Raw genomic sequence first — 134,457 nt, 5'->3', positions numbered from 1 at the left:
AATGTGCACAAGAGTATTATGATATTCAGAGAAAAAAGAGAGATTATATAAATATTTTCAAACATGCCTGAATTAAGCCCACTGTAGGCAGTTAGCAAAAAAGATAATGAGGCAATATCTCATTTACTTCACACACTGGCCTTGCTTCTTTTATTGAAACCATGATTTCTTACAGTGTGACAATTTCCCGATAGACAGGAGGTTTTATATATACAAACATTTAGAAAACACTCAGATTTGCAGTTTCACTAGCTTTAATCAGATCCATTTTGTGGAGCACCTTTATATGAAAACTATGCATTTTTAAATAAATTCCTACAGGACTGGACTGGTGTCCTGGGTTCAGGAGTAGCAGTCATTTTTCTCCTCCTTGGTAGCTGGTGCAGTGCAGTGTTTCGACTTTCAGCCTGGAAACAGAGCTGATAACAATGATGTTTTGGTTTGGCCAAGGACTTTGTGAGCCTCATGCTCTGCCAGGGAGGAGGGGAGGCCAGGAGGAAGCAGAGACAGGACACCTGACCCAAACTGACCAAAGAGGTATTCCATACCACAGCACGTCATGCCCAGGAGGTAACTGGGAGTTAGCCGGAAGGGCTGGGACTGCAGGGCTGGAGGAGGCATCGGTCAGAGCTTGGTCGGGCTGGGGGGGCGAGTGATCGGTCAGCTGGTGGTGAGGTGTTGTATTCTCTTCCCTTGTTATTTCCTTTATCATTGTTATTATTGGTGGTAGCAGTAGTGATCTGTGTTATACCTTAGTTACTAAACTGTTCTTATCTCAACCAGTGGGAGTTGAATTCTTTTCGAGGGGGAGGGCAAGAAGAGAGGGGGGAAGTGAGTGAGGAGCTCTGTCTGGTTTTAAACCACGACAACTGGTAAGCAGTAGCTGTACGCGGATTTTAGTAAAGTAATTATTTTTCAGTCATTATTTTCATAATAGAATTTTACTATTTTCAAAAAATTATGTATAAGCGGATACTACTCTCCTGCCATTAAAAATTTGAAAAATGCCTGTAATGCTAATCTAATTAGAAGAAGAAGGTCTGATTCAGTTAAGTGTTAATAAAATCTGTGGAAAAATATAAACAGATTAGAAATTACTATATGTGAGAATCCTAATTTTACCTTCTAGTAGTAAAATTGAAATATCTGCATCTAATGTAGTAATTATTTTTAATACAAGTAATGTGTACTTTTCTTCCAGTAAAATCTGTACTATAAGAATTAAAACATTTTCACCTCTATTGCTGTTACTTTAAAGCAATACCTTATATTTTTCAACAAATACACTGCAAATAAGTGTATAAGTAAGTATATAAACAACATTGATAAAAATAGATGGAGCTGAATAAAAACACTGGTTCATGTAGCTCTGGTGTTCATGACTACTACTTTTATGAGACATAGAAATATTTTTTACCTATAAAGAAAAGTTTTAAACAAAAATTCAACCCAAAGCTTTATTAAAACTTTAAATCCAATGTGTTTGGTTATTATTCATTGTTGGAACAAAAAGAAACAATAGTAAAAACTTCCACTTGCTATGCCCATTCCAGCAGACAATTTACGAACCAAACTAATAACTACTTTGCAAGCAATAAATTTTGAACTTACATAATAATAGCTGTTTTGGCACTGGTAGGACTACAGTTGCTTCCGATCTCAGAATTTCTGGACGGAGCAGAATACTTCTACACTTTGTGGCTCCGTTCCATCTAAAGGCAGCTAACTCTAAATAAACTATCCAAATTAGCAGAGTTAATACAATTGTATTATGGAGATATCCAGCCAGACTGACTTATCTTTCACAGAAATCAGTCCCAGTATTTCTATAGCCCAGTTTACTGCACTTTGTAGACAAAACCAAGAGTGAGGTCCAAGTGCGACGCAAGCATCTAAAGCAAAATATAGGCCAAAGCCAAGGCAAAGGAATTGGTGCAAAACAGCAATTTCATATTGAGCTGCCACCTAACTCAAGATAGCTAAACTTATCTGTGCAAGAAAGAGCATTCTCAAGCCCTTCAGACTATTTTGCAGCAAAAATCCTGAATTTCAGAGTATCAGAAATAAAACCAAGAAGGATGGATCTGTGACCTGGAAGTGAAAGCAGGTGGGCAGGACAAGGCATTTCTGCTGCTCAGCCACTGCTGCAGGGAATCTTCAAAGAATCCTATAGTACCAGCTACAGTATAAAAAGTCATTAGAAACCTACAAACTTAAGAAAATATGGTGCAAACTCTTTTCTGCTACTTCCAGTACTCATACATGGACAACATCTCTTAGCTTTGGCTTCTGAACTCTGGATCGCAGGTTAATAAAGGGGCCTATCTACAGCCCAGAACCAGGCAGTAGAGGAGAAAGGTTTTTTAAATATACCACTGTACTGTTTTCTAAATAGTAGCTCTGTAAGCCCTTTGCAAAGCCATTGCAGGTGCAAACAACTGACCTGAGAAGAACTCCAAACTCCAAAGTCCACTTACATTCTCCAAGGTGATCTTTTATGTAGATGATGATTCTTCCTCTTCCTTCCTGCTCCCACTTCCTAGTTGCCAGAGATGGAAACATTACTCCATAAGCACAGTTATCGCCCTAAGGCACTTGGATCTCCCTGCACATTGTATAAGAATACGAGGTGTTCAATTCTGGCCCACCACATACCTGGCCACCCAAAATGGAAGAGTTTCAGTGCCTAATTTGTATGTGCCTCCATACTGAACCTAGACCTGCCAGTAGCTGTATTGCATACATGGTTATATGTAGTTGCAGCCAACTTCACAATCTTGCTGCATCTAAAAGAAACACTATAAATGTGCCACACACTGTGAAAATCAACCCGAATGCCAATCTCAATCTGGTCATGTAAGCAAAGATTAGAGTGCCTATTTCCGAGCCAGTTTAAATCAAGCAAAAAGGTGCTCCATAGTTACAGAATAAGATAAGACCGGTCCTGCAAATACAGTTCAGGAGTTTAAACACACATTGTTCTAAGTTCCAAAACCTGTTATTATCAAGTCTAAAAAATTAAAAAATAAGTATTTCAAACTGTTACTCAGATCAAGAATGCTCAAGTAAGTATACCTCAATGAAAGTGCCACTGTGAAACTTTTTGTTGGCATAGCATTTCATAAAACCTATCTCAAAGTACATAAAGCAAAGAAATTCCAAATTAGAAATGATGCATTGCTTCCCTGCCCCCCCCCTTCAAGTAATCCTTTCAAAACTTAGAAAATGAAAACATACCTTATTGCAATAGCTGCTCATAATTACTTGTATTTGCTGTTGCTAAAAATACCCAGGTTTGACAGAAGAACTTGGACAGAATCTCAGATGCTGCTGTATTTTGATCGAATCTTAAGGAAAATAAAGATATTTCATCCCAAAATATTCAAGCAATTTACTAATATGAGGTATAAGTGATTAATTATGGCCCTGATATCACTGGCTACACCAGTAAAAATGGCAATTCAAGAAATCAAACCCTTGTGAGACTAGTCCAAAAACCCTTATAAATTTTTTTTTGAGAGATGTTCAAAACCCAAAGTTTTAATCTACAACAGTAGATTTTATAATTTGATACAAAATCCATACGTGTACACAAATACAGGTTGACGCTTAGCAAAATCACTTTTTCAACAGTAAATATCTGTAACAGATGCAAAATACCTGGCTATTTTTTACAGCACTCGTGTAAAATTATTAACTCTTTTTTTTGGCTTGGCAATTGCTATTATTTTGTGAGAATTAAGAAAATGTCTCTCTTCAATACAATTTAATATTTTGCCATCAGTTTTAAATGGCAGTGTTCCCCTTTTGCAGAAGATTTTAGGTAAGGTTCTAGAAAAATATATTTAATTTTACAACGAACTGAAAAGTTTCAGCTTCTTGGAGACTGTTCATGTATAGATTATATGTAAAAATAACATAACCCATCCAGATTTCAAAACAAAACAAAGCCAGTCAACTTCTGTGAACCAGGCTAATGACATAGGTCTGGGATTTTTTTGTCCCTGTTTCTAGGCACTGCATGTTGCCAGTGAGAATCAGTTTATGCCAATCTTAATCTGGCCATGGGAAAGAAACAGCCAAAGATATATAGCCAGAACTGTTTACAAGATAAACAAAAAGTTTACTGCTTCCCACATACTAGGGAAACAGTTGGATTACACATCAGCATCTGGTTGCTCCAGACAATACTACCAGGAAGTTAATGAAATTGGAACAAGGAAATTACTATGACTCGGCACTCCATAAAAAAAGTGTAATTTATCATCAGTAAAAAAACAATGGGAGCTTTGCTGATAAATTAACAAAAGAAAATATAAAGGCTGTACTGCTGTAAAACAAGCAATCTTTTTTTTTTTTTTTTTCCTGGATAAATTAGTTCTGTTCCAAAAGCTGACGTCACCTAAAATTAGAAAAATGGCAACCCTGCTAATGGTGAGAAATGATGATCTTTTTGGATTACAAGTAAGATGTAAGGCAAGATGTTTATCTCCAGTTTTAAGGTACTCATGACATCATCTTCAAATGAAAACTCAATTTTTCTAAACCCCTTTATTCTAAAGGGGTTTTATTCCACTAATACTAGGAAACCAGAATACTACTTGTGGCATTTAGGAGTCTCTTCCTCTCACAAAAGTCAAAGTAAGTGCTTCTGTTTAAAGACTTCCCAGGAAACAAACTTGGCCTGTTAATTTGGTGACCAGTCAGGTGGAATATTCTGAAACTCTCAAATCTGGCTGCCTGAAATGTCTCCACTGGGCAGCCTCCACTCAGTCCACATAGTCTGTGGAGTGCTACAAGATGTCTCGTATGACAGTTTCTAAGAAACTCTTTTCTTCAAAGCCAAAATAATTCTGTTTCAGGAATGTAGTTTTTGTTCTTTTTGGTCATTTCCATGGTAGATTTATTCATGAAAAAGGTCTCAGTTATGGCACTAAAATGGAGTAAACTATTTCCACTTCAGGCTCTTGGAGTATCTTGTGACCACCATGGTCAGTACACCCTGAGGGTCAGTACTTACCCACTAGTCCTCACGCAGCAACGTTTTCCTAGGCTGGTCTCATCCCCATGCCACCATCCATGTGCCAGCAACCCAGCATACCCATGACCTACACAAAATTTCCTGTTCGATTCATAACAGTAACTGCCAGCACTTCTCAACAAAAGGAGGAAACTTCAGCCATGGTCTCTGCTCCTTATTCATAAAGCACATTTGTTCATGTACCAACACAGAAGAGCAAGCAGGCAGCAAGAAACCAACCTATAGGCTCAGCCTTCTCTCACTTGCAAATTCAGCTTGCCTAAAAACCACCTCAAGAGGATTGTTGTACGCAGTGTGCTTTCTCTATTTCTTATGAACCTAAGGACACAGATGCCCCATACCTAGCAGGACCCTCCACTGGATCAGTATAAACAGATTACAGATGCATGCAGAAACATAGCTTTTTACTCTGGAGGGAATAAGGGAGCAAAAAATCCTACTATGTTTGGTTTTCTTCCTGGAGCAAATACATTGCTATCTTTATTCTTCTCACTGCTGAAGAGCAGGCATTCATTACCAGCCCCCTATCTATGACCTGCAATGTCCTTAGTCATCTTGAAATCATTCAGCAGCAGTAGACAGTCTCTTCCTCCAAGCAACCTCTACTCTAAATCTAGGCCCACCTGAAGTCAGGCCTAAGTTGCTTTACACCAGATTCCAGGAAAGACAAGCAACACTGCCTTCTGTAGAGAACCTCCAAAGATATTTCCTAAATTAACGGTGTTGTAGCACCTACAGTCCCTGGCTCTAAACAGCACAGAATTGCGCTTAAGAAAGACACAAAAGGTGTTTCTCAGGGCTGACCTTCAAATCAAGATGAATGAGACTTCTTTTCCTGATTATCCAGCTATCTAAAGTAAGCAATTTCATGCCACAGGGGAAATTCCAGGGGGAAAATAGCACTCTCAAATCAAAGATCTTGCATACCAGTGTTTGACCTCTACTTACATCCAGCATGGGAAGAAGTTGGGCTGTGGAGAAGATAGCCACAGAGACAGCGTATGGTTTGTCAGAGCTCTTTTCTCAGACAGTTGACAGTATGGAAAGTAAGCTGTTATCAGATCCTTTGGCAAGCCAATGCATTTTACTAATCTGGCAGCAAAATACAGCAGAAGAAAACCTGACTAGCTTCCTGCCAGACTAGTGAAATGAATTGTGTTACTGCAAAAGCTGACACAAGGGAACGGGTGGAACCATATGGCTAGAAACTGGAACAGGGCTACAAAAGAGTAAGGAAAAAGGATTGGGACTTCCAGTTTTCTTGGCAACAATTATATTTGCCACTTACCCACATCCTGGGTAAGTGGCCAGCTCATAGCACAAGGCGGTAAGTACTTTGGAGAATGCGCAGCTGACAGATGGAAAAGAGCAGGGGTATGCAGCAGCATTTCACTGAGCCACTAAAGTTCAGGGGCTAAGCGCTGGACCTCTTGAAGTCAGTGGCACAACTACAACCTTCTCCATCTAGTTAGGCTTATTACCTGCTTATCTTCTCAGAAACCCATTGCAGTTCTTCAAAAACAACAGCAACTCAGAGGAATACTCATATATTGGTTTAAAAATATATAACTGCAGATAAAGGAAAAAAAAACACCAAAACACAGTAGGATAGAGTGCCTCTAGTATTTGAAAGTACAGCTCTCCAGAAATATAGTTTCATTATCAAAAATGTTGTTTATTGGTAAACTTTTACCAACATTTTGTCACTCTATAAAATTAGCACCCTGTGACTGTTCCCACTGAAACTGCAAGGATTTCCACTGTATAAAAGGCATGTATAAGTCATTACATTATTTAAGCCACAGATACAAAACTCTCCAGCCTGGAAAATGCAAACAGTAGCATTGTAACAGCCCAGGAACTGTACTAAAAGTTATACAATGCCTTTGAACATTAAAGATAAGGCACAGAATAGGCTAACAAATTACACAGCTGATGAAAACAGTAGTGAATTGAAGACTTGAACAAAAAGCATAAAAAGGAAGAACATCTGCAATACTGAACTGCTGGAGGAAACAGAGGACAAATATCCCTGTTTCTCTAGCTGCAGTCCATACCCCCACAATACTTAAAACTGAATGCATCTAGAAGGTAGTACAGCCCAGCAGGAAAGTGTACAGGAACCAAGGATAATCATATATGCAATTTTACAACCCCATAAACAAAACATGAATGCTACAGCTATACGGAAGAGAGCAGAACAGTTGGGGTTCTTTTATTCCAAGTAGTCAAAAATACCTGTGAAATATAGGAATCATAATCTTTCAGAGAGAAATATAAAGTATCTTTATTATTGAGAATGCTTTGCTGACAACTCAGCCATTACACATACACTTAACACACTAAAGCTAGGAAGGACAAGAGCATTTATTTAGACTGATTTCATGCATAGATTATTATAAAGCTTTTAAACAGCAACCTTTTCAGCAAATTCATAACTTCAACTGTAAGACATATTCTAAAAAGACATCCATCATACTGCAAACTCTTCAAGGGATGGAGGTATAGTGCTAAATAAAGGAAAGCTAGAGAGGGAGCCCCAGCATCAGACCTCATCATCTATGCTACTTTTATTTCAGTCCCTGGCTCTGTTTTTGGCTGCCCCAATTAATTACCTCCAGTACCATACGCCAAAACCATATGTAGTACTACTCAGAGAATAGTTTGCTCCAGTAACCACTCACAAAAGCAAAATAGAGGTGAAAAAGATGAGAAAAGTATGTCAGAAGTAAATTCTTTTTGCCATCAAAAAGAAAGAAAAATTAATACAGCAAACTATTTCAAAATGGCAATTTTAATACAGTAGTTTTTTGTCTTAGCTGAATTTGGAGAACTGATTCAAAATTACATGAGCAGGAAAAACTTGTGATTTGAAGGCAATTTGCCAATGGGCAATTACGTGCTGAAGATAGGTAGGAAGTTAGTAAGTACTGAAGAGTCACAAAAGAAAGTGCTGCCAAATGTTCTGTACTACATAAAGCCATCTTAAATCCTGATTAAAGCCAAAAGGATATGTTCTCCTTATTAAAGGAAAAGAAAATAGACTAAAATGAAAGGAACAAGGAAGCCTCATAATGATACTATTAAGATCTATTTGTGAGACAGTTAAAAAGGACATGATAAAAAGAAATGTCATGTTGTAACTAAAATGTTAATGGATGGGTAGAGCCCAAAACACAAGAGTGAAACAAATGTTAGGCCAATTAAAATAAAGAAGACCTTCTCCTGTACTGCTAGATAAGGAAGTCCCCAGTTTATATTTATTCAGATGATGTTAAAGTAAAATGAAATCCAGTGAAGGATGCTGCAAGCCCTACATCTCAACCTTGCATACTGTACACTCTGAAGCCTAAAACACTGATTGGAAAGTCTCTGACTTCCAAGTTAGTTCATTTGGCTAATGCAGGATTTGTTCATTGTAGGAGAGGATCAGGTGTGAGATCATCTTAGGAACCTGAATGCATACAAGTCCATGGGACCTGATTAAATCCTTCCATGGTTCCTGAAGGAGCTGGCGGATGAAGTTGCTAAGCCACTGTCCATGATATTTGAAAAATCATGCAGTCAGGTGAAGCTCCCAATGACTGGAAAAAGGAATATATTACCCCCATTTTCAAGAAGGGGAAAATGGATGACTCAGGGAACTACAGACCAGTCAGTCTCACCTCTGCGCCTGGCAAAATCTTGGAGCAGATTCTCCTGGAAGGCATGCTAAGGCACATGAAAATCAACAAGGTGCTTGGTGAAAGCCAGCATGGCTTCACTGAGGGGAAATCCTGCCTGACCAATTTGGTGGCCTTCTATGTTTGGGTTACGGAACTGATGGACAAGGGTAGAGAAGCTGACGTCATCTACCAGGACTTGTGCAAGGCTTTTGACGCTGTTCCATACGATACCCATGTCTCTAAACTGGAGACATAAATTTGATGGATGGACCACTCACTGGACAAAGAATTAGCTGGATGTCACATGTACAGAGTTGCAGTCAGCAGCTCAAGGTCCAGCTGGAGACCAGTAATGACTGGTGTCCCTCAGGGGTCAGTGCTGGGACCAATCCTGTTCAACATCTTTGCCAGCAACAGTGACAGTGGGATTGAGTGCACCCTCACAAGTTTGCCGATGACACCAAGCTGTGTGGTTCGGTTGATACGCTGGAGGGAAGGAATGCCATCCAGAGGGACCTTGACACACTTGTGAGGTGGGCTGATGCCAACCTCATGAGGTTTAACCATAATAAGTGCAAGGCCCTATACCTGGGTCGGAGCAATCCCCGGCACAGCTACAGGTTGGGCAGAGAAGAGATTCAGAGCAGCCCTGCAGAGAACAACCTGGGGGCGTTGGTTGATGAGAAAATGAATGTGAGTGTGTGCTTGCAGCCCAGAAAGCCAACCGTATCCTGGGCTGCATCAAAAGGAACTTGACCAGCAGGACAAAGGAGCTGATCATGCCCCTCTACTCTGCTCTTGTGACAACTCACTTGGAGAATTGTGTGCAGTTCTGGTGTCCTCAACATATAAACTGTTGGAACAAGTCCAGAGGAGGCCCATGAGGATGATCAGGGGACTTGAGCACCTCCTGTATGAAGATAGGCTGAGAAAGTTGGGGCTGTTCAGCCTGGAGAAGAGAAGGCTGCATGGAGACCTCAAGGCAGCCTTCCAGTATCTGCAGGAGACTTATAAGGATGCTGGGGAGGGACTGTTCATTAGGGACTGTAGTGACAGGACAAAGGGTAATAGGTTCAAACTTAAATGGGGGAAGTTTAGATTGGATATAAGGAAGAAATTCTTTACTGTTTGGGTGGTGAGGCACTGGAATGGGTTGCCCAGGGAGGTTGTGAATGCTCCATCCCTGGCAGTGTTCAAGACCAGGTTGGACAGAGCCTTGGGTGACATGATCTAGTGCAAGACATCCCTGCTCATGGCAGAGGGGTTAGAACTAAATGATCTTAAGGCACTGGGATGGGCTGCCCAGGGAGGTTGTGAATGCTCCATCCCTGGCAGAGTTCGACGCCAGGTTGGAAGAAGCCTTGGGTGGCATGGTTTAGTGTGAGGTGTCCCTGCCCATGGCAGGGGGGTTGGAACTAGATGATCTTAAGGTCCTTTCCAACCCTAACTGTTCTATGACCTTAAGGTCCTTTCCAGACCAAACCATTCTATGAGGCCATGTTTAATACAGGGCACATGGTTAATGCTGATTACCATAATGAAATTACTCCATGCAGGATGCTCACATAGATTACTTCAGCAACTCTAGAACATGAATGCCAGTGAGACATTTGACTCATGAGCTTTTTTTTATTTTTTTTTTTCTTGCAAAGGTTTTAGAGGAATGCAGATTTAAATGAACCTACATACAGTCTAGAAGAAAAGTGCATCAATGTGGATAATTAATCTGTAATTAGATCAATAAGGTAAACAGATGGATAAACCAGGAACGCTGTTATGTGTCCTGTATTACCCGACCAAGCTATTGCTCTTTTATCCTTATTAAGAGATTAGTGCTGTAGAAGGCATATAGATACCACAACAGGAAAAAAAGATCACTTTCCCTGATGATGATGGTGTGAGACTCTCTGTTATGGATTTATAAAATGTCTGGCTATGCTTATGAAAGTTTAAGGAACAGTTTGGGATTGTGGTAGGACAATGTGAAGTCTGCCAAATATGAAGTAACAGAAAAGGGGCTCAAGCAGCAGTCTAATTTGCCCAGAGCCATTTGGAGGGGAATTAAATAAAGCAGGGTTGGGGTAGGGGAGGGATCAAACAAAAACACTATTTAGGGATTTGTCATTATCATTCTATCACTCTATTAATGCTAAACCTCTCACCAACAAAATATACTGTGATCTGAGAGACACTCAGCCTCATAATAATTCAATCTGGTTTAGGTGAACACGTGTATGGGAGAGTGAAAAAAATCTTTGAACATGTATTTACCAAATTCTATTCAGACTCTTAAGAGAGCATATACGTACATGCATAAGCTTTACAAGTGTTTCAAAGATACATAGCTATAAAATATGTTAGGAAGAGGAAAAGGGTGCAAAAAATTGCAGCATCACCTCATTTAATCCAAATGGAGAAAAAAACCCAAACCAGAATGGCTTTGGAGTCCTCATCAGTATGTTACAGCTGACTAACTCTCCCATTCTGTGTACAGCATGCAGAAGTTCCTGTGAAACCTCTGGTAACGTTCTCATGTATCTATCCTGGAGACTAAATCTCTTCCACAATCAACTACCATTGCCTAAACTCTTCAATTAACTGGGAAGCATTTTCCCTTAACAGGAAAAGGCAATAAATTGAGAAGAATTTTCCCTCCAAATTTAGGATCTCAGAGGCACAGTAGTTTCCACTATTTACTTGTAAAGAATGGAAAATGGCCTGGCAACACTACTCCCTGAGAAAACAAGACTAACTGAATTCTGCAAGAACAAAATGTCTCAACCATATAATTCTTCTGTGTTGTCACTGCACTAAAAGATTTTATTCCTAATGCTGCCTACAAGAACAGTGTGAAGAGTGGTATCTCTGAATTCCAGCATATAATCCACTGATGAAAACTGCATCTCCTGGGTGTATGTAACAACCACCTGCTTTTGTATAAAAGGCACAGAAGACTGTAAGGACTCACAAATTATATGTGATTGCATATCTAAATGTAAATGAATTACATAATTACTTTTATGTCTTTAGGAAGACAGATTTCATCTTCAGAACTTAATGTGTTTCTTAATGTAACAAACCTCAAAGTCCTCTGCAATAAATGGTTTTATGTACAGCAAGAAAGAACTATGAGATACTTCAAATGACAGCCTGAACGCTGCTTTAATACCACAGATAATTTAGTGGTTTCTCTCAGCTTCAGTTATTATTAAGGTCAGCTAAACTTGTGAATCCTTAAAAAGAGACCTATGATCAAATGAAATACAATTCTCTAATAAAACATAAGTTATTGCAAAGCTATATTTTATACAGTAATTCAGCCCAGCAGTTAAAACTCAACTCCCTGAACAATAAAAACAGTTCTGCTGAGCACAGTCCTTCCAGCTTCTAAGCTGATCCTTCCCCCACTGTCTCCTATGTAACTAGGCTAATACAAAAGAGACCAATCAAACAAGATTTTTGTTTACCTTTCACTGAGAAACAGAAAGTGGTGAGCCTGCATATGCTCCTTTGTCCACAGAGAACATACACTAGATTTTGTTTGATACACATTTTGAAAGTTCCTTTTAAGTTTTCACTTCTTAGAGAATGGTTGTGTTGCTAAAGCTTTTGGCCCCTTGCTAACAGCAGCTTTTTCCTCCTCACCAGAATATGAAGCTTTTGATCTCTTTTATCTTCTGCTTGCTCACAGGCTAAGAACTGCATCTGTGGCAAAGCTTGTCCTCTTAAGAGTCCATTGACTTATTGCTAGAAAACAAGGAAATAGCTTTCTTTTCAATCCAAGTCCCTGTTGAGATAATACAGTCTGAAGGGACACAGCCTGCATGGAGTAATCAGAGCTATTGTTCATCACTGTTTGAAATGCACAGTGAAAATATACCATTGGGGGGAAAAGGAAAATCAAAGAGAGCTTCTACCTAAGAGAAATATACAGACAGCAAACCAAAGTAGGCTTTTCTTAAATATCATCCATCAGGTACCACCAGGCTATGCTACAACTTGGACAACAGCACTTATTGAACATAAGCAAACAGAGCATAAAAGCAAATAAATGCATTTAATTTCTGTGCTGCGGGAAAGGCAAGGCATCAGTAGCACTCATCTTTCCGATTTAGAATCACACAGCACAGCCCATCAGACTGTCCTACAGGAAGAGATTAAACCATGTTTTCAGACTAATTTCCTGAGCACTGTTGACTCTCTCATAGCATCCTTACAAGCATACTAAGTCCTGAATTTCATGTTCCAAACATAGTGCCATAAGGGAATAAAGATTTAAAGGTTAGCACAGCAAGAAAGACAACCATAGCAGTATTAAAGAAATGAGCAATCTTGCCTCCATCTCCAGAAATAAATGAAAATCAGTGCAACACAACCACTACCAAATGATTCCTTCACACCTTCCATGAAGAACTGTAAAAAAGGATAACAAAAGACTCTTCTGGTCTTTTATTCCAATTACTAAATATTTCTTGGCAAAAAACCACTTTTCTTTCTGCGTAAGGACAGAATCATGACACTGGTTGACTTCATTTTGCTTGCCCAATCTCTTTTCACAGTTCAAGTTAATTAATCAATCACATGGGTATTTGTGATGGGAAAAATAAAAAATTACACAGATATTCCATATTTGAACTCGGATTGCCCTTTCACCTCATAAAATTTACAGGGCAATATTTATTATATGTCCTGTGTGAAAATTTTCTTACACAGCCTTGCCTCTAGAGATATGTAATTTTGAGCAAAATCCCTCAGAGCAGTCCCACATTCAGTTTAACTTTGGTGGCTTCCCCCAGGTACAACTCAAGTGAAATTGTGCATCATGCCATTCCTGCTTTGGACAGTTGTGGATCCATTCACCATGGCAAGAAAACAATAACAAATTCAATTATCACCTGAAGTTTCAAAGATACAGAACAAGGACACTAGACGTTTCCTCTACCAGTTCTGATCATAAATCAGAGTCAAAACTGATCTAGCCAGGTAGCTAGCGTCACAGATTTCTGCAAGAATATAAGAAACAGTAAAAACCTGTATTGGTAAGAACATTGAAATAAAGCTCTATTCCCTGCAGACTGTTTCCCATGAATAGAATTTAACCCATACTACACCTTCTGCTCTGGTAACAACACTGGATGTGAACTTTTATGGCATTTCTTTGGTTTTGTTAGCTTTTCCAAGATGTGCACTTAAAAATTTGTCAAAAAGTATAAATTAATTGTGTAATGTATAGTTCCGCAAAAGCAAGATCATTTCTTAGCAGTAGTACTGAATACCTCCTTACAATACTTTTGAAGTAAAAAAATACCTTCAGAGTTCAATAATCTTTTCAGCCAGGCTTTCAAGATGTGTATCATTTGGTTTAACAGTTTTGCAGAGTATACTGCAAATGTCTTTAATGTACTTATTTATTGCCTAATTCCCTTCAGATTCTGTTATGTAATGGACAAAAGGCAACATTTTCTATACAGCAAGCCTTACAAAATAACTTAAATACACTTAACTTGTAACATTACAACTCAGAACTTAAATGTTGCAAACCACATACTGCCTGGGCTTGACACAAGGTTTAACCAAGAAAAAAAATTCCCCAATCAAGTAAGAAACAAACAAAAACTTTATCACATAAAGGTTGGGTGGGCTTTTTTCCAAAAGATTTTTTTTTTTTTCTTGCAGAATCAGTCACAAAAGAGAGACTGCCCTTGAACTTAGTAAGGTCTGCAGTGATGCGTTACTACTAGCAAGGAGAACACCACTAATACCAGTGAGAACGACAGCAATGAGAACAAAATTAATGTCACAGTTATATGGTCAATCAAAGAGATGTCCCTGCTTACCAGTTCAGTCTTCACAATTTCATCATGATTCAAAGGACATTTAATATGCTTCTCTTAGAATCTTAGCCCTCCATGTTTGTGAAACTTTTGAAAAGTTTCCGTCTCATGAAACTTCTAAGAAACGTTTGAAAAATAAACTCTAATGTGCTCAGGAAAAAAAAACAAAACCAACCAACCAAATTTTATATCTGCACTTTTTAAAGTGTTCCCATGATTTCTGTACATTTGAAGAGGGACAGATGTTGTTCAAGGCAGCCGTGTGGACACCAAGTCCCCCTTCTCCTTCCCAGGCAAAAGAGAGCTGCCGGGGATAACGGTTCTCACTTACACTGTCATACATTTCCTAGGATAGGACCTGGTGAGGTCTCCATGTCTTCTCATCAGCTATTTGGGGGACTTAGCTGACCACTAAAGTTAGATGAAAATTCCTCCACCTAAATTCTAAATTAAAGTCACAGTTAAATCTCCTAAGCTACGCATCAATTATTTAATATTAAAACCAAAAACAAAATGCTCAGAAATATTTGAATTTTAAGAGACATTTTTAGTTGCATTGTAATGCATTACTCATATAGGATATATGCACTAGGATATATCCCAATTAAAAAAATAATAATAAAAAAAAAGATCTTTGATTCTGAAGCAGGGCTATGAAGTCACTATAATTTTATATTATTACAAAACCAAATTTATTTCAGGAAAAATGCTTCATCATCTTTTTTTGTAACTAGCAGTACAATAGTAGTTACAACATCCAAGACACAGAAGGACTGCCAAGAACCAAGTTCTATGTCTTGAGCTTGCCTAATCTGCAATGTTTTATACGCTCCTATTCTTATACAACTTCATAAGAAATCTGTCTGACTCTAATACAGTTTTTTTTTTTAAGTTACATGCTTTACAATTGTTATTAAAGGAAATAATTACACAAAATATCAAGTCTCTCCAGTCACGCTGTATTAACATTGTTTTTGCGGGGGCAGAAAGGAGGAGAAGGTGGGGGGGGAGGACAATGGGACAGGGGTTGAGGAGAGAGGTTTACAAATGAGGGAATTGTCGCACTGGAATAATTCCACCAGGGTTTGCCGGTTTAGAGATATTACTGTAAGTTACCCAAGAAAATCTGAACCTCCATGTGGCTTGACGCAAGCAACACACTGCCAGAGCCTCTCCTTCACAGAGCTCTCAGACATATTTGCAGTTCAGCAGGGAAAGATAACAGTGACTCACCCACAGTCACTGCCCCAGGGAGATGATCCCTTCTTGATGTCAATCCAGTGAAGATTCTCTTAGTCTTTCACTTGCAGTAAAGCTACAATAGCCAAGGGAGGGTTCAGGAATGCTGTTATCACAGAGCCGGAAGAGGTCCTGCTTAAATGATGCTAAATTAGGGCTTAACAGTGATGCTATGAGACGACTGTACTACAAACCCCAAGATTTTACTTAAAGGAAAACTTCATTAAACTTCATAAAAAATTAAGGAGAAAATTCTAGGATTCTAGGATGAGTGGTGTACCCCTCTGCTACTATGAAAAACATATTTTCTGTGTCTGAGTTAGCGAAAACAGCCTCTGTCTTTCCTAAACCCAAGATAGTTGGCTTCATTTTCTACTATGGAAGCCTAATCTAATATACAAGGAAATAACCTAATATACAAGGAAAAAGAAGGCAGCTGGAGGACCAGAAGAGGAAACATGGATGCCCACTGCCACAAAATGGTAAGACAGAAATTCACCTGCAACATCCTACCTGGAGCCGTGCAGGATTACTTGGTCTGGGGGCTGCTTTTGAACTCTCTGTAACAGTGATGAGGATAATAGCAGTAATGCATTTGAAATAGTCAAACCCAGCATCTTAAGTAGTAACACTGGAGCCACCATTAAACTTACAAGTGACTCCCTGATACTAGATCAGAGCAGAACCACTCTGGATTAATGGTAAACTTCGGTCTCTGCAAGAATCTGCTCAGCACGGGCATTCAAAATGCTGTTCTCATAGGCCTTAGTACCGACTGAGCCTATTAACATCAGCTATAAAGAGAGGCACCCAATCAGTCGTGATACCTGCCTTTCTGAGAAAAAGCCTATGGTGAAGTTCCCCAGATTCACAAGGATTCAGGTGGATTTAAAATCCATGTACTCTAAAACAGAGTATCAGACTGCATTTGTTCACTAAATACATGTGCTTTCAAGCATTTTTGTGAAGTGAGATGCTGTATTTCCAAGAACCATTATTATTTCCATTGTAATTTCTGCTACTATTATCACTCATTATTAAAATCCAGCACAGAAATTAGATGGTCAAAGCTCAGGAAAAAGTCTACAGACTTTAAATATGTCATTACAAATACACTTTGTTCCTATAAATAATAATTACTTTAACCCAATGATGAACTTACTTCTTCATCAATAAAGTTAACATGCTTTTCAGAGAATCATGGATTCAAACATAGGGACAATAAAGGGAAAAGTGCTCATTTCTGTGAATTGTTAACTTCCTGGCAGTTCTGCTCCAACATTAATGCTGCAGGTGTTGCTTAAGAGCGATTTCATCATACAAAGAACTGTGGCAAGTAAGTGGGATACTCCATATTGCCTGTCAAATTTCTTAGGTTTTATATGGAATACAAGTTTTTATATGTTCTACCTTGATATAATGTCTTAAAATAATTTTTATCCCATTACCAGTAAGTATAAAGCTGTCATATTCAAATACACAGAATTATGGTAATTTTTATTTATGAGGATCTAATCTTGCACCAGTGTTCAGTGACAGAAATCATCCTTTAAAAATACTCCATTTCTCTTGAAATAGAATTTTAAAGAAATTTAGAGAATTAAATCAATTTCTATTACTCTCTTTATAGATCACTGACAGGAGAGTCCCAGGTAGTCCATAACAAGCTTATCTGTTCCTGTGAAATAATATTATGGGCTAAGTAAAACAAGGTGCACAGTAGCTACTTTCAAATGTCAAAAATAAAAAAAAAACAAATAAAAACAAATAAAAACCACAGGTTAACAGTATGTACTGAAAACATTCTTTTTAATGAACAACTTTTCAATGAAAAAGTCTTTCTAATGAATTCCGGCACTGTTACATGAATGTAATAAAGCATTTGAAGCCATATAAAAATTCATTCTCTCACATGAAACTTGAAAAAAAAAAAAACCCTGACTTGTATCAAAATCTGTAAATCAAATAAAAAATAACTGGACTGAGAATTTACATGCTAAGGTTCCACCTGGAAGGAATTTTTAGGGACCATTACTTTACAAAATACTGAAAATGACAGTTTATAATCAAAATGCTGACTCTGTACTTCACCAGTTCTAGCTAGACACATTAATACTCACACTGTGCAAGAATCTGAGGCTTTCTTTGATAAACTTCGCTTCTGTAACAAAAAATGAATGACCACCTTTCCCAGCTTTTTCAGCTCTGTATAGATATCAGCACAAAAATCCATCTTGCAAGTTTCCCAAGTTCTCAGAATAGCTTTGAAGCAGGAATTGTAAGTCATAAGTAAAGATGTAGTATAAGAAGTGCTAATGAGGCATGAATTACACTTTTTACCTTTTTTTTTTTTTTTTTGAGACCTTTGAAGAGGTCACCATGGCCAAAATATCATGGTAAAGCTAAGTTTCTCTTTTCAGGGCAAATTGAAAGCATTTGTTTCAGATTATCTATCTGACACAAGATGGAGAAATAGCAATCTAATCAAATCACCCATGGTTGTCATTACAGTTTAGCAAAAAGTATTATCTGACACTCCCAGAAATGAATCAGATTATTTGGGTAATTTCTGTACAGCAGTAGGCCAAGGCCAAATAAGAAATAAAACTTGTGGTTAACATAAAGTACCTTTACCCTATGCTATTCTTCAGACTTTTTCACTAGGTCCTTTCCACAGGGAATCAAATAACTTATTTGCGATTCATGTATTTCCCTTTTCTGGGAGTGATTCCCAGTATAATAATCTTTGCCAATAGGACCAAATTGTGGTCTTTTTAGAAGTACATTCCAGATTTAGTCCCACGATTCAAGCCACCATCTGGTTTTAAAGGAAAACCCTTCTCTGCGGAAATAGTAACCTGACATGTCTCCAGTCTAGACTAATAATTATGTTAAGGACAGAGTCCATTATCCACATGGAATAGGTGAAGGCTTTGATAAACCAGTAATAACCAATGTGAAACTAGTCACAAAGGATTGTTCTTACTTACTTGCTTTCTTATAAAAGGGAACTTTAGGCTCACTCAAGAATTCTGCTTCCACTGGGACTGACAAGCAGTGCACTTATTTCCATCAAAGGCAAGGGACTGCATTTAGTGTAATGGCCATAAAACAGGAAATGGAATGTTGTTCAACAAAGGTTGACCTGCTCCTGTAGATTTTTGTCGATGCTGCTTTTGTTCAGAATGGGAAGCAGGGTTCCTCTAATTGTACCATTCCAATTCTTCTCATTGCAGCCTTTTATATATTCAAATGGAGGTATTTATTTAAAATCATTTATGCTTAAAAAAAAATTGCACAAGCAAAACAAGTGTTGAGAACTGGTGACCTCCAGTAAAAAAAGTGAAATATACAGTCTGCATTCACAGGATAGCAGTTTTCAAATGCAAGTTCCATAGGCCCCGTTTTAGCAGTGGGCTTAAAATAGGCTTTCATTAAGAACATCATGTAAAGAAGTTCAGACAGAAAGCAGTCACAGCAACCACACGCCGGACCTGTAGAACTGGGGGATGTGCTCTCCAATGCCATCTACTGGCACCTAAACCTTCAAACGACTTCAAGCATCTTGCATACGAAGTACCCCCTGCAGAGCTTTGAGCACAAATGCAAATACAGACTTATTTAGGCTATTCCTATTTTAGTCGTACTTGCTTATGAATATTGGAGTAGGGCAATCCAAGGGTTTCTTGCAGACTGCTTTAAGAAGGACATGCTAATGTAATATTTATACAATCATGTTAGCATTCATCTTCAATGTACACAGTTAAACCACCATCCAATCCAACATCCACAAGCATGAGTGCAAATCCTTTTACCAACCTCTGTGAGACTACCTGGAGCTCTTAAAATGGTATTTTCAATTCAAAAGTGTTGATCAAAGTAGCCAGTTAAAGGGAAAACTTTTTATCCCATCTTGAAGCAGGCAAGAAGAAAACAGATTTTCAAGCATACTTTATGGACAAATGAAAATAAACTGCATATAGCACCATTATAAAATATTTGAATTATTTCCTTGCATTTTTCCTTCCACATATCTCAAAGAATCTTAAAGAGACTGAGAAGCCATTTTCCACAAAAAGAAACCAAAAAGAGGAAATTAAAATGTGGTTGGTTTGTTTGGTTTTTTTTTTTTTTCCTCCTTACAAGCAAGGCAGTCACTGAAAAGCAAAAGAAAATATTTCAGGAACTCTCACTTCTACATGCTGTTTTTCAGATCACTTTAAAACAGCATATTTGAACTGATTGCTTTCATACTAATTTAGGAGGTTAACATTTTTAAACGGCTACATGCAAACATCTAAAGAAACATAAATTTACAAAATACTGACGATACCGAACTTTGCAGAGCTGTCAGAAATAAGAACAGTTACTTTCATTTGTAGTATAAATTTCTATCATAAATTAACATTACAAAATGAAGCACAGTTAGTTTTACACACAGTCATACGAAACAGTCCCTGTACAATGACCACTATCAGTCTTCAGCTGTCAACTTTGTTTCAGGTTTGGCTTTCTTACAGTAAAAAAAAACTTTAATATTAAAATACCTAAAAAGCTACACGAATAATAAAAAGTAGTATTATTAGAAAAACCAATTTGCATGGTCTGTATTTTTCACTCCTATGCTGCAACTAAGTTCTAATAGATGATTCTGCTTGTAAGCACCATTCAGTCTTATAATGTTTTTGTAACAAAAAAAAAAATAAAATCAAGAATTCAAATTGACATTTTTCATCTCTTCTGTTCTCCAAGGTAACTTACTTTAACAGGAAATAAGAATCCTAAAAGACTGATCTCATTTACAGGGCAGCAATGCCTAATGTAGATGCAAAGGAGATAGAATAAAAATTCAAAGATGCAGTAAGAAAGGCAAAGATGATACCAATGCTCTTGAAGATCTGTCCTAATGTTAATAGCTAACATAAGAAACAGACATTGCTTTAACAAAGAAAATAATAATCAGTAAAGATCTAGCTAAACAGCTTTGACTTCCTGCAGACAAAAAGAAGTGTGCTACAGCCCTTATAAAAGGGCAGTAATTGGTGTACTGGGAACATCCAACATCCACCCATTCTCTAGCCAAAACGGACTGAGCTTATGTTACACAACCTAACCCTTACCAACAGCATTAGACTGGACTCTTAGTGGAGTACTGCCTCTCAATCACATTCAGCATGCACTCAGGCTTGAGAAAGTGATATCTGTGATAGCACAGTGTTTCCTATATGACCCCCAGTGAACTGGGAACAAACCATCCCACAACTCAGATATACACTGCTAGCAAAGATAAGATCACTGGGAATTCAGAACAACTGTTTGCACTGTGACAAAGCTAAAGTAAATGGTGCCATTCAGTGAGGTTTACCTCTGAGGAAGTGCAGGTAGGGCTGCAACTGCATCATCAGGCATGGTAACCGACCAGGGCATAGCTTCCTTCTCCCTAACCCTCTCCATTAAGAAACAGTAATGCCTGTTACAACTCGGCCTCAACTGCCTTTGCTAATTTGAACTTAAAACTGCACTGGTTTTTAATAGAGTTTTGCTGCTGCACAAACAATGTTTCATTATTCATGTTTTTTTCATAACTATATGGATCACTTGTTGAAATTGCTGAAGTCATGATCTGGAATATCCTTTTTGCAATAGCAAGTTTTGCTCATTTATTTTCTTATATAGTAGGTAAACTTCAAGAAAAAAAACTATTATACATGCCCTTGCACTACTAATAGTCCATTACTCTTTCCACCATCACAGAAAGACAGCAAAGAAATTTACTGTCCTGTGATTTGCAAACTCCCTTACTTACCATAAGCTCTGTGGCTGTAAGCACAGCTCTCCTGCAGACACTGCTCCTCATTTCTAAAGCAGAGAGATAATAGCAACTCCTTGCTTGCTTCACATTAGTTTTGTGAAGTAACACACGATAAACCCTCAGGAACACTGTGGTCATATGAAGAGTAAAGCAGCAAAGGCGAAAACTCAGGGCATATTTATTTTGCTGGCAAAGCACTGCTCTCAGGGCACTAAGGCAAACATATCCTTGGTGTAATGACAGGTAGGGGTGCAACTGAGATGCATCTGGCCTGCTGTTTTTAACTGGTATTGTTTCTGTTGCTAGCTTTTCAGGACACTGCAATCAAATAATTATTGTTTCCTTGGTTGCCAACTATTTTTCTTTTATTAGTAATACCAACCTTTGTTTATTCTTCTTCCTCCCATGGGAAGTTTCAACACCCCTCCAGAAGGGATGTTGTATGACTCACTTATAATGGGATCACTCCCTTTCTTCCCATGGGAGGCCTTGCTCTTTCCATTTTTATTCCTCCCCTCTGTATTTGTAGACTGGGACACCAAATCAAATCTCTGCTGTGTTCACATTCATGTGATCTGAACAAGATGAACAGATCAGCAGTTCTCACACATTTTCCTAGGAGACGTACAGCTGAAGAGAATTCATCTCAGACACCATTCCATTTAAAGTGTTTTAACATTCATTCTGGCAACATTAGCAACAGACCATATAGAAAAGTAATATTGAAAACGGTTTGTGGTTTTTTTTTTCTTTCCTCAGTGCAGTGAGTGTTTTCTGGGGTTTTGCATCCTTCACTTCCTTGTTTTGCTCTTCAGTTCCTACTTGTTTTCTCGCCATGCTCATTTCGTTCTCACCAATGCATGCATTTTACTACCTGTCTCCAGTCTTATTCACAGCTTACTTCTTGGTGTGGTTTTGTCCTCTTTAGTTCCCCTTCACATCCCCCACACTTGATCACCCTCTTTCAGGTACATAGTTTATTTTGCCTTCTTGTCACAACCCTTTGTCCTAGAAAATCCTTTTCTTTCACTAGGTCATCATGTACTTCTGTCACTCTCATTTGTAGCCCCCAGCTCTACCACTGGCAGCTCCTGCTGATGACAGATGTCTCACAATGAGCTGCAAGTCTGCACTTGGCTCCAAGCCTGCATTGCAAAACTCCGAGACTTTTTCTGCATTTACTCTTTACAGCAGCACTTTTATACAGATGCAGCAAAATCACTTATTCCTGAAGCACAGCTTCTTAGACAATTCCAGGTCCCTCTGCATTACCAAGACCAGATACCTGTGGAAACAGCTTGAGGAAAACTGCAGACAATGCTATCCAGCAGGGTGAGTAAGCATGGATGGCATTTTGCCCTGGGAGACCTGCTTTGAACAGTCACAGCATGTCAGTGCACTATTTCATTGCCTAATATACACAGCAGGAGCTCTGGATTTGAGCGTGCAGACAAACTTTCATCATACCAACCCTAAGCTACATATATCCTCTCTCACCACATACTGCAATACTTTCATCTCTTCCCATGCCTCCTGTGCCACTCAACCTCAGTATTACGTTCCCCTACTCATTTCTTCTACTTACCTTTGGCAAGCCAGAAAGAATATATAATTGACCAATGAGGAGCTAAATGGAAAGAGTCTAGGGTGTGCTAACTCATCAACCAGCTAGCAGGAAAGTCTATAAATTTAGATTGGCTAGATATTCCAATGCTATATACATTCAGATTGGCCTGGTGCCTATCTTTCAGATGCTGATAACCAAATTCCACAGTCTTCCAGCCTGCAAAAAAATGGCTTAAAGGCCTATGTCTATATAGATCCAATATACAAAGTAATTGTGTCAACTTTTGGCTTGTGCTTTCTGCAACACCTATCTGCTCCTGAGCAAAGAAGCCAACACCAAATGACTTGCTAACTCAGCTCCATGTGATGTTAGTAGCTATGTCTGCATTAGCAAGTAGCAATTTGCAACAGAAAGTACGTGAACTAAGACAATGGCTACTGAGAACTGGATGCCCATGCTACATGCTTTGGGAAGTGTTTTACTTCCCACTAGCTCTAGACCAGTCTTGCAGACTGAAACTCCAATAGCAGATGGAGTCTCAAAATACACCATCTGATTTCACAGGAGCGCAGAATAGTTCAGGCTAGAAGAGACCTCTGGAAGTCATCTCGTCCAACTGTCCTGCTCAAGTAGGGCCACCCAGGGCCATGTCCAGAATAACTCCAAGGACAGAGAATCCACAGCCTCTCCAGACAACCTGTACCAGTGCTTGTTCACCCTCACAGTAAATAAAGTGTTTCAAACAGAACCTACCGTATTTCATTTTTGATTTTAGACTTAGTCTTATACAAAAAGAATACAGTTTACCCAGTCTGAGACTATTCCAATGCAATCAAATTAATGTTCAAGAGATTCACTTCAAGACCACCACACTTACTCCTAGACAAAATGCTACCATAGATTCATTCATTGGTTCTTCTACTACAACTATGTTCTGCCACCTGTATTCATAATCAGCAGTGCCTGACTTTAAAAAGTGGTGTTTTATATTGTATTCGTTTAAATGTTTTAACGTGGTACAGACAGTTTTTTTCTTCTTCCCTAACTGCTTCCCTGTCTCCAAACACAAGACAAAACACAAATATACCACCATAGTATGTGTTACAAAATGTTTAAACCATACAAGGGTACACTTCATGCATTCAAAACTTGATAATAATGCAAATAAGAGATAAGGGAGAAGGACCAGGTGCATTCCCTTCTACACGTACTTAGTTTCCCACATTATTAAGATTGTAACCCTAAGAATTCATAAAGCTGCAATTAGCATCTGTGATAGAAACCTGAAACAACTTCATCAAACTTGTATGGCAATACACAAGACTATCAATGACCAGCAACCACATACACATTGATGTCAGCTGCATCTCTAGAGAAGTACACACAGGCACTAGATATTCCATGCATTTAGAAGCCTATCCTGCTCTAATTATCATCTTAGACATGGACCCAAATGAACTAGGCCCCAACCCCATTCTGAATACCAAGCTTGGCAGGGCTGATGGCAGATTAAATACACTGTGCACAGATTCTACAGAGTGTACAGCTGTGGGCATCATGACACTACACTATGTAAACAGCAAGTTAGATGGTCTGCATTCCCAGGGTGCCCAGTGTTCAGAGCTTTGCAACTGATAAGACAGCCCTATTCTAGTACTGTTGAAGTCACAGTTACAGTGATAGTTTCATGGCATATCATCAGCTGCATCAACAAAATCAGCCAAGTCACTCATGAAGATACAACTGAGTTTGACCTGCACAACTGCTATCATTGCAGTTCAAAAAATATCAATCTGCAGACAAATACTACTGATCTGATTCAGGAACAAAAGACATGAGGAACAATAACAGAGGCAAACAACACATGCCACAACATTTCTGATGTCTTCTAAAAAGAAGAAAGAGATAATAAAAACTCTCAGAAGGACAAGCTTCTCTGTATTTTGTTTCTGTTCAGATTATTAGGAAAGACCTCTACAAGTATAGTCTCTCAGTTATCATTTTAATGGGATTTTCACAAAAACTTAAAAAAAAAAGTTTAAAAGCTTCTGTTAAACTGTGTAATAAAACTGCATCATGACCAAATGCTTTATTCCTCCAACCTTTAACCTAGCTAGTCGGCGAAATGAATTAATGAATCAACTTTCAAAATGAAGCACTACTTTTGTGAATGCAGAAGGCAGAAATCTGGCACTCGGGAGACTTCCTGCTAAACTGGCTTGCTCATATAGACAACATATTTGTCTTCTACTTTTTAACAAAAAAAAAATTTAGGAAAGTAGTAACTTTTTTCTGCTATTAATACGTGCAAATTTTAAAGCTCATCAATTTGCACAGTTGTAAAAAAAAAAGAACAAGTTTTCATGCAACTTTTTTTGATAAATTTTAACAGAACAACTATTAACATTCAAAAACGCTTCAGGGTCAATTCCCATTAACTGTGGTAGCACTGATTTAACTTTTAAGTGTAGATAGAATGCTTTTCCCATACCTGCAACCCTGTTTTTACCACACACAAGTCGCTTCTTGACTACTTAAAAAAATTAAAAAGTAATCACTCCCAGTCATTTTCATATTCATACAGAAAAAGTGGTACTGCTAGACATATTAGTGTGTTTAAATAAGAAAAGAAAAAAACAACCCAGGAAGATCTCTGGTTACAAATAAAATATGTAAAATATTTAGGATATAAAATTTCCACAGACAGTACTTCATCCAAATAGTTTTTCAAAATTAAGCAAGAATTGGGAACTCTTAAAATACACATGCTAACTAGGAGTCACCAAGCCAAGCAGAAATGCTGTACGGGGAGGCATGGCTGTCGCCCCGTTAAAGGCAAAGGTGTCTGAGTCAGCACCGCAAGGGTGGCATCTTCACCTGTTTAGAAGCCATAAACTGGAGTCTTCTCCCAAGGGCAGTGCCTGCAGTAGTCTTTGAAGAACTGAGCATGGCTCACCCCTTTTGAAACACAGCTGCTGTGGGACGGGGCATGTTGTGCAACACCTGGGCAGTTACAGCACCTGCCAGATTTTGTGCTCTAGCTCTCAAGATTAGCCCTGTTTCTTTTCTCATGATTATTTAACAAAATTCAAAAAACAGTCTTTTGAACTGACTTAAATCCAAGACAACTGGCTCCCCCCTTTCAGGGTATCACAGTCATTAAATTACAAGCATGTTGTGCCCTGCATCTGAACACATCTATTTTGCATTTTGTTAAATCCAATTGGTTTCAACCGAGGAAGCATAAGGGGACCTTGCCCTTACCTCCCTTCTCACTTTCCTCCAGCCTTGACACTGGCCTGGTGATTAGCATACTGTCATGGGAAGGAAGAGACATTGATATGAATGAGGACACACCTGAATCCAATTTCCTTGCTTGTCCAACTGGTCTAACAACTACACTAACATGAGCAACCTGGTTTTGAATAACAGTGTCTGCTGCTACTCTGGCTTGTTTTGTTGGTTTTTTTAAAAGGAATTATTCAAGCTTTCACATTGGCTCAGTCCCTCATGAGTCTTAGCTGACACCTCAACTCATTTCTGACTGGCATAAATCCCCAGTTACACATACCAAACACTACAAATGCTATGAAGTCTTTCAGATAAATCAGAATATGCCTATAGAGTCCAAGCACCTCCATGACTGTGCTGCTGCTGAAGAAGGTTGGTTGGATTTTTATTAGACAGTCTCCAATGAACCAAATCTTAGGACCATTTAAATACTTACATGTGATACTAAATCTGTATACTCCATATAGTATCAATTATTTTAACAAACATTCACTATGAATAGGCATATCACTATGGATACACAGCTTGCAGATCAGTGTCTCAAGTTCTGATAAAAACTTACATTCACCACTTCTAATAATATTCAAGAGCTTTCGTTTAGGACCTGCATGGACTGAGCAAACTGAACAAAGGAAGTGAATGAATGTTCATTTTACTTTCTTCCTTAGAAAAAGTAGAATGTAGTAAGTAGTCTAAGCATTAAAAAAGTGGTAAGTAGATTTACACAAAATAAAAATTGTAAAATGTCCTCTGACATTGATAACTAACGTAATTTTAAGATTTCCACACTGATCGTGATTCAGCAATTTTACTTTCTAAAACTAAATCTACATGGGAATGAAAATAGTTTTAAATTAACTTGATTATCACACACTAGTCCCTATTACTCAAGCTGTGCCTTTTTTTCATATCCAAATTACAAAACACTTTCAATAGCATTCTGTATAGTATTGTTCATTTTCCAAGGACATGATTATCTGAACATGTGGAAAAGAGAAGCATTTTAGCTAATAACTATACTTATGTGTACAATCTATCCAGCCTTTCTGTAAAGGTACAATGTGAAAACCCTTTCCATTTATTTCTTATTGTACAGGGTTTCCTCTCCATTCTCTCAATTAAACTTTTTTTTTTTTTCAATTGAACCCTTTACAGCAGCAGTTTTAATGACTTATTCTCTGAAGTTCTAGAAAAGCTACTTCCCTTTCTGAGGACCATTCCATGCTCATCATGCGTTCCTCACAGCTGTTCTGCCAGTCTCCCAGACATTTCACCTCCCTACCTCTGCAGCTCAGCAGCCCAGATCTCCCTAGCAATGCTAAAAGAGAAACAAAGTAGCTGGCAGAAAATGAGTAAGCAAAACAAGCAGCTTTGCCATCAGGTGTAAAAAAAGTGATTAACTAATCCAACTTCTACACCTGCACAGCTTCTGAGATTTATGTTACATGAATCCCAGCACTGACTCATAATTTCAGGGGAAAAAAACCACCAACCAACAAACCCTGCATACATAGTTTCTGACCTTGTAATAAACTCAGGCTGAAATGTCTACTTTGAAAGAACCAACACACATTTTTAACCACATTGGTTTTGGTTGTTTTTTTTTGTTTTTTTTTTCATTCCAAGAACTTGGCTCTTTTGTGCTACTCATGCCCCTCCTATTGTGAGACAGACTACACCAGATGACAGTAAATTATATACTGAACACCTTACCTTGTTATGCTCTTGCCTGCTTTCTCTGCTTACCTTCCAGAGTTCATTTTAGACCTATCACAAAGATCTCACATCCAGCTGTGCCACACTAACACAATCACCTTTAATCTCCCAAGATTCCTCTTGACCCAGCTAATGATAAAAGCTATGGTGTAAGTAAGAGCAGGTATGACCTGGAGATTATCAGAACACAGTATCATCACAGGGCTACCCCTAGCTGCCTGTGGGTTGAGAGATTTCATGTGATGATAGTAGTCAAGGTAAAGAAGGGTGAGGTGCTTTAATTATACCACCATTTAGCTGTCAAATAAGGCGTTTTCCAACTATAAGGCAACTATTTTAAGACTTAAATTATGCATTTTAATGTAATGAGATATATTAAAACGGAGAAAAATAATGCAAAAAAACCCAACAGCGTATAGAACTGCAGTATGGCTACCAAACCACGAGAAACACATTTCTTTACATGTGATTAAAAACTCAGAAATTCTAGAATTATTTAGACAAAAATCACATGTGCTTAATCAGCTATCTGAAATTTTGAAATGGAACAGGCATAGTAAATTACCATCTTTTTCTACTAACTGCAAAGAAGAAATTAAATTATTTAATGAAACAGGGTTCTTAAGTATTAAAACTTCCTTTTGGGACTGCAATTCCATATCAACTGTAATTACACCTGGAGAGGGGAAACCTAAACACTATTACTTCATCCGTACTGAAGTAGAAAAAATAAGGTGATAGGATAAAAAAAATCCCGAACTATCAAAATTCAAAGCAAAGAAGAAATCACAGGCATGTTGTTCTAATTTGTCAGCTCTCAGGAATGTATTTTTGAAAGGAAAAGGACCTTTTTTTTTCCAGAAGTACCAGAATTTAGTCCTCATAAATAATAAAGTGGACTAACGACTTCAACCTAGTATAGGTATTAAAAATCTCATGCTCTTAATAATTCAGTAGTTAAAAAAAAAAAACAAACCTGAGATGGAGCAATACAGTAATGGACTGGGGAAAATTATTTCATCATACCATATTTTATAATTTCAATTCCATACAATCCAACATCATGAATTATTGTCAGATAATAATGTATTTTATACCTCTGATGAATCAGTACTACTAAATAAGAACAAATTTCTGCAGTTCAAAATTATATTTCTTCAGACAACCAAGGTGCTAAATATGGGTTCTGTTAACAGTGATTTACCAAGGAGAAAACTCAGATAACTATATTTTAAAAACTCATTTATAGCTGACAATGAAATAGTTAGTAATGTCCTCTCCCCTCCCCCACCATTCCAGGTCAGGTACATTCAACCTGAATGCAGAATTAATAAAACTATGATGTAACTTTTCACCAAACCTGTTGCATCATATAAATTTAAAAGCTTCGGTGCTCAATTACAGTCAAGTTGCTGTGGAAATCATGCCAGCTGGAAACTCACCCACCTAGTCCCGAGCTAAAAGGTCTGACTGTTAACTTCCTTAGTTACCTGTGGCATGAAGTTCCCCGGGGCGAGAGACAAACAAGCACACCCGGGGGTCTGTACCACTGGAATTCCTGCCGTGCAGGTTTCACAACGTCCATTACTCTGCTGTCACCTGAAAAGTGGTCTGTCAGAAAGATGCTTCAATTTTATTTATTTTTAGCACTAATTAAAATCTGAATTACAGAATAAGGAAGTCTTCCTTCAAGAAAAGACAAGTCACTCAGACAAAAGAATTAGATGAAAATACCTTTAGATGAGATAGGATTTTGTCCAGTGATTAATGTTTTGCCAAATGTAACTTACTTAGAATGTAGACATATAAAGAGGAAAAAAAAAAAAAAAAGGCACAAACTCTGAAAGGCATCAATGAGCTAATTTTCTCTGAAAGAGCAAGCTTCACTATCCATAACTTGCATATTCTTGAAACCAAGAACAGTATCACTTGCAGAATTTGTTATGGCAGAGCTGGGATAAAAACCTCATAGAGATACCTAATGAATCACTAGTTCACACACTACACTTGACCTGAAGCTGCTTCCTTTGCCTACATACTTGTCAACAAAGAACAACGTGTAGAAGTAACGTCAAAATGCAGGCAAAACAAGTACTGTGCCACGTTAGAGATAGCTACAATGAAGCAGAACCTAGCTCATAGTTCTGTTGAACTACGTGGTTCAACAGAAGGCTCAGGAAAAATAAAACCACTACTTTTTGGGAAGGTTAATGAGTTTTGTAACTTCTTTAATATAGAGCAACAGATTCCCTCTGTCCCCTATGTCAAACCAAACAAAATCAAGCAACAGAAGTCTCAAAAAAAAAAAAGAAAAAATCAATTAAAGAAACACACGGCATCTCCTCCTCGGCTGAGCATGGCGACACTGAACGCAGAGCTGGTTACACAGGCTGAGGCTCCCTACTTCTTGGCCGCTTCCAGAGGCGGCCTCGAGAGCTAGACGTGCCTCCAAACGCCTGAAACCCCCATTATACCTTTTCCTCCTCAGCCAGCCAGCCAGCCAGCCCGCCCACCTCCCGGTACGCTCTTCGGGAGACTGCCCCCCAAAAACGTAGCCTCAGCGCTCTTCAACACCCCGATACCCACGCACAACGCGTGAGCATGCGCAGAGAGCGCCAAAAGATGCTTTCGCGGCGAGCGACGCTTGCCATTGGCTGTCGGAGATTACCGAGTGCTTTCGTGCTCCTCCGACTAGACGCCGAGGGGGAACGAGAAGCTAAACGGCCCGAATGCGGCGCAGTGTATTGTGGGGCGGAAGAGGAGAGTCACCGCTCTGCTGGGGCCGCCATCTTGCCTGCGTCCGGACTTGCTCCCGCGTTCGGGGCCTGCTCTTTCTCCTCACAGCGCAAAGCGGTGGCAAGTGGGAGAACGACAGGCCCGCCTGGGCGGTGCTAATGCGTGCGGAGCTTCCTCGCACTTCTCTCCGGCGCCGCTAGCGAAGGGGGCGGGGGTGGTCTGAGCGGTCATCGGCGCGGCCTCTCCTTTGCCGGGATGGGTCGGTCTCGCAGCCGGAGCTCGTCCCGCTCCAAGCACACTAAAAGCTCCAAGCACAACAAGAAGAACCGGAGCCGATCGCGATCCCGCTCCCGGGAGAAGGAGCGGGCGCGGAAGCGATCTAAGTCCCGGGAGAGCAAGCGGAACCGGCGCCGAGAGTCCCGCTCCCGGTCCCGCTCCAACACGGCCCCCTCCTCCCGCCGAGACCGGGAGCGGGAGCGCGACCGCGCCTCCTCCCCGCCCGACCGCATCGACATCTTCGGGCGCACGGTGAGCAAGCGCAGCAGCCTGGACGAGAAGCAGAAGCGGGAGGAGGAAGAGAAAAAAGCGGAGTTCGAGCGGCAGCGGAAAATGTGAGCCCCGGGTCTGGGCTGGGCACTTCGCGGGGGCGATGGTGAGGGTGCGAGGGGAAGGAGGAGGACAGGAGGTGCTTCGTGCCCTGGTGGCTTTCCCTCCGTTCTTTCCTCCTCCGGACTAGGGCCGCCTGCCACTGGGGTGAAGACGTTTAGGCCCTTGCTGAGGCCTAGTCTCTGCCTTGTTTCCCGCCATCCTTCCCTTCCCTGAAGTCTTGGCTCCCTCAGGGGCGTTGAATGCGCCCGCCCCGCTCCCTTCCCGCGCCGGCTGTGCTCGATTCCCATCTGCGGCTGGTCTGCTCAGAAACTTCCTCTGCGGTGGGGGCCTCCGCACCGCGGAGGCTTTGTGCTGCACTGCCACACTGCACGCCCCTCCCTTCACTGCGTGGCGAGCTGCTTGTGCGTAGAGTGGAGGCGCCTGGTGTTGCTCTGCTAGGGATTTAAGAAATACCATGCATCGATTACTGAGGGTTGGGGCATAGAAGGATGCAAGAGAGAGACTCTTTGTCAGGGACAGTAGTGGTAGGATAAGGGGCAATGGGTTTAAGCTTAAACGGGAGATTTAGGTTAGCTATAAAGAAGAAATTCTTTATTGTGTGAGTGATGAAGCACTGGAACCGGCTGCCAAAGGAAGTTGTGAATGCTCCATCCCTGGCAGTGTTCAAGGCCAGGTTGGATGGGGCTTTGAGCACTGTGGTCTAGTGGAAGGTGTCCCTGCCTGTGGCAGGCGGGTTGGAACTAGACGATCTTAAGGTCTTTTCCAACCATGACCATTCTGTTATTCTTGCCAAATAGGACAGTAGGATCTGGTGACTTGTTTCGTTTGAGACCTTTTCCTTTTTCAGTTTTTGTTGTGAGGAATGTGGTTATTTTTAAGGTCTAAAGAGACATAAATTCTATTTTAATGAACGTTGGATGTGCATTGAGATGTTTAGCGATATCAAATTATGAAAGAGACCTTTATGCAGCAGAGATAACAACGGTTTTAACAGTTGTGATAAGGTGGTACTTGTTCTTTGAGTGTTACAGTTGCTCCTTGGAGCACTGAGTGTAGAAGCAGCACGTGTTTTTATGTGTGAAGCCAAATAGTAATGTTAATTCTAAGGTGGAGCTTTGAGTTTTATTGAACGACATTGTTCTACTGAAATACTGTGGTTCAGAAGGCTTGATCACCCTGAGCTGTCACTTTCATTTCTGTTTGTGAATAATCTCCTATCCTAACTTCAGAATTTGGCAGTGATGTCATCAAAAACTTGCATAGTAACACAAACATGTGAAAATGCTGAAGGCTTGTTGAGTCATTGATACTAATTTTGTGGTTTATAATTCTATTCAGTACCTAAATTAATAAAAATATTCCATGCATATCTGCGCTGAAGAATTGGAATGCGCTTAACAGTTTGAGAATGCAGTGTAATGCAGGTAATAGTTTTAGTATTCTGGAGCTGGTTTAGTTCATGCGTAAGTTTTCTACATGAATCAGCTTTGAAATTTAAAAAAAAACCCTGTGAAGCCTATATAGGAGGAATATGACATTTGAGTGATATTGGGAACCGGATAGTAGGTTTTTGAAGGAGAAACAATATTGGAAAAGATTGGGTATAGAATTTTGATGCTTATGGAATACAATTTATATTCCAAAAGAAAAAGTAATAACATTTAATAGAGTAGATAATTTTGTATTTGAGTAAGTCATATGTAGGAAGTACTTCCTTCCTAACTAAATTAACTAGGGGACAGTTCATATATTGAAAGTCACTTTATTAGTCTCATGTCTGTTCAAACCTTGATACGTAGCCGCCTGCTTTTTCTTATAATGCTAGTTTTCCATAAAGGCCTTGCAAATGTGACATTTTTCCCCATCTGAAATCTGTTTAAATGTAAGCAGTGGCTTTTCTGTAGATTTCATGAAATTAGTCTTAAGAAGTAAATGGTTCATACTAAAAATGCTTTTACATTAACGGCTTATCTGTTGCTCTGGTGTCATGGCTCAGTAGGTCAGGATGATAAACTTACACCTCTATATAAAATACTGTAAGTTCATGCAATTAAAATAAGTTGGTATAGTCTACAGAACAGATCATTGAAATGTATATCTGGTTACAGTTTTATTTTTGTTATAAAGTCAAAGCCACTATATATATTATTACATATTTATAATGTTGCAGCCTTTGAATGTGAAAAGATACATTTTGTTTAATTAAATTTGAATGGAATTACTTGAGCTGAGAAGAAAGAAATGTGTGCAGGCACAGCACTTAGTAGTACATCCATCATCAGTTGCTGTATCAGTACAGGATGGTGAGAGTACTTGCTGCTGAATAAATACTCATGGAGGGTTAAAGAAACCCCTTTAAAATAAAAGGATGCTTAGTATATAAAAGATGTTTAAAAATTTGTCCAAAAGGATTGTAGGTAGTTATGTTAGAAGCCATTATTATGCTTTATTGTGATGCTGCGATAAAGATGTTAAGGAGAGCAGAGGTATTTGAAATTTGATAAGGTAGATAATAACTAGATTACAGACACAACTTCTGATTCAAATTGCGAATTCTATTGCTTCTGTCTTAGATACTAGGGATTAGTTTGATTCTTCTGAGGTGGTTGCTTTAAGATAAGTTTTACAAGATGTTTTCTTAAAATTGAGACCATTTGAATTCCTGAAGGGTGAAGGATGGCCACAGTTGGATGAGGTCTTTTATTTTTATTTTCAACTAAAAGTTACCAGGAAGTCAAGATAAGCTGTCTCCTCAAGCTTAGTCTCCTAAAGAAATTAAGGGGTACTAAATACGTTACGGTCTGAATGGGTTCCCTGGGATAGAAATACTGATTGTCTGAATATTAATTATCCTTAAATGTATGGCAAAATGTATATACCTATGTATATAAGGTATAAAACTGTTTTAAAGCGGTTCAGGAGCGTGGTTGATGATGTGTATTTGAAAGAGTTTGTTTCAGTGCAACCATTCTTTATTCAATAAAAAGGTAATACATTTGCATTTTAGTCGACAACAAGAAATTGAAGAGAAACTCATAGAAGAAGAAACTGCTCGAAGAGTAGAAGAGCTTGTGGCTAAACGCGTAGAAGAAGAGTTGGAGAAAAGGAAGGATGAGATTGAGCGAGAGGTTCTCCGCAGGGTGGAGGAGGCTAAGCGCATCATGGAAAAACAGTTGCTCGAAGAACTCGAGCGACAGCGACAAGCTGAACTTGCAGCACAAAAAGCCAGAGAGGTAACGCTCGGTCGTTTGGAAAGTAGAAACAGTCCATGGCAAAACTTTCAGTGTTGGTTTGTGCCTCCTGTTCGGTTCAGAAAGAGATGGAATACAGCAAATCTAATTCACTTCTCGTATAAACTTGCATTGCTGCGAAACTTAATTTCTAGCCTATTCAGGGGAGCTCACTGATATTAAACAGTTATTCTCCTAAAACCTGAACAAGGATACTGATTTTTAATGGAACTGACCTACATATTTCAGAATTGTTTGAAACTTTTGCCATGGCTGCAGGATTAATCAGCGGTCCTTTCATTTTTGGGGAAGGGTATTGAAAATCTGTAATTTTGTATCCTTAATTTGTTTCATTTTGTTTACCTAGACTGTAAGAGGCTTTTGCCTTCAGTCAGGCAAAAATCAGGGTCCAACAGTGAGCTGCAGTACCCGTCTTTAACAAATAGGTTTCTTATTCTTCATTTAAAATGAATGTTTTCCTTGAGCAAACACTGGACTAATTCTGGGACTTCGAACATAAGCCATCCACGTCTTCACGAAGGATCTATGTCCAAATCATTATATCTAGTTTTAATAACTACTAACAACTCCTCTTTTTTTTTTTTTTTTTTTTTTCCTCCTCCCAGAAGTTATAAAAGAGCAGGTTGCCCTTGTCTGAAGTCAAGCTGAACATGTGACTTGGGTTTTTTTGGTTTTTAATCAGCAGCTGGAGCAGAAGCTGAAAATGTCTTTCTGTGAGACAGTAATTTGCTACTAAAGGCTTTGATGCCTGCCTGCACCAATCATTCCAGGATCCAGAAATTTCAAGGCAAATTTTAAAATTGTAAAGGAAATTTGTGCTAAACAGAAGTCTCAAATGCCTTTTTCATTCTACCTCCTACACAGTTTATCTTAAATTAATATTTTGATTGGCTTACAAAAGGAAAGACAGTAGCAATGAAGCTTTCCCCTTCATATGATGTGTGACTTGTCTGTCACATAATATGTTTAAATTGAAAAAAAAAAAACAACAAAAAAACAACCAACAAACCAAACCACTGAGATACAACAAATATCAGGACCATTAAATCACACTTGTTCTGCAAATTCAAACCTTACTATCAAAGAATTTAAATTAAATTTAGATGTCTGTAGTGAGCAATTGCTTCATGTATGTAGATTTTCGTTTGATCAGATGGATGACTACTTTTTTTTTTTTTTTCCCCCAAGTATTTTTGCTATTGTCAATGTGATGTGATGAAGTCCCATTGGTTCTTTGTAATGCAGAATAACCCTCCATGCCTGGAGTGAAGTGTGCTAGCTAGTAGCTGGTTACTAGTCATAGTAAGAAGTTTTCATATGCTTGCTTTGTTCGTATTAACTTTTTTTTCTTACACAGACACAAACCTCTGGCTAACTTTAAATCTTCCAAATATTAAAATAATTTGGATATATATTACGTGAACTGAAACGCCTCCAAAACTTTCATGCAGTCTTCATATTTGAGTTGTATAACAGAGTTCCATAAATTCACCAAGAAAACAATTACAAGGCTTTATTTCCTGATCTTGCCTTCCCTGGACTCCTGAATTCCAAGTTCAGACTGCAAATGACAGTTTCAGCTGTCTTAAAATTGTCAAAATATTGAATGTTAAGTCCATTCTCCCCATGAAAGAAGCCCATAGCTCCATGAAGTATGGATTACCATTTGTATTTTTCACTAACAGTAAATGTATTTTTCTTATTAATTGTTTGCCTTAGGAATGATTTACATATTTTTGTTCCTTCTTATCATAAACATCTGCATTCCTCAGCTCAGCCTTCCCTGTATGTTGTTTCTTTATAAATGGTTGAGCTGCTGATGCAGGTATTGCCAAGCTAACAGTACAAATCATTTTAAAGAGGAAGCTGGCGTGTATGGCAGCCGAGGAGCACACTCTGCAGGACACTGGACAAGACAGTAAATATTCAACTTTTAATGCTGATTAAAGGAGTATAGGTAAAGAATACGTAGGTATACTTAATTGGTGAGACAAACTATTCACTTTATTTATATTTTCTATATTACTTTTTAATTTGGTAAATACTATCCAGTTTTTGTAGTTGTCCTTGTTGATTTGTGTGATATTAAAATTCTAGTAATAAATTGTCAGGATTCTGTGATTAGGGAGGGTTTAGTTGGTTGCTGTTTGGACTGGGCGGGGTTATATAAATTGAGTGCTAGAGACCAGTATTAGTGGCTGCACAGTTTACCCTTGTGAGACAAAGTAGGTGGCTATAAAGCTGCCACTTTAAGTCAGTTCACAAAAGAATTCTGAGAAAGATTAGTGAATGTGCAGAAGTGAGTATTTTACTTTACTAACATCTTGCCCTGTCCTCCCGTTTAGGAAGAAGAGCGTGCAAAGCGTGAGGAACTAGAGCGAATACTAGAAGAGAATAATCGAAAAATTGCAGAAGCACAAGCTAAACTGGTATGTAGTTAACTGTTCTGTAGGGGAATACAGGTCCCTCTGCCTGATTTGCAACACAATTAAATAAACAAATTGACCCTTTCTGGAGTTTGTCTGTTGCTGGTTATGTCAGTAGTGTTGCTCTTCTCTTGAGCATATGAGACCAGATGCTTAGCAGTAACACTGGTTTGAAAAAATAGTTCAGGTGCTGTTAATTCAGAGGAAGATAGATGCCTTCAGAATTTAAAAAGTACTTTTTTTTTCTTACTGTATCTTACAGGGAAGGTTGAACTAAGTTTGCAAATTATGTTCTGCTTCTAAAACAGAAGTGACTACTTACGTTTTGTTGAGCAGGACAAGTACAGACTGGATTTTTGACTAGTATAGCATTGATGTACAAGTGCTGAAAGGGACTTTCAGCATAAGCTTAAGATGTCTTACATTACGAAAGTCTAGTTTATACTGGTTTCCAAGACTATTTAAGCAGGTGTCTGCCTCTTGAGAACATTCAGTATGATGTAGCTGATCTATTAACGATAACCCCAAACTAAGGTGCTTGTAAATCCTGATGGAATTCATACCGGTTTCAATTACCCAAGTAATTACACCATTTTCAGATAAAGACAATTCTTCTTAAAATTGCTGGAGCTGTGTCTGCTTTACACCTCTTTCTGTTTTACCCTTTTCCCAACCTCATATGGTGGAAATGGGACAATTAGAAAATTGAAAGTATAAACTGACAAAATGAACAAAATAAGCACCTTTAGAAGACCACTGGAAGAGCTGTAAGAACCGTAAGTCAGTGTAAGGATTGGCTTGTTAGAAATCAGGTAAAGATGGTTTTGAATTTGGAAGGGGGGGGGGGGGTGTTACATGTATTTTTGAGTGGGGAGGCTTCTGAAGGTCTGTTACATCATTATATTGTGCTTTCATCTGACATGACAGGTGTCAGGGGAGTTTCTCCATGCATACACGGACTTCCTTAATTAAAATGTAATGTATTGTTTGCAAAGCAGTGCTGAAAAGCATTGCCTGTAAACACTCAAGATTTCAATACATTAGCTGTAGAAAGTGTTCAGTGTTTCTTCTGCGTTCAAATAAGAGTTTACAAATAGTTTCATTGAAACCAACTAGGGCCATCTAGCTCAGGTAGAACTGCTTACATACCTGTGCAGGATTAGACCTGTTTGGAAGTTAATACAGACTTGTAAATTGCTTTTATGACTACAAAATATGCTGGCCTAAATTCTACAATTTTCATATATAGGCTGAAGAACAATTGAAAATTGTTGAAGAACAAAGAAAGATTCATGAGGAGAGGATGAAACTAGAACAAGAGAGACAACGTCAGCAAAAGGAAGAGCAAAAAATTATCCTGGGCAAAGGAAAGTCTAGGCCAAAACTGTCCTTCTCACTAAAAAGCCAGGATTAAATTGCAACTCTGAACTCTTAAACAAAAAAACCCAAACCAACCACCACCAACAAAAAAGGAAAAATGGAAAAAAAAAAACAACCCAACAACTTTGTATGGTAGCTTCATGTTGAAGTGTGGGGTTTTTCTTTTTTTTTTTTTTTCCCCTCTCCATTTTTTCCTTTTTTTTTTTTTTTTTTTTTATTTTGTCTTTTTTTTTGAAGTCTGGAAAGTTAGCTTGTTCTGATAGGGGCCGTGCTCTGCAATTCTTAATTTTTTAAAACTTCCATTAAGTTAAACCCTTATCAGATCATTGTTGCATTTTAGAGTGCAGTCTGTTCTATCAGTTTTGTAACTGTATTAGTGGTCTGAAGCAGATCAGATCACTTTGAATTGTGGATGATCTGGTAAGGTTTTACTGACCTACTCAGAGTTTGACTCTGATAATTGACAGGACTTTATAGTGGGTATTGCTGACTTTTAATTTTATTTTTTTTTAAGTCAGTAAATACATGAATAAATTGCCATAGTATTACTGGACATCTGTGGTTTATTGTTAAATCAGTGTCCTATGATACTGTCCCATTGTTGCGTTTGATGTTCCTGATACAGGTAAGGAAATAGTTTGTCATTTCTGCAATGAATACATAGAGGAAGTTCAGTATCGTCTCTGTTAGATTTGTTTTTATTACATTGACAGCATTCAACCAGCTTTCCCCATTGTGTAAATAAACTGATTTGCTGAATAAAGTGAAAGTCTTAAATTCATATGTTTAAGTAAATTTTTTTAGTACACATTTATAAATGGTTATAAAAGTGACAATTCACGTTATTACATTCAAGACTATAGTAGTATTTTTTTTTTTATTTTCCTTTAAACTACTGTGGCTTCTACTTATAATGCAAAATTACACACAGTAACAAATCCCTGCAGTTGTGAATGTTTTTGATGGCTGCTGCTGTTTTCATGAATGTTGGTTTTTATTCTGACAGAGACTTATTTCAGCCATAGTATCATGTTTAAACAGCTGTTTGGCTTACTGCACTCAGACCAATACTTTGGTATCTAATCCCTTTCGGTTCACCTCATAATATAGTATATTGTATAAGTTAAGGTCATGACCATATAATGAATCTGATGGATCCTAATGGATTTAAAAATTGGAAGTTTTTTCCCAAAGGACTGGACTGGCTAGAATACTTGAAGTGAAAAACGAAATGAGATTCTGTCTAAATACATTGTTTTAGCCAGAAAGCAACTGTTATTTATATACAGATCTTGAATGTTGTCCATTTATATATACAGGTTTTATTTTGAAAAATTAAATTACAGATTGAAAACTATATATAAAATTCCCCTTTTTGTATATAATTATTCTACCAAAACCTGGATTACTATAGCTTGTCCAGTTCTAAAACTTTCTCCTGTTGGTGTACGACTTGGGTATTAACCGTAAAATGAAAGTTACCAGTAGTTGCCTGAGCATTTGAATGTCACTGGACAAAGTTGGAAATAATTCCTGATATTCCCAAAGGATCTGTTTCTGTAGGTTTGGCAGATTAAATGTGTGGGAGCAAGTTGACATGCATTGCTTTGTCCAGTATGTTAAGAAAAATGTGAAGACAGTAAAATACCTACACTATTACTGTGTAATTTGTCTATATATTGTTGCAGAAGAAGGTTGAAGGTTGCTTAATACATAGAAACAAAAGCTGAAGCCAAATAAATCATGTACATGACCTGTTGGCAGGAGCAGGCTGTATTTAAAACTTAACTGATACCTGTATTTCTAAACCAGAAAACATCCCCTGTTCCCTTATGAGAAACAAGCTATTAAAAGTCAATACTCAAAACAGACCTATGCATTTTTGTTTCCTCTCATCTTCTGAAAGCAAGAAGTTCTCATACGTGCAGTTGTGGTATCAAGTATTTTCTTCTAATAGTGAATTTGCAGCTAAATAAAAACATCTCTTTTTTACACTTAACATTGTGTAGGCTTAGACTTTGTTGTTCCAGTAGTGTTCCTTTAGGACTACTGTATGAACAAAATGTCTGATCACAGTTTGATCACCCCTTCTGCCATTCCACACACCTTCCTACCTGCCTTTCCTTCTCTCTGCCCTCAAAAAAGGAAGAGCAGCTAAAGCGGCTATGTATTTCTTTTCCCTTCCCCCCCCCCCCCCCAAAAAAAAAAAATAAAGTGTTCAGTTGGTAGAAATCACTGTCTCTTGGCTTGTCCTAAAGTATACAGTATTTCTTGGGATAGGTTTTGGTAGACCTAGTGTGGGAGGATGCCACATTTTTTATTCTGGGGCTTGTCTTCTTTTCAAAATTATCATAGGGCTTCAGGGATGCTGTCATTTTCTAGGAAAAATAGAGATGCACACAGTTTAGGAGGGGGGTAAAGTGGCATTTGATGATAAGGATTTGATGTTCTTGCATTCCTTTAAAACATGATACCTGGCTAATGCAAAGTAGGTTAGAACATAGGCTGACACATATATAGTGAGTATGAGCTCTGTGGGGGGGTCTACAGAAGGGTATTGGCCTACATAGAGAAACCTCTCCTAGAAGTTGCATTGGGTGTTTAAGTTTGATTTCATTACAGTTCGAAGTTTCAACTTAAATTTTGGTTAGACGATTCTTGGTTTATTCTGGAGCTTTGTGTGTTGGGTTTTTTTAACTCCCTTCCCCCAGGGAGGCAGGTAGGCATTTCCTGTTACCACTTACCTTCAGCAGTATTCATTTACCTTCTATGATAAGATATCTTAGTTTTCCCAATGCCTGTTCATAAATGCCCTGGAGCATTATTTTAATACTGAACAATGCATCTCTCCAGCAGAGGTGGGAGAGAGCAGGAGGCCTTTACAGCAGTGTCCTAGCAGTGTGCTGTTTGGAGATTTGTTAAACTGCCCTTTAAACTTCCCATGTTCATTATCATAATTTTTCCAAGCACAAGTAGAAAGCTGACTGCAGTGAGATACTTTGGAGAGCTGGTGTCCTTGAAGCTTAGCAAAGCAGACAATTAGGTTGGCAAGATGTCTAAGCTGCCAAGCAACTGTGTGCCTGTGTATAGACAGATATGTCAGTATTATCTTACTGAAGTATCAATACTTCATCTACTTCATATCTTGTCTTGAAAAAGAAGGATCTGTCTTCATTGTCGCTCCTTTTCTTTGAAGCTCTCTGTCACCTCATACACTTCACGTTGCTGACTTGAAGATTGTAAACCCCTCTTTCTGATGCTATAGTCGTTTGGACTTTTTTGTGCCATTTTTTGCACGTACACCTAATATGAAGGTGCTGGCTGTGATTCACTTTGAACTGCATGAAGCATCTCTTTAAACATTTTCAGAGTATTTGGGGGATGTGTGGTCCTTCTGGCAAGCAGGAGGAAAATTATTAGCTCAGTTATTGCAGGGTCTCAGTGCAAGTTCAGGTGGAATTCATGCTGATAAAAAACACTTCAGTTTGCATTACAGAGGTGATTTATTTCTGAAGAGAACGGTAGAGCTGCCTGTGTGCCTAAGGCTCATTCCAAGGCAGGAGGATATGGTCGAAGTGCCTGGGCTGGTACAGTTTTGGACCAACAGGCTGGTCCAGTTGGAGCTGAACCATGACTTTCATGCACCTCTGTTCCATTTCTGTGCTAGTACTACTGAACACATGCACGTTGGGGTTATCCCCATTTTCCCATCCTGCTGTTTTGTTTGCCAGCTGGGGAGTGCTAAAGCTCTGTTGACATTTCTATGCTGAGCAACCTAATGCTTCCCATTGTCTTTGCTGGACAGATGAACTAAGGGTTAGGCTGGCCCAGTGGTCAGCTCTGCTCAAGTGTATGTAAACCTCTACAAAAAGACAGTCATGCAGCTTAAGTTTGATCCCTGGACTGGTTTTTCACCCACGTTATCACAGACCACAAAATAATGCAGGGATTTTTGTTTTCACAGAGAGATACTTAAAATCAGTATAAAAATAAGTCAAATGGAGAATTAAAATGCATACTTAGGATGTACTTAACTTCTTGCCTCATTTTATTACAAGGCTGCTTGAATTCTTTAGCTGTGTTCTCATTTTCTAAGAAGCTATGGTTAACCAAAATTTCGGTTATAAAACAGACATGGAGGAGACAAATTAACATCTAGACATACACTCTACCATAAAGTGCAGAAAATGCAGTTAGGGTGTGAATGATATTTTAGGAGCTGTTTCAAGTACCCAGCACACTTGGCCTTTTGCACAAACAATAAACAACCCATTTAAATCAGTAAGTGTCAATCACTTGTCTTTATTAAAAGTAGTAGGAATTACACCTACTGAGTTATTCTTGACTTTCAAAACCGCTAAATTTTCGAGTAATAATGAAACTTTTCTACTTAATGAAAGATTTCATGTCCCATGTATTCTAATCGCCGATGTTCAGACTGATGTTTAAGAGAGTCGGGTTGCGGGCCCAATCCTGATCCCATTCAGATTAGCTGCTCTTTTTGTTACAGATTTTATAGGCTTGGAGCCAATATTTATGCAATTATTGCCCATGTCACTGTCAAAAAGAAGCCGAAAGGGGTTGATTATTGAGCTATAAACCGGATTTTTGCTGTCAGGCTGGCTGAGGTACAGGAAATCAAGGTTTGAGCAGTGCAAATACCAGAGTGCTGGTTTTCCCTGAAGGCAGAGGGAAAAGCAGGTCTCACCTGCTCGCTGGCCCGCTCACCCATCCATCTGTCCGTCCGTCCGTCCGTCTGTTGGAAGCCGAGCACACGGGGCCGCGGCGCCGGTCCCACGGCGGCAGCAGGATTTCCTCTCCCCGAAGCCTGTCCCCAGCGCGTTTGTCTGCCAGGAAATCGTGTTCCCCGCGAAACCCGAAATACCTGCCGGGACCTGCTCCTGAGATAGCCCCCGAGAAGCCGCGGCTGAAGGCCACTGCTAACTTCCTAACGTGTGTGAGCTTGTTCTGCTTCTAACCCCTCCGGCCTCAACACGTATTCTCACGTTTCCTCCGTGTCCGTGGCGAGTCTTGCTGCTCCTCGGAGGCGAGACGGTAAAGTCGGAGGTCAATGCAGCGGGCGGTGTGCGGACGGGGATGGACACAGGGAGGGAGCGCGGCCACACCGCGGCTGCTGCAGCAGCCCCTCTGCTGCTCCCGTCCGCGGGTCCGAGGGGACCCGCAAGTCACCCTGCGGCGCCGAAAGCGCTCCTCGCCCTGACCCTCAGCCGCGGGGATCGGCCTCTCCTGCGAAAGGAGTGACCTGTGGGGAGCAGCCACCGAGCCCGTATTTCTTTGGACGTCTTTAACTTTTGTTGCTTGGGTTATCTCAGAGATAAGTTCAAGTTTTTATCTAGGTTCTTAGTTAAAAGGATTTTATTAACGCTTACCTTTATGCGCCTACAGCGCGCATAAAAGGGATGCTGAGTAGAGTAAACCAGCTGTATTTACGTAAAATAATTAGCCGCTGGACAATAGAAGTCGAGCGATATATTTAGCTACATGAGGATATTTTCAGACAATACCAGGGCTCTTTATTTCCTCTGGTTTACTTAAAACAAGGATACGGAGAGTTAGAGGTCACAGTTTACTCACAGCTTTTGCAAAACACCGCTTGTAACCTTTTGCTTCAAAACAAACAGAAGCAGGGCTTCACAAAACTGAGGTAAAGCTATTTTACACGTCTCTGTTCATAGAAGAGTTTATCAGGCTCTGTGTTTACAGTGGCTCACGACTGGATACAGACCACACATTTGTTCAAAAGTTTAGTAATTAAGTACTTTCCTCCCCTCGCCGGCGAAGCTCTCCTTTGATGCCCCTCGATGTGCATAGATACCCAGTCTCTGTTTCCCACTTGAGCGCTAAGTTTCCGTCCTGGGAATCGGATCCTTTCCCACCAAATTGCGCCCCCGGATCTGCAATTCCTTGCTCACTGCAAATTAAATTTAATTAAGCAGTTTGCTTAAAACGCATTCGATATTTTGTGTGAAAAGCAAACTGATTTCCTTGTTTGAGTAGTAGATTTCATTAAGAAATCTACCCAACACAATTAGAGCAAAATCTATGGGGCATCGAGCGCGCCTCTGCCCCCCTTCCCCGTCTCTTGCGAGGGAAAGGAGTGGTCTCTGCCAGGCAGGACAGCGAAGGCTGGAGCGCCAGTTGAGTTTAAACTGGGGGAGGGGGAGCGAAGATTTCCTTCCAAATTGACCAGGGAAATAAACGACAATGCCAGTCGTTTACCTTCTAAGGGCTTCTCAACCTTCGTCTAAAAGCCGGAGGAGCTCCACAGCTAACCCGATTAAAAAAAAAAAAATAAATAAAAGCCCGTATTTCTCCGGGAATAAAATTGTGAGAAATTGGTTCCTTCTTACGGTCCTTTGTAGCGTGTTCTTACCTAAAAGGTAGGAAAATGACAGAAAAAGAGCGCTGTGATTTCCTGCGCTTTAACTTTCAATCCTTTTCTGCACATACTATTTTGGCACGAAATCCCTGCTAGAAGAAATTCGGCAACCCCCTGCATTTCACGGGACTGACTTTGACACGGTACAACCGGTGCTCAGCCACCGCGCAGCTCCTGGCTCGAACCACCACCAGGGCAGCGGCATCGGCGCCTCATTTGTCCTTCGCCGCCGTCTCCTCTCTCTTTTTCGGGGAGGGGGGGGTATACACGACCGCGAAGGCTGCGGGCAAAGCAGGAGGCGAAGGAGCAGCGGAGGGGTAGACACGGGCGAGTGTGGTCCGGTCCCTTCGCTGGTGGAGGCCTGGCCGCTAGTGGGTGCTGTGTCCCCGTGGAAGCGCGGTGGAACGGCGGGCGCGCACCCGTGCCGGGGCGGGGGGGGTGGGTCGCGGCTTCGTCGGTGCCCTCCGCACTGCGAAGTGGCCGAAGGGCGTCTCCGGAGCCGCATTGCCGGCCCTGTCCGCAGATAGATCCCTCTTGGCCAGGAATTAATAGCAAAGTGAAATAAAAGGCCAAGCTGCCAGCGAGGTACGCGGAGTCTGAAAACAACCGGATCCGAAAAAAACCCGGCAACCCCCGTATTATGGACGGGAAAACGCGCTGAATGATCGCCGGAGAAAGGCGAGGGAGCCCGCAGCCGCCCTCAGTGCCCTTGATTATCCCGCATCCCTTTGACGGGCTCTGCGTGTCCCGCTCCCCTCATTTCTTGGCTAATTGTCCCGCAACCAGATAAAACTTCGCTCACTCAGAGGCCCCGTGGTAAGGGCCTGTCGGCACCGAGCGTGGGAAAGCCCCCCGCTCCTCCGGCAACCGCAGAAAGTTGCGCGGGGAGTTCCGCACCAGCGGAGACCCGGCCCTTCCCCGCGGAGGTGTCTGCTTCCACGGAGCGCAGTCAGCAGTGCTATCCCGGGGGTGCGGGAGCGCCGCGGCCCCCGCTGTTTAAACAGCAGTGTACTTGAAAAAACGTCAATTTTTTACTTTTGAAAAAAAAAAAAAAAACAGAAAAAAGACTTTTTGGGGATTTATGTCTTTTCATTTTTATTTTTTCTCCCAGCGTGGGCCAGTCGCGCCTCCTGCACAAGCCCCGGCGTGACTAAGAGTGAGTGGGTTCTCCCCTCGCTTCGGCGGCCGCCCGCAGCACGACAGAGCCGGCAGCCGATGGATGTTACCTGCCAGCCCCGCTCGGCTCGGCTCGGCTCGGCCCAGCTCGGCTCGACGGGGTTGGGCTCGGCCCTCTGTGGCCCCGCCCGCCGCGGCGGCGGCGGTAAATGACACACGCGGCACCCAACCAGCGTGGCGGCCCGGCGGCGGCCCTATGAGCGGTGGCGGCGGGGCGGCGGGGCCGCGCTTATATGGGTACGGCGGCGCACTGCCGCCGGCTGCGCTCCTCCGCCGGGGACTCGCTGGGGCGGCAGTAGTAGAGGAGCAGCGGTATCACGGTTGGCGGCGCCGCGGCGGGAACGGCCGTGGTTGGCGCCGGTCCTCCTCCCTTCTCCGCGCTACGCAAGTCCCACGCCCGGCTTTCCTTGTCCTGCCGCCGGGGCGCGCACTGCGGATCGCGCAACGGGAGAGAGGGACGTTCTGACGCTGCGGACCCCCCTTTTCATTTCTTTTTACTTCTAAAAATACTCGTATTTTCACCACACTCCTTCTGTCCCCGCTCCTCTCGGGGGGCTTTGCCAACGACAAGGACAGCAGTGCCCCCCTAGGAAAGCCGGAGCCCTGCGGATGCGTCTCCCTAGGACCGGTGGAGCTGACTCGGAGTGGATTTATTGACTCGCGGTTGCTTCCGAGCTCCCTGAAACAGCCCGGGCTGGTGCCTGCGCGGATTGCAAACTGCAGGGAGCACTGAGAGGCGCACAGGGGGAGCCTCCTGCCGAGGCCGGGTCCCTCTCCACCAAACCTTTTATTTTACGTTTATTTTAGCTGTTTGGTTTTTTTTCCTCCTTTTCACGCCAGCATTAGACACTGAATGTGTATGGCGCACTGGATCCAAATGGGAGTTGGCAGTTTGAGTGGCATCTTCCAAGGCAGCCGGGAGACCCCCATTAAGAGGAAGGACTGAGCGTTTGCATTATTTTTGTTGTTACTTATGTTGTTACTTCGGAAGTAGCTTGGATCTTACCTCGTAGGAGAATTCCCTACATGCGAGTGGCATACATGACTCAGTAGATCTGCCTGCAGCTCTCACCAAGTGCATCGACGACCCTTCGCGTGTGGTTTTTATTTTTCTCACTAGTAGTAGTAGTATTTCTTCGCGCTCCACACCCCCGGCCGCTGGGATACCGGTGTGTCCCCCCCTGCTATTGCCGTCAGGTGCGGGGGAGTTGGCGAGGCTGCGGGAGGGACTCGTCGCCGCCGCGACCATGGCAGCGCGGAGACGAGACGCCTCCGCCTGGAAGTGCTGTTGGGGTGTCGCGATGGTTTTATGCAGAACTGCGCTGGCGAGGTCCATCGTTTTAGACCCCATTTATTGGAATTCCTCCAACCCCAAGTAAGTTTCCAGCCCGTACCCGCCTCCCCTCTGGGGTCGGCGATGCCCTCCGCGGCGGTGGGACGGGAAAGGAGGGGGGGACGGGGACGGAGCCGCGGGGACGGGGCGGGGAAAGCCGCGAGAGGCGGCTGCCGGGGTCTCCAGGCTGGGCTAGCAGCAGCATCTGGGCCTCTCCGGTGCGCGGGGCCCGTGTCGCGGCGGAGCTGCCCCGCAGCCCCTCGCCCCGACGGGAAGGAGGGCCCCAGGAGGGGGAGGCAGGATGGGGCGGCGGAGGGGGATCGGGAGCCGGACGGCAGCGGGAGGCTGAAACCTGCGTGCGGTGTGTGGGTTGCGCGCTCCGCCCCCGCGGAACCGCTGCCTCGGAGTCGGAGCTGCGGTGGGGGGCCGGCGGAGCCGTGCCTCGCTGGGCTGCCAGGGAAGGGTGATACTCTTAACTTCTCCGTCTGCAGATGCAAACTCATCCCATTGACTCCAGCGAAGTTACATCTGCTTATAACAGGGCTAAATTTGGTTGTGGAGTTGATGGTATCAAGGCACATGTCAGTGAGTAATGAACTAAGCATTATCCATCACACAACCATTTAGTGTCATTCTTCATTAACAAACCTAGGCAAAAAAGTTTGTGTATTCCCAGGGCTTTGCTATCAAAGCACACCCTTAAAACAGAAGCATATCCTTTAAAAAAAAAGTTCCTAAACATACAAAATTATTGCTACTAGGAAGAGGAACTTTTTGGGAAGTGGGCTCTTTCTAACTGAAGTAGTGATGAAAAACTAATTTCACTTCTTTCTCCTCTTTTATTTTTGAAAAGTGCATAATAAAAGTTGGCTTTGTTAGTTGTGAAATCGTTTGAACTTTAGTCACAAAACTCGAGTTTAGAAAACAAAAATCACTATAGGAAAAAATATTTCACAATGAGTCTGGGGAGTTTTACACCAGAAATACGTTAAGATAATTTCTTGTAACTCGTGTCTTCAGTTACATTTATTTAAAAGAAAACCATAGGCATTGTGTTAATTGAATGTAGAATGTCCCATTAAATCCAGTTAAGTACACGTTTTGTTTTCCCGGGAGAGTTTTTGGAGGAAATATCAGGTGGTGATGAGACAAGAACGAATTGAGTATTTCCTGAATCGGGGATTAATTCTGTGTAGGTGGCAGGATCTGCAGGAGTTTAGTGAAGATTTCAAAGTTTGAATTAGAAGTAACATCTCAAGTTTGTAGTCTTGTTTTACAGCCATCATTACCTACCGTTGTTCCCATGGAAGGAAAAACTTGCTGCAGATTTCTGCTGGCACTTTTCGATAATGGATGTATTTGCTGTGTCTCGATACGGTTTCTTTACTGAAAAGTTTTTCTGTTCCTAAAAAAAAAAAAAAAAAAAAAACAACAAAAATGCTGTGGACTGTGCAGTTAACTTTTCATTCCTAATTCTGTGCGACATGATCATTTTATATATGCACGAGGTGGGAAGCCAAAGTTTAGCTCCAGTCTCTCGCTCTGCACTTATATGATGCTACACAGCTAAGCCTTTCTTTGGCTTAAGAAAGGTGCGACATATCTAAGAATAAAGGGATCTGGCCGGTGATAAAGCGGGCTGTATAATGCTGTTTGAGTTCTCCAAAGTCAAAGGCTGCAAGCCGGGATTGCATTGCATTAGAGGGCCTGCTGTGCCTAGTGGAAAACAGGCTGAGCTCAGCCTGGGAGGAAGGGGGAAGGCTTTTGTATTCCGGCCCTTGATGGGTTTATGCCTACAGAGGTCACTCTTCCAATGCAGAAGAGCCCGAGCCCGCTGCTGCTTCCTCGCCTCAGCCAACTCCAACCTGCTTTCCTTTTTTTATTTTTTTTATTTATATTTTTTTTAAGCTTACCTTGGTAGCTTTTTATTAGCCATCAGAGAAATGAAAGTATCCCAGCAGCTGAATTCAGCCCATCTTATGGAGCCCGGGGATATGCTTCCTTTATCAAATACAAATTGTGCTTCCATTTGGCTAATTCTAAACTATTTGATTTAAAAAAAAAAAAAAAGGTTTGAATGTTGCTAATGGTAGATCTAATGATAATATCTAATTACTTTTTCAACTTAAATACATGCACGCTTAAAAATAGGTTGTGTTGCTGATGTAATTGGGTTTTCTTGAGTGATTCATTGAGGCTTAATCACCACAGTGAAGAAGTACACTATTAAAATTAGTCTTTTCAATTGCTGGGGGTAGTGATTTATAGGCCACTTGGAGGCCCGTCGTTTGGGGAAGCTTAGAAATACATTGCTGATACTGCTGCCGGTGAGACAGCTCCACTTCTCAGAGCAGGATTTCTTACTAATTCTTGTCACAATTGTTTGCCTGAAGGATAGGGAATAATTTCTCCTTAGATGAGGTTGTCCTCACTCTGGATTCAGGCTGAATGTTAGCCTGAGAAGCAAGCTGCTGAAGGGATTTTGGCATAGCATAATAATAAAGCTCCTTTCTAGGTTTGAAATAATAACTATCTTTGGTGCTGGTTAATTTATTCAGGGAAGCTGTGCATTTAACTCTATTGAAAGCCTCAGCACATAAATCTGCTGAACAGGTAGGCAATTAAATGCTGGGAGAAGTTGTTAGGTTAATATAAAGTATGAAATAATAAATTTCAGGTTAAGGTGAATGTATAAACTGAATTGGTTTTGCACTGAAGTCTAGAGGTTATAATTTCTAGCAGGTGGCTAGATGGAGAGCACACAGTCACTATTCGAACACAAAGCTCCTTTTCTTGTTGCCCCCTCTCTCCCTTTTTAGGGATCTGCTTTTATTGTCTTGATACTGCAAGATGTGACACATGAAATAATTACACCTGTGAACTTTATTGCTTGGGAGATTAAGCATCGTTGCAGATGGTTCTGGTAGACTTTATGGACTTATCATTTGAAGAACCTTAGATCTCACGATCTTGAAAACAACACAGAGAAAAATTACTCTGTGGACCTAACTCCTGTTGACACTTTTTAATGGGGGACTTTCTGCCTGTGCTGTTTCTGCCAAGACAAACAATGTATATAGATAGCATGGATTACCTCAGTTTCACCTCACAAGGGCTCAGGCACAGCCTCTGACACACAGGACAGCACATGATGTTACAAGCCTCCTTTTAGGCAAAAGGTAGAGACATCTCATTCAAAATAACATTCCTGAAGTGTGGCGGTTTCCCTGGGTGCTACAGGCCCGTGAGCAAGGCAGTTCATTGTCCGTAGTGGCATGTGGAAGGTAATCCTCACAAGTGGTGCCTTTGACATTGATGAAGTTAGATGATATAGCTGTTTATCTCTGATAACCAGTTATAGATGGGATATTTCACAGCCTGCTCTGAATGAATGCTAACATATCAGAAACTGATAAAATAAAATAAACTACAACTGATGACCCTGTTAGATGTTCTATTCAATAGCATATAGACTAGTCTGCTTCTCATTGTATCTGAAATTCTTAGTTTTGTAGGTAAACAAATGCATATTCGCTACTGATTGAATAGCCCCTTGAACTATGCTCTGCAGTTTGCATTTGGGTTAATCTTGTCGGTTTTAATACAGAGGGGGGAAAAAAAGGAGAAAGCACCAGGGGTGGAACTGTTAGTGCTTTCACATCCACATTCCTCACATTTTGTCAGGATGATAAACTGTAGGTAATGGACAGTCGTTGTTTCACAGGACAGGCGAGCCAACCGGAGCACAAAGAACTTGCTAAAGCGATAGCTCACAACATGTTTGGGAGCCTCTCACTGAGACAAGAATTTATTTGGAAGTCCTGTGTTATGGGACCACACTTTCTAACCTCAGCAATTACAGCTTCAAGCTGAAGAATCAGGAGTGGAAGGGTAAAATGATTTAAACACATGCTCCTAAATTGTACCCAAAACGTAGCTGTTGACACTTGGCATGCTAACACAAGGAGCAAGTGGTGGCTTCCAGTCCATTTGATATCTCTGGCATTCATAGCCAGGTCTCCGAAGCACAAGTGAATTAGCAACATGAATTCAGAAGAAACTGAAGGCCAAATTCTTCAGCTGGTTATTTGCCCCAGCCTTTTAATATGTGGAGTATAATTGCTATATTATTTATACTAATTATCTTAAAGTGTGTTATCTGTAAGCTGTGCTACGTTATTTCACTTTGTTTAATGAAGTAATTGCCTTTAGAAAGGCAGTGACTAAAAGTCAAGCTAAAATCACTGAAGTTCTCCCTCTTCCCACACACAGGAATGCCTCCCTCCTTTTCTTTTTAATCTCCTCTTCCCTGTTTTATTGTAAGGAGATCACATTGCTTTAGATGTGACACTCAGCATCGTCTCAAATTCAGCCAAGGACCTGAGGTGACTGCTGTGACATGCCAGCACGGACAGACCTGTCTACCCTGTGCAGCAGCCAGGACCTGGGTTGTGTTCTGGGAGCTTTTTCTTCTCTTTTTTTGGAGGACTTGGTCTTTATGTGTCGTGCAAACCTGCAGTACTTGAAACTGCTTGTTGCAAATGAGAAGAAAGTGTTCTTCTGAGGAAAAGATAGTGATTAAAATGTTATTCATGTGTGCCTAATGTCTGCCTGCCTTGGCTGCTGACATAAAGAAACCTGTTTTTCTGGTCCATTTATCATACATCTACATGGATTTGGTTATGAGCTCATTCTTTGTGAGGAGTTCTGGAAACTTAAATAGGAATGTTAAACTGCTTCAAATATTTTGATTAAAATATGCAGTGCCATAGAATATAGACTTTTAACCAGACCACCGCTGTCTTGAGCAAGGAGAGGTTTTTCGGGGGGCAGAGAGGGAGCAGGAAGGGAGAAGAGTTTGGGGGGGGGGGGGGAGTTTCATGAAAAGCAGAGGCAGGGAGGATCGCAAATGGACAGTGTTAGAAGAGCTTGGAAAAACTCCTGTGGCTTCATTGTCTTCTTAAAGCCAGAGAACACAAAGACAAACGCAGTTCAGTCTTTCTCCCATGATGGAAAATGTAAACCGTTGACACAGCTCCCATGTTTAACTTGTTTAATTCTCATTTTAAATTCAGTACTATACCGGCCGTGTGAACTCTGAAGATTTCTTTAGTAATCCATTTTGTAGTTCCGAATCAAAAACAAAGTGAAAAGGTCTGACACAATTTGCTTTTATTTTTAGGCAAATCAACCCTGGTCATAGTTAATAAGGGGATTACAACCCAGACTAGGTCTTTACAGATGTAATGTAAATCAAGGGCAGAGTATAAAGAAACTGATCCCTTTTGATTGAAGTATGGTAAAAAGGCATAGAGAAACTAGCAGCAGTAATCTGATTGTATGGCAATAAAACCACCATTTTCTGTCTTTCAGATAAAAATAATGTGGTAAATCCATGCAGTTCATAAGATGTAAAGGCAGATAAAGGGTGATGCCATGGCAACATATAGATTAGCTTGATGTTAGAAATGACACGTCTCTGAAAGGGGTGTTATAAACTAAGGACCTTGCTCCGGGCTGTAAGGTATTATGTGGGAACCGCGCAAAACTTGGGGGCCGGGATTAAGAAGTATGAAAGGCCTACTTGTGGCTTGGGATGGTTAAAGCAGCAAAGAAAAGCTGCTCAGTTCTTGCTCATTGGTGGTGTATAATATGGTAAAGATAGATTTCATTTACTGCTTTCTGCCGAGGTGGGGGCCGATTAAAACTTGAGATGGCTGCAATTGTTGGGTGGGGAAGATTTTCCTTTTTAACTCCTGCCCTAGCAGCAGCCCTTCGGAAGAATTAGCTGCGCTTGGGGTTTGTTGCCTTAATCTATTTGGGCTTGGGGCAGGAGCATGCTGGCAAGGAACAGAAAGCTGAGGGGATAGGTAGGACTGGGGTTATCTGGAAAGAAAACACAGAGCTTTTGATTTCAGCTGTGTTTCAGGCTGTGGTCTGCGTCTCACACTCCATGGGAGCAGCCAAAGATAAACACACTGCATTGTCTGTGCCTTGGACAGGTGATACTTCAGCATCTCTTGTGTTTCCCATCCTGCAAAAAATATAAAGGGAAAAGAACCCCCACAAGCAAACCAGCATCCATTCCTGTTTACCAATAAAGCTGCAGATAGCAAAATTGATTTGGCTTAGTCTCGAGGTGGTTATTTATTTCCGAAAGGCAGGCTGAAATCTAGAAATGAAGGAGATAAGCATCTGCCTACTCCCCCATCCCCAGCTGAAAATCATTGGGATGAGTTTGCTGTTTGCCCCTCGAATTCAGCCAGCAGACAATTTAGCCTTTGTTTTGTCATTTATTTTAAGCGATCTGCAGCTGTAAAGGTAGTAAAACACCTCTCTTAGTGCAACTACTTGGGTTATTTTCCTTACCTTTTCTCTTACAGAGCTTTCTAACAGTTAAGACTTGCTTTTTTACCCAACTGACAACCGTAACCACCCACAACTTAAAGTCAGCATTACATTGCAAATCAGGGGCACGATTCAAATGAGGAATATTTACTTTATTGCCTGCTCATTTGTCTGCTGGGGGGGGGGAGCACTCTGAATTTGTTAGGCAGAGTCTAGACATAAGTGGAAAAAACACTGAAGCCTACAATAACAGTTGTGTCTTTCTTTACTGGGAATGAGCTTGGGATGAGCTCGGCAAAATGGAATTCATGCTGTTCGTTTGGCAGTGATTGGGACACTGTTAAAATTTCTGGTCGGTTGATTCTTGTTTGTTTTTTTTTTTTTGGTGTGGGTTTTTTAATATATATAAATATATATGTATATATATATAAAGATGTTAATTACATGCTTGAATTTTATCATTCTTATTCTGCCCCATAGTAAGCTGAAAGCTTCACAATTCTGAGAAGGAAACTCCAAGACCAAAACTGTCAAGCTGCTGATGCTGATGGGATTTAACAGATGAAAAATAAACAAGTGCATATAGGGAGCTGAGCAGATTGTCAGAGTATACGTGGCCTGAAGTGCTCAGATAGGTTTCCTCTCCTGCAGCTTAACCTTCACAAATGTATATCAAAAGATCCAATTCATTTGCTGAAATTCTCCAAAGCGCGGGGGCACCCTCATCTAATTTACAGGCCGGTCACATCCAAGCACCTTGCATTCTGCATTTGACAATGATTGTTAATGGGCCATTCAACTAAAGTATTTGCTTGTTAACAGGGAACAGAGCATGATAAATGTCCAGCAAGCTTGCGGCCTCCTTCAGCTTTTCAAATGCAGACTGGTGCATATTTATGGCAGGCAAATGACAAAGGGAGAAGCTGAATTGCTCTGGCCTTGTGCTTTCTGCTCGAACAAGGGTTAAAGTAATTAAAGAAATAATGCAAAAACCGATGTCCTTTGTTTGCCCACCATTATCCAACATTTAGCTTTCGAACCTGCCTGTCATGTCACATTTCAGGAACGTTCGCGAGGAGGCTCGGTAGGTTTGGTGAGGCAAGGGAAAGAGCCGGTGGTTCTTTTTTGACTACCCCTCCCAGCAGGCGCCCCTCTGTCTCTCCGAAGTACTGCTCCCCGACCTACATCAGCCCAAAGTTGTGCTTAGAACACAGGGAGTTTGCACTTCTGTTCCCTAATTGGGGGAACACTCCCCCCAAAACCACCCAACCACAAACACCAAACAGTGGAGAGGCTTTGGGAAAACAAGCACATCGCACTCCAGCCAGCTTCTGGAAGCCAAGTATGGAAATAACATGGCAGAACAAAAAGCAGTTTTGCAGGTGCTCCTCCTCCCTCCCCAAGGTCAGGGAGATCTAAAAACCTGAAACTATGAGGATACACACAGGAATTCCCTGAACTCGAAGTGTCTTCAGTGTCATTTTCAATTATTTTTTTGTGCTTAGAAATTCAATTGTTTGGTCTTAGCCAGATTTTCAGAAGTCTTTTAACAGCCTTCAGTGCAGAATTACAACAGGTAATTCTAAATTCCGTGTTTGAAAATGGCACTTACTATTTTGTATTTCTAGTTGTGAGTAGATAAATGTGTTCAGGGCTTCTGTCTAGCTGCTGTTCAACTCCCATGAAAATACCTCCAGTGATTTCGTTATTACATTAGGCCTCAAGGGGTTTACATTATAAATGTTTTTTTCATTATAGGCAAAATTTACATTTTCTTATAATGAGCAAAATTTATCATTATTCAAGAAAGAGAACATCCAAATTATTTTTCTTTTTCCCCCCCCCTCCCCCCCGTTGTTAACTGTGCAGAGAACTTTCCTTTGATGTGATTATATACATTGTCAAAAGACAGCAAATAAGGGCAGGACCTCTATCTTTTTTGGCAGTCCTGGCCAGCCAGCACCCAGTGTTTATTGCGGTATCAGCATGGTAATTATAATGCAGCTGATTTAAACTTTGATGTAATAGTCTATGCTTTTTTCTGGTTTTAAATTTAGATTCCAAGCCAGAAAATATAAAGGCTGGTAGAGGATTATGTTGCTAGGTGAAACATTCCCGATGTATGGCATATGTATAAGATGGTGTTCTTTTTAAATGTCTCATGGTTGATGGCTGAAATAGGATTTACAAAACTTTACATAGTAGGATTCAGATCTGTGTACGCTTTAAAACATAATCAGGTTTTACACATGTCAACAGAAAATGAGAAATTCTATGCTTTGTCTTACACAGATAGGTTTGATGGTGGAATGATACCTTAGGCTGAAAAATCTGTGATGCTGCAAACTACTTCTCACCATTTTGTTAGTTTTTGTTTGAAAAGTGCATTCACCTAGGTACCCAAAGCAAAGAACAGCAGTGGGAAAGGTGAACAATGCACTATAAAGGACAGTGCATGTTAAACCCAATAAGAGAAGTCTAAAATTTATTATTACTGTTGTTATTATTAGTTAGAGCCCAGTCACAGTTGAATGCTGTTTTATTTTGGATTGGGAGTTCTGCCAGACTCCAGCCTGTCAAAGCTAAGAAGGCTCAAATCAAATCCAGGCCTATTTCTGCAGCATACAGGAATCCTGGCTCCTTGCCTGTGGATTCATTCAGGAAGACCCATCTGGCTTTTGATGTTCTGCAAGTTTGAAGCAGTTTGTTTAAGGAACCTATGCAGTGAGTGCTGGTGAAAGCACACATAACTGCACTTCTGACTCTTCAACTGGTGCATGGTTTCACATTTTCGTTTTTGTGCTGGTGCTTGCCATCTGCTTACCTACTGCCTGAGCAGCAGTTGGTTTCTATACCTGGCTGGATAAAAGTGTAAATTTGGAGTTGGAACATCTTGGCTCCTTTCGAGGAGTTGCAGTCCCATAGCATTCACTGCCCATACTTCATTTGCTTTCTTCATGTTTAGTTAATTTCAGTTTAGTTCAGAAGCAGTCTAGCTTAATCACTGCGTGACATTTGACCTTTAGGTTTTTGGCGGGTTTCTTTTTCCAAGGTATTTCCAAGCAATATATATTAATTGAACAGGAAGGTTATGTTGGCAGACAGGATTACTAGTCTGTGTGATAAATATTTTAGAAGATACATTTTTTAGTGGTAATTGTTCCTTCTATCAAACAGTTTTTAGGCACTTTCTGAAGAAAAAGCTGAATAATCTTAATCCATTTATTGCTTATTGTGGCCTTTTCCATTCCGTGGATCTATGTGTGACAACACGACAAACAAGACTGCACTATGCTCCTAAGGCCTGACTCAGGAAACTGTCCTTATTCAGAAAAATTCATGTTGAGCATGTGCTGAATGCTGAATATTTTTGCTGAAGTGGAACGAATTTAAGCATGAGCTGTCTTGAACCAAGGCCAGAGTGAAAAGGCTTTTGGGGGTTGGACAAATACAGATCTCTCTGAAGCTTCATTATGTATTTTTTTTATATATTTATATATAAAAGAGAATTCTGTCAGAAGCTACAGCCGTGTCTGCATTTTTAAAGTCTTAATTTTCACGTAACTCGCCAGTAGCTTATTTTCACGTAACTCGCCAGTAGCCAGTGTATCCATTCCAGTGGTGATCCCTTGCATTGGCTGGGACAGCTTAAGCATGTCCTGAAGGTCTGACTGCACCAGTAGCTCTGCTGGAACTGAGTTTTCTGTGCTTTTGCTTGTAGTTCAGTGTGATGTCAACAGCACATTTCCACTGGTGACCAACAGCTGAGAGTGACCCGGCTGTTCCCAAGAGACCAGGTTACCCTTCTGAGAGACAACTCAGTTTGCAGCAGGTGCACAGGCTGAACCTCCTTACAGTAGCCCGAACAAAATGCCAGTATCTCACAGGCACTGGGCAGCAGGTTAAAATGGAGTGTCTGGATCTCCAGTGTGGTAAAATTGTGTGGCTGGAGCTCCAGCTGTTCGCAGCCATCTGCTGTACCTGTCTGATTGACTCTTCCACGCAGGGTAGGGATGTCTGATGTTGGATGCACTTCTGGACCTTTACAGGAGGATTTTAAACTAGTCGAGTGTCAGTTTAGTTTAATTTGAGAGGTTCGGACCTGCAGTGGGCCAAAAGCTGGTTCTTGATAGGACAGATACTGCTGCTACTTTGGAGGTGGCAGCAGCCACCAAGTTTTATTCTGGTTCTGGGGGTCGGTCAAACTTTGGAAAAGTTGGTATTTAATGTGAAAAAATAGGATCTCCACTCTTGCAGGTGGCTGAATCTTGCGTTTATTGTGAGATGCAGGTGCAGACTGGTTGTAAATCTCCCATTTGGATTTTTGCTCAAGGTTATTTTCTCTCACCCCAAACCCATCATTTAAATACAAAGAGGAAAAGGATGCAGTATAGGAATGATAGAGGGTTCTAACTGGATCCTGAAGCCTTCGTGTGACAATGATTTGCCAGAATAGGTTTGGTTTGCCTTACAGTGCTGTTACTGCTTTGACATAACTTTTCCTAAAAGTTGTGAGTTAACAACTTGTTCTACTTCCAGTGTTTGCCTATGCAATAAGTAAATGGTATGCAATACTACGTTTTCTAGCAACTGCAAAGCAGCTGATTTTTTTTTGTTTGTTTGTTTGAATTTGAGATACAATCACCAATTATTAGTGTCTCATCAAGTAACAAGACAGCCCCCACCCTCTTTTGTAGACTTTGCTTGGAGCATGTCTTGGAATAAGACTATAGGTACAAATAAATTGAACTTAAGAGGAGGAAGACTGCAGACTTTGGTTGGTATCCCTGTACTGTGGTGGACATAAGATATTTGCTTTTGCAATAGGAATGGCAGGGAAGAGCACAGAATAGCACAGCAATAATACAGGCTGGTTTTACTGTTTCTTTCTTGCGATTTACTGTGCCCTTTTTAAGAAGTAGTTCTTTGGCAAATGCCAGCTGCTCTCTGTTAGCTTTCTAAAAGGGAAGACATTAGTGACTTGTGTAAGAAGCACACATGATTTGGTTTGACTTTCTGTTCTGTGCTAACTACTGCTCTGCATCTTTTCAATAAAGCAAAAACTTTCTTGGGTTTGGCACACCCCGCCTCGGTGAGCACAAGTTAAGTAGAGCACTGGTTTTGTGTTACGCTGAATTCATGGCAGATCTATCTTTGTTTTTCATTTGTCTGTTGTTTTTTTTTCCCAAAATCCAAACCATATAAATACCTGATTATCTTTGCTGCGAGAGCAAAGAGCTACTTTAATATTCCCAGTAGCATATTTTGAACAACAATTCTTTAATTAAAACAACATTGGTCTCTTCCTGTATTTCATGGCTGGCAAATGAGAGAAAACACCAGTGTTGATATCAAAGGGAGTCAGTTTTCATTACAGTAATGGTTCAATTGTGCAATGCTGTAGGCAGTGAAATTTAATATTATTGTGACTTGTATTGTAATTGTAGGATGACAGAGGAGAATGGATTAAGTTTAAATATAAGTGTACACAGCAGCACATGGACTTTGTCGAATGGAAGCTGAGGATTGGGGCAGGACAGGTCCCCCTCTGGTTCTGTCATAATGAATTAGTATTTTGTAAATAACTGGCCACTAGACTATAGATTTATTACCTTTTGTAGATATATGTGGACACACACAGACATACATGGATTCTGTACTCACTGTAATTGCAGCATGGAGTTGCAGAACGGGTTTACGCCTGTAGGCTTGCAGGGTATTTGAATGTCTAGGCTTCTTGTCTTCACTTTTCATGAAAATACTCTTGCCTGCCAGTTGGTGAAGTGTTCTTCTGAAGGATACACCCATCCTTTCGGTTGAGGGATTGCTAACACATGGGTGACCTCAGACTGGAAAGTCCTTTGTCATTCTTTCTTCCTGATGAATAAAGCCAGATTCAAATTGCAGATGATCTTTGCTTTAGGAAATCGTGCTGGAGAGACAGCTAGTGTTAATGAGCAATATCCCCTTCTTTACCAGTTGCCCATATACATGCAGATGAAAATGGAAGACAGTAATTTAAACCATCCATTACTGATCTCTTCCCTGGAAGATTAGGGACAATGAAAGCTAGACGCTTCATTTGTTTACTGTGTAGGCAAGTGGAAGATGTCCCCAAAGCAATGCCTAGTAGTCTACTAGTATGTAAACATGATGCACTGTCGTTTTACTCCAGATCGTCAGTGTTTCTCAGAGGTATATTCATGTTGAAACCTGTTCTAATGTTAAAGTGCAAAAGGGGGCAGTAAAGTGCTGTCCAAACAATGTTTATTTTTGGAAGGTATCTTTTGTGGCAAAAGTTGCATTTCTCAATAAGTTTATAATCTCCTGCATTTAAAATAATCACATGAATATCCTGCATTTGTGAAAGACTTATGAATGTGGCCGAAGCTTATTGTCAGGCATTGTGGGAACAGTGTTTGCTGTGTGCATTTCCATGTCCTGTCCTTTTAACTCAGTCCTGAAACATGCTACATATTTGGAAGGAATCAAAGGCTTTCCTCAGATATATTTAGGACATAGCTGTACGAAGCACTTCTGAAAGAGTTCCGAATTTGCTAATCATGTCTGGTTCTCATCTTGTGCATTAACAGCACCACTTTTCTGGAAGAAGAAAAAGCAACAAAACCAATATAAAAAGAATGCTGAGGCACTAGGGGTTTCAGTTTTAAGTACTAAAGTGTGTAGTGGTGGCATGGGTCAAGAGTTGGGCTCTCATCCAGACCCACAAGCATCATTTGTCAAGAGGTAACTAGAAAGAGCAGCTAATGACAATGCACTTACTGAGTGTTTTCTCTTTCAGAAATTCCTCAGAATAATCCATTTATACAGATTGGCTGCTACTCTTCACTGCAGCCACTTGCAGTTTTTAAATTCTATGTAGAAAGCATATTTCTGACAAAATGCAGTAAAAAGGAGAATGTGCCTCTGTGTGTTTCTGTGGTTGTGCATGAGAGAGTACAGTGATTTGAGGAGTGATTCCCTGTTTGTGGAAGCTCAGTAAGTCCAGTGCTGTTGGAGGGTTCATATTTCTGTAAATGCTGATGAAATGTTAATATAATACACTTAAAAATAGAACACTGCTCATATCCATGCCCTTTTTTGTTTGTTTTTTTTCCTCCTCTTAGTTAGAGAACTGTCCTGAAGCACATTAGCAGTTCTTTTGTGGTAACCAGAATTGATTTAGTAAATGGATCAGAATTCTCTAGTGCTTTAAGTACTTTTAGCTGAGCGGTAATTGCTTTCTCCACAGTAACACAAAAAGTTAATTGCTATTAATAGTGCTTTGTGTGGAGGTCATATATGAAAACTGAATATAAAATGTGTATTTTTTTTATAAAATATTCCTTTGTCAACTTTAGTAAAAAAAATCAAATCATGCCTCTTTCCAGTGTTTCAAGCCTTGCCCATGTGGTAAATGTTCTAAGCCAGGCTGGATGTTCTGCAAAAAGCCCAGATCTTGTTTCCCATTGTGGAGAAGAAGCCCAAAAAGATAGGTGTTTGCTCTCAAGTTTTTTAAGGCAGAGGAAGACATGCTTCCTTTTTACATGAGGAAAAACCATGCATTCATTTTCGCACCTTGGATTCATGTTAGGGAGAGGGGTAAAGCCCAAATTGGTCTGAAGGTTTTAGTTGTGTAAGTGGGGGTTTTGCCTTGTACTGCAAGTGAGAGCCAAGCAGTGAGGGAAAGGGCAATTTTCCAGAAAAAGCTAAATCATCTCTTGCAGGCAGAGATGGTGTCCAGTTGAAACAGATCTGCTGTCTTACAGCAAAACTATTCTGGCAGCTGCACGCAGGGGGGTTGAAGCCAGGATGCTGCCTCTGCTTCATGGGGGGACATGGGGAAAGGGGGTCTGTGGTCACCCCGAGATGTCGTGAATCTCCTGGACAGGAATTGCAGTTAGCTACCTCTGGTAGAGCCCAGATTGGGGTAGTCCTGAAGTAGAGGCTGCGGCACCTCCTTTGGCTTATTTTTCCACAGAATGAGATCACATTCACAACCTCATACATCACAGCTCTTAAGGTACCAGATTTTCTTTTAGAGAGAGTGCCTCCGATAAGATAGATGTATTTGGTGCTGGGTTGCAGGTGACCTTCCATATGCATGAAAGGTGAAAGGGGTATGGTTTTTGCCAGATACCATGTCTTAGCTGCAGGTTTTGTGCTCTCTCAAGTGCAAGGCATCTTTAGGCTTGCGTCAGGCCATAAGCTGAATGGAGAAAAAAAGTGACTGCCTGTATCTTTGCAACAGCAACACACGAGTTATTTGTTGAGGGAAACTCATGACACATCTTTCTAGGAGACCGGTTAGAGCATATTCTACCATATTTGAAGAGGGACGGTTTCTGTGAGTGTCCCTCTATACAGTGGAAGCTCTGTGCCTTTAGGACAGTGACGTGATGGTACAATTTGATTGTAAAATCTCACAGGGCCATGAAAAAAAAAGTGGTTTGTTCAAATAAAGTGTAGAAGTGTATGCACTTTCAGCTCATCCTTATTTTATGCCTACTAGAAATCCTTTGTTGTATTTTAAATGCTTTCCTCTAGTATTTTGTAAAACGTAGTGCAATGAATTAATATATGAAACAGATAAAATTTCATACGTGCCCCTTGTTCCCTGTCCACTTAAAATTTTTAGAAGACATAATAATGCTGCAGAATCATTCCTGTGTAAGTTAAGATTTCCATTGTAAACATAGTGCATTGTCTTACCCTACTGAAATCAATGAAAGTTTTGCAGCCTATTTCAGTAAGAATAGGTCCAGGAAGAGGTACCAAGAACGACCATCCATTTACATGGCGACTTGAGATTCACTGAATGGTGGCACCACTACCACCTTTTGTCCAGGTTGGTGATTAAAACGAAATAAACACTTGACCATTCCCCTTTTCAGTGCTCTGCAAGCTTTCCCCCCCAGGTAGTCTGAAAGAAGATGGGCTCCTTTGGAGGTGAGGAAGGGGGAGGACAATGAGGTATCACAAACTCCCACCATGGAGTTTAGCTACAGTTTGAAGGGATTATTTCAAAGCATTTATGGGCTTGCAGCAAGTTTTATCACAGAGGAGCCCAAGCCCCAAATAGAGGTTCTTCCATGCTAATGGAGGTGAGAAATACAAGAGCTGCAGCTTTAGCAACTTGTGTTATAGTACTTTATAATCTGGCTTTGTATAATGTGGTATTTACCACTAAAGATCTGAAGAGATGAATGTGAATATATTTGTTTATTTATTTCTGTTAATTCCATTTAGTTTCTAGCCTGCAAGTCTTATTAATGCCAGTAACCATTGCTTATATGAATAGTTTCATTAACTGCATGGAAAAATGATATGTAGAAATAAAGGTCAGCAGATTAAACTTCTTAAATTTTATTTAAATTAAAATATATCCCTATTTAGAATGTTCTATAAAACTTTGTTATAGTATTAAAATGATTTAATAATACTGCACTGGCAAAGAAAAGCAGCTTCCAAAACTCACTTGAAAGGATTTTAGTAATATAAAATGCTGTGCTTTTGTTTTCAAAGTTTCATTTTCTAGTCTGTGTATAAAGCCAGTCTGTCATCTTGCTGTGTCACACAATGGTAATTTTTTGCAGAGACTTCTCTTAGGAGCAGACTTTTAACCAAACTCCATACCCATTTTCAGACAGACTCCACATTAATCTTTGGGGGGGGGGTGTTCTTCTTTTTGTGAAACTTGCTTTGCTTTTTGTTCCACAGCAGTTACTGGTCCTCTTCACACTTAATCCATTCAGTCCTGTAAAATAAGTGCTTCTGCAAAAACACATTTCAGGTTTACAGCTGGGTGCATACCTTGTTATCTACATGATGTGTCTGCATATAAAGTTGAATGTGACAGAAACAAATATGAAAGCTCTGTATGGAGCAGTGGACTCTTACAGAGAGCTCTGGTCTGTGTTTTTTGATTTTTACTCAGTTCAGAGTTTTGGAAAGCTGGTTTTCATCTTGTTCAGCAGCCTGTGATTAGTCCACTGCTACTTCAGTGAACTCACTAGGAACTTTTCCTCGAACTTTCACTTGCCTTGCGTCAAGCTGGTAGGACTTACGCCTTCCTTAAATATTTCTCCTGTGGACAAAATGATACTCAAAACATGAACGTTGTTACTTTCTCAAAATCCAGATGATGAATGCGTATATGGTTTTATAACCATTCCTTGTAAACAGTAAGGACGTGTATGTGGAATGCTATTCTGTATTCTGTTTCAGTTTGCCCTCGTACAAGTAACGGACTAACATACTGTGTTATCAGTATTCATGACATTTCCTTAATAAAACTTTTCAATGAATAATTTTATAGTCAGGCTAGTAGTTAAACTTCATAAAGTTAAGTGGGTAGGATTCCCCAACAGAAGGTTTCAGGCTGCATTGTAAGAAGCATCTTGATTGTTCGCATTTTTAGGGTTATTTTTGTTACATTAATTTAAAGCTAACTGCCTACACCAATTAGTTCAGGTACAATATTAAAACACAGAAATTTGGCACTGTTTTCCCAGACTTACAACAAGTACTAACATGCTTTCTAAAATTGCATTCATTTTATAATTACCAGGATATAGTTAAAGCTAAGTCTGCATATATATGTATATATATATTTATAGTATGTGTGTATGTATCTAGTTTTGCAAGTTGGAAGAAGCATGACAACATATTTGTTACATCAGTCAATACTGATTAACAAAATCTCTAAGAGTTTGTTTCTCTAAGAATTTTATCTGTTGATAATTTTACAGTTTCAGAAATGTCTGTGTAATAAGGAATGGTAGAGTATTTTCAGAATAAAAGAGTGCTGACAGATAAAGTTTGGGGTTTTTTTTAGAAATTACTATTATGAAATTAGGCATTTTTGAGTGGTTATTATTAAGGAAAACTCCTTTATCGTTTAATAAGATCGAATGTGCTAATTTCCTCTAAACAAAAAGTAGAATCTTAGGAATTTAGTTGGGAACTGTACATAATATAAATTCTGGTTTTTGTAAAATTTCAGAGTGAAATTTAACTTCTCTAGGACTTTGACCAGTAAGGCTACATTAGCGCCAGGAACTGCTGGGCCTTAAATTAGGCGTGGTACAGAGAATTATTGTAACAGTGATGGTAGTGGAGGATGGACTACTCAGTTCCTATTTTCTGTTCATGTGTCATGTGACTTTTTGTCTAATACAATACTTCTAAGAAGGTTTTGGAACCCTGCATGTTGCTGTTATTTGATAAGCAGCATGACATGATAAGCAGCGTGGGAGGGATTCACTTCCATGGGCTTTGCACAGATGTCAAATGTCGCCCACAATACACCAATTTTGGGCTGACAGTAAAAATGCCATCTGTATCCAAAAGTGCCAGACATAAAGTGCATTAATTTCATCATACAGCTTTTACTGTATGTACATTTCTGTCCTTTCTCACACTAAGCACTAGGATTATTAATTATGAGCAAGATTCTTTGAATGCTCTAATCTCGCTGTATATGACTGCTGAGAGAAATGAGTTGGGAACTCTCTAAGCTTTTCTCCTAAGTTTCTGTTATGGCACAGGGGCCTATATTGGTATGTAGGTTTCCCAGTAAAGAACATTTAAAGCAGAAAAGCAGAAAGTTTGCTTTTTATAGAAAGTAATGTTTCCAGTGCTGTTGCTACCCTGACTACTTAAAGAGTGTGTTACTGTCCCAGGCAGCACCGCCTTCTCAAGACCAGTCTCAGGATTCTGAAAACTCTTCCTCCATCTGTATTATACTTCTGTTTGTGTAAAAAAAAAAAAACAAAACCCAAGGTTTTTTATCAGGCTTTTAAAGGCAGTTCATTAACTTTATTTTTATAGATGCCATCCTGCAAACATGTTGTAAGTGTTGATGCTACCCCAGAATACTTACGTACATATATTTCAGTACTTGTAGAAATAAAGATTCAGGATTAATCCTGAAATCTTTGTTAACCTCTGCCAAGACTGGTTGTTTGTTGTTTGTTTGTTTGTTTTTTCCAGATACAAGATTTTCAAAATTAAGGTCATGAAACTGTAGTCTTAATCCCCCTGGCATTTAATAAATAACTTCAAAAAATGCTTAGTACCCAGCAAATGGTTTATTTAACGTCTCCATGAAAATATAGTAGCAAAAGTACTACACAGATGCAGGAATAATAATCATGCCTACTATTAATCGGCCACTGTAAATTTTGTGGTTGAACTGGAAGGTATGAGGTGAAAATTTTATGTTCTCTCCATCCCTATTTGTGCTTTATTGTTGTAAGGAAATAAGGCAAGTAAATTGGAAAACTATCTTTCTTGTAGAGATCACAATCAAAAGTGCAAACTGTGGAAAGAATTTGAATACAATCAAGTTCTAAGATTAATCCTTTCATTTTCAGCCTTTTTTCTTTCCTAATCCCATCAACATTAGATCCTGCAAGTTCAGAAACTCAAGTGGAAGGAGATATACCAAATTTAGTTCTAAAACTGCACAGACTTGTAGCCATAGCAAGACTATTCCCCTTCCATAAAGTCTAATGAGTATATCAGTTTAAAGCTCTTATAAAATGTAGTTTTAGCTGTCTGTTGGGGGTGATTCTGTCCTCTACCTTTTATGGGGCAATTCCTGGCTACTTAACCAAGGCACACAAGTGTATTTCTTCTCTGGTAGCTGTTTCTGAGGGTTGCCTGGCACGCTGTCTCTGTGAACGCATCCTGTTTGTGCTCAGAGTTTGCATGCAGTATGTATGCCGCTGGGGAATGTGTGCCACTGGTGCTTCATTACACGTGTACATATATACACAAAACCTAAAATTAGAATCAGTGTTTTTTGTTTTTCAGGGCAGCTTTTAGGTCATATGAATTTTGTATTTGTTATGCATGGGAATCTAAATTGATTTGGTCTCTGAAATCTTGTGTGTTTCATATTACATATTCCCATTATGTGAAGAAGAATTACTGGCAAGAAGAAATATTTAGAGCAGTGGGATCATACAGCAACCAGCCTTTATCCTGTCGTGTACATGAGGGAATACAAGTAATTTTCATTTTTCTCATACAACACTGCTGTGCAGGAGCAAAGTAGAATGTGTCTGTGGTCAAGATAAGGTGGTAAAGTCAGTCACAGGTGATAGAGGTTAGCTCAGAAACTGTCCCTTTTTCCTGGTCAGCCAGTCTCCGAGGAGAGCCCGAATCAGGATCTGGGCTGCTCCCTTGGGAACATTTGCTGGCTGGGGTCTTCCTCCCACCACTTCCTTGGCATCATTGCAGAGCTAGCCTCTCCGTCTGTCATCCCTTACCAGGCTGGTGATTTGGAGGAGGATGCCTTCCTGCCTTTCCACCTTTCCCTTTGTTTCACCATTTCAGATTTTGGGAGGTGGTAGTCACTGCATTCTTTTGGCATGTCCAAAAACTGGAGGAGGAGGTGGGGCTTCTCCTTGCCTCCAGTGCTTCTCATTTTGAACAGCAACGGCCAAGCCTAGCTTCTGTAGCCTGGAAATCACGTTGCATGGCACAAAAGAGTGCAGTGATTTATACATCAACAGCCCCTTTTCTTGCCATAACATTTCATTGTTCTTTTTCCCTAAATCTGTAATTACATGTCTTTGTCCTGCTATGTGCTGCTTCACAACAAATATAATTCTTGCACAGGCCTTGTGAGTGAAAATAATCCCACTCAATTAGCACAGATCATAAACTTGCATTGTGTGGGAGCAAGCAGTTTTAAATGATGAACTCAAAATTTGGGGTGTTGCATTGTCATTTTCTCTAACTTGGTAAGTTCTGCCCTAGCACTACTACATGCTGGTGGGCTCCTTTAGTCAAGCCAGAGACTGAAGGTCATCAGCGCTTAGAGCTTTGTTCTGGTTGGGCCTTAATACTCTTAATTTAAAGTTTCCAGGAAGGCTGACTGTGAATAAGCTAGATTTACTACTTGTGCTGTTTAAATGCTAGCAGTTGGAGAAGGATGTTCATTAGGCAGCCGTTGTTTCAGTTGTTTTTTTCAGGCCGATTCTCCATTAAGGAAGATCTTTGAAAAGGCTGGCAGGCGGGAGAAAGAGGAAAGAAAGTCAGTCTTTTAGGTCTGTGCATTCGAGGACGTTGGCTGTAGTTCTAAAACATGCACTTCTTGGCCTTAATTGGAACAAATATATCTTACAGAGAAACAAACAGACCTGCTGTGGCTTTTGTCCTTGTGAGAGCAAGGTTTCTCGTTTTGTGGATAAATCAATATTATAAGTAATTATTTATATTTTTCTTTTGTGAAGAAGTGGTGAGGTTTGCCTACTAATTAATACAAGTAGGATAGATACAATATCGAGTCTAACGCCAAACATTAAAGCTCACTGCCAGTTTGTATAAGAAGTCTTCATCAGCAGTAAGGCAAAAGCACACACATGTTCCACTTACATCACAAGAAATAACGATGGTGATGGTAGAGCTGGAGAGAAGAAATTGAAGTATAGCAGTCATGCTGTCTTGCGAAAGTGTTTTATCGGAAGCATGTGGGATCCTTGGGTCAGGTAGATCTCTGTCTACCCAAGGTCTGTAAGCATGATCCTGGTGAGTGACTGACGTTCCTTTGTTTTCCACTGGCAATATCAATCAGTATCTTAATATGTTGTTAAATTTTAATGTCTAAGTTGTTTCCCTTCCCGCGTGGCTCCTTAGGGGGTTTGAAAAAATTATTCTCGTCATCCTCCCATGTCCAAAATAGCAAAGTTATGTGCAAGAATAGTAGAAATGTTACGAAAGCTGAAAAACAGGATTGTAGCTAGTACAACACCAGATGTTGTACTAGCTGCTGTAAATGGCCAAATGTGGAAGAAACAGCAATGCCTGCCAGAGACATAAAACCTAATAGAGTTCCCAAAACTGGGATAAGGATTAGAAGACTTAATCCATCTGTAATTTCCAAAATCTGTATAAACATCTTGTTGACATTGAGTCAGGCCCAGATTATTAAGATCTGGTTTGCCTCAGTCATTTTGGTTTTGGAAACTGTGTATTTGTTCTTTTCTGTCCACTGCAATTGCTACTATTCTGGATGCGATCTTATCAAGTGTCTCACATTTTCCCTTTTTCTCTTCCTCCCTCCCTCCCTCCCTCCCTTTTTTTCTTTTTTTCTTTTTTTTTTTGTCCCTGTGTTTCCACCTCCTCCCCTCCCTCCCATATCTTTCCCGCCTCCCTCCCATATCCTTCCCCTCCTTTTTTTTTCCTGTTTCAGATTCCTTCCTGGACAAGGATTGGTACTATATCCACAGATAGGAGACAAACTGGATATTATATGCCCAAAGGTGGACTCTAAAACAGTTGGCCAGTATGAATATTATAAGGTCTACATGGTTGATAAAGACCAAGCAGATAGCTGTGCTATTAAAAAGGACAATACACCTCTACTCAACTGTGCCAAGCCAGATCAAGATGTTAAGTTTACCATCAAGTTTCAAGAGTTCAGTCCTAATCTCTGGGGCCTGGAATTTCAGAAGAACAAAGATTATTACGTCATATGTAAGTTCAAAATTTGTTGATTCCTTTAAATATAATTGTTCTTTTGTGTGTTGTCTTGTAGATTACAAGCATACTAAAAAGAATGTGAATGGGTTTGGGGTTTTTTTTCTTTGAAAATATTTTCTTGTCAGCATATTTTTGACATTATTCCTGACTTCCATGGGGCCTCTGTCTCTTTTTAGCTTGGTTTGTGTAAACCAGATTAGATTGTACTTCTGCGCCTGTAAAGGGCTTCTCCTGTGCATGTATTGCGTCCTGTATTCACATTGAAAGTTGTGTGCAGCTAAGCTGTGATGTGTTTCCTGCTCACAGCAGCTAAGCTGTGACGTGTTTCCTGCTCACAGTGCTATTGGCTTTACACTTGAATGCTCTTGTACCAGGAGCAGGGTTAGGGTGGTGTGGACATTCTGAGCTGAGGCATCTTATGTGAGATGGCTGGCTGTTACTCTTAAGTGATCCAGGGATTCTAACAGGAAACACCTTTAGTCAGTTTGGTGCCAACTTTGACCATGTAACTTCCCCACAAGGGTTACTGGTGGGTTCTAGTTGAGCATGACTAACTACAGTCCATACATGCCATGTCTGTATAATAGCTAGGAGGGTTCTTGGACAAAACCTAGACTAGCATGATCTTGAATTTCCTCTCTTTTCATGGGCCTGGCCTTATAAAAAGAATGTGTGTGACACAGGCCTGTGTCCAGCAAGATAAACTTTGTGTGAGATTTAATCTGATCAGGGATTTATAGCTGAAAACAAGTCTGGAGGTAACCACTGTGTTTAGTGATTCAAATTACTTATGATGTGTAAAGTTAATGATGTGAATCAGGAGTTAGCATAAGCTGAGACCTCAGCAGTACAACGATTTACACTAGTTTAGGTTTTGTCGTTACAATACTAAATGAGCTTGCGGGTCTCATTTAGCTCCATGGGGACTTCTGAAGTCTTGAGCAAGGATCACCGGCCAGCAGGAGGTGGACAAATTCGCTGCTCTGCCTTTTCTGCAGTTACAAAGAAGTACGATCCTGGTGTATCTTACTTCATGGAATCACAGAATAGTTTTGAGTTGGAAGGGACCTTTAAAGGTCATCTAGTTCCACCCCCCCGAAATAAGCAGAGACATCTTCAACTAGATCAAGTTGCTCAGAGCAAGGTCCAACCTGACCTTGAGCACTGCCAGGGATGGTGCATCTACCACCTTTCTGGGCAACGTGTTGTAGTGGTTTACGACCCTCATTGTAAATAGCTTCTTCCTTATATCTAGTCTAAATCTACCCTCTTTTAGTTTAAAAACGTTACTCCTTGTCCTGTCACAACAGACCCTGCTAAAAAGTTTGTCCCTGAACACATTTCTATCACCTCCTTGAAAATTGGAGGGCTGATAATTGTTTTACGTAATGTCTCTAAATATTTCTTAACTTCATAGTTAAAAATAATGGTAATTTTACAAGTGCTCTGAGCAAGTACTTTTAAAATGGAAATGGAAATGCATTTAATATAAATTAATGCTCACTTCACAGTTACATGCATAATGGTACACAGACACGCTGTGTATAAAACAAGTTGAATGTCACAGAAACTAAGAATTCACTGCATTAAATATTAAATACAGAAATTACTAAGTAACAGTTGTGAGAGAAAAAAAACACCATTTTTTTGTTTTTAAAGTTTGACAAATAGATCGCTTAATATAGGCACTTTCTGTTCAGTCAAGGGGTGTATTGAAACCTGATCCCACTTACGCAGCATTTAGCTTTGACAAAATTCCCACTGAAATCCAATGAGATTTACCAGGGTAAAAACTGCAAGATTAGATGTTGAGAAATAGTGTGTAATTCCAGTGAAAATGTATAGCATAAAAATGACCATGCTCAAATAGTTGCCTTTAATAATTAAATGTGTTCAGTATTGAGTGCTGCTTTTAAAAACATTCACAGCAGACCAGCTTTAGAGGAACAAATGGCACTGTTACAATTATTAGCTGAAAATTATAGGCACAAATTGAGCTTTCTGATACCCTGACAGTTCTGTCATATCTATGTCATGGATTTACCCAGAGAATTATTAAATATGTCTCATTTTCATTAGTTTTGTATAATTATTTCATTATAGCAGTAAGGTATAATAGACGTTGCATTTCCTGGAAGATTACAGTATAGTGTGGTTGAAAGAACTTTCCCAGCCTTCAGCCTAATGCCTTGGAAATCACACTGGCCTTGCAGTAATACTGGAGTGCCTTAGGATATTACGTTCCCTGCTCATTCTGGCATAATCAAATGGCTAATCTATCACTGTATTGCTAGCATACTGACCAAGATGCATCAAGGCTACCCATGCATTTTAATATGCTGGACAAAGAAAACCCAATCCTTAAAACCCAGCCATCCTAAAGCTAAAATGCTTTTCTGTCATTCAGGGAGAAAACAATGAACTCAGTGATGTTGGTCTCAGAAACACTAAGAGGGAAAACTAGGCCAGGGCTCAGCTAGGACGCTATTTTACAGAGATACTGGAGCTGGTAGGATTTTAGCAGCTTGTGTTCAAAAGCTCATGACCCTGGCGCAGCCTTGTCAGATGCAAGTTCTGGTAGTTAGGACATTTACTGTGATTTCTACTAGTAATATAATACATCTTAATCATGTATGCAAATCAGGCCATAAATCATTTGCATACATCTCTGTTCCCAGACTGTAATTTAACAGGGGTACTGGGTCTCCCACCAACTCTGATTCTGTCCCTTCCCGTTTCCCTTCCCTTTTTCCTCTTTTTGTTGTCCCCTTCCGCTGCCTCTTTTTCCTTTCCCTTACCTCTTCCCCTTTACTTTCCTTTCCCTTCCCTTTGGTAGTTTTGAGTTTTGTCTTGATTTGCTGGTTTTTGAGGGGTCTGAGGGTGCTATGAAGTGAAAGCAATGATGCATTTTATGTGCCAGCTTTTGATTTTGAAGTGTTTTAGGATCTTGTGATCCCCTGACTAAGGGGCATCAAACAAACATGACTCAAGAGTTCACTGAGCCCAGCATCTTTGTAGTGCTTACTATGTCTGTGTCTGTAGCCTAATCTCACGCTGTTTATGCTGGCAGGCTGTTGTCAGACCTTCAATAGTTTGTGCATCATCATGTGCCTTTATCATCTTGCCATTATTTGAAAACACGGTTTGTTTTTCTAAGGTAATAGCATGTGGTTTGTGGAGCTGTATTAAACCGTGAACTCTCTGTTCATAGAATCATAGAATCATAGAATGGTTAGGGTTGGAAAGGACCTTCAGATCATCTAGTTCCAACCCCCCTGCCATGGGCAGGGACACCTCATGCTAAATCATATCACCCAAGGCCTCGTCCACCCTGGTCTTGAACACTGCCAGGGATGGAGCATTCACAACCTCCCTGGGCAACCTATTCCAGTGACTCACCACCCTAACAGATTAGGGTTAGTCATTTTGGGATGAGGAATTATAACGCAGGATGAAGCAGCTTCCTGAACCCTGTGTACCTTTAGGGAAATGTGGTTGTGCAGGAATTCTTCAAGCCATAATTTTTATATCATCCAGATGTATTCATAATAGGTATAGCAGGAGATGTTTTCTGGTCAGTACTTCCCAAGGTCTAAGTGTATAAAGATGCTACTTTTCTCATTCCACAATTCACATTTTTTTAAAAAAGTAAAAGTGTAGATGAGTTTCTGAGATACCTGTTTTCAGATTTAATGGTACTTTAATTCAAAAATAATCAAATCCATTTCTTGACAAAATATTCCTTAATATGAGTATCAGAATCAAAGTGGTTAATTCTGTGAACAGCAGTACTTGGAAAGATGATACTGAATGGTATTGTGGAAGTGATTAAATGATGTAATAGAGTGTCCTGGCTTTTCTATTCTTTGCCATCATCAATTTTTTGTTCCTGGGAAATTAATAGATTCGTTTTCCTACAGTTACCTGATTTCAGCAGAACTTGAGAAGGTCAAATGTACTTGAGATCTCAGAAGTATTAATGTTAGATTTTCCTAAAATATGCGACCATTTAGCTAACATATCATAAGTCTCTAAGGAAATCTTTAATCAGATGTGTGAAGGAAAATACATCATGCCCAACAATGTAAATATCTGTGTGAAGGGCAAAGTTAAGCACAAGAAGAGTGTGCAGATTTGCAACTCTGATGTTTGCATTAAAGTCTTTGTATGTCTTTGCATGGTTAGGGAATGAAGTATAGTTTTCTGCTGTTGTGGATTACTTGGAATGAGCAATGAGTATCTTCTCAGTATTTGGGGATTGATCTGCAAGTACTTGGCTCATGGTGTAAGTGCTTCAGTGCCTCTCTCAGATGCAGGGAGAGAAGGAAGGAAATGTGTTAGCATAGTATAAGCATATATAATATGCCAAAGATGTTTACTTTGGGTGAACAGGAGTTGTCCTGAATCCTTCCCAGTCAAACCTGGCCTTTAGTCAGAGGGCACAGAGAGCGCACTGTGGTACCCTGGGTTTGCAGTGAGGAAGCGCCCTGGGGAAGAGAAGCTTGCAGGAAGCTACAACAGAGGGAAGGGAGCAGTGCTGCTTGCCTTGGAGCACCATCACGCTCCTGACATAGCTTGGCCAAGCAAGCACATACTCTCCTCACTTCATCCCTTCTTTTGAATAAGTAAAATGAAGATTATGGGCTAGCATCATCAGCATTAAAAAAATAAACCACCTGTAGTGAAGCCTGCACCTGTTCAAAATTTGTAAAAGAATGGCCTGAGCCTTGGGATGGGTTTATACATGGTCCTAGAAGAGGTTCCTCTCAACTGCTTGTTCTGCCTGGACCCCATTAGCCAAGGTTGCTGAGCTAATGATGCCTTTTGGCTTTGACATTGGCAAAATTGAATAAGCAGCTTTCCTTAAATGTTTTTTGTCAACTTTTTTCAAGTGACCCACTTACGTAATTGGCCTCTGCCTTAAATTAAAAAAAAAAAATACATATATATATATTTGATCCCTGACTAGTTTATACTAGCTAGTAGCAATGCATTGTGGATAACTGCTTTAAGAGTACTGTGGCTTTTAAAATTGAAACAGTCATTCTGAAACTTTTGCATTAGATGGGTTTGAAAAAAGTCACAAGGCTTTTTATATTTTCACTTTGTCATTCTGTTACAATTAAAGGGCAATAACTGTCTGAGGAAGAACACATTAAAGGACAATATAGATTGTGCCCTGAAATACGGCTCAGCCGGGAGGAAGAAATTTCTTTGTGTGGCCAGATAGGTTTGCATTAAAATGTTATTTCTGTATTCTGACCAAACAGTTTAAGTGCTGGCTAATCTGTCTGTATGGGCATTCTGACACCTCTCTGAGGCAGGTTTCAGTCCACAGCCCCCTGTGACCTCCCAAACACCTAGTAAGAGCTACCCAAAAGGAAACAGTAGGGTTTCCTTTGTTTGGAGATGAATTCCAAACTAGCCAAACCAGGAGACAAACGCTATCAGAATTTCAATTAAATTTGTTTTGCAGCAAACACATTTTTCATGCTTTTTGTGAAAGACTCTGTGGTCCCACAATCAACTGTTATTTTTTTGGTGGTGGTCATGGTAATGAAATCTGATATGATAATAGCCGTACCGATTCCAGTTGTACAAAGATCACATTTTTTCTTTCCCTTCTCCTCCTCCTTCCTTGGAAAAGTAGATAAATGATTTCTTTTTAGTGTAAAATGATATCCAAAGGTCAGTCTTTGACTTTGCTGAGAGTCTTTTAAGGGATATATCAGCAATACCACTTAGCTCTTGTTGAATGAAATATAAATACAGCTCAAACAAATAATATTATTGGAGAAAAAAAGTCACTGTGCAGCTTCAGATTTCTAACAGAGTCTTAAGACCTACAGGATTAATGGAGTCATGGTCCTTCGGGGTTTTGTCCCAGACCACATAGGTCTTGTAAGAGAATAAGGCTATTTTAGATTGATGGACTTTGTTCATATTTGGTGTCATTACCTAGGCAATACCAACCGTTTATCTCCTTTAAAGTAGACAGAGATAGTTCAGCAGAAAATCTGTTATTTCTTTATTCCTAAGGGAAGGAAATGAAAGAGGAATGCTCAGTTTTTTAATTGATGGCATCTAGTGAAAAAATACATTTATTCTCCCCCACGTTCCCAAGTATTCCATATAGATACAGAATCAGATTAAAATAAAGAGTAATTACTCAGAGAATTATTCAGGAAATACTCGGGAATTAAACCGGTTTTAAAATTTCATAAGAAGCTTTTCGATATTTTTAGTCACTGTTTATTTTTCTCTTTTTTTAATAGTTCCTCATAATTTAAAAATATTGTAAATATTGGAAAAGCACACTAGCATACTAAAATGCATTTAACTCTCACTTTGTCCCTAAGTTTGGTAATGAGTATTTATCTCATCAAGTGGGATCATCAGTCTTTATTTTATGTAGTTGCTCATATAGTATCTGTTACATATTACAGTATTTTAAGTCTTAAAAGGCCAGAAACTGTGTAAGTATTTATAAAGGATTTAATGAAATTGATTTTAAATACTTGAAAATATTTGTCTCATTAAAGTCTTTACATAGCTGGATTGGAGGGAAATGTACTTTAGTCTGAGGACTGTGTTAACTAAAACACAAGGTTGAAATGGTTGAAAAACAGGGTTAAATGTCAGCTTGGACCTTCTTTCCTGACTTTAGTCAATCCTGGAAGCTTTGGAGTAAGAATATTCCAGGATTTATTTCTGATAAATCAGACTATAAAACTAACCCTGAATGGGCAGTCTTCCAGTTGCTCTTTTTCAGTTCCAAGGAAATCATGCAAATATTTCTGTGAGTAAAAGCAGGATTAGGCTTAAGGAGGTCTTAGAAGTTCTTGGAGAAGAGTCAGTACTAAGCTGATAAGGCTGTTTTTAAAAAGCATGTTCGGATCTTTGTTAGCATGATTTATCTGTTTTCTGTTCAGTAGATGAAGACAGCAAAAATAACCACAGCAGCAGACTAGTCCTTATATGCTCACTGAGCTGCTGTAAGAGAAACAGAAGTCTGAATCCAAATCCTGCCAGGGAAACTAGGAAGGATTTGTTTTTCAAGTATTTCATGTTAGCACATAAATGCATTAGACCACAGCGGTGCAGTTGATTGCAGAATTGCAGAATGGTTGACTTTGGACAGCACCTCTGGAGAAGATTTAGTCCCTTGCTCAAGAAGGCTGAACTGCAGCCTGTTGTCCAGGACCACTGTGTCCAGCTGAATTTTGAAGAGCTGCAAGGATAGAGACTCCATTCTGCCTGGACAGCCTGGTCCAGTGCTCTGTCACCTTCACATTTAAAAAGGTTTTCTCAGGTTTAAACAGCCTTCCCTGTATTTCAGTTTGTGCCCATTGGCTCTTGTCCTGTCAGTGAGCACCACTGAGAAGGGTCTGGCTCTTCCTTCTTTACTCTCCTCACCAGGTATTTATACACATAGGTAAAATCCCCCTTAGCTGCCTTTCCCCAGACTGAACAGTCCCAAGTCCTGTACAGACGCTCCAGTTCCTTCATCATGCCTTGTTTTCTCCAGACTGAACAGTCCCAAGTCCTGTACAGATGCTCCAGTTCCTTCATCATCTCCATAAGCATTTACTGGACTTGCTTCCTTAAGTCCATGTCTGTGTTGTACTGGGAGCCCATGACTGCACCCTGCACTCCAGTGGTGGCCTCTCCAGTGCTGTGTAGAGGGGAAGGATCACCTCCATTTGCCTGCTGGCAGTGCCCTGCCAAATGCAGCCCAGGAGGCTGTTGACTGCCTTTGCTGCCAGTGCACATTGCTGGCTTATGGTCAACTTGGTGTCCGCCAGGAGTCCAGTGCCTTTTCTGCAAATCTGCTTTCCAGGTGTTTGGCCCCAGCCTGTGTTGAAACTCAGTTCCACCTGCCATCCAGAGGCTGCCACAGCAGATTTGGTAGCAGAATAAAGACATTCTTGAAACAATTTGTGTAGCAGAAGGGAAAAAAAAAAAATTAAAAAGAAAACTTAATAATGTTATACTACTAAAACACTAGTGAAATATTAAAATACGTATGAACATAATTATTACAAGTATCGGTTCTCCTGTTTAATTACAGTTTTTCAAAATTTCACACACTGCTCGATTAACATTCTCATCCCATCAGAGTTTCTTAAAATGTACTGAGATGTGCCTATGTGATAATTTCTAAAAAAGCTAAACCCCTTAATTTCTTACAGTGAGTATTTGAACTGGAGGTCCTGTAGCACCTTGGAAAGTCACATTGCTTTATTTCAGCAATGTTCCCTCATTAAGTTTTGCTCCATGGGTATTCCAAAGCTCTAAACACAAACATAAGCATACTGCAATCAAAACAGTGCTTTACTTCTGATCATCTTTGCCAAACACACAGTCATCCCATGGTATCATAATTGATCTCAGTACTAAGGTGCCAAACTCTGTGTTGCTGAAGGATAGTTAGATGATGTAAATAGCTTTTTGTGTTTTGCAATAAAGCACACTTTTGTTGTGCTTGATGTAAAAGCAGGAGATGAAGGTATTCTTTTATTGAAGCAAACATGTGGAAAATTGCTCTAGATTGTTGTAGTGCAGAGCATCTCCCCTGAAAAAAATGAGGTTCATCTATAGGGCAGACTCTGAATGTGGCACTTTATTAGGGTTACTTCTGGACTCTGTGTGGTCAAAGCAGATAACATCATGTCCGTCTAAATTGTTCTGACCATGAGACTGGCACATTTTTCATCTATAGTGTTATATTCTAAACTGTCACTAGGCATTAATTCAGTCACTGGTGAAGTCCTACCACCTAGAGATGAACTCTGCCTCAAAGTGATGTTTTCCACTTCAGTGCTACTCGTATAGCAATTACTGGGTCATTAATATCATTGCATGCAATTAGTGACAGTAGAATGAGCAAGAGGTTTGTTATTTATTTAATATGAACTTTCACTATAACCCTTCGTTATCCAAGTGCTACAGACTTGTGCAGAGAGATTTTCAAGGCAGATGAACATTCTTCAAGAGTGGGGTAGGGTTTGTACAATACAGAAAAATAGGTGCTCACTTAATGTTAAAGCTTCTGCTTTTGTTCGAGCAAGCTGGCTTGTCATTAACAATAATCAGTGTAACTTGAATGCTAACTAATTCTATTAGTTCTGTTCAGCTGAACTGTTAAGCAAAGCTTGTTGTGGTGGTGGGGAGATACTGCTCCCCATCCATGACAGACTTCTGCCAGTAGTGTGCTGGGAGAAAGGATAAACTTATGCAAAATACCTGTTTGTGGTTGGTGAAGTTAACTAGCTAGTAATCTGCTTTAGATGCATACTTTCTGATATACACTGAATACATCATAATTAGTGGGCTTGCATCTGCCACAGTTACTTCAGCGCTCTCAAATATATAATTTGTTTATGTAAACTAGAAGCAACCATGTGTGCAGTAGATCATTATCTGACATTTCTCAGAGTATGTGAAATATGGAGCTGAAATACTTTTAGAAATGTTTAACTGTAATGAAAGACTTAAATTGTCAGTCATAGGGATACAATATTGAGACGCTTTTTAATTTTTGTATAATCTCTAAATTACTCCAAGACAACTTGCACTGAAGCAAGTAGGATTTTGTTGTGGGTGGATGCTGTGACCTTCTGTAATAGATAATTATTCAGCCAATAGTTTGCTGTTTAGTGCACTTCAACTGTGGTATTCCTTAACCAAGAGATAAAATGGTGTTGTTTTTAAAATGATAAGCAACAGAAGCTCGTCAGAGCTCAACAGCTTTTTTGATGCTTTCCAACTGTATCTTGCTCGCTCCTTTTCCCTTTATGACTTTGTTAACATAAAGGACTTTATTTATTTATTTACCACCTGTACTCTTGGATGATGCTGTGTCTCCCTGGAATTAATAAAATCATTCTGAATGTAGGATACTTTACAAGAACTCTGTCCCTATTCTGTGCTTAATACTTGGGCGGTCCTTCTCAGTTGGATGGTATGAGATACTGGAAGGGAGAGTCTGTGGATTTCCGGAAGTGTGCCTGGAATTAACCAACTGGTATATAGTAAGGTATATTGCAGCACAGAACTGATTGCCCTGTCTTGCTTCTGTCCTCCACAAATGGAGACTTTTGTGGGGAATTATATAAAGACCCTTGTATCAAGAGTCTCATCTAAGTACGCAAGTCACACAGTTTGCCTTTGGACAAGATATGTTTTAGAGCAGTAGTTAGCAATGTTAATCACAAGGTTTCCCTGTAAAGCCTCTGTCTTCTTCCAGGTAAGAAGAGGCCTGTTTTTTATTTACTTCATTTAGTTCTGGTTTTAGCTTAACTGGGGAGGGCATTGCTTACTTGTGCAGAATACTATCTGTGGATACTGTTTAGATACAAATCCTGAGACATACAACATAGGACTTAATTTTAAAAAACAACAAGAATGAGAAGTGGAAAAGAAGGGATAATTCTTGTCCTTTTCTTTACATGAAACTGTCGCCTCATATGTGGATAGAGGGAAAAAAGGCTGACTTCAACAGTATTTATAAATACTCTATAAGCTTTAGTTTAAGAGAAAAACTTGATTTGAAGAAATGTGTGGAATAAGACTGAGAGAATGAGAGTTTCTGAAAGGCCTTTAGGTTGAGAAACTCAAAATCCTGCTTCCACCTTGATTTTGCAAGTAGGACAAATGAAAACCAGACATGGTTAGAAAACTGCAAAATTATTGATAGACCATTTTTACACATTTTTCATGACTGTCTTGGTGTCCTAAATTGTATTAATTGAGCCAGTTCAGAAGGTTTTAATCTTTTGTATTAAAGACTCTCTGTAAGATCGGTGGAAAAGTTAGGGTGTGATTTTATTGTCTGTAGATAGCAACACAGACAACACAGTGACAGTACTCCATGCAACTATCCATTATGCATTTAAGTTTTAGCTCTTACAGTCCAGGTTTCACACTGCTGATAGTTAAATTCTGGAAGACAGTTTCTTCTTTTTTTTTTGTTCAAGTGAAGGGTTCAGTGTCAGTCTCACTAAAAGTAAGGGTAAACCGTTAGTAGCTGGTAGTAGAAATTGGTGTGTGTATCTTTTCTCTAAACTCTCTGCAGCTCACTCAAGCTTTTACCAAGTGTTTGCCAAGCTATACCTGTTCTTTGGTGAGTGTCCTGAACAATTTTTTCCATTTGTTTCAGATCTCCATGTAGGTCTGGCATTGCTAATAAGTGGAGTAAGGAAAAAAAACCCATTTCATTTAATTAAAACACTCTGTTACCTCAGCTGCCTTGTTCTTCATCCCTGGCTGGTCTAGAAACACCTCTGTGTTGTGATCTGTGATTCGTGGTTTCGCAGTGTGTGATTTCTGGTGTTCTTAAATCTGTCCCATAAATTTAGATAATTTATGGGAAAGAAGAAGTATTTATTTGGTGCTTTGCTAAGACAGTCATTAAAAGGACCAAAAGCAGATGAAAGCAGTCAGAGGACAAATGCACAATGCCTGACCAAAATAGTGTTCTATTACTTAGTAAAATAAAAAAACCCTCAAAAACTTTACATGCGCTTAGTAATCCTGTGAGTGCATATGAGATCAAGTGCAGCTTTGCTTTAAGAATAACTTCTTACTGCTGTTAGATCTAAAGCTTTCATGGATTTTTGCTGCTGTTCAGGCTCTTCCATTTCATTTCTAAACACAGCTGGGGAAAATTGGAGGCGGGTAGGGTTATTGGATTTTATTTAGCTCTGATTTCGAAAAACCTGTTTTCTGATGCTGAATTCAAGCAGTATTTAAGGAAAAAAAAAGGTGAAAATCACCACCATCAGACAGTACTGATCTACCCCAAAGAAACTTGTAATTCTCATTTTTCTATTAACAGGCCCATACCAGCAGCAATTAATTCTTGATGACCTCGTCAATGATATGCCTTTAATACATGGCCAAATGGCTTGTATTGTCAGCACAATAAGGGGGGGGGGGGCTAAACCAGTTTTGCCCTCACCCATCAGTTGGCATCACTCATTCATTCTTACAGTCTGTGGAAACAGGAGAGGTCACAGGAAAACTAAGTATGATGTTCATAATTTCTTTCTTTAGCTATGTAGTGTTGGTTCAAAGGACATAACATTTAATTTGCAAGTAGGTAATGTTTCTCATAATTCTAAAACATAAAAGTATGGGTAATAATTGTGGCAGAATTACGAGGCTGAGATTTTTGTCTGCTGTTTTTCTTTTAAGTAATTGTGATGGCATTTTTTCATTTTGTAATGTGGGTTTTTAGGAGTGAAGGAAGTTGAATTTTTGTGACTGTGCCTTCATTTGTAATCTCTTTGTGAATGAAAAGCTATATACAGGCACAAATCCAGCAGCTTAATTCTCCATCTGATTAGAGCAATGTTACCAACCTGATAGGTTGGAAACAGCCAAGATCCATGCAGTGGCTTAGCCTCCTGGGAGGCAGAGTAATAACAATCAAATGAAGACATATTAAAATGTAATATTACTTCCTCTCCATGGGGACTGTATAAGAGTCATAGCCAGGAACTATTCTTGTCAGCTGACTCTGTTTCGCTCACTGATTCCCTGCCTCTGCATTTATGACTAATGTATTTCAAACAGTAAATAACACTTGTGAAGTTTTAAAAACAAATAAATGTAAAACATTATACATTGATTTACATGACTTGCAGGTTTTGGGGGTGGGTATTTTTTGGCTTTTTGTTGTTGTGTTTTGGGTTTTTTTTTGTCTTTTTTAATAACATATTTTGAAGAAGAGACAGAGCTGGAATGAAATCCTTTGGTCTGAATAATTTCATTTCTTGTGTAAAGGAGAGGGTATGTTAAGGCACTGTTTTATGAAACTGAAAATCTATACTAGCTTCTCGAGTAAGTGTGTATCAGCAGACTCTTAACCATAATTTCATAACTAGTCAATTTTTTCTGAAAGTTGAAAACCCATCTCTTAAATTCCTTATAAAATGGCAGCTGCTGATGTATTCAAGGAATGCAGACACACAGTGTCTGTGTACGCAGAGCTCAAACATCATTTTTGATTGGCTGCTGTTAGTATTGCCTATAAATTATGATTTTGTCAGAAAGTCTTAAAATTATTAGAGATTTTAGGGCAATTATATGTGTTTATTTGTAGGTGTGGTTAAACTGTCAACTGAATAATTCAGTGTGCTTTTGACTGTAATTATTAGTTTTGTAATTGACACCAGTGGAACAAGATGGGTCTCAGAAAATCAGAGGTACCTATCCATCAAAAGATTTAAAAATATTTTGCTACCTGTTTAGCAACATCGTACTTGAATTTAGTTTCCTATGTGTTGCTGTGTTAATACAAAGTGGCGTGGGATCCTGAGAACATTTAATACTCATGAGAAGCTGTGTCAGTCATTAATGATGTTTATTAATGTCAATATTTAAAGAGTATCTCATCTTCTTAGCACAGGGCTGTATGTAAAATCTATCACGTTTTAAACCTATTTAAAAAAAAAAAATGTACAAACTGTTCTTTTTTATATATGTATATAAAAATAAACTGGAGGGAAGGTCTAGGTTTTGATCGTACAAACACACCGGGGAGTAGCTGTTCCGTTTTAGACACAAGAAGATTGTGTTATGTTTCTGTGTTTATACCCAAAACACCTATCACAGACACTGGTGGTTTTTTTTGAAATATCCTTTCATTGTGAGTAGAGCTCCAGGTACAGGGTCACTTTGATGCAGAAATGAGAGTGCGGTGGAGGAGTCTACATGATAGTGGGTATAATTTTCATTTGGAGATCAGTATAGAAAGGCAGTGGCGAGTGTTTGAGGAATATTTTGTGCTCACTCCCTTGTTTGACTTCTGTACACTGAACTGTCAAGGGGCATTAGCAGTATGAAACTATATTTGAAACTATATTTTCTCTGATGTCCCAGATTGCTGCTTTTTCTCAGTGCAGCTTTTCAAAGCTTGAAATGATGTGCTTAAAACTGCCCACTTTGTTCCTGGTACACTAGGGATATGTGAGGTTGTATTTCAATAGTCTTAATAAATTCTGAAACATAATTTCTTCCAGTGGCCTTGGGTAATTGTCGGTTTAATTACAGGGAGCAGCTGAGATGGAAACTTTGCTTTGTCACTGAAATGCACCTCTTTGAAAATCCCCTGTTCCTTGGGACGTGGCAGTCTGTACTCTGAGCTATAACATAGGCTTTTGTGAAAACCCCTTGAAGAACAGTGGAAAAAGTGAATACTTCTGCAAATTCATTCATCTGACATCAAAGCTAAAGCATTCTTCTAGCAAGCGAGGCAGATTGAGCTCTCGTAGGCACACAACCAGACTCATTGTACATCTGGGCCTTCCCGTTTGGAGACTGTATTTGAAGTAATTTTGCATTCTTTTTGCCATCTTACTTTCTTATTCTGTACTGAGGTCAGACTGCATCCTCTGCATCTTACTGAGGTCTCCTGCTCTGTGGGTTAAATGGATAGGCCTTTAAAGACTAAAAAGGCATTGATGTTAAGAAGAAGCAGTACTGTATTCAATTAAAATCAAGTAGAAGTGTTTAAGGTAATGTGAGCCCCCAGCACCTTGATTAAAAAACGAACGAAGGGTAGCAGAAAATGTGAGGCAATGTCAGTGTTTATTAGTTGTACTTTCAGTTGATGCTCAGCTTTGGTATTTCTATTTACTGCTTTTATTCCCATGTCCTTTGCTGGTACATTGGCAAATAGGTCATAAAAAACACTTTCAGCAAAGATACATTTGATTTATGTCCAGAACAGGTTCTTAGTATTGATTTTTTTCCCCTCTGGAAAAAAAAAAAAAAAACAAAAGAAAACAAAACTATATGTCTCCATTATTTTCTGAGCATGGCAATGCAGTGGCACATTTCAGATGACCTTTTATCTTAAATAACTCAATATGTTCTTCTGTGTTTTAAAAAGCCTTTTTGCAAGTTACAAAAAAAAAAAAATGTAATTGCATATGTGGCCATTGTAATGTTTTTACAGGGGGGGAGGGAACAAGGGGAGGAACTGGGACGGACCACATTTTAGGAGAAGGGAATTTTAGGAAAAGAAAGCACAATTTGGGAAGTTTGTATGGTGGCCGTAATTTGAGTTTGTCACAAAGGAGGCAAAGTGGAACAAAACCAAGAAGTAGATCAAAGGCTAGGAAGCAGTGTTCAGCGGTATGGGGTTTATATCTTTATGGCTAGAGAGAAGATTAGAGCAAGAAAAATACTGCTGTGGGGCTAGGAAGACATTGCGAAAGAGAAAGGAAATATACATAGGCTGCATTTGAAAGAAAATCCCCAAGGAAGGCAGAAAAAGAAGGAGGGAGAATTAAAAACAAAGATATGAACAGTGTGAAGCCCTGGTTGAATTAGATCCCGAGCTGAAAGGAGAAGGCAAGAAAGTGATGCTTAAATATTTTGCCACAGCCACGACAAGTACTGAGCTCTGCTATATCCCATTTTCTATTTGTTTTCTCCAGTTGGTGGCCCGGTAATGGTGCATGTGTATATTGTACCTGTTTGTATGTGTTTTGGGCCTGGAATAAACAGCTTCAAGAAACGACAGTGAAATTCCCACCTCTAGGGCAACCAGAGTGGGAAAACCCGTTTCACTCCCTAACTAGAGAAGCCAGAGTCCACTGCTGGTGGACATGTCTGCATTACCACCATGACTGGGGCACCAGCACACGTGCCAGCAGTGGATGGTGCCTGGCGTGGTGTGGGGTGGCCACAGTGCCTACACCCGCGGAGCTGCCAAATGGTTTCCCAGCAGCTGTTGGGGTTTTGCAACCAAGGGTTGGCTCGGGCGGCAGCAGCGGCGCACCCCTACACTATGACTCAACGTTTTGGATTCTCTGAGGGAGTTGTGCTTGGTGCTGGAATTGCGTTGCAGTGTCAGCTTGTGGCAGGGTTGTGTGTTTCCAGCCAGCACCTAGATAAGAGTGAACAATATAAACAGAGGGGAAAGCACCCATTTGTTTGTATGAGATCAAAGGTTTCCGTGAGAATAGTGTGTTCCCCCCTGCCACCCGCCCCCACGGAGGCTCCCCAGTGCTGAGAAAAGTGAGATTGTACTTTAAAATATTAAATGGTTTCCCAATCAGTGTAGAATCTCGGCTTTCACCTGGGTCTTTTGTATGCATTCACTTCTTCCAGCAGGAGATTTGTAATAGAGGAAGCAGGTGTAATGTGGTGATTATAAAGATATTGTTGAAGGGGGGAAAAAAAAAGAGGTGAGTTTTCAGTGCTTTGCTCCTCTGAGCCTTCCAGGGCTTCCTTTTCAGCTGACTCCCATCACCCTTATAGCAAGGTGCTGTGTTTTCCGGCCAAGCCAGTCAGTCAGTCAATTGTGCATAGAAAAAAAGGTTACTGGGTAAATCTGAAACCTTGATAACACATTCCTCCATTTGTATATATTGCATGGCTTACCAGTGTATTCATTCCTTTGGCTTCCAGCATTTCACAACCTGCCATAGGTCAGCCTGAGCAACAAGAACAGGTCCTGGTAGATTGAAAGATTTCTGCTTTCAGACATTCATGTTCACATCACTTTGCCTGTTGATTTCCTGTTTTTTATTTATTTTTATATTTTTATTTTTCTTTTATTTTTGATCAGCAACATCAAATGGGTCTTTGGAGGGCCTGGATAACCAGGAGGGAGGGGTGTGCCAGACAAAAACCATGAAGATCCTCATGAAAGTTGGACAAGGTAAAGACCATCTGCTGTTTCATGAAATCACTTTGATCAGTCTCAGTGTCCTTTTAGTTTTCAGGCTTCTTTTAACGGTGTAAAACAGGGAGCCAGCGGAGTCTAGTGCAGTCATTCCTCCCTTTAGTCTGAAAGCAAAGCCTATTTTCTCTTCCTAGGCTACTGACAGATTTCTACAGAAGGAGGGTTAGTGTAATAAGATCTCTTCATTGGAGAGGTCCCTAGAAGTAAAGGTCACCTGGGAATAGTGTGTTTCAGTCATTTTTATTTTTATTTTAAAAACAAAAGCCACAATTCTAATGCTCAGAATTATTTAAAATACATGAAAGGAGGGAAGCTAATATTTCTATAGTTTGCTTGTTACAAATTCTGATTACAGAGAGGTTTTTGTTCATTGTCTCTTTCCACATATAGATAACCTATTGTGCTGGAAGAAAGAATTATTCTTCTAAGTAGAGGTTGGTTTAGTAGTCAGTCAGCTTCCTTAGTTAAACTGAATGTCATCTGCAAAGGTTTTCTTGCCAATTACAGGAGTCCCTATAGTTTCTGCAGATGGCCTCACAATTTAAACCTCTGAAATAACTAATCTGATCATTTTGCTTTAAAAGGAAAATTACGTTCTTGTATCTCCCAGTCCTCTGCATAAAGATTCTTCTGTTCAAAACCATTTGTGTCTCACAAGGTACTGAGAGCCAGCTTATAAGGCTCCTTACCATCAAGCACTGAAGCTGCATGAGCCATCTTTCTCTCCCCCAGATCCCAACTCGGCAGGGCTGCCCCGGCACACGGATCCCACCAAGCGCCCTGAGCAGGAAGCTGGCACCAATGGGAAGAGTTCCACCACCAGCCCTTTTGTGAAGGATCACTCAGGTGGGTATGGTGGCAATTGTACCTGGGGTGAGGCTCCAGCCTTTGTCCCCAGATGTGTTTTATTTTACCATTAAAGTGCCAAAAAGACAATTTTTTTTCATACTGAAATGAAACAAAAGCCAGTTCTAATGCTCTGGTGGATAATGTCTGGGAGCTGCAAGTTCTGGCAACAGCTGCTCTCTCCCCTTTTCTACTCTGCAGTAGAAGTTAATTACATCTTGTGAGAATATCACTCATTTACAGGAAAGTTTTTGGACAGGACATTCACTGAGCAGCTTTACAGTGGTGAATGCTGCCTTACATTTTGTATTCTGGCAGATGAATGAGTCTTTCTGTCTTCCCATATAATACATTATCAAGTGGTTCTTGACAGCAATTTATAAAGTTTATTTTAAGGCATTTATAATTAATGTCCTGATCTTTTAACTGACCATATAAAGTCTGCACTTGAATGGCTGGACTTTCACTAAATTAAAAGATTTGCTTTTCTAAAATAATTATCTAAGCAAGATAAATACATGGTTCCAAACAAATATCTTCAGGATGCATTGACAACATTAGATGACAAGAAAAAACCTAACTCTTAAGACCCATGGTCTCTGGAAGAAAGTTTGGTGAATTGGAAATGCTAGAAAGCAAAACTTTCTGGCAGTTGATTCTGGGATTTCCCCAAATGGCTGCAAGTTTTCCTTGCCAATTCTGTCATTAGTTACTGGGCTAATGAATCTTTGATACAGTGGTCACTGGCCAGGGTTCAGCTAATTCCTACAGAGGTTCCAGGAAAAAAAGTTCACAGTTACGTGCACGTGGTAGCTGCAGCACTCTTCCACCTGTGAGTTAGGATCAAGATGGGGAAGTCCAACTTTTCAAGTGACAAAGGGTCAAGTGATCTTTCATTTAATTTTTGTGACAAATACTATGATGGGGTGACAGCACAAAATATTCAACAGAAACAGTGTTTCAGCACATGAGCTTTTCCTATCTACCAAATGTGTGGTGGTGTTTTCTTGTAAATAAAATGTAAGTTAATACAAGCAGATACGTGCCAGAGCCATTTTGCCTGTCTCCCACACTGCCTCAAGCTCCTTTGTTTTGTGTGCAAGCAAGAGGAGTCCGTGTAAAGAGGCACTAAGAATGGTTTAGCTTAAATCGATGCTTGAAGGATAAAATAGCAGAACAGTGTGACACTGAATAGAACCAGTTGGCCTGAGAATTGCAATTTCTGTGTTATTTTCCCCTGCAGTTGTATCCCACCCCTCTCTGCTGCCTGGGGCTGGCCAGCATCTGTTAAAAGATGCGGTGTGCATTAAAGGCTGCCTTGTCAGTGCCAGTCCTTGCTGCTGATGGATGATGATGTATGAAACAGGGTGGTTTGGGAGCAGCACAAAAGTGAGACCAACAGACACAAAGTCTTGTTTAATATTGATTGCTGACTTCGGCTGTTTGCATTTAGCTATCTAACAGGGTAATTGGTTTGTCAAAGTTTAGCTGTCAGTTAATTCTTCCCAGTGTTGCTTACTCTATACATTTTAAGCAGTGTAAGTGCGTCGCAGCATGGCAATAACATTTGTTTATTGTATTTCTGTTCTTTTCAGGATCTAGCACAGATGGCAGTAAGGCTGGGCACTCCAGTATACTGGGTTCAGAGGTGGCCTTATTTGCAGGGATTGCATCAGGGTGCATCATTTTCATCGTCATCATCATCACTTTGGTGGTTCTTTTGTTGAAGTACCGGAGAAGACACAGGAAGCATTCCCCGCAACACACAACAACTCTCTCACTTAGTACATTAGCCACCCCAAAACGTAGTGGCAACAACAATGGTTCTGAGCCCAGTGACATTATCATTCCTTTAAGGACTGCAGACAGTGTCTTTTGCCCCCACTATGAAAAGGTCAGCGGCGACTATGGACATCCGGTGTACATAGTTCAAGAGATGCCTCCTCAGAGTCCAGCAAACATTTATTACAAGGTCTGAGAAACACGCAACCAACTCTGTGGTACAGTTGAGTCGTAGAGGAAACTTGCTGGTCAAATGCTTTCTGTTGGAGTTTGTGGTGACGCCTTGTGCACTAGCATTGACTCAAGCACAGGGGGGAGAAGGTGACAGCTCTTTCTCCAGGAGCCGACATGAGCTGGACAGCTTACCTAGTCTGTAGAATTCCTATCAGTGAAAAAGTATTCACTAAAAGCTGGAAGACTTTTATGTAGAAGATGCCCATTCTGATTGCTGTACTGTTTTTACATTCATCATCCTCAAAGCCATGTGCTGCAGGCATTCAGGCATGTACAAAAGCCAAGGGAAGATGGAGTGATCTGTGGATGTTAATAGCTCTAGGCATCCTGCGAAGGTGCTCTAGGATATATCAAGCTTGAAATGCAATCTTCTGACTTTTGTGTGTCTCTCTCAGCATGTACTGGATTTGTCACACAGACCTTGGTGTCTAAGTAAGACTTGTTAAAGTTCTCTTGCTTTTAGTCTGTCACTGTTCCATTTGTTTCTGTTACTGGGGCTCTGCCATCCTTCACATGAGATTTCCTTTCACTCCACCTCCTGAATCACTAATCGAACATTAATGTTTGGAGATCCACACTCCATCCATCTGCTACAGCAGCCTCACTCGAATGGGTAATGCATTTATAGAAATCGTGTTTGATAGTAAGGAGCCTTCCAGCCAAAAAGTTAGGCTGTCAACAAAGTCAAGAGCAGAACTGGGTGATGGATGGAAGGGCTGACTGCAGTTGCAGTTAATACTGCTGTCTCAGAAATAGAAGCTGGGAAGAAAAAAAGAAAACAAAACAAAAACACATTTAGGTAGCACAGCACTTTGGTATGCTAAGTTTTAAGAGGCAAGTAGGAGACACAGTAACACACGCAGTGGATTAGGGCTGCATTTGAAGGAATTCATGGTTATCAAATACCAGTGTGCAGAAAAAAAAATAGTACCTTCAGTACAATAGAACAAAGGGATATTGTTAGTAAGTGAACAAGCTTGGAGAGGACAAGACAATAGCAGGCCGCTGAGGATAGATTAGGGGAGGGCTGTTGTGGTACTGGCAATAAAGTATACAGCTTTGAAGCTGTAGCAAAAACGTCTGCTTTGGATGACTTTTAAGCAGACTCAGCTGCTATACTGTCACATTCTGTTAAACACAGGGAAAGCGTTTAAGAAAATAGCAGAGAGCAAACTGAGCAAGATGACTGTAAGCCAACAGGTCAAATGAGCTGTAATTCTGTCACTGGTAAAGTTGTGGAAAGAAAAAAACCCAAACCAACCAAAAACCAAACCCAAAATAAAACCCCAACACTTTCTCATCTCTAAGAGAATTTCTTTCTGACTGAGCCTTTTGACACTTTGGTTTACTATAGTGCTGTCCCTGCACAGTGAGTTTAGGTACTGTGACTGACACAGCCGTTCATTGGTGCTCTGTTGAAAGTTAAAGCACATATGGCAAACCTCTTGCAGTCCGTAAGAATAAAATAAATTATGACACTGAGATGGAGAAGGAAAATAGGTCTTTATTTATAATAGGTGTATAGAACACAAGGGATATAAAGTGTTTTTCTTTCATTTGTTCTTTCTTACTTTTTTGTTTTGGTTTGCTTTTTTTACTAATATATATTTTGAGATTGCACAGAATCTACACCAGAAGATGTGAAATTCTTTTGCGGCAATTAAATAGTCTTAACTTGTCATCATTTTGCATATATATGTGTGTGTGTATACATAAATACACACATATATATGTCTTTATATGCATATATATGCATATATACGTATACACACATTTTTTCTCTAAAAAGAAACTGCTTCTGGGAAAAACATTAGCCATCCAAAAATAACAATGGGAGCATATTAAAAAAAAAAAAAAAGAGAAAAAAATTAATCCAAAGCATCTCATACAAGAAAACTATGAAATATAAGGCTCGAAATATCAGGAAGTCAGTGTTACTGCATCACATATTTAACAGTAACAAGGCGTGCCGGCATTATTTTGTGTGTTGTGTTTTCCCTTGCCTTACAGGCTGATGTGTTCTGTAGATTTCATTGAGGTTCGTAGATGGGGGTTTCAGGTTAAAGTTTTCTCTTTAGCATGGCTGTTCCCTACAGCTCCCACCCTGGGGAGGAAATAAAAAAACTCTTACTTTTATATGTGCTATGCAAATAGACATTTCTAACATAGTCATGTTACTATGGTAACACTTTGCTTTTTGACTTGGAAAGAAAATGTAGCAACAGCATTTGGGGATCTCAGACCTCCAGTGAGCACCTGCAAGGAAAAAAAAAAGAAAAAAAGAAAAAATATCTGTCATAAAAATGATCACTCTTTGTTTCCTGAACCTGAAAATGATGTTGGGATGTTGGTCCAAAAGAGATACAAAACAAAACAAAAAATCCCAACCCATGGTTCTGTGGAAGGTTACCATGGTGACTAACTACAGTACATATGTAATTCTTTTCAACAACCCTTCCTTTCTGTGAATCCATCCATACAAGGTTCTCTTGTAAGTCATTAAGATTTTATTTTGGGGAGGGGGTGTACGGGGGAAGGGAAAAGATGGGTTTACTGATACCAATTTTTATTAAATCTATGCTTCATCAGTTAGCTACATTCTAGTTATGTACTAAACTGTGAAAAAAAAAAATCAGATGAATTGCTCAAGAGCAACCTGCAACCATTTGAAAAGAAAAAAAAAAAATGTACTGTGCATCTGTTTTGTGTCTGGTGCAGAATTATGACAATCTACCAACTGTTCCTTTCTTTGACGTTGGTCCAGCTTTGAAAAGTTACTGTAAATGCCTTGCTTGTATGATCATCCCTAGTCAACCGACTTGGAATTTGCACCATCATGTCTAAGTGAAGATGCTGTAAATAGGTTCAGATTTACTGTATATGGATTTGGGGTGTTACAGTAGCCTTATTCACCTTTTTAAATAATAATAAAAAATCCCACATGAAAACAAGAAAAATGGCTTTTCTTAACCAGATTGTGTATATAGAGCAATGTTGGTTTTTTATAAAGTCTGAGCAAGATGTTTTGTATAAAATTTGAATTTTGCAATGTATTTAGCTACAGCTTGTTTAAAAGCAGTGTCATTCCCCTTTGCACTGTATTGAGGAAAAGGTATAAAAGGTTGCCAAATTGCCGCATATTTGTGCTGAAATTGTGTACCAGGTATATTTATTTAAGAATTTCTTTGTCCAGTTTGTAAGTAACACAGTATTATGCTTGAGTTACAATTTTTTTGTTTTGTTTCGTTTGGTTGGTTTTTGTTTGTTTGTTTCATTCTGTTTTAAGACTAGCCGGTCATAAGTTTGAAATCTGCTTTAGTTCCACATTGCAATTAGTTCCCAGAAAATGAAAATTATGAAAATCACATTCCACATCTGTTTCAAACTGAATTTGTTCTTAAAAAAATAAAATATTTTTTTCCTATGGAAACCTTGCTTTTAAGTATTTTCTTCTCTGTTTTGTAATTTTTTTTCTTCTTTAAAAGATGAAAATTAGAAAGCCACCACGCCTGCCTCCCTTTGCGTGTCTTTTCCTCCCTCCCTTTCTTCCTCCCCCCTTCTCTCCCAGCTCTCCACCCTGATTGCTAATGGTTTATGGGAAAGAAATCTTATAATATACTGGCTTCTGTTAACCTACTTCTTTCCTGGGCTTTCTCTTACATATATCAGCAGATTTAACAAAACACATGGATCTTCTGTTCTTGGAAGTCAGAGAGCTTTAGCACACAAGTAATTGCCAGACATGGAGTGGGTTTATACTGTGGGTAGAGTCAGAGATAAAAATACGTGTGAAGCCTTCTGGGTGCTCTTGCTGTCACTGCTGCTCCTGAGGAGGGGGAGCAACAAGCTTGAGGGTGGCAGGGCTGAGTGAGAAGGGACAGGAGATGGAAGATGTTTGGAGAATGGCTAAGGACTGGAAATACTGCAAAGTCAAAACATCTCTGCATGGTTCTTTCAATAGGGCCATGCATCATCCTGTCCATGCTTTATCGCACCTTAAGGGAGGTGGGGGCCAACAAGCAGGTGACACAAGCCTTAATACAAACTCTGTGATTGCATTGCTGTGATTTTCACTAGGACAACCAATTCTTTCATTTAATAAATAATACCTTCATTCTTTTACAAAGCCCAGCCGTTTTCCTTACTGAAAGTAGAGCATCTTCCAGTTTGTTAGCAGGGCTTAAATGGTGTGAGCATCTGTGGAGTAACGTTGTCCTCTACAGAGGACAAAGATACTCTTGGGAGAGTTATGTGGCCCAGTGGAAGGCATTAAGTCCCTGTGGTAGAGCATGTGAGCATCCTCTGACTTCTCAGTAAATCACCTGGGCCTAATACTGCATATAAATCACTGTAAATCACTTCAGAGGAAGCAGACTTGCATACTTGGAGGCAAACACATACTTAGCTGAATTGGGACTTCACTCCCTGATTTGTGCTTGCACACAGGCGATTTCACTTGCTCATTTCAATGGGTTGTTGTGAGGGTCACCACATTGTTAATATCTGTGTGGTGTTCGGGTCTGGTCTATACTAAAAGCTTGCCTGATACAGCGATCTGTTAGAGCTGTGACTAGCTTAGTAAAGACTAAGGCTATTGTTTTTATTTTAGGCCTTGGTAAATACTGGAAGGTGGTGATAAGAAAAATAATTCAATAGTGTCAAGTTTACATGGCATTTTCATTAGTTTCCCTTTTTTCCATCTATGATAAACATATAATTATAGCTGGCTTGTATACTGATACCCACACCCCCCTATTTTTGTCACTGTTATAGCAATAAGGGAAAAACCGTTGCTATAAACAGTGTCTCAATGTGGGGGGGGGTAAAAAATGGTTGCTGGTGTAGCTATATCTGTATAGTTATACTTTGGGACAAGGATGCTGGGTTGATGAGAGGTCCTTGCATACATATCTCAGCAAACATAACAGAACCTCCACTGAGTCTGCTACACTCATCGTAGAAAACGGTATGTGCCTTAGACACTCAGCATAAAGTTACTGACTTACAACCAATCTTTTGTAATTTGTACAGGAAAAAAAATCATACTTGCATTTTGCTGATGCTGCACTATTAATTATCAAATAAGCACAAAATCAGGATTTACTGCCTTTGTTATGAGACTGGGTCCTGACAAGAACCAGCCCAAGTCAATAGGCTCTGCTAAGTGGAAAATATAATTTACAGTTGTTATCAATCTAGAGCAGAATAAGTATCTCTTACACCAAATAGTGCCTCACAATGTAAGCCCAGTGATGTTGCTGCCTAGATTTAAAATGTTACACCTCTTTCTTTATCCTTTCTCTATAGCTTTGCTGTGATGCATTCATCAAATGCTCAGTCAGCAGCATGCTCGTTTTGATTCTGTGGGCACCGTAAATTTTCTTTTTTGCAGAAAAGCTTAAAATTGTGTAGTGGTTAGCAAAATAAAGGAAAATGAAAACTCTGTCTTTCTAAGAGACACTCTCCATCTTCATAGCCACAATAGACATTTTGGTGGAGAAAAATCCCAGGGTTTAAAAGCACCTAACATACTCATTCAACAGTTCACATGTCATTACATGAAACATCAGATCAGAAATCAGGTAATATTTGTTCTGGAAAAAGGTGGGTGTTGAAGGATATACCACAGTGTATTCATGATTGTGCCATTCATAATCTGAATGGTGCTGGATTCAGCTGGCTGAGCTATCATCTATGAAATAAAAGAGTATCTTTCACATGACTCACAGAAATACTTTGATGCTTAATTAAGACATAATGCAACCCATAGGAGTCACCCTACACATAAAATCATGGGGCTGATGGTGGAACTGGAGTTCCTGTTGGAAAAAGCATGCAGATGATACCCTTGCCCATGCCTGGGTCTCCTGATGATGAGTGAGGTGCTGGCAAATGGGGGCTGGTGTCTCTTGTGAAACTGGGCCAAGAGTCTGTCCACACGTGGTGAGGATGAGGAAGGGATGCTGCAGGAGGCTGTTCCCTGAGGAAAACCTTGGAGCAGAGGGAGGAGGTGAGAGGGAAAATGTACAAGAAGGCAGTGACTTCCTGAGGAGGAGAATCCGAGACATCTGTAATGACAAAAACCTGGGGAGAAATCAGAACCAAGATGACAGGCTCAGCTGTGGAGATAGTTAGAGAGACAGTCTTTACAACTCTTGTAAAGGCTTCGGTAGAAAACAGATAGCAGCAAGCAGAAGAAAAATGTTGACAGATGAAAGTCAAGTAAACATAGCATGTGGTAAGTGTTGGCTTTGTTTTGAGCAGGTGAGGAGGCCAGATTGTTCTGCTAGACCCTGAGAGGAGAAAGAGCCTGCATGGGATGGAGAACTGAGACAAGAACTTAGTGTTTTCTGCAAGCTGGGATCCTGTGAAAAAGAGATCAAGGATCTGCAGGAACTGAATAACTGTATGACTGTTAAAAGTCTAAGCAGCAGAGAACCTTGTACATAGCTGTCATAACCTCTGGAGCAGGACTTGTGTTTTCATAAGTGTATTGACAGAGCCTCATGTGCTTAGGCTGCTAAAAAAGTACAATTAATTTAATAATATGGGGAATCCATTGAGGGTGGGAGAATGGTTGCTTCTACATCAGGCCTTCAGTGGATGTAAATTAGCATAGTTCGCTTTGGTATCTGATCCTGCTTATCACAATTCAGAATTGCACATACCTAAGCAATACTCATACAGATTTTATTATACCTCTTAGCTGTGAGAAAGTGCTTTATAACAGTGTTGTCCTGAATATTACCAAGACTGGACTCAAAAACATACCAATAACAACTGCTTTCATAAGAGACTACTTGTTAAATGCCATAAGAATTCTAATTTGTATTTTATTGCACATCGTCAGCAATTTGCTGTATCTGTTCAGTAAAAGTGGGCTGGTTTGCTAGCAGATGTCTAATAAAGATTGATCACCTTCGTGTCTTTTTGTCCTCTTTTCTAATATTTAAACTCATTCCTTCCTGCTCCTGCATTCAGTTCTATTCCATATGCATACTGCTGGGCCTGGAGGTCTTCTCTCAAATTTCCACTATTGAGAAAACGGTGACTGCTTTCCTTCAGCCTGTTTATCACATACCCTGATGCCATGCCCTGATCACCTGCTCAGTGCACCGGCCCTGTCAGTCCCAACACCCTTTCTGGGGCTTCATATCTTCCCAGATAAGGTTTCACTTTTGGACAAAGCTTAAGTTGCTCACCGTGAAAGTTTCTTTTCAAATGTTGCCCTAGGCTTTCCTCCTTTTATATGACTGGCTCTGGATTTTAGCTTGTGATAACTTTTTCATGAAGAAAAAATGAATAAATTCTGATGAAACACAGGAACATTCCTTGTACCAAGAGTGTGTTTTCTTCTAAGCCCCTTATTTTCCAATCAGCTTTAGTTTGAATTTTTATGTGGCTTTATCTCTTCCTCTTGTATTTATTCAATTGCATCTGAAGGAAAATAGCATGAGTAAGATTCCTAAATACAATTTAAATATAGCTCATTTCAGTCTGTTTGGTTTTACATCTCCAGTGATCAATGCATTAAGCTAAAAATACCTCAGAATATTTTGTCTTGTTTCTCATAAATTAAAAAAAAAAAAAATCTGTTAAAATATCTGTCAGAAAAGTGTAAGCACTTCACTTTGGAAGGCACCATTCAAGCACAATTAAGAAACAGTGATTGGTGTGCAGCTCAAAATTAAGTGAGCATATTTGAAAGACAGAATGACTTTTGACAAAACCCAATATTTGGTTTTGTTTTGTTTCCTTAAGTCAGCTCAATATTATGAAGCAGGAAGTGCTGCTAGTTTTACTGTCGGTGCACCAGCCTGGTGGCAGCCAGCTTGGGGTTTATTTATGTAGCTTTGTCCTTTCAGTGTCTTATGACGAGCAGTGGTAAAACTAAAGTCTGGATGCTTTGGCCACTGGTAGGTGTAACCTATGTGATTGCACACAATACAAGGGATTTATCTGAAGACATTGTTCCTGCAGGAGAAACATAAATCCCTTTTGCCAGCTCCCCTCCACCCCCTTCTAGTGCTGCATTTTGAAACAGCAGACTTTTTTCCTTTGGATTTTTCACCCAGTGTAAATATTTCAAAGACAGCATCAGAACTATATTTATCAAGTTTTAGAACAGTTTTCTTTTCCTGTGTAGCTGGTTGCTTGCAACATTTCCACAGCATCCCCTCACTCAAGGCACCATTAATAGACCAGTGCCTCCAGATGAAATTTGCATCAGTTTTTTGAGAGATATCTTGCCGCTGCACTTTAATTATGTCACGTTACTGACAGATCAAAACACCAATACACCTTGGTCCGGAAAAAGGCATCATCCTTGCTCATAAAAGTTGTAAGGACTGATTTTGTTTTCTCTCTTTCAGTCACCAGCAGTGAGGGATTACCCTGGGCTGTTCAGGCTTTTGCAGGGAGGTGGAGAGGAGGTGGCGAGGCCACAGTCCCCAGGGTTTTGATCATTCCTTCTCAAAGGGAAGATCTGCTCCATGTTGCACAAAATGGGAGTTTCACATGGCCCTTGCTGCAGCACCAAACGGAATAAATGCAGGACCATAGCTCTGAGCAGTGGTGCTAAGTCATTCAGCTTTCTGCTCATGGCTGTGACAGCAACCATTTGGGAATCAAAATATTTCTTGGAAGTGGGCTGCTCATGCAAGTAACGTATACAGGGGCTGATCTAGGGCTTTTGGCGTGCCTTAGTTCATCTGCTGTACCACTGCTGAGCGTTCTGCCAGCTGTGCTTTGCAAGAAACAATGAGGAAGATTCAGCTTAATTAAACCTTTGGAAACTGCATGGGTGGTGAGAATCACAGAGGCAGTGAGAATTAGCTGCAACCATCACAGCAGCATCTTCTGCAGACCCAGAGGTGGGCACCAGCTTCTCAGGAGAGGCTGTTTCTGGATTGCAGAAGAAGGTCTGGGAAGGCTTACACTCCCTATTTGTTATTTGACAGCTCCACTTAACATTACTGCCAGCTCCTAGAACAACATTTGACCCAAACGTGATTTCCCAAGCCTGAAGCGGAGTTTTTCACGAATGCAGTTGACTGATTTCCGTGCCCTGAAGAATTTGGCCCCTGATCACTCACCAATTGACAGCCATGAATCAGGTGGCAATTAAATCACTGTAAAATATAAAATTTATTTAGTAACATTTCCAAGTCTCTTAGAAGTAATAGCTCTTGCAAAAATGCTATTCATTGCCAGCTGCTTTAAGATACACATAATCTTTGAGTGTACTAAATCCTTTTTCTTTAAAAACAGTGAAAATCAGAACTCCGAGCACTTTTATTCAATATTCAAATTCTGATTTTTTTTAAGCTACCTAAATTCTAGGCCTGAGTGGCTTTCTGCGGAGGTAAGTTTTATAGTTCAGTCACACATCATATAAAAGAGTGTTTTCTTTGATCAATTTTTAGCTTCCCACCTTTGAAACTCTATTCATTTCTTCTGAGACAGAGAAATAAACTCTTAAATTCTATCACTTCTTAGCATATTCTATCTTAAAAAAAAATAATTCATCTCCTTCTTACTCTTATAGTACCCATGCTCCTCAGACTATTTCCATTTGGTGACTTTTCCATGCCCCAAACAATTATTTTTTAATTATTTTTTTCTGTACTTTGAACTCTCCCTTAGCTCCACTTTATCCTTTAAAAATAAAGAGAGAGGGAATATATATAGTTTGCTATATATATAGATTGCATGGCTTTTTTCCTATAGTGTAATCTTAGAATAGCTGAGGAGGAACTGCATATGAAACAGTCTGGATGCTATCATGGCCAGTTTCTATGTCCACAGTATTGTGGGAAACAGCTCCTGTAAAACATCTTGCATGGTGATAAGCACTTTAAGCTTACATTAATAGTAGAAGGATTTAAAACTGCTCAGCACCTCTTAGGCATCCTGCTGAGAAAGAAAGGATTATATTTTCAGCTGTAGTCACAAAGCTTCAGAGGTTTCTACCTATGTTTCTCTACAGCAAAATCAGGATGTTTCCTTTGTAATACATTAATGGGGAATATTTCTCTGAATACTCCGTTGTTGTATCTTCCAACTTGGTGCATAAAACTCCTTTTTCAAATATGCCTTTTAATTCAACTTTTTTTTTCTCTCTCACAAACCATGTGGGTCACCATTGTACTAAAAATTTGCCTTATTTCTCAATCCATATTTCATAGACAAGACCATACTTGGAGAAAAGGCTGGGTCCTTTCCCGGGTACCAAGGGTTCCTGCTAGCAGTTAGACTGTCACCGTGTCTGCCACCTCTGGAAACATGCATTTGCCTTCCAGCTTAGGTCATTCACCAGGGGTGAGGAGTTCTGACTTTAAATACATATCCAACATGACTCTGAACAGAGATACAGATACATGATTTCAAGTTAGTGCCCTGCCAGGCATTTTGAGTCTGTCGTTCTTTTCTGTTGGAGTTTTATCTTTCTTGGTAGCTGAACCTTCACTGCTCAGAAGAACCTCTAACATACTAAAATTCATGAACTAGCAGTCTAAGGGGTCAGGGTCTAACCCTTCTTCTCCAGCCTCACCAGTTATATGCAGTTGCATTATCCTGTCACTGTTCCGTAAGAGAGGCGGATCAAAGATATTGCAAAACTTGACATTTAGGGAATTACCCTTTAATATAGAGGGCACATCCCATAGTACAGAAGATACTGCAAGCCCATCTACACAACCTAATCTTGTCCGAGGGTTCTGCCCCTTACATTGTCCCCCATTCGACTGTTGTCCTAAGTGGGAGATCAGGTCTTACTGGCAACATGTCTGTTCTTAAGCTCTCCTCTGAGTTTTGGCTTGGGCTGAGATCCCAAACATTTCCTTGATGGCGGACAGTGAACTCCATCAGGAGGTGAATTTTGCTTGTTTGTTTTCCAGAAATCGAGGTACCCACTGTGTCTGATGTCAAGGGGAAGTGTCAGCAGCGCCCATCTGAAGGATTTGGATGAGGAAAGGCACAGCAAGAAGCCTGGCTCATTCTGAAGATCCGAAAAAGATGAATCTGTCATTTTTTGCTCTAAATGGGAAGCTGAACTTTAAGTAGTGGCTTAACCAAAGGCTAGCATATGGCAGCACTACAGCTGTTTGAAATCCACTTGCACTTCACACTGGCACTTTGACAAATGCTATTGTGTTACAAATGCTGGATGACACAGTAAATCTAGGGCCATATTCAGCTTTGGCATACACAGGAATAATTCCCACTGACTTTGTACACGTCTACACCAAGAAATGTACGGAAGTGTGTAGGACTGAAACAAATACTTGGTGCCTCTAAGCAATCCTCCTGTCAGACTGAGAAACTTTTGGTGCAGTTAGACCCCTGTAGCTGGAAGTGTGAGTGCTATAATGTGGTAATGGAGGTAAAATTAGGGAGTCCATGAGGTCTAGGAAATGCCTGGTGATTCTAAAGACAAAACTTGTATTTCTGCTTTGGAGCAATAGGCATGCTGGCTGGTCATTATAAGGAGAGAGGGGCTCCCCCCGCTGAGATCTATTTGCCATCTTTCATACTTTATTTCTCATCTCTCTGCCGGTTTCTACAAGGAAAGAAAGAACTCAGAAGGATCGTTTTCTGGAGAGGGAGCCTATAGGAGGCCTAGAAAGAGCATTAGACAAATATATCAGAGAATATATCATATTGCAGGGGAGCTGTGGCTGCCAATGATGAGATCTTCAGTTTCTTAGTCACTTTAGGTCAGAAACCAGGTGCTACGTTGTTGATCCTATGGCTGCTTGCCATCCCCTGCCTCTTTCCATAATGAACAGCCTCAGTCATACAGCTTTTGCAGCTCCAGATGTTTTAAAATACACTTTCAGAGTACTTCAACAATAAAGTGCTCTTTTGAAAGCACTGCTTTCTATGTTCAGCCACTGAGCCAGTGCGGACTCCTATATACTGATTTTTAGATGGTATTTTGAAAGCTTCAACAAGTCTGGACACGTTTTCTGTGCTTAAAAACCTGTTTAACCCTTTCTCAGCACTGTGGTTTTAGTTCCCCTAAGGTTCATATAACCACAAAAGGCTTAAAATTAGAACAGTAGAAAATAAATAATAGGAAATCAATAGCCTTCTTTTTCTCAACAAGAGAAAAGGCAGAAAGGAAGACTGCTGAAAACGTATCTTATGATTTCAATTTACATGTGCATTTTCTATCACTAAGAGCCAGAGTGAGCTGACTTACATCTAATGGTCAGGCAGCTGGGACAATTTTGCAAAGTGTATGATAGCTGAAGAAAATCCCATCCCATTGGAGCATTTGGGGGACTTTATTTTATAACAGTCACAACCCTGAATTTATTGAAACTAATGACATTACAGACAGTTGAAAAAACAGAGCAAGAGAAGAAAATTGTTTAAGGATGAATAAATAAAATCTATCCTCATGTAAAAGACACACACTTTATCCTAAAAGAGGCAGAGCTGGTGCTGGCATCAAAGACAAGGATGTCAGCAGGAAGTGCCAAGGAAACAGCTGAGGCCTTGCACTTCAAAAAGCTTAGCTCTGGGTGAGAGATGTTCCCACCAACAGTCAAGATTCACAGATGACATTTTCAGATGTCTTCAGTATTTTATATCCAGGCAATCACAGGATGCATCCTATGCCATATGTCTTTTCCATGGGCTTCATTTGCTTAGGTGTCTACAACTGCTTTCAATTCTCTACTACAAGGTGGAAAAGAAGTGTATGAATGCCTGCCTGGTTTGTCTTGCTATTTTAGAATTAGTTCCATGAGATTTGGACAGATTCTGATTTCTTTTCTGTTAGAAGAAATAACAATTTTTAGCTGCTTAATGCAGTGTTAACCATTTTCTATGACAAGGTTAACATTTTTTAAGTTAACCATTTTCTATGGCAACACTACATTTTCAATGCAGTGTTAACCATTTTCTATAACCATTTCTATGATGGCCAAACCATCAGATCCTTGACAAATGATTGATTTAACCTAGAAATGTCTATTTGCAAGCTAATGCAAGAAAGAAAATATTAAGGATGAGTAAGCTAATTAATGAGCAGTCTATTCCCTATGGCAACACAAATAAAATTACTGCTAGGCCAACAGAGAATTCAGCATTGCTCCATATGCTTCTTTTAGTGGTGTTCAATAGTACAGGTGTAAACTCTGTGTCACCTTATTGTTTCATGCTTAAGTGCGTCATTAAAGGAAGCTGTCACCTATTGAATTAATTGGGGTTTTAATTCCTTCTTGCTGCTGTGAAGAGGAATAATTAACTTTTTGCTACTATTACTAGACTTCTTACCAAACTCCTGCTTTTAGAAAAACTCTGCATCCCTAGAAATAAGGCACATTTTCCCCTAACATCAGAGGCACCATCGTATTTGTTTATAATCTGAAAGAGGGAGACACTCTGTGTCTTTAATGACCTTTATCCATTTATTTGCTGAGGTGGGGCAGAAAACCTCAGTCTGAAGGGGTGTGGGAGAAAAGCAGCCTTAGGCACAGCTGATGTAGGTCTCAGTGCACAAGATGCAAAAAGAATTGTAGGCAATGCTCAAACCTAAATTTTAGGTGTCTGACTTCTGTAGTGGAATCCAGAGACCCAAATGTGGTGCATGAATTCCCATCTAGTGCCAGGGGAGAAGAACTAGGCAAATCATAATCTACTCAACTAAATTCAGCTATTATGTACAGGCTCTGAAGTCTGTGGGGTTAAATTGAAAATTAAATGGAGAACACTTAGCCTGTGGTTTACTTGAAAGGAATGGAAAAAAAAAAAAGAAAAAAGTGTGTATTTCTTTAAATTTTCTGCTGACAGACCAGAGATAATTAGCCCACAGCTGCAGACTGGGGTGAACTGCTCTTTTTTCTGCCATGAAGCAGCAGGTGAAAGCCTAGAGAGAGAAGCTGGGTGCTACTGACTTAATTTAGTTGCTTGAATTGGAGGCAGAGTGTAACACCACAGAGAAACAGGAAAGTGACAAATCTTCAAGACCACAATTTCTAAAGAGTGGCAGTTCATAAAGAGAGATGAGAATATGACTAGAGAGAAGAAAGAATTAAAAATATGTACTTATGACATCCTTGTATTATCTTAGATACCTTAGAGAAGGATCAGCTAGACACAAATCCTATCGCGGATGTATTGCAGTCTGATGAGAAACTTGATATGGTAATGAAGAACTGTAAACAGCAGAAGATTGCTATTCGGAGGAGAGTTACTAAAAAATCATGCTATTATATACCGATACACACATACCTTATGCAAAAAAACCTTTCCCCAGCTGTCCGGCATGCTCCCACACATCACTCTGCACTCTACCAAGACCTGCTGTTTTTCAGGTACTCCTTGTGACAACCAGATACTCATTAATGTTGTGAGCCAAAACACAGAGTCATGTATTGTTTGCAATGCTTCTTTTATTGTGAGAACCTCTATTTTAGAAAGCTAGTAACATGAAGATTATTTGACATTGGTTAAGGGGAAATTGTCTGTCTTAATAAGTGACTTTAGGAATATGAAAAGGCAATAATAATAAATTAAAATCATTATCTGCCACATAATTTCTTATGATACCTGTTCTATTGGGCATTTGTTTGAAGAAGCTTTTTATCTGTATGAGATGATAAAATTTATAGAGATAAAATTGCTCTTTTTTCAGGAAGAATCTTTAAAGTAGCCTGATCACTGTAAGCTGACATTTTAACATCAATGGGAGGACTTGTGGAGTAAGTTCAAATAAGTGTGACAAAGTAAGGCACAAGATTAAAATGTATTAAAATGAATGGGTAGAAGTGGTCTTTCCAACGCTTTCATTTGAAGATGAGAGACAGCAGTGTCAAAAGACTACTATGCTGCTTTGTGAATCAGAACATAAGGTTTCTATTAACAATACTGACTGCTGGCAATCACTAGTCTCTCCTTCTCCCAATGTGCCATGCATGCACAACATCAGGTCTGGTGAGGTGAAAGGAATCCTTGGTTTGAGACCTCAGTAGGTACAGTCAAACATGAGTAAAGCTGTGATGTAAAGCCAGATATGACTTCAGAGAAGAAACATAGATCCTGCCGTGTCTATTAGATCAGGTATTATGCATCATAAATACCTGGAATCGTTGTCCAGAAACAATAAAGCCACACTTGAACAGCCTTTACCCATGGTTAATATTCTAGTATCCTAATATTTTTAGTTGTAAGAGGGCTCACTAGGTAGGACACAGATTCATGTGAAAAAAACAAAACAACACAGTACCCTGCAGCCTGAGCTGGCTAACTGTGCTCACACACTATTGCACCTGAGCAAATAACCCCTCCCAGAGCAGCAGGTGCCCAGGAGTAGAAGGAGAAACAGTAACTAGGTCAGATCAGGAAACAAGCAGCTATTATTCACATTTGTTTGATTTGCTGGTTTTGATTTTGTTTCTATTTGGTCCTGTCCCCATCCTGTTCCCCCCCCCCCCCCCCCCTTTTTATTTTCTCATGCTGGCGCGCACACCCTCTAGTGCAGTATATGTTTGAGGTATTATAGAATGTTGTGGGTTTTCTTTAAAGCATGCTCTACAAGCCATTGTGTTTGATATACCATCACATCAGCAAATTTATATGCTCTTGATTAAACTTTTTGGTTTAGAATGGCACCTTTTATTGACACTCAAGAGCAGAGCCAAGTAGAATAGCAAAGAGGAGGAGGAAGAATGCTGGAGGAAAAAAAACTGCAGATTTTGGATAACTGCTTAGAGATTTTGTGTGAGGAAAACCTGTGAAGACTTCTTACATCACTGAGCAAAAAAAGATTGTTTGGGAGGTTTGTAAGAACTGTTAACAACCGTTTACTAGGCATTATTTTCTCCTTGTTAGGCAGGGTAAATCATTACTGTACCAAGGCTTTTTGAAGACTACACTAAGTGGCAGGTGCCATTTTTTATGTGCTTACTTTTATAAATTAATTATATATTGGATGAAAAATCATTTGAAGGATTGCATATTTATCCAGTAAGCATAAGTCTTAAGGCCTGTGTTAGATTTCTGGCAGCACAGTGAAACTCAGCCGTGCCCACACACCTGCATGAAGTGGGTGTTTTTCTTCCTTGGATCATGTGGATTATCTCCACTGTAAACTATGCATTAATAAAAAGCAGAGCAGGCATTTACCATATTCTCTTTTTGAATTCAGAAATAAAAGGGAACTCACACGCTTGGCTGCCTTTGAGGAAACTTCCCGAAAACAAAGTTTAGCAGGGGAACGCCAGGAGTATAATGGCTGATAAAATATGGAAATATACTGCCATTTTCAGTGTAAATGTGTCTTGGAAATGCCAATGCAAAATGTCATTGAGTAGCTAAGGAAGATATCCATGTCCTAAGTGCCCTTTTGCTGGCCATTTGAAAAAAAACGCAACAAACAAAGCAACAAAATCACAAAACCAAAAAATCTTCTTTTGTGATGAAGTCACACATAAACTATAAGTTCTGATTAATTTTAGATATGAAAATTTGTATTTATAGCTAATAAAAAGAATCATGACAGTCACTTTGATTTTTTCCACCAGTGCTGGCCTCAGGAAACAGAATCCAGAAAAACAGTCACACCTGACAGCTATTTAATCATCAGTTATCATAGTGCAGTACTGCAGCAAGGAACAGTTTCATCAGGAGATTAGGAATTTGAAGAGCTGGGAGTGCAGATGCGGGCGGTATTCCTGAGAGAAGGGTGAGCAGGAAGACAGGGTTGTGGGATGGGGTAGATTCAGTAAGTAAGGGCAACACTGTACAGATCCAACAGGACAAATGCAGAGGGGAACACTGGTAAGCAGGGAGAGATACAGTGCAGATATCCACAAAGTGACCTCTTCTGCATTAATTGTACAAAGTCACTTTTGTGATTTAAAATACCAAATAATGAAATTCCTTATTCATTATACTGGCAGCTTGAAATCAGCCTGATTCCTTACAGGGCATGTTATGAAGATACTAAAATATGGTCTCAGATAATCAGAAATATCCTGAAGCTTTTGACCACTAGGATCCAGGACAGTAGGAAGGTGCAAAGTTGTCCTATGCTATTGGCTATATTTCATTCCTTCCTAATTTTTTAGTAGCATATACGCCTCGTATAGAACAGATCAATTGTTTTTTTTGTTATTCCATTTTATTTTGGGTATTATACTTTCCAAAAATATTTTCTTTCTTTTGGTACCAAAAAATACCACATTAGTATGTATTAGTGCCGCCTTGTTTCAAATAAACACATACACATTACCACAACCTAATCATGTGATTCAGAAGCCCTGCAGTGCGTTGTGACTGTAGGCTTACATTACGTTGCTCTTACAGGAGTATTGTGGCTGCTGGTTTTTTGTTAATTTGTTTTGTGCAATATCTTTTCTTTTTCTTAAGGCAATATGCAACTATTGCGGATAGGCAGGGAACTGCTGTCTTCCCCTTGTCTCTTCATTTTTCAGGTGTGCTCACACTGTAAAATAGTGTGTAATTTCTGAAGGATAGAAATGAAAGAACACATTTAAAAATAAGTAACTTCTTGTATGTCTCATACTTTAAGCTTGCATCTTTCATGCACAGCCAAAAATTAGATGATGGTATATAATTTTTTACTCTTTGTGTTTGTATTTGCAGATTTATTTAAAAAAGCAAGTACAAACTGATGAAGTCTGTACCTTTGTGCATATACACATTCCCTGAGGCAGAATTATTAGGCAGATTATTATATTATTGTTAAAAAAAGCCCCCAAAAACAACAACAACAAAAAAAAAACAGGTTGGTTTTTTTTTTTGCCAGCTTATTTTTGCAGGTTGGTCAGGATAAATACCATCTCTTCTTAGGTGTTTGGCTGTTCAGCCTCATCTGATTTAGCTCAATTGCTGTTCATGCCAATTATGCATGGGCCAACTTTGCAAGGCAAAGCCCTAATTGGAAGAAGACATCATTGCCCTGGGCTATTCGGTTTTGTGGCTAGGACAGCTGATTTTACTGACAACATTATCTGCTGATGTTTCCAACCCAGATAATGAAAATAGGAAAATTTGAACTGGGTCATCATTTTGATACAATTAAAATGAAAATGTTTGCTGAGTTGCCAAGGTTTAATAATCTGCCAGTGGCCACTTCAACTTTCAGCATGAAGCATATCTGTGTCAGACTCAATTCAGGTAATCACAGGTCAGCTTAAACACTACAATTATAACGTTTATCTTTTTTTGTAATGGAGCTCATTTAGGCACAGTTTCATTGACACTAGGCTCTTATGCAAGAATTTAGAAAGGCAGAAAAGTTTCCTGGATTACTTCATAATTGTGGAGGCCTTGTTCAGCTTTTAAAAGAATGGTTTACAAAAGCTCCTCAAAGTGAAAGCCTGGAGGTATCCTAACCCCACACAGTGAAGGTGCCAGTCAGTCACTGGGGTGGGTCACAGAGGTTACCAGAGATAAAGGAATTTTGCAAACCCAGCATAGATGCTGCATGACTCAACGCACCAAGAGGGGAATGCACTCACTCTGCTGCACAATTTAATGTCCTGAAGTAATGAAATGATAAGTCTGTTTCACACACTGAACCTGTCAAAAAAACCCAATAATGATAATGGGATTCCCTTAGGAGAAATCTGGAAAGTTTTACTTGGAAGATTTAAAATCTTTATTTATTCTGATGCAAAGTCATAATTAAACCCACAAATTCCTGTGGCATACGGTGAAATCAAACTAACGTTTGCATTCAGAAATATTGATTCAGGTATTTTATACATTGTACATGGCTGAAATAGTTAACTACTGTTATCCTTGTGGAGCATTATGGTTTGCAGGGTGAGAAAAGATAGCTTGGTCCAGGAAGTGTGCACTTATTTTTACCTCAGTTTATGTTTCATTTGTTTATTGGTTTAGCCTCAATAATTAGAACCCTCAGATTCATTTACTTATAGATGTACTGGGCCTCTCCTAAAAATAATGTAGACACATGTATGTGCCACAGTATATACTTTCATGTGCATGATCCTGTAATCTTCATATGCTTGTATTTAATTCAAACTTATGAAATTAATACTTGGGGGAAAAATGAGGACAATGTGTCACAACTGCTCCTTTTCATAACAATAGCTATTTATAAAAAGCATGCAGAATATTTAAAACCAAGTAAAACTAGGTAGCCTATTATATTTTTTCATGCTGTGGATTCACACTCTGCAGGTCTGTACACTTACGCTATGATAGGTTGCAACACCTTTTTTTTTCTAGTTAGAGCTCATTTTTAAAAGCTTTGCTAGGTACTGCAGAATGAAGGATGTCTCTGGTTCTATCTAATGTACACTGCTACAATTACGCCTTCAAAATACTGCTTTAAATTTAAGCTATAAGATGGAGACTCTGTCTGAATTAAGGAATTTATTATCACTGCTGATAGCATATAAGCTTAGATAATTAATTAGGCCAGTTTTTTCTTGCATCACACACTGAGTTTTGCTTCAGTTAACCACATATTTATTGTAAGCTTGTCACTAACACAGCAAATACATGAATGACAGCCATTTCATATTCAGCAGTAACTGGGCTTTATTATGCTTAGTAATATCCAACACACAATGACTTGGAATGAAGCCACTTCTAGCATACAGCTTTGAAACTAGTTTCAGAAATCATGCATAATAGGGGTATGAAATACAGTTGCCATACAGGAGTAATGTTTGGACAGTTATATTGTAATTGTATACTGTATTTCCTGAAGTGAAATTCATGTTTGAGTACTTGTGAATGTGAACCTAAGTTCCAAAATCTGCTGCTTTTCTACCAGGAGTTCCTGTCTGTTTTCTATTCTACTTGGTTCTAGTCTTATGTCAGAATATCTGATGTCACTGTAAAGCAAAATCAAGGTCAATCAAAAGTATGTATATTACCTTGTTAAGTTAAATTGCATTTCCCACCAAAAGATGAAGATTTAAAGGAAGCCCTCAACTTTCCCTAGTTTCATACAGAGTTTTACAAACCATGTTACCTCTATTCCGACTTTGAAGAATAAAGTGTCTTTATTACTTGACTTAGCAAATGAACTGGTTGATTATTTGATTATTTTTTTCCCTGTATAAACCCCTTAACCTTTTACTTTGAAATGCACACTGCTAAGCACAGTGCTAGCCTGTGGAAAGCCTGGTAACAGCTGAGAGTCCCCGGTAAATATGATAATTCATTTAACCTTTACTTCAAATCCATTTATTTGTTACAGGCACCAATCACATATAAAAGCTTGAATATACAACCTGTATTTGGATGTGTAGTTTGTGTGATTGCATAAAGACATGAGGTACTCGTGTTGCGTAAGCAGAGAAATCTCTGCAGAAGTTGCCAGCAGAGGCAAAATGTGAAGTAGCAGTCTTCCAGCCTGAATACTAGATCAGTGAAGCTTTTTAAAGTTGGTTTTAGATATCTGATTTATTTGATAGTTAGCAATCTATTTGGTTGGCTCATACAACTCAACATATTTAGTTTTCTTCAGCTATAGCCCTTGGGTTTTTTGTGTTCTATATCACAAAGATATCATGTCAAACTATATTTTTCTAATCCTATTAGAGCTGTATCTGTTATTATATTAATTGGTGGAAAATAGTACTTAATAGTTATCCTATTATGCATTCTTTTCCTTTGTCATTGGTTTGTTTTGTATTTCTACAGCTCAGATTTTCCTCTGGCTTTAATTCAGTATGTTTGGAAATTCAGGGCCTCAGCAAAGGCATGAATGGAAGAACGATATCCTCACTCCTTCTTCTTGCTAACACAAAAAAGTGTAGTATATCTCTCCTTTGTTTCTAGGTAAGGATTTAGAATGGCTTTTAAAATATCTCAGATTACTTTTCTTACATTGTTTATCCAATATGACCAATCATAGCAGGCTCTCTGCCAATCCCCTTGTTTAACTTACCAGATTGCTTAGTTCTGAGGAATCTTTCTCATACATTTTTTTCCTTTCACACAACACTCACTACAGGTGAAATTCATTCCTGGGTCTAGAGCCAGATCAAGGCTTCTGTGATAAGTTACTGCTTAAATTTATAGCAATATTATGAGGGCTTAAATTCATTTTAAGAATCTGGCAAGGTCCTCTGAGCAGGTGTGACTTTTAACTATTAAGTTCTTTTCAGCTAAAAAACTTGCAGCTTTGACTGTACTTTCAAACACTTTAGACCTTCAGACTCCTTTGCTATAAATGCAACTTGCAGTGAGTGAAGCCCATGGTAATGTGATGTTTAAGCTTCATTTGCATGGAAGAAACACTGTGTCTGTTACAAAGTTTCAGAATGGTATAGGGCCCAAATTATCCAGTAGTTTCAGTATGAGCAATTCAATGAAAACAGTTAGAAATTTCTGAATAATCAACTGACACTGTAGATACAGCTAAATTAGGTGTGAGAAGCAGCTACCAAGAAACTGACTATAACAATATGAAAAAGAATGAGCTGATTTCACTACTTGCCTTCTTATTTTTGTAGAGTAATAACTCCATACTTGATGTAGTTTAAATTAGATCAAGGAAACACTTTCAGGTTTTGTTTTTTGTTTTGTTTTGTTTTGATTTTTTAACTTTCAAATGGGAGAAGAAAAAGAGAAAAAAACTTACTTTCTAGACTTTCAACCAACAATCAACTTCCCTGTTGGAAAACCAGTCGTTCCCGTAGCACATGCTGACTTTTTCTGTATTATATCTGAGTCAAAAATTTAGGAAGATTGGTTTATGGATGCTATGATACTTTTAATTCTATATGGAAGGCCCTGGTTTCTGATGTGTTTAATAACAGTTCTTTGCATAATGATAAAGTCACAGTCTGTGCTGGAGACAAAGTCGCTTAAGCTGGAAGTAAAACTTTTCTTGTGGGCCACCCTCCCTCCCCTGCAATGCAAGGCCCACCATATCCATAAAGACTATACTGCTTTTTATTCTCGGAATTTCAATGAGAGGGATAATAAGAAATAAGTCTTGGGTCACCTTCCACATCTCATGTTTTGAGGACAGTCTGCAATTTGTAGCTGGTGCAATGATACCACAGCAGTTGTATTGTCATACTTAAGGAGCTGAGGGTTAGTGAAGTTGGGTGCAAATACAAATCGAGTGTGTCTTCTCATCAAGCTCCAAGTGGAAAGAACTCCCACTTGAAGACATATTCTCTGGCTGTGGACTAGCAGAGCAGGCCGGAAGATGTTACCTATTTATTTCTGTTGAGTACCTCTCCTTTCACTATCAGTGACACAAATTTGACAGGAAAGTGTGTCCTGTGTCCTGGTCTCCTGATGGAAATTATGTAACACGCAGTGGAGTGCTTACCTGATCGGACTTGCCCTTCACTGAGGTTGCACAGCCCTACCAACTCTGGGAGACCAGCACCCAAGGGGTAAATTTGGTACTGAGGGTACCTGCTAACAAAGATAGTCTTTATGAAATGCTTCCTAGCAACAATGAGCCTGCAAAACAAAAGCAGCTATTAACTGAACAAAGCTTTGTAATAATAATAGTAATGATAAAAAACCCCAGTGCAGTAAAGAAAATAAAAATCAGTAATAAGCAGCAACTGTTGCTGACTGAGCCAAAAGAATAGAGATGAACTTTAATTAAAGGAAAAAATTCACAAGGTTTTTGCTTCCATGTTTTTTCTTCTTTGAAATGTGTCTCTCTTTCTCAGTGTTCCCTTCTATACTTTCATTCTGCCACTATTTTAGCCTTGACTACATTGTTTTGACATTTCTTGTCTTTATTTTTTTAAGTGTTATATTAAAAATTCTGATTCACTATCTATGATATCCAATACTTGATATACGAGACAGTGTTACTGCATCACTGTTTTTGCCATGCTTCCTTCTTCTCTTAATATCTGTCTTCACAATTACTCAATCATTATCTTTTATATTATCCTGTTTCTCTTGTGCCTTATCTCTGTTTCACTCATCTTTTCCATCCCTGCAGCTGGCCTCCCTCTCCTGTCACCTCTTCAGAGTCTGAAACTAGGCATGTGTCATCAAAGAAATATCTCATATGCATTGATTTTTTTCTAAGCGCATCTGCTTGTCTCTTTAGTTCTACTACTTGATCTTTCAGTACCATGAATGATAACATTTGTAAATGTACAGTTTTGCTCCACAATTTCATTCCTGAAATATTAAGAGTTTTATTGCATACCTTAAAATCTGTCACCACTTGAAAAATCCCCAGTATATTACACAAATGTTAATGATGATTTACTCTGCCCATGTTAAAAGCTAACTTTAAGAAGAGGTTGTACACTGTATCTACAGAAACTCGCAATTTCTTATTCTAAAACTGTCTCTGCTGAAGTTTGAGCAATTTGCTCTGTTGAGGAGGAGAAATTAGCTCTGGCTGCTGACACTGGAGTGGTAATGATGTCTGAACTAACTAGGTTATGTTAGTCCAGATAGCTCTGTGCTTCAGGGAACTCATTTCTGAGCAGCCATATCCTAGAAACAGTGAGATAATTAGGAAGCAGTCTCAAATAACTGGTGGCAGCACTTCACTTCTTTAAGGTATTGCTGAATATGCTAGAAAATTGAGATTTTTGAATAAGTGGTTTCACATGTTTCAGTTCCATCCTCTAAACATCAAGTCTTTTAAAACTTGGGATGGTTACATGGAGTCAGGATAACCAAAATCATGCATCACTGTTAAACACAGTGGTAGTATAAGTATTCTAAAGGGTGTGTTTGGAATTATATTACCTTCTGATTAACAGCAGCTTTTCTGGCTTCTTTCATTTGAGAATGAGAAAAACATTTCTATCTTCTTGGATGTTTTGCAAATGTGTTTGGTAGCCAAGCCTCAATACTAACTTCATTTTCAATGTCTGGTGATGAGATCTTTTTCTAGTCATTATGTTGGGGAGAGTTGGAAAAAAATATTTTTCCTTCCTTCACATCTCAGAAAGCCTAATGGGGTGTCCAAGGAATCCTTAGTGATATAAATCTGGATCCTCAACACCTCTTCATTATATCTCTTCCAGACTTCTATTGAATATCTGAAATAATGCTTAAAACAAATAGAGATTGTTGTATCAATGTACCATATTAATCAATGATGTTTTTTAACCTGTTTCAGAGCTATTAAACATTGAGTTTCTGGTGAGTGAGACAGGATTTTCATAAACAGCATGTGGAGCTGACTATGAACCAGATTTACTTTTTACTTAAAAAAAAAATAAAATACCCTGTCTCTGCCAATGTTCAGTGAAGATGGTCATCTCTATGAGACCCTTCTGGAACAAATAGGGTACCCTTCTGTTGGTTTAGTTTGGTTTTGTTTTTTTTCTCCTTTTTCCTCACAGCAGGATTTTTTCCCTTTAAACATCCTATGGCCGTATTTTTACTTTCGTTGAAAATAAAAAGTTAAACAAAAGCTTTGGGGTAGATCTACCTGGACTATTTTGAAAGCACATATTTGAGGGGTTTCATGTGTATCCTGCTGTTAAAGGAACAGTAGAGATGAAAAGATGAGGAGCCTCAGGAAGGAATGGTAAGCCCTGGCCCTCTGCAGTGGGGTGGAGAAGTTTCTTTCTGGTGAAGGTAAGACTTCAATAATATCAGAAACCCTTTTCTCGCCGTATCTGTTGATTGTCACATCTCCACTGTGAGGTGTGGCAAAGATGGTGAAGATGAGAAAGGTCACCAGCACCGGCTTCTGTTAAAGTACTTCCTCAGGCCACAGACAGAGAGGGGTTTCCTAAACAGTGAGGTGCTTCAGCTGTGTGAGACACAAAGCAGCCCTTGCCACGAGAGCCGTGTGTGACAGGAAGATGTGGAGAACACTTGATTTTTTGAAGTGAGGCATGTGACAAACTGTTGCAGAAGTCACGCAGGTCTGTGTTAATTGAAGCACATCTTTTTTCAGTGAAAACTCCAACAGGAACAACTAAAACCTGTCAAGGTTTTTCCACCTAAAACCAGCACAGAAGAACTGCAGTAAGCTAAGAAGTAAAGGGGCTTGTATACATTCATGTGCTTCCTTATTCCTGTGTCATGGTGCTATACTTAAAGTGAAACTGTATAAATGCAGAAAAAAGAAACCTGGAAGAACTAAAATCCAGTTGTCTCAAGTAGTGTCAGTGACCATTCTCTTCTGCTACAAACTGCCTGCAAAAAAATAGCAGCCTCTTGAAGAGGGGGAGAGCTTTTATGGATATAAAGGGGCAATCAAGAGCAAACAAAGGTATAACAATTTGTTGCTTGCTCCCCATCTTTTTATTATTCTCTTCCCCTCCTTTTCCTTTTAGAGGGAGGTACTATACAGTCTATCAGGTTTTAATGCGAAACAATTGTGCACATATTAAAAAAATCTTGTGATTGCTACTTGCCCAGCACCATTGGGTAATGATCTGGATGATGGCTATCTGCATATTCTAAGATTACAATAAAAACTGTGAATGTTGCATCTTGCTGTCATTTTCCCCTCTCTGATTAAATATATATTGAAATGAGGTAGAGTTCAAAACCATTATATTGAACTGTGATGGAACCAAGATGTAAGGACATCTGTCAAAAAAATCCTCATGGTTAATATTTTCACAGTAAAGTTTCTCTTTATTTGTATATAGAGTGAGAAAATTGTTCTCATATATGATTTCCCCTTGTCTCAACTACAGGCTTTTCCTGAGGAAAGGCAGTTGGCTCAGATATTAACCCTTTGTCCCCTTTCTTTGTTTTCTTTGGCTACTTGAACAGCAAAAGTTGTTATTTTTTAAATTAGAGCCAATTATGTTGCTGGCTGCACATGTCTGACAGACCATCAAAATTTAATTGCCACAAAAAATGCTTGCAAAAAGTCAAAGTTATCTACATAGCCTGCAAGATGAAAACTCACTCTGATTCTGCAAGCCTATTTGATAACAACAGGTTACAAAACAGGAAAATGCAAATAAACAGGAGATGGCAATTATTTGTTATTAGTGCACCAGCACCAGCATTCTTGTAAATCCTCCCTCCTGGGTTAACACAAGAATGTCAGCGCTAAAGATCTTACAGTTTAATAGGAATATGATTTATTTATGATTTGTTCTTCCCAGAACCAATGCTTACATAGAAAACTAAGCTATATATAAACCTGTGAAAATATAGAATGCATAAAAAAAGATTAGGATCTATGCAAGAGAACTATTGCAGTATGAAGTATATTCATTATACCAGTTTATTGGCAAGTGGTTTATATATTTGACAATGTCTTTGAATGAGTAGACTTGTTAGATAACAATGTAAATGCTTCCAGCTCCTTCTATCAATTTTATCAGAATTAAAATGGTATCATGGGGGCTGGCTAAAAAAATAAAATGAATGATAAACATGAAGTTATTTATTCATAAGAATGTTTTCCAGCTTTTCAGCTGATAAAATAATTAAGCCTGGAAAGTCGATAAAAGAATCAAATCATATAAATATTCCTTCCCTACCTCACATATGTGAAGAATTAAAAGTTCACAATTAAAAGTACATTCAAAAATACCCACAGAAGTCTCTTGTTTTAACACAAAACTGACAAGAGTCAGTTCATTTTACAGAAAAATTGCTTTTGCTGTTATTTCACTCTTGGAAAACAAATATTGGTGGTTGATTGCAGTGGAATTCTGGCACCTGTGTAGTCCATTTTGTTTATTAGATAAAGTAGGTAGTAGCTTCAGCTTTTAGCTTTGCTGGTGGGGATTATGTTCTTTTTAGCTATTACCTGCCTTGACTCAATCAGCCTTTGATGTGTTAGATGGACATTAATAGAAAGAACAAGGCATGCCATTGAAAACAAGAGGAAATGGTGTTACTGCAGTACATGAGCCTGTTTAGGGCCGGATCCAATATCCTCTGAGTTTAACAGCAAAGTTCCTCCTGATGCCAATGGAGCAGGAAACATAAGGTGAATAGACATAACAATTAGTTTTGCTTGCTTTTCACACGGAATATACTCATAACAGGGAAGAGGACCCCTGTGAAAATAGAAAAACTTGTATAGACAAAAAATAATCCATAAAATAAACTATATCCATTGAAAATATATCCACTGAAAATAGTTTAACCCTCATGGGACATTTTGTGACTAATCTTATTTCGGGTAAAGATAATAAAGCTTATGAGTTACTGATTGCAGATTATATGAGTCAGTAGCAAGAAATAATAGATATTTAGGCTCTGACCTGCATTTGGAAGGAGCAAAGTTGGGATGTATTTCTTAACTCAGGTATTCCTGCTGCCTCTGAATCCCCAGTATGAGAGCCTGTGCTTGACCTCCTGCAGGAGTGCATGTGTACATGTACTTCTGTGTGTATCCAGGGATATGAGAAAGCAAAATAGATGAGTAATTCATCTGACTGTCAAGAAAATCTAAAGTACAGGAATATAATTGAAATAAATGGCAGATGGCTGAGCTTGGAAGACTTAAATCTCGATCTCATATGTTATATAGGGAAACGAAGGCTGTTGGGACTGTCTCAGATCATCTCAGTTGAGGGAACAAGAAAACTAAATGCTTTCTAGAACTGGAAGTCCATACAATAAATTATCTAGGGAAGTGTTTAAATTACACTTCTTCTATCTATATTTTAGTTGGAAGCGTTCTTCCCTTTGAAGAAAAAACAGGCACATGAGCAGGGAAGGTGCTGACATACATGCCAAAAGATCCCCCCATTTTGGGTGGCTAGGGGGCCCTCTCTTTAGGTTGTACCATGGAGAATGACAGTCCTGTAGTCACAGCTTGGTAGCCACCTGGTATTACAGATCACACTTCAGAAGACACCTGGGCCACAGGCCAGAATAGCAGTTATTGACTAACAGGCATATCAACACCTTCTTCAGTGATGTTCTTCAGAAATGAACTGCAGGACTTATCCTTTCTACAGCAGAAGGGGATGCTAAAAAATGAAGAACTTCGAAACACCTTCCTCCTGTCTAAACTTTAAAGAAATTTCCTGCTTCTCCAACAATGCCATAATTTCAGTTTAATTCATTTTTTTACCTGGCTAAAATGGCTCTATACCCTGTAGAAATGTAGTCAAAGTGAAGGAAAGAGGTTGAGGGAGTTTCTATTTTAATTCTGAAACTGTATTATTGTAATTACAGCTAATGGACATGGAAAGTTTTTTCTGTAAACAGATCTCCCAGAAGATTTTCTTATATTACTGCTTTGTGGATATAATTGTATAATTCAGTAGGGAGAGCAGAGCTATGAATATCTTACCTGTTTGTTGTTTTTTTTTTTTAAAAAGAGAATATATATACATTCAATTCTATGCCCCTGAGTTTGCAGTCAGATTTCCCAAGCACTTGAAATCTGCTGTCAGCATTAGAATTTCAGCCATAAAATCAAGTTCTTTTGCTGAATTGTTGCAATTAGTTTACAAAGATAATCAGTATTTGCCATGAAAGTTCTGTGGTAGATAACAATAAGGAGGTTAGAGCCAGCTGGGTAGTAATGACTTTTTTTTTTTCTTTTTAATACAGTACTGGGGCTTTTTTAGCTTTTCATTGGAAAAGAAAATACTATATTGTTTTGTTTTCAGCAGTCATAAACATGAACATTAGTTGATCAAAACTAAAAGCAGTTCTAATAGTGCACGATCAATGCTTGTATGTTTAATGAAAGTGAGTAATTTTAGAGAAGATAAATATTTTGTCATGTAACAGCCTTAAAATGTCTGAAAAAGGAACTGAAAAATAATATTCTTGGTTTGCATCTACATGGGCATTTAAAGAGCTCGTACCTTTTTATCTAAGAACAGGACCACTTTTGCTTGAATTTGTGATTTATATGAGTGTCCCTTTGAACTTTCTATATCAAAAAGTCATCTTTAAATACGCAGACATTAGTAAGGTTAATATTTTGGACCAACATGCTTTTAAAATCTCCTGTGGAGGCAGAATGTCTACAGTATAATATGTGCAGCGGAGCATAACATTATATGCTATCAATATACAGGCAAAACTTTCAGAGAAAGGCACTCCTCGTTGACTAGCTGTACTAACAAAAGTGAATCAAATTACAGGAGCCATCAAACCTTGTGCTTGAGGAAATAGGTAGATCACCATCTGTGCTTTGGCAGAAATTTAGCTTTATGGTATAGAAATCTACAGTTGCATACAATGTTAGAGTTTTACAGCTTCTTCTGAAATACCCAGCTTTGACTATTGTTAAATACAGGGGAAAAACTGTATGAAATTGATTAGTGCAATTCCTTCTGATCCTTCAAAAGGAAAAAAAAAATTCCTTCATTGTGCTATATAGCTACTGAGCCTATTATAATACATATAGCACAATCCGTCAATTCAGTGAGACATACTTAAGCTTACTGCAAAGTTATATTAATTAACAAATGTGAGGATTGACCAGCAAGAACTTTTTTGTAATGAATAGGACTTCTGTTCTTGGACTGTTTGTTGTGCTCTTGATAAAACATAACCTTTTAAAAATTACTGATAGTTCAGACTATGTGGTGATGTATTAGAGGAATTAGAGATGTGTGCTCGTCTACAGGGGTATGATATAATAGGCACCACAGAAACATGGTGGGATGGCTGCTATGACTGGAGTGTTGGAATGGAAGGTTACAGGCTCTTTAGGAAGGGCAGGCCTGGCAGGCGGGGAGGGGGAGTTGCCCTTTATGTTAGGGATAGGCTGGAGAGTATGGAAATCTGTCTGGGGACAGGTGAGCAGTCAATAGTTTGTGGGTCAGGGTTAGAGGGAATATAGCTATGGGAGACATTACTGTGGGGATCTGTTACAGATCGTCTGATGAAGGAGAACCTGCGGATGAAGCACTCCATAGACAGATAGGAAAAGCCTCACGCTCACAGGCCCTTGTTCTCATGGGTGACTTCAACCACCCTGACATCTGTTGGAAGGACGGTACGGCCCGGCACAAGCAATCCAGGAGGTTTCTCGACTGTGTAGAAGACAATTTCCTTCTGCAAGTAATAGAGGAGCCAACAAGGAGAGGTGCCATGCTTGACCTCGTGCTCACCAACAGGGAAGGGCTGGTTGGAAATGTGACTCTCCAGGGCAGCCTTGGATGCAGCGATCATGAGAGGTTAAAATTTGAGATCCTCAGGACAGTGAGAAGAGCGTGCAGCAAGCTCACTGCCCTGGACTTCAAAAGAGCAGACTATGGCCTCTTCAGGAACCTGCTTTGGAAGGTTCCATGGGATACAGACCTAGAGGGCAGAGGGGCCCAAGACTGTTGGTTGATATTCAAGGATCACCTGGTACAAGCTCAGGAGTGTTGCATCCCAACCAGAAGGAAGTGCAGCAGGAGGGCCAGGAGACCTCCTTGAATGGATAAGTGTCTCCTGAGGAAAATTCAATTGAAAAAAGAGGCTTACAATATGTGGAAGCAAGGACAGGTGGCATGGGAAGAGTACAGGGATGTTGTCCGGGAAGCTAGGGACCAAGTTAGGAAAGCTAAGGCCCAGTTAGAATTAAACTTAGCTAGAGGTATTAAAGATAACAGGAAGGGATTCTACAGGTACATAGCAAATAAAAAACAGACTAGGGAGAATGTAGGCCCACTCAGGAAGCTCTCAGGAGAACTGGCTACGCAAGATTTGGAGAAGGCTGAGGTTCTGAATGACTTCTTTGCCTCGGTCTTCACTGGCAAAGGCTCTGACCACACCACCCAAGTCTTGGAAGGCAGATGCGGGGACTGTGAGAATGAAGACCTTGCGCCCACTGTAGGAGAGGAACTGGTTCGAGACCATCTTAAGAATCTGAATGTGCACAAGTCCATGGGTCCTGATGAGATCCATCCGTGGGTCCTGAAGGAGCTGGCAAATGAAATTGCGAAGCCACTGGCCATCATATTTGCGAAATCATGGCAGTCAGGTGAAGTTCCCGATGACTGGAAAAAGGGAAATATAACCCCCATTTTCAAGGAGGGTAAAACGGATGACCCGGGGAATTACAGACCAGTCAGTCTCACCTCTGTGCCTGGCAAAATCTTGGAGCAGATTCTCCTGGATGGCATGCTAAGGCACGTGAAAATCAACAAGGTGCTTGGTGACAGCCAGCATGGCTTCACTAAGGGGAAATCCTGCCTGACCAACTTGGTGGCCTTCTATGATGGCGCTACAGAACTGATGGACAGGGGTAGAGCAGTTGATGTCATCTACCTGGACTTGTGCAAAGCGTTCGACACTGTCCCACATGATATCCTTGTCTCTAAACTGGAGAGACATCAATTTGATGGATGGACCACTCGGTGGATAAAGAACTGGATGGATGGCCGCACGCAAAGAGTTGTGGTCAATGGCTCAATGTCCGGCTGGAGACCAGTAACGAGTGGTGTCCCTCAGGGATCGGTGTTGGGACCGGTCTTGTTTAACATCTTTGTTGGTGACATGGACAGTGGGATTGATTGCGCCCTCAGCAAGTTTGCCGATGACACCAAGCTGTGTGGTTCGGTTGATACCCTGGAGGGAAGGAATGCCATCCAGAGGGACCTTGACACACTTGTGAGGTGGTCTGATGCCAGCCTCATGAAGTTTAACCATGCCAAGTGCAAGGTCCTACACCTGGGTCAGAGCAATCCCAGGCACAGCTACAGGTTGGGCAGAGAAGAGATTCAAGGCAGCCCTGTGGAGAAGGACTTGGGGGTGTTGGTTGATGAGAAAATGAACATGAGCCGGTTTCAGTGTGCACTCACAGCCCAGAAAGCCAACCGTACCCTGGGCTGCATCAAAAGGAGCGTGACCAGCAGGTCGAAGGAGGTGATCCTGCCCCTCTACTCTGCTCTTGTGAGACCTCACCTGGAGTATTGTGTGCAGTTCTGGTGTCCTCAACATAAAAAGGACATGGAACTGTTGGAACAAGTCCAGAGGAGGTCCATGAGGATGATCAGGAGCACCTCCCGTATGAAGACGGGCTGAGAAAGTTGGGGCTGTTCAGCCTGGAGAAGAGAAGGCTGCGTGGAGACCTCATAGCAGCCTTCCAGTATCTGAAGGGGGCCTACAAGGATGCTGGGGAGGGACTCTTCATTAAGGACTGTAGTGATAGGACAAGGGGTAATGGGTTAAAACTTAAACAGGGGAAGTTTAGATTGGATATAAAGAAGTTCTTTACTGTTTGGGTGGTGAGGCACTGGAATGGGGTTGCCCGGGGAGGGTGTGAATGTTCCATCCCTGACAGTGTTCAAGGCCAGGTTGGACAAGGCCTTGGGTGATATGGTTTAGCGTAGGGTGTCCCTGCCCACGGCAGGGGGTTGGAACTAGATGATCTTAAGGTCCTTTCCACCCCTAACGATTCTATGATTCTATGATTTTACGGCTTAATTTTTTATATTTATGGTTAAAAGCTGTAACATACCATTAATGCTTTTGATGTGCAGCATATTGTGGTGGAAAAAGAATTTTTCTTTTTCAGAAAGTAGAATTTAATATTACCAGCTTGTCTGTTGTATTTGTGAACATCCATGTAAATTATATGCTGCTTGGATGAGTGCACACTAACCCAAGGAAAAATCAGCTTGTAAACATGGAAGAATAAAACTCTGGATACAATATCCTGAATAATTCCCTCTTATTCACACAGCATCGTTTACAGTTGTATCTTCTTCTCCATTTAATTTAGAATAACTGCACAGATTTAAATCAAGTGTACCTTGATTGAGAGGAAAAAGCTCAGGAGAACAAAAACATTACAGAAAGATGCACATGATCTGAGGATAATTGTCTTAAGCACTGAACATCTGACCAGAGCACCAATATGTCCAGTAAGATTGGCTTGCCTTCCAGTTATTTTGATGATGCTACAGTACGATGAGCAATGTTCATTTCAGATTGATCCCATATAATTTTTATACAATATACCAATCATTTAAAAAATCTGCCTTAGGAAGCCGTTTTTGATTTTGCATCTCGTGGAAGTATGACATCAGATTTCATGGTCTTACCCTATTTTACGATGTGTTCCCTGGTTGCTGTAGCAACGCTGTTTCTATGGATTGCACAACGGGAGTCGGAAGGGTCAGCAAAGATCAGAGCCCTGCCATTCTTCATTCAAAGGCAATTGTCCCTGAAAAATGTGACTTACTTCAATATTTAAGGCCTGGGTACTGATATTAAACCAGAATGATACTTCTGTTAAAAACCCATAATTAACCTTGTCTTCAACTCTAGGTCACACATTAATAGCAATTTCATAAAGTGGACGTTCCTCTGTCTTTCATTCTTGAAAGCCTAGACAGGTTTTAAATAATATGTCTCTTGGAAAAATACATGGGTAATCGTTGCAATTTATTTTATGTCATTATCTAAGCCCTTGAGACCTCACATTCCCAGCTCCTCTCCCTGAGGTAATTGCATGCATCTTGGGAATGTGTGAAATGGTGTTAATATTCAGTGCACCATGGCTTTTCAGAGGATCTGCAGCCTACAATAGTGCACTGCTGTCGTGGTTTAAACCCAGTCAGGCAACTCGTTCACCCACTTCCCCTCCTTCTTGCCCTTCCCCTGCTCCCGGAGGGATGGAGAGGAGAATTGAAAAGAATGCAACTCCCATGGGTTGAGATAAGAACAGTTTAGTAACTAAGGTATAGCACAAATCACTACTGCTACCACCAATGAAAACAATGATAAAGGAAGTAACAAGTGAAGAGAATACAACACCTCACCACCAGCCAACCGATAACTCGCCCCACCCCCCCAACCAAGCACCCACCCATACCTCCTCCAACCCTCTAGTCTCCCAGCCCTTCTGGGTAACTATCAGTTACCTCCTGGGCATGACGTGCTGTGGTATGGAATACCTCTTTGGTCAGTTTGGGTCAGGTGTCCTGTCTCTGCTTCCTCCTGGCTTCCCCTCCTCCCTGGCAGAGCATGAGGCTCACAAAGTCCTTGGCCAAACCAAAACATCATTGTTATCAGCTCTGTTTCCAGGCCGAAAGTCAAAACACTGCACTGCACCAGCTACCAAGGAGGAGAAAAATGACTGCTGCTGCTGAACCCAGGACAACTGCCTAGATGTTTCTCTGTAGAAACTGTTTTTGGGCAAGTGTAATATGAAGCAGTTCTTTACAGAACCAGGATCCCACCACGCTTAATGATTCCCTGGATCCCAACAAAGTTTTAAGTGGTTTCAGTTATAAAGATATACTCTGCAGTTTGATAATACAACTAACATCAACTGATACATTCCATCAGTATTTTTTTTGCTTTCCTCAAGCAATAATCAGCAGTACCATTTCTATCTGTAAGTCACTCTTCTGTTTAATGCCCTTTTAATAGTCTTTGTGCCCTCTCTGAATTTTCTGGGAAAGAAATTTGATATAGAAAGACTGTTTCTGATTTAAAGCTTCAGGATGAAATGGCGGAACTCTTTACACTCTCATATCTTGCATTGTTATTATCTTATATAAACTGCATTAAAAAAAAAAAAAAGTATCATCACTGAAGGGCAAGGCAACCAGCAATCAAGGTCCAGGTGCTTAAAAGCACTAGAACTGAATTTATTTAATGTAGAATTTAACTTGAAAAATAGTACGAGTGACCTAATTTCCTGCTTACTTCACAAGATCAATTGTAACTACATAAGATACAACTTCAAAAAGGTAGAACAAACATTGTCTCCACAGTATTTTTCTTTGTTGCTCCTTGATTACAGTCCCTGATGAAGAATACATTCTTATCTCTTAAAGACACAGCAGTTAATAACATTCTAAAGAACCTAATTACTTTACAAACTTACTTTGCAAATTAGCCTCGAACAACCCTGTGAAACCTTCCATTTAGCAGGAGAGATAGCGGATGCATGCCACAGATATATACAATGTTTTTAAACTGTAATCTACTTTTCTAGTAATCAAACACATATTCTGCACAAGAAAAGTAGTGTTTTCACACCTTTTTTTTTGAACAAGTTGAAGCTCTGACTGTTTTCCAACACCCCCAACTAATGTAGTCTTTAAAAACAAACCTATTCTTCTATCCTCCAGGATCCTGAGCAGTTACCTGAACTTTAGTGACTTGCTGCACCCCCCCCCCCCCCCCCCAAAAAAAAAAAACAACAGAGAACACTCAGGATTCATCTCACCCATTAGCACTGTGGAAGTGAGGAGTCCAGTTTAAATTTACTATCTAAAATCTCTCTATGGCAATGGAAAGTGATATGCCATTCATTCTGTCCCCACAAGTTGGGGATGGATAAGTTATGGAGGGGAACTCCCAGACCTACTGCCCACCCATACTCCAAAGCACTATGCAATTTGCTGGGGAAGAAAATTTTATTCAGCACCTGTTCATGGTATGCCAATCCAATGGTATTCAATCTCCATAGGCTGAAAGCTTGCTGCAGTTTTCAGTGGAGATTTCCTTCTTTTGATCAGTCCTGTATATCTTCCTTTCTCCCTTGTATTTACCTTACCTGATTATTTTCGGTATCTTAAATGTCAAGCTCTGAATGTTCTTATTACAGCAATTCTTCTTGTTACGTCTGAAAAGATGTCTTTGCTTTCCTCTAGAAAGGTAATAGTAATAGCTGATAGTTAATTCTGTAGATCTTAATCAGAGCTGTGGCTTCTATGAGGTCTGTAGGGCCATTCAAACAATATTTGCCCATGACAAGTTAGAGAAAGCATAATATTTGTTACTCTAATGTCATTAACTATGCAGATGAAACATGCAAAAGTATTACTTTTTCTGGCTACCATTTGTACTCTATTTTAAAACAAGTATCAGTAAGGTAACATGCTCAGTTCAGAAATATGAAGAATATGACTGACACTGGAAAATGTAAGGATTCAGCATTTGTTTGACTATTAGAAAGGTAGTTTTCTAAATACCCAATTGCTTCTTTGAGTAATCCATACTCAGAAGCTCAAATGTAATTTCAAAAAATGTAAATTATTTCAACATCATGTAGTGAAGTGAAAGTTGATATAACTGGGGGACTTGTTAATGTCATAACATCACACAAACTAATGCACATGGGAAAACAAATTGTTACACATTTTTTTTGACTCTGAACTTGGATCCAAACTTCAGTCTTATGTCAACTCATCTTTTCCAATTAACTACTTTTAATGATTACATAAAATCATTATGTAATAGTGATTAAATGCACCTCATTATCTTTCATGAAGAACTGAGACAGTCAAATTGATTATTTAAAACAGTTAAACCTGTTTTACATTCATTTAGCTCTGATGGGGTAAAAAAAAGGTAAAGTGAAGGAAAATAGAAATATTTACTTTGTTAAATTCTTAAAGACCTTTAATAGTTATGTTTAAGTCAGATTTTCTTTTGGACAATAAGCAGGTAATAATTTTTATCTTCAGTTTTTAACTTTCAAAAGATAATTTTTAAAGGTGATGCACTTAAATATAATAAATGGGATTGGGGTAATTTTTCAGTCTGTTTTCTTGTGATATCGAAACAGAAAGCTATTTAGAAATGCATACAGGAAGTCAGAAGCCAAAGTCAAAGTATATCACTATTTGATATAATAATGTTATAATGTTTAATTCTTCTACTATGATTCTTTTTTCAGCTAACATTTTGTTTGGTTTGGCTTTCTTGGTTTTGTGGCACGCAACTAAGGTAATTAGTGATCTTTATATTTGGTGAATGTTACTTGTAACTCCAAATTATACAATCATAATTAGATTTTAAGTATGTTTCTTCTGATATGGTGAAATGACGAGTTCTCATTAGGTAAATCATCACAGTGCTGCTATAATCAGTTTAACCTCTTCTGCACCTTTGTGTTTTTTTAAAGGAATATTTTGCAAGTAGACCAATCCACTGAAATCAATGGGTCTGCCCTAGGTGGAAGAGTAATCCAGAATAAGTAGGAATAGCAGAATTTAGGCCTATGAAAGGTGTGTTATAAATAGGATCTAATGTCTTCTCTTTTTTTTTTTTTTTTCCACTCCAAATTTTCCCCATCTCTTTTGCAGTTATTTCTGTTTAATTAGAAATAATATAAAATTGAGTCATAGCTTTACTTTCACTACACAGGTCATTTCATACCATCCTCCCTCTTTCTGTGTCATGGGAAGCTGAATGGTATTTCCTGAATGACATTTCAATAGAAACCTACTAATACAATTTAACAAAGAGATCAAGGGGTACTGTAAGGATGAGGCAGATTCTTTTTTCTTTTTTGAAGGCATGAATAGCCCCACTAATTACACACCTACATACTCATGCACACAGTTTTTTCCTTGCTATCTCTGCCTAGCTCATCCATCCTTCCATCCTCTGTGTGCCATGGGGGTTTGGAATCCATGCAGGCATGAAGCAGGTATGCTGTTTATTCCCCCTGTAAACAAAGCATGGGTCCCTATCCTCTGCCAGCTCACTGTTGGGTGAGATAAGCAGACCTCCTATAGCTGAATTATGATCTTTCTTTCAGGTTTATGCCCTGAAGATCTATAGCAATCCCTCTAAGAGCTTGAAAAATGGAAGCATTTTCAAAGACAAGCTTGCTGGTACTGTGACTGACAGACTACGAAACCTTGTTATTCACACTCTGAGAAAAGACCATTCGTTCGATTTCAGCTCTTCTTTTCATTGAATTGTTTCCCAAGCAGTTATTTAAGTGATGATAACAATTTTTTAATTGCAGGTTTAACTACAGGGAAAAGTCAATTATCTCATAGGTAGAGCATTTTACAGAACGAAGGAGACAATTTAAAAACAACAAGAACAACAGCAACTAAATTATGGCTCTCTCAAATATTTAAGCTCTTGAAATTTCATAGTGTGATATTTTTCAAGTAATCTGCATCTAGTATAGGTATTAGAAATTGTTTGTTGTATTTAAGATATTCTGAAGGTGATAATAAAAGTAGCAGCAACTTCTCAGGAAAGTGTTTTGGATGCCTTTAAATGATTTCTTAATAAATTTACTGACCTCTGCTCATGGACCGAATCTTCTACTGGTGTAAAACAAGCTAGCTGTGTTGAGTGCTGTGGAGGCTGACTTATATCAGAGGGGTGTTTGGCCATTTTTGTCAGGCATGTGTTTTGGGTTGGGTAAAATTTGTGAAGAATAGGTGGGAGTCCTGAAATGTTTGCTCAAACAAAAGTTACACTGGTGCCTTGCATTCAAAATACAGTGTTTCACTGGAAGTTTTGAAATACAGGTTGAGCCTAAATTTTGTGCAATATTGGACCATATGTGTATTTAGTTACAGCTTTTGATGTTGGTCTCACAGGGAAAATCCTAGTAGTTTTTCATTTTTTTTTTTCCAGATCAGTACTACAATAGCTGCCTGTTTTTCAATACATTCAATACAAATACTTATAAGGAAAACTGCCTGTCCGAAATAATAAAACAGCTGTCTGCTCCAACACCCCCCTAGTGATTCCCTCTATTACTGTACTGCTGTTCCAGTCAGTCACTCCAGTTTCTTGAATCAACAGTCTCCAAAGTCTCTTGTTCACGCAGCCGGATTTGGGGAAACCTGTTGAGTTCACAGCAGAACAATCCTAAGAGAAAAGGAAAATGGTCTGAAAGGTGTTTAATGCTAATAGAACAGAAATATGCCTTTAAAAGCAGTATCAGCACAAGAGCTATATTAGGCAATATGGCACTGTTGATAGGAGCACAGGGATAGATTGAGCAAATGTGTATAATCTGTGTCTAGCCAACAGGAGTATAAGGGAGTCATGTTCTCTCATGTAAACCACAAATCCAAGTACAGTCTTGCTATGGTTTTGATGGCAATAATTGCTGATATTATATCATATGAGGGGTCTGATGCTCAGCTGTGGCTTTCCTGTTGTATGGCCAGTCATACAACAGGGAGGCGGCTACCACTCCCCAAGGCTGATGCAGTGAGCATTCTTCTCTTTTCTGCCATGGTCTGTCATAAGCCATGTGAAATGCTGCTACACTGATAACATAAAAAAATATCTGTACAGGGACCTCACTATTAGACTCAGTTACTGTGCCTTTTGCAAGATCAGCCTCTGGAGCAGCTAAAAGCACTGCAGAGAAAACAGGAAGATGGGCATGCTCAGCCATTGCTGGGCATTCTCATGCAGCCCTTTCCAGTCTGAGTGTAAAGCAGACCTACAGTTGGATATAGTGTTTTTTGAGAACACTGGTGCAAGTTAGCAGTGTGCCTTTGCATCCCCTCACAGGGGAAGATCTCAGTGCCCTTTCTTCATGCAGGCCCATCAAGGAGGGCTGTACACTGGTGCTTTCTAAAAGCGGGCAATGTGGAATGTTAGGTTTTTGCAGTTCAGAGTTTCACACTGAACATCAGTCTTTGAGTGTAATGTGTTTTTCTTTCAAGAAGAGCTATATATACTGAGTTTAACCTGAAGTGCTAGAGAAAGGAGCCCAGATGTGGAGTATCTCCACTGCTCCTGATTTCTGAATACAGCTGTTTAGAAGAGGACTGGGTGCATTTCAAAGCTTATCGTCTGTAATGAAGTACTTCACCACCTATTTATGCACCTGCTTCATGTTAGGCTTCCTAGGCAACCCCAAAAATGGAAGCAAGATGGAGTCTGGAAAGTGTGAGCATGTTCCTTAATGAAGACTGAAAGCAAATGTTCTTCAGTTTTCACGCTTTTCTTTTTACAGAGCAAATGTGCACCTTCCAGTCATACATTAAGCAACATGCACAACAACTGTTGCTTGAGGTTTCTCTCTCTCTCTTTCTCTGGAATTTGTGTAGTCAATGCCATGGGCCAAGAATGGTACATACACTAGAGTGCTTTCGTTTTCAGTGAAAGCTACAAGATTGGTCACTCTTGACGTTCGGTAAAAGAAATGTTCAGAGGTGTAAATAAGGTATAAGTATGACCATTGATATATTGTATGAATCTTAGGTTGATTTTGAGATTTGAACAGAGACTGCAGTAGTCACAGACATTAGAGCAGACACAGAAATGAAATTTTGGAAGGTTACCTCTGCCATTGTTGTTTGATTACCTTTTTTTTGATGGGGTTGCCATAGTTTGAATGTCCAGGCAAGAAGGATGACATTTTGCCCACTAGAGATTTCAGAACATAATGGATATCCTCTTCTTATGTTTTTTTTATAGAGCTTTTTTTTTATATAGCTTTAGAGCTTCCAATAGCCTCTGAATTATTTCAGTGAAGAAATGAAACTCAAGAAGGGCTAAAGGACTAATGGCCCTATTTATACAATTGGACAAAATGGCAAAAATGTCTTAAAGTATAACAATCTTCCCTTCAGAGCATGTCTGAAATTCTCTGCAGCACCTTTTGATTGTCTTGATAGTTCAGCCATAACTGATGGCAAAACATGGGAAATATAAACTGTAACAGCTAAATTTATCTGAATGTAGTCTCTGAAAACAATTATTATTATTATGTAGATAATTGTATGCGTTCGTAGTGCTCTGCTATGCCCATTTTTGCCTGTGGAATTCATGAAAAATTTGTCTCAAATTAATATTCTAATAAATTATTGACTAAGAAGTATGTGTTGTATGCAGTATTGTCTTTTCTTGTATTTAAGAAGTGTAAAAAATTTTACAAGTCTTTCAAAAGCTTCACCTGATCCATTGAACTCTAAAATAGATTAGTTTCAAGGGAAAGTCAACTTTCCAGACACTGCAATCACAGTGAATGATAGCAAGCCAGAGTCATCCATTTAATGGAAACCTACAGACCAATACAGCTAACTACATAATTCTCTTTTTCTTCCTCCCTGCACCAGGGATTCTGTCACATGCTGCTGATCTACTCAATACCAACATCCCTGCCCAGTCCAAAAGTCAAAAAAATTAGAGATATTTAGCACATGGGGAAAATGTAAAACTATGGATGATTGAAATTAGGCTTTTGCCCTTGTGAAACAGAAAGCAGAACACTAGGAAGGCACTTTTTATTCTGTTTCTGGCTATACTCATCTAGATATAATAAAACTACTATGCAGAACATTGAGGACTCAACATCATAACTTTCACAGAGCTAATTGCTGAAGAGAATAATTATATGCAAAGCATGTATTCCTCTATACAGCCTTTCAAGCAGTGGGATTAGTACTTCTAAGCACAAGAAAGCTCCAAATATAAGCAATTTCAGGGGATAAACATAATGTTAAGAACTCTAACTGCCATCTATGCAATGACTGCAGCCACACTGTTCTGTGCTATACTCCTTTCAGTTATCAGAAAAGAAGCACGCTTTGGGTCCTAGATCTAAAGACTCATGACTGCTACTTGGAAGAGATGTTAGAATATGTCAGAAACCACTCACAGTGCAGGAAGCAACAATATTGGTTCAGTGATCCATAGCCTGTCTTTTCAAGTCAGTGTTTGTGTATGGGAACTCATTAGCATTATGAGCTTCAACATAGTGCTAATGCAAAATGACAGGAGGGAGTGAAGGTAGTGTTTTCTGGGAGAATTCCCCAAACAGGAGGGAGATTCTGAGAGGAAAAACTTACTGTTTCACTGCAGAAACCTGCTGTTGGAGAAGATTTTTAGGCTGTTGTGGGTGTCTGAAATGTGGAGGGGTCCTGAGAGTGCTAAAATTATCCAGGTGTCAGAACTAGACTTTCATTCTTTAGATGACCATGAACGGACACGGAGGAATCTTTGTCATCTGTTTCCCATTTCTGATGTCTGGTATAGCTGTGTCAAGTTTAGGACATCTAATTCAGATTGCTAAAGCGTGTTGAGAAAGATGTCACAGCCGTATTTAGCTCAACACAGAGTTTTAAAATGGGCGTAGAAAATGGCTTCCCTGAACAGTTTCACTGTTCAGAAGGCTCATTTTTGGTGCCCCTGTGTAGTATTATTCTTATTTTACATAGTAATAGTTTTCACTTGCTTCATCTTCCCATAGGGAAGGTGCAGAATTCAGAACCATATGGAGATTCTTCAGTAACAGCTAATGGGTAGCTCTCAAAAAAAAGCACTGTTTAGGTTCACTTCATTTGTTAGAGGAGTGTATCCTGAAAAGACCTGAAGCAACTGAAAATTTGTTAAATAAATAATAGAAGAAAGATGATTTCTGGTAATTTTCTCTTCCTATATATCACAAGAAAAATTGTATAAACAAGAAATTGTCCATTGGATAACTCTTGAACAAGCTTCTGATGTGAAGCTACTGTTTCTGAAATACAAATGCTCACTTGTAGCAGCTGCTAGTACATAAATTTTATTATGTTAGTGGCTGCTCATAAGCCCTCGTCATGGTTTAACCTACTCTCTCCCTTATGAAGAAATCGTTTCCCTCCGAATCCTTAAAATACCCTTTCAAAAAAATAAAGATGTGTGATCTGATGTCTCCATATTTAAGTACAGTCCAGCGAACTTATATATATATATAAAAATCAATGAAAAGCCTATTTGCTAGCATATTAGTCTCATGTTGCCTATCTAGAAGCCCGTGCCATTTAATGGCCATTTAATGTATAGCAGAAACTATGATAATCAGCCAAATCTTCACTACTTGACATGCCCACCTTTCCCCAGTCTATTTCTGGACTACCTCTTCTCAAAACAAGGCACTAATGTGAAGAACAAGCAGCAAAGAAAGGCACTCAGAAATAGTGTTCCCGTGCTTGGTTGTTGAGTTTTAGGACTTGTGATGCTAAGTTACTGAGTTTTATATGATTGGATGGCTTTATGTATTGCCTTGCTTTTTAGGATTTTGAGTGAGACCTTTGGAGTCAAGAAGAAATCTAACTACCATGTGTCCTCTGCAGCCCTCAGAATCAAGTTGGAGTGATTTGGCTGCCCAGAGTGAATCCTGGGTTTGTGGTGTTAATAAGGGCATGTGTTGCAGACCCTGCGATACCTCCTTAAATCCACCAATGATTTTAGGTATTTCAAAGCTTAGCTATTTTACCAGTGTTTAAATTTAGATATTTAAGTTGGAAGTATGATAGGCTAATGTTTGAACGGCAATTGAACTGTCTATTTTCTCTTCCTTAAAATAGCATTTAAAGAAAATCTTTAAATTATCCAGTATCACTTTGTGCTCCTTGAAGTATGCATTTAAAGGCACATTTGTAATTCTACATAACAATCTAAGGATAGCTTATATCTAACACATTTTCTTTTCCCTCAGAGCCACTAAATATCTTTCCTAAATCTTCCCAACCTATTTTCTTCCCCAACTGATATCTTATCAATCTTTGATCCGTAGCAGTTTCTCACACCTCTCTTGCTTAATCAGAATCTGTCTGGATGAGGCAGTAGCATTACTTCAAAGCTCTTTAATCATTGTATTGAATTAATGCAATTATATGCCTGATGCATTAGAAATCTCACCTCTCTGGTCTCCATATTTGCAGCTCCTTTTGAGTCCTTTGTAGTCGTTTTTTTTTCACCATCCTGGAGGCAGGATTTCCATCCTCCAGGGACTTATCTGTTAATGTTACTAAACAAAGTAGTACATAGAGACATGTTTGCAGTAGAAAGAAGGAAGAATAAATAGCACACTAGCAAATAAAATAAGTGTTGATTTATTTTCTTAACTAAATGGAGTCTCTACAGGTATAATTGAAATGGGTTATGTATTCGAGAAGGAATCTTTAGTGTTCCAATAAGGTATTTTCAAGGTTTGAAATCCAAGTGCTTAGTTATACATGTAAATTGCATAAAGTTATTGTTCCTTGCAATACTGAAACACTGAGCCCCTTGCATTTCAAAAGGAAAAGGCTTTAGAGAGAGTTGAAGGTAACTCAGAGGCAAATATTCACAATAATAAAATTTAATATAAAGCCACAAAGAAATAGCTTTCTTTTGTAAGCAAAGTGGATTCTGATAAGGGACTGATATATTTTTTCCAGTACTCCTTCTGCCTGCAGGATGTGATACTACTTTTCAGCATATTCTCATTAGGGTTGGATCAATACAACCTTAATGACATCAGTAGAATAGCAATAACAGTTATGTTATCTGAGGATCTGTCCCTTCATATTTAATACTTAAGTTATTCAATTTTGTCCTCAATTTGTAATGGTTACTATTCCCAAAGAGATTTTCACTATTCTGCTATGATACATGCTTGCTTTAAACTATTTTAAACCAAAATACATGAAACACTGGCAGATATCTCAATAGCAAAAAAATATTTCAACCCTGTCACTTGTAGACCAGTATTGAAAAATGGATTGGCAAGTTCTAATTGGAAATGCAACACTGATGTAAACCAGATGCAGAATGATATGGGCACTCTATCAATGTGGGTTTAGCTGACATCCTGTTGTAAAGCTGATTGCCTGCTGATTCCCAAACTTCATCAGAACTACATTTTTTTCTTTTTTTCCCCAGAAATTCTTTATTCTAAATTTAATTCTGAATAGCTAGGTAAAATGCAGATTAAAATTATTATTGCTATGATATATGTTTATGGTTTAGTTTTAATGAAAAATGCCTTTTCAGTTCATGACCTCAGGAATAAACATAATAACTTTGCTTTGGCTTTGTTCTGTGGACTTTGGTAAGGAAGATCTTTCAGTATTTTAAAAGGATTTAATTAGGGATATTTCTGAGAGATTCAATGATTAGTTGTTAAATGTGTGATATTTGCAATTAGAGGTTTTAAATTAGAAACATTTTCCTTTCTGGTTCCAGCTGTTTGGCCTACAATGCAAGAAGGAGGATTTAGAAAACTATGGGAATGTGCGATGAGGCTGAGAAAATGTATGTCTTCAGGACAGTGAAGAGCAGTGGGATCGGGACACTGAGAGGATGTAAACTGAGCAGGAGAAAACTGGGATCAGTGGGGGATGCGGGAGTAGTAGAGGTCGCAGGCAAAAGGGAGACATCAGCAAGGTCAGAGAGAAAGGTGGTGGGTGCGTGCAGCAGTAAGGGAGATGAGGATCTGAAGTAACAGGAAGAAAAAAGAAATGGAAAAATGTTAATTTCCCCCATGTATTCTAACCATATCCTGTACAGACTTAACTCCCACACTCTAAGAAGTCCTTTTGCATGGCTACCATATGCAGCACATGAGCACTGGTTGGGTCAGGCTTGTATAAATTATGCTGGGGTTTAACCTTTTTCCAGCTGACATTATGATTAGCCCAGTTTAAACTGGTGTTCATTAAAACAAATCATAAGCAGAAACTGCTGCCAATAGGGAGTTAATGTTGAAAGTATGCTTTGGTGGAGTCCAGCCAACAAAATACCCTTTTCCACACAAAAATTCATCACCTTTTGAAAACCCAAATGTTAGGGAATCTAGTAATGAATGGTTCAAGAGATGCAGCCAGTTCACGACTGAAATTTAATCCTTCCTTATTCTTTCCTAGTCTACTCAGCATATGCCCACCCAACCCAGCTTAAACAGTCCCAAAGTAAAGCTTTCAAAAAATGTACGCAAAGGTCAGAATAGCAAATTGCTATAAAAGGTCCACTGTGGGAATAAAGTACGACAGGTGATCAGTGTTAAGGAAACAAAGAATGTACTGTAAAGGCATTGCTCTCTCTCCCTGCCCCAAATGGCCTTGAAATGCTCTAGCTCAATAGGAAAATCTAATAATGTTCTGCTTTATTAATAAACACACCGTTTTTATGTTGTAATAGATTTCATTCGGACACTAGATTTGGCTTTCTCAATGTTAGTACAGGCTGCATATCAAATTGCTCCACATTTTTTGCCCATCTTGCAATGAAAAAACAA

The 134,457-nt window shown here is 39.6% G+C and overlaps 2 protein-coding genes across 4 annotated transcripts; both read left to right on the top strand.

Moving 5' to 3' along the window:
• Positions 1 to 30,892: 30,892 nt before the first annotated feature.
• ARGLU1 (arginine and glutamate rich 1) lies at positions 30,893 to 38,637 on the top strand. 2 transcript variants are annotated; one of them, XR_009965980.1, is made up of 4 exons: positions 30,893 to 31,512; positions 34,518 to 34,743; positions 36,622 to 37,190; positions 38,437 to 38,502. XR_009965980.1 is itself a non-coding variant. In XM_062624727.1 (4 exons), exons 1-4 carry the CDS (start codon positions 31,157 to 31,159, stop codon positions 38,599 to 38,601), a joined length of 831 nt encoding a protein of 276 aa, XP_062480711.1. In that variant the 5' UTR covers positions 30,897 to 31,156; the 3' UTR covers positions 38,602 to 38,637. The 2 variants fall into 2 exon arrangements, 1 of the variants encoding a protein (XP_062480711.1); XM_062624727.1 differs by having other exon boundaries at positions 30,897 to 31,512; positions 37,107 to 37,190; positions 38,437 to 38,637.
• A 7,729-nt stretch (positions 38,638 to 46,366) lies between these two features.
• On the top strand, positions 46,367 to 95,804 carry EFNB2 (ephrin B2). 2 transcript variants are annotated; one of them, XR_009965975.1, is made up of 6 exons: positions 46,367 to 47,518; positions 69,030 to 69,313; positions 85,905 to 85,997; positions 86,754 to 86,867; positions 88,463 to 91,374; positions 95,148 to 95,804. XR_009965975.1 is itself a non-coding variant. In XM_062624726.1 (5 exons), exons 1-5 carry the CDS (start codon positions 47,391 to 47,393, stop codon positions 88,843 to 88,845), a joined length of 1,002 nt encoding a protein of 333 aa, XP_062480710.1. In that variant the 5' UTR covers positions 46,367 to 47,390; the 3' UTR covers positions 88,846 to 92,325. The 2 variants fall into 2 exon arrangements, 1 of the variants encoding a protein (XP_062480710.1); XM_062624726.1 differs by lacking the exon at positions 95,148 to 95,804 and having other exon boundaries at positions 88,463 to 92,325.
• Positions 95,805 to 134,457: the final 38,653 nt, after the last annotated feature.

Source organism: Pezoporus occidentalis, unplaced genomic scaffold, assembly GCF_034315485.1.
Source record: "Pezoporus occidentalis ecotype Australia unplaced genomic scaffold, CSIRO_AGI_Poc_V1 ctg27, whole genome shotgun sequence".
NCBI lineage: Eukaryota > Metazoa > Chordata > Aves > Psittaciformes > Psittacidae > Pezoporus > Pezoporus occidentalis.
Note: the sequence above shows the minus strand (reverse complement) of the source record. Positions and strands in the feature narration are given on the sequence as shown.

Excerpts from the sequence above, each read along its gene's own strand:
- ARGLU1 (XM_062624727.1), top strand. The coding sequence starts at position 31,157 with ATGGGTCGGTCTCGCAGCCGGAGCTCGTCCCGCTCCAAGCACACTAAA. Across the intron at positions 31,513-34,517 it reads TTCGAGCGGCAGCGGAAAAT|TCGACAACAAGAAATTGAAG; the intron begins GTGAGCCCCGGG and ends TTTGCATTTTAG. Across the intron at positions 34,744-37,106 it reads CAGCACAAAAAGCCAGAGAG|GAAGAAGAGCGTGCAAAGCG; the intron begins GTAACGCTCGGT and ends CCTCCCGTTTAG.
- EFNB2 (XM_062624726.1), top strand. The coding sequence starts at position 47,391 with ATGGCAGCGCGGAGACGAGACGCCTCCGCCTGGAAGTGCTGTTGGGGT. Across the intron at positions 85,998-86,753 it reads CCTCATGAAAGTTGGACAAG|ATCCCAACTCGGCAGGGCTG; the intron begins GTAAAGACCATC and ends TCTCTCCCCCAG. Across the intron at positions 86,868-88,462 it reads TTTTGTGAAGGATCACTCAG|GATCTAGCACAGATGGCAGT; the intron begins GTGGGTATGGTG and ends TGTTCTTTTCAG.